This window comes from Mesocricetus auratus, unplaced genomic scaffold (genome assembly GCF_017639785.1).
Source record: "Mesocricetus auratus isolate SY011 unplaced genomic scaffold, BCM_Maur_2.0 Super-Scaffold_100011, whole genome shotgun sequence".
Classification (NCBI taxonomy): domain Eukaryota; kingdom Metazoa; phylum Chordata; class Mammalia; order Rodentia; family Cricetidae; genus Mesocricetus; species Mesocricetus auratus.
Window position 1 is genome coordinate 84,168,482 of NW_024429195.1, and position 143,800 is coordinate 84,312,281.

Consider the following 143,800-nt stretch of genomic DNA (forward strand, 5'->3'; position numbering starts at 1 on the left):
TGGAATAGTGTTCCTCCTTTGCGTTCAGTAAATTTAAATGACTAATGTCCCTGTGGGGTTGTGGGGAGCCTGACAGGAAATATGGAAGCAGTATGTGCTCACAACAGGCCAAACCAAGAAACCCGGATAGACATTTCTCCTCAGAGAAATGGCCACATCTGCAAGTAGCCAATAAGGTAGGACAACAAGCTAGACATAACCGATCATGTGCAAAATGAAAAGTAAAGCTACACGGACGTACCGTTCCAAACCCACTGGGATAGTTACCATTACAACAGCAATAACACAAATCAGAGAATGAAAGGTGTCAATGAACACAGAGAGGAATCAGACCCTCTGGGCACTGCTGGTGGGCTTGGAAAATAGTGTAGCCACTGTAGAAAATAGGATTGTGGGTCTCAGAAAACAAAACAAAACAAAACAAAAACAGAATTACCACATGATGCACAACTTTAACTTTTAGGTACAGATGTATCTCAGAAATGACAGCAGCATCCAGAAGAGATATTCACATGCATAGGCATAGCAGCACTGTTCATAGTAGTCAAAGCTTAGAAATAACCTAAATACTCACTGGTGGATGGAAGGATGGAAGGATGGAAGGATGGATGGATGGATGGATAAACAAGGCATGGTCTATACAAATGTCGTTGTTAAAAAGAAGGACATTCTGAAAAATGCTGTAATGTGGTGAAACTTGAAGTTGTTTGTTGAAGTTAACTGGTTACTTACCTCAGACATGTAGGACAGTCAGATCCACAGAGACAGGAGTAGGATGGCAGTTCCCAGGGACCAGGGAGAGAGCTGGAAGGTGATGATGGTCCAAAGATATAAATGAACACTGTCCCTGAACTGTGCACTTACAAAATGGCTAAAATGGCAAATTTTGCTACACAAATTATAACACCGAAAGGTGATAATAAATAAAAAGTATTTTGACGCTGTTATTAATGGCAGTTAATAGGTGTCATCTTTCTGCTATAGATCCTGTTTACCAACATTCCCAAGCTCAGCTTTGTGTCGGACTCTTAACTCATGAAAACTCAAAAACCAGCAGTCTAAGTCCCAAACCCAGGTCCCTTGGGGGTCTGTTCTTCTGGAAGTTACATCCTGTATCTCTCCATCATTTTATTTCTGATGTCTACCAGTAGGTCAGCTTGCTAGAAGCTTGTCAAAGAATGAATAAAAAAAAAGGGACCTAACTAAGACAAGGCTTGTCTCTGCCCTGCTGACTCCAGGACATGCACCTTGGGGGTACTGACATGGGGTGTGTGAACAACCAAGAGGCTAGTAGGATATAATCTTCCTCTTTCCTGACCATCCAAAGTTCTCTTGAGCTTGTTGGGATGGCTGGGCAGGGAAAGCAGGAGCTTTGCGAGAGGGGTTGGGCTTGGTTTGAGAGAGGATTGCGGCACATACAAAGTTCTAATCACTAAACAGAAAAGTAGAGCAGTGTCCTCAACCAAGGTCTAGTCACTCCGGACAGACAGGCTTCGTTCCTTCTGAATGACTCAAGAGCCTTCCTGCATGTTTTCCTCCCTGAACATTCTTTCGCCGTGTTCTCATTCTGGGCTCCGCAACAGTCACTTCCTGGTAAACCAGGCCGGTCTCAGGTTTGAGGTCGGTGTGTTAATACTTTTGGAGACTGGAATGAGAGTCTTTATCCCATGTCGGGGCCCAGGTTGGTCCTTTCCCATCGTGGTGATCAGCTGATTGACCTCTAGATTAAGGGCTGAGGGGAAGAGGCAAGATGAAGCTTCCTTGGTAAGCGCAGTAGGTGGGCTGTCTCACTTCTTCATCCCTTCGAGAGTTTGTCCCCTGCCACACCCCCTCTCCTCACTGTTCCCACCATCATGTACAAAGCAGGGCTGCCTGAGGTGTTAGTGAGCCCTGTAACAAAAGGGTTTTAAGACACGGTGGCTAAAATCCACAGCAATCCGTTTTGTGTACAAGACTGTTGCTTGTTTCTGCTATCTGGGTGAGCTGGAGCCTGTGGCCTCTGGCCTCATGTATCTGAGGTCAGCTACAAGCTGATCCAAACGATTGACTGCGATGCTGACTCATCTGCAGACTTGGCTGTCCACTCATGTGTCTGCCAGGTCAAGGTCACAGAGCATAAATTTAAATAGAGAAATCAGTATTTATGGGTGAAATAGGAAGTCGAAAGCTTTGGGTAGCTACTCCCAAGTTTACCTGAGGAATATTCTAGAATAAAGGTCCACAGGGTTGACCAGAACCACAGGTACAGTGGTTGAAATGAGCTTCTATTTTTTTTTTTACCTATGAGGGAGTGTCTACTCATTTATTATTTGTATAAGTGTGTTCTTGTTCATGCATGTGCTGGTATATTGCATTACATGCGTGTGGAGGCCAGAGGGCAGACTTGGCTGTCTTTTCTCAGGCACTCTGAGTGTTGGCTTTATGAGTCAGGGTCTCTCATTTGTCTGGGGCTTGTCTCATAAGGGTAGGCTGGCTGGTGAACAGCTCTAACTCCCCAGCTCAGATTATACATTTGTGCCACCACATCTGGCCTTTAAGCAGTCTGTTATGATGAGAAATAAAGACCATAAAGTTATAGCACCAGAACCCTGGTCTGGGTTGATGGCATGTTCTTGTCTCAAAGCCACAGCCCTGGGATTTTACCTGCCTCCCCAATTGTTTATCTAGTGACAGGGCTACTCAGCTTCCGGGAGGGCCTGGGAAGTAAGTCTTCACTCTGAGTGGGCATTCACACAGTTGAAAATCAAGACTTCCATTGGCATAGAGAAAAGACCCAGCCCGGTGTCACACACTTTAACCCCAGTGCTTTGGGAGGCAGAGGCAGGTGGGTCTCTCCCTGTGAGTCTATGTAGGGAGTTTCAGGCCAGCCAGGGTTACACAGCGGGGCCTGGCTTCTCATAAACAACAGCAACCCACAGAACAACACAAACAAAACAAGAAGAAAAGTGGTGTAGAGGAAAAAGTCCTGCATTTATTTTGTGAAGACCTTTTAGAACCTCAGAGTCCTCAAGGAGGCTTGGGACAAGGGGTTGGCAATAGTGGCCGCCTAGTAGTGTTCAAATGAACTGTGACAAGGAGGCCAACTAGTTACTATTGTATTTGTCCTCCCAGGAGCCAAGTTTATCTGAAGAGACACTTGTGCCCCCTCCCTTTTGCTGCAGGACAATTGAAGCAATGGGTCCCAAGGAGCTGGGAATTCCCCAGGAATTTCACACTGGGGAGAGGGGAAGCAGGTGTGGAAACCTAGTGCCAGCCCCAGGGGAGCTTATCTCTCAAGAAGGAATTTCACAGGGTTCTGACAGTTGTCACACATAGTGTGGAGCTAAGACAATGATGGTCAGTGATGGTAGGACCGTATGGTGAACAGGACTGCTCAGAGAAACATGCATCTTGTCCTCTACTTATACCTAAATCTCAGTGTCAGGGAGACAGACTTGGGTGGGTCCTTGAACCTCTTTCTTTGTTCTTCCTAATGTGGTTACACTGAATAAACCTCGTTTATTTTATTTTGGTTTTCTGAGAAAAACGTTTCTCTATGTAGCTTTGGAGCCTGTCCTGGCGCTTGCTTTGTAGACCAGGCTGCCCTAAAACTCACAGAGATCTCTTGCCTCTGTCTCCCAAGCATTGGGATTAAAGGCGTTCGATACCACTGCCCAGCTAAACCTTGTTTTTATGCTTTTACCAGTTCTAGTCTATTTCACTGGTGTGTTGAATACAGGAGGCCCAGCCTAGCTGCTACCGTTGTCAGAGTCCAGGCTCCCACTCTTAATAGCTCCAGCAACACTACAGCAGAGAAAAGGTGTGGGGTAGACAAAGTCCCCTGGGGGCATAGCATTTCTCTAATTGTGAAAATTATTGTATCTATTTGTGTGCATGTACTTGAGTGTCCCACTGCCTACATGTCCAGGTCAGAGAACTTGCTGGAATCAGTTCTCTCCTTATACAGTGAGGTCCTGGGGTTGAAACTCAGCTGACTTGGTAGCCTTTACCTGTGGCTAAGCCATCCTGAGCCATGGTGTGGGCCCTGGAGTGTAACAGCGGTTCCTACGAGCTGTTCTAACACTCCAGTGGCTTGGGGCATAGGAAACTGGAAAGCAGCTCACCTCTGCCTGGGATATGAGCCAGGACTGGGAGCCCTCCCTCAATTCTCCTTAGCCTCTGTCTGGGGTTAAGGAGCTTCCTTTAAACTCACAAAGGGCTTCATTTGGAGTGAGTAAAACTTAACATCTCTGGATCTCAGTTTCCTCAGAGCGGGGGAAAATGAGGCTCACCAGTGTGGCTGCCCAGTGCTGTCGGGATTAATGATAACAGTGCACATTGGAGATTTACTAGAAAGAAAGCTTGTAAATAGTTGGTACCCAGTATACTATCATTATTTATGGGGTTCACCATCTGATACCCTGCTCAGCCTCAAACTGAATTTTGATTTATAGAAAAAACAATAACTCTGAGAAACGTCGTTATTTCCTTAGCAGCCCTTTTCTCCTTTCCTGTCTTGTACAGTCAGAGTAAGCCAGATCCCCACTTTCTTAGCTGGGCAGCTGTGTGGCCAGACTCTGATCAGTCCCTGCTGGGAAGTGTTTGGTAACCTTGTTCCCCTGGCTTGTCTGGCTTCTTTCTAAACTGATAGTATGAGAGTGTGATATCTAGAATGTTGGCATCTGTCTGTGTCCATGAGGTAATAACCTAAATGATTTAAAAACAAAACAGAGCAAAACAAAAAACCAAAGCACTAAAAAAGCTAAGAAGAGGAAGACTCCTGCATCCCTGATGTAACTGCAAAACAATTTACCTCCAGGTGTCTTCTCCTTCGATGGTAACAGCCTCTGTTTACCGGCTTGTGCAGTTCCTTGAGGTTGAAAACATTCTTCTGTAATTCCTCCCCCTATTCCAGGAAAGTGCGACCCCTAGACTGTTCAAAGTCCTGAACATTGAAAAGACTTTCCCCCAAAGGTCCCCCCATGCACCCCTTTTCTGCTGACTAGTGAGAGCTGGCATGTTGATTTTGGATGCCTGCATTCTGGTGTATTTGCTTTAAAAAACAATCAGTCTTTAGCCCCGCCCTTGTGTATAATTACACTTCTGGCTGGCAACTTGGCTTAATTCATATTTACTCAGTACCATCCTGGTCAATGGCGGCCACAGTACCACAGGTGCAGAGAAAATGACCCAGACAGGATGGCTCAGTATTGAGGAGAAGGACGAGTGGATGGGCAGATAATCCCAACAAAATCGGGAAGGGACAGGGTATGGGGCTGTAGGGAGGTGGCGTGGAAGTGTAACACAATCACTCTGGGCTGTACAGGCTGTGTGGACACACTGTTGAAGTCCTGTTCATCCGCGTGAGAGGGTTCCCTGATGCCACACGAGAACCGCTGTATCTTCTCAGCCTGCACATTATGAAGTAGCAGGTTGGACTCTACAAGTATACTCTCTGAAGACAGCCCAGCTCTTAGAGGACAAGAGATAGCTTGGGTACTAGACAAGCTATCCAGGAACAACATAGTAGGCTTACTTATTTGCATATGGCCAATCAGAACAAGAGAGAGAACCACAGGGAAGTCAATCACAGAAAAGAAAGCAAGCAGCTGCTGGGCAGGAGCTGTGCATACCCCTCCCCCACTTTCCCTGGGAGATCAGAGGCTCGGCTTCTGCTCTGGGTTCTTTCTAGAGCCTTCCTAGTTATTAATTGGATGGATAGAACCTTTGATCCCAATGGAACATGGCCAACCCTCAGTCTGTGGATTGTGCATCTGCAGATTCAACTCACCTTAGACTGCAAATGCTTAGAAATGATCTGTCCCAACCAACTCTCTTGTTTCCAGTCTCTAAACACTGTAGTGTATTGACTATTTCCAGTTTGATTAAGCTTCAATAAGTAATCTATAGACAATGATTCAAGTATATGGAGGATGGACTAGGCCTTTTTCATAACTCACTGGAACATGGGTCAAGGGACTCTGTTCTCTGTAGGAGGCCCTGGGTTCCAGGAGAATACCAAGGGGGTATTTGAGTGTCTGTGCATGTTAATGAGAAGGCTTTATTTAGACAGCCTAGATAATTTTTATATTGGATGATTTTTTTCAAGGTTAGAAGGTGTGTGAGAGAGAGAGAGAGAGAGACAGACAGACAGATGGACGGACAGACAGACAGAGACAGAGAGAGAGAGGGAGGCTGGGGGGAGTAAGTCTGGAAAGATTCAACGGATAGTAGCCTCAGAGCCTACCTACTGGCGTGATTGTCACACACCTCAGATTCCTGTGGCTTTGACTCAGTGTTTTGTAAAGACACCCTGCCAGATGCTTCTAAATTAAAATGGCTTCTTGGGTGTTTATCAGGGTCTCTATAGCGCCATTGTCTATAGGTGTCACTCAGGAGACCAGAGCCACAGCCCAGATTGAACTTCAGTCTATCCTCTGGAGGCAGGCTGCCTTGCGCCTGTTCTATACGGCACCGACTTTCAAAAGGGTGGAGAGTCTCCTTCACCCACATCGACTTTCCAAGCTTGCCTGGCTATGTCCCAGTTTTCCATCTTTTTTGTTAAGGCAAACATGGAATCTATCTGAGTCATATTAAAATACAGGGCCCTTGAGATGGCTCAGCAGGTAGGGGAGGTTTCTGAGCAATGCTGGTGACATTAATTTGATCCTGAGAACCCACATGAAGGTGGATGGGAGACCTGACTCTAAAACGTTGTCCTCTGACTTGTGTGCCGTACGGAGCACATGTGCCGCAGTGAGCAGGTGTGCCGCAGTGAGCAGGTGTGCTATAACGAGCACATGTGCCATAACAAGCATGCTCCCACACATATATAATCATACACATGATATACAAACGATAACTAAGATCTTAAAATACTAAAATACCCTCCACCTTTGCATGTGCTTTCACACTGAACCAGGAAAGGGAGGTTCTCGCTCTCCCGTCCTGTCACTGATGCCGCGACAGTGGCGTATGACAAGTCTGGTGGTTACGCCTGATTATTGCTGGGAAAATAGAGGCCTTCAAAGAAACAAAAATGCCCAGTTCCAAATTTCTATGGACGATATAAGTTCTCTGGTCTCCACTTTGCTCATCTCCAAGTTGGACACAATAATGTGCAGTTCTCCTAACATTGATTTCTTCATGTTTTTGCTAGTTAAGCTACTCATCCATGCATCTGTGCATCCATGCATCTGCGCAACTGTGCATCTGTGCATCCGTGCACCCGTGCACCCATGCATCTGTGCATCCATGCATCTGCGCAACTGTGCATCTGTGCATCCATGCATCCATGCACCCATGCATCCAGCCATGAACACATTCCTTCATTCACATTTAGCAAGTGGTCCTTCGAAGCCTTGATTTGAAGTACAAGGATGCTGAAAGTGAAATCACAGTAACCAACCCATGGCAAACCCTTTCCCATTCTCAAAAAACACCGTATGTACGTAGGGGACACAGGCATGCCGCACTTCTTATGCGGTGGTCAGACGGCAACTCTGGAGTCAGTTCTCTCTCTTACGCGGGCTCTGGGAACTGAACTTAGGCCATCATGCTTGTTCAGCGAGCTCTTTATCCACGGAGCTGACTCACTAACCTGTCATTCCCATTTCTTGCTGCAGAGGCTGAAGCTCTAAGAAGCTGCGTGATCCGTCCAGGGTCATATGGGGCGTGGAGGGGTAGGAGCTGACTGTCCGCTTCCGTTCACAGCTCTCTGCAGTCTCCCCCACGGGTGCAGCACAGTGGCCAGGTGGCCTGAGAGGGCAGCTAGGCCAATAATCCCGGCATTCAAAGCGGTAAATAAAAAATTCTAAAAAAGTATTGTATATTCAACATATTCCGCCCTGGCTCCATTCCCCCAACACTTCCTTTTCTCTCCTCTTCCGCCTCGCATACAACCCTTTGTTCCTGCAGACAACTCTGTTTTTACTCTGAATATATATGCACATGGCTTTGTGACTATATAAAATCTAGGAACCACAAAGGACAGAAAAATGTGCTTATCTTTCTGAGAGTGGCTTATACCATTTTTTTTCAAAGAACATAATTTCATTTTTCTTTATGGCAGAAAAAACCCCACTGTGTACACACACCACATTTTCTTTGAACAGAATATAATTTTGTTTTTGTGTGTATGAGAGTCTACCTGAATGTATGTATGGGCACCCCATGCCTGCCTGGTGCCCACAGAGGTCAGAGGAGTTCATCAGACCCCCGGAACCGGAGCTATGGTTACACACCACACTTTCTTTATCCATTCCTCTGTTTCTGGACACTAGTTGGTTCCATAACTTGGCTGCTGTGAACAGAACAGCACTCACAAGGATGGATAGGTATTTGTGATACACTGACTAGGAGTCCTTTGGGTCAAAGGGCAGGGGCGGTATAGCTGTGACCCAGGCATTTGGGTGAGCCCTTCTGGGACACGAAGGTTACGGTAACGAGGGATCACTCGGGACCACTGCTGGACCTGTGCTATGGGTAGCATGGATGGCAGGACTGCTCATTTGCTTCAGCAGCAGCAGATCCTGGCCTCTTCTCCTGGACCACCTGGGGGTGTGCCCATGGCCCCTCTTGTTCAGGATGGAGACTTCATCCTTGGGGCCAGAGTCCATTCGTTACCTGCCATGTGTCTGATAGGTGTGGCTGGCACTGGATCTGAAGACTGAGCACAAGCTGACCTGAGGCCCGGGCTGAGAGCCGAGCAAGGAAGGAGGGGCTGGAAGATCCCCACAGAAGCTTCGATTTCCCATGGTGCCCTTGCAGGAAAGCCAAGGCTCCCCGAATCCCGAAGTCTGTTTGAAATCATCAAAAGTTGTTCTTACTTGATTTCTTTTCTCCTAGCCACCTAGCAAAGAGAACACTTTTTTTCAGTTGGGCAGTGAGCCTTCCTATCCAGTGTAAAGCATGGAAGTTAACCTTACCTGCCCCCATCTCAAGGACATCACACCTTTGGGTTTCCCCTGAATTTCCACCCATTTTTCTTCTGCCAACTGCTTTCTATTCTCAGTTTTGTGCCAGGGTTGGGAATCTGTGCTGTAAAAGGCTCAGCCACTGGGTGGCGCTGTGGGAAGACATTTGGCCCGGTAAAGGCCTGTGAATACTCAGCACTTTCGAGTTTGAAGAGGTGTGGATGGCAGAATTGGCACAGGCTGGATAGATTGTGTCGGCAGCGGCCACATAGGGGCATGTGTCACTCATCCTGCACTGTGTTTTCAGTTTTTTGTTCAACCTGCTAATTTGGGCCGTTTGCTCTGAGGTCAGATGTCCTATGACTCTTGAGGAGAGCACTTGGATTGAAGGAAACAGGGAAAGCCAGTTGGACGGGACAAGGGTTTCCATCCATCACGTTCTGCAAGCTCCTCAGTTGTCCCAGTCTGTCTGTCCTGGAGGGAACTTTTCTCCTCACCATATGTAACCTGCAGTTTCTTGCATGATCCCTATCTTTTGCGAGCTGAGTTTTGAACACTGTTCTATGACTGTGAGAGAGATGCTCTGTTTAAATGTCATGAAATAGAGTCCTGCCTCCTAAGCTGCAAAACCTCAGTGCGGGCTCTCAGTGTCTTTGCATATCTGTGAGTAGGGAAGAGAGGAAGATAAAGTTCCCTGTCAAGTGCCATTGCGGGTATTAAAATCTCTCTGGTAGTAAGGTGTCCTGTGAACTGTAAAATATAACTCCGGTGGCAGGCGGTGTCAGAGGAGGGCAGAGACCCATTCTTTGTCATTTTCTCCCAGGCCTGACACCGTGACTGTCACTATGGCAGATGAGTGAATGACAGGTGTGTGCATCGCCCCCAAGGGGGGGGGCAGGGGACACACTAGATGCGGGCCTGGTAAATGATGGCTTCCAAGGATGCGTCTGGGAGAGGTAGCTGCAGAAACAGGCCCTTAGGAAGAATCCAGGGCTTGTGCCGCATCTGCTCGGAAAGCATCTAGCACATCCCCAGGCAGCTGGCTCCTGGGGAGCCTGGCTGTGCTCTGCCCAGGCCATCTCAGGCTGGAGAGACTTCTCAGAGCAGGTGGACCGAGAGTTTCGTCATGCACCATGGACGCTCTGTTGACCCGTCTGGAATGTCCTCCTTCTCATGCCCACTTTGGAGGCCTTAGTCCCTGGTGATGGTAAACACACTGGAAGCAGGGCCTGACACTGAGATGCCCTGGATCTGAGGACTTGGGGCTGAGTGACCTGTCTCCCATGGTTAACAAATACAAACAGAAACAGCAAGGTAAATAAACACAGGCCAGTGTGGAGCAAAGCCACGTCTGAGCCTATTTTTTCCTGACCTAGTTTTTTGTTTGTTTGGAACATAATTACTTGGGAATTGTCACTGTTTCTCATGGTGCTTATAGGTCTGGTAGGAAAATCTAGTAATAAGTTTATTATGTAAATAGTAGTAATGGCAACTACTGTTTTGTCAATGCTTACCACACAGTTATTAAGCACTTCATAGGCATTATCTTAATTAATCTCACTAGGTGATTATGCCCCCTATAGGATTCTCTCAGGCCACCCCCGAGGGCATACTACTTCTATAGCTATTTTATGGATAGGAAATTTGAAGTTCAGTCATCTCCTGGGTCATAGAACCAGCGACTGGAACTCAAGTCATCATCCCTCTGTTCACTGTACAAATTATTACTGAGCTTGCACTATGAGCTAGATACCAGGGGTTCATGTAGAGTAATGCAAAATCTTGCTCTGCGCAGACAGGAGACCAAATAAGCAAAGGGAACAATGTAGTACAGGTAGGAAGCGTGACAGAGACGAAGGAAGGGAGCGAGGATGATGGTGGGAGGAGAAGTTGGGGTGTGACCTTGGACAGGAAGGAGCAAAAGGTGGTGTCTCGGGAGGCTGGGTTGCCGAGCAGAGTGGATCACAGGGCAGAACCTAGGTGCTGATAAACTGTCCAGTGGGCCAAAATGTTAGATCACAAGATCTCTCTCTGTCTGTGTTTGAAACAGGGTTTCTCCGTGTAGCCCTAACTGCCCTGGAACTCACTCTGTAGACCAGGCTGGCCTCAAATCCAGAAGTCAGCCTGCCTCTGCCTCCCGAGTGCTGGGACTAAAGGTGTGCGCCAACACTGTGGTCTCACAATGAAGACTGCTATGGAAATCTTTCATCTTTCCCAGGGTTCTTTTTCACTTCTTTTCTTGGGTTATGCGTTTCCAGGATAGGAAATAGAATAATAATTTAGGGAAGGTATAAAATAAATTCATCTACTCCTCTCCATTCATCAATTCTTTCATCTACCAATCCCAGCATTCCCATCCATCCATCCACCCACCCTCCCACTCATCCATCTATCCCATCTACCCATCCACCCTTCCTTCCACCCACCCACATATCCATCCATCCATCCATCCATCCATCCATCCATCCATCCATCCATCCATCCATCCATCCATGTAAGGTAACCAATGAGTGCTAGTCAGATCTAAACTGCTGGAGATAGGAATACGATGTAAGTCTGTACTTTGATGTCTAGTAACAATTAGCTACCTTTGGCTATTGAATCCTTGAATTGTGGCTACATGATACAATAACTTAACATTGTATACAATGTGCTAAAATTTTATATAATTTTATACAATGAGTTAAAATTTAAAGGAAACCAGCCAACCAATCAGAAGCAACCCTAATATTTTTTTTGTTAAATGAAATTTCATTGCTTTGATAGTGTCATATCCCAGCACAACCATTGAACATTAGCCCTGAAACGAGGTTGGTATACACAATCAACTTTAGAAGATACCATAAAAAAGAACGTAAAGTATTTCACCAGTGAGCCATTTTAATAAATTAAATATTCAAGCAAGGCTCTGATAATTTCAGACACATTATTAAAATGTGTTTCTTGTTTTTGATGAGATATCTGGGAAGGCTGAATTCCTGTATGTAGCTCACACTGAATTTCTATTGGGGAGGTCGTCAGTACACCTGCTCATTCCAAGGCAGGAGGCAGCTGGGGGCAGCCAGGCAGGCACACAATGGATCATTGGAATGCCATGAGCTAACGGCTATAATAGTCTCTGGAACTGAATGCTCTGGGGACAGCCTTAGTGCTGTCCCAGTGCAGGACCAGAGGGGTGACATCTGCCAGGTCTCTGAGACGAGCAGGGGCTTGCCGTCGAGAGGACAGGGCGGGCCAGGAGTCATTTCCCAGAATTGAGTGCAGCGTGTGCAAAGACCACAAAGCCTAAGTCATGGAGAAGAATGCGGGGTCCCTTGGTGGGAGGAGCAGGGGCGGCCGGAATCAGAATTGGCCGTGGCTATCAGCCTGAGAGAATAAACTCCAAAGTGCTGGCGTCATTCCGCAGAGCTCCAGGTTCAACTGCTATCATTTCCTCCATTGCATTCCATCCTAGATCATGCCTTAGGGCCTCCGCTGGTCCCATCCATCTGCCTTTAAGGCTCTTCCCCTAGAATCTTAGATTATCCACTTGCTGATGTCTTTGAAGCTTGTGCTCCAATGTCGCCTCAGTCAGGAAGCCCTCCCTGTTCCACATCATCCTTATCTGCTCCCTCTTCCCCACCTTCCCAGGGCCCTTCAGCCCCAGCAAACCCCAGGCTTCGTTCACTGCAGGTATCTGCCCCTCTCCTCCCACGCAGTCCCCCTCTTCCTTAATGCCTATTCACTCTCTAGGCTTTCTGGCTGCTACTCTTCTTGGTATGGCATGTGTCTTGTCTGCTCTGGTGTCCTCAGTGCCAGGGATCCAAACACATGTTCATTTCTCTTTTCTTGAGTAGAGTGCTCTTATTTTTCAGTATAAAGTTGAAGAAAGGGAAGGAGGGGGCATTCAATCCCTTGCACAAGGAACTGTGTAAGGAATGTCAACTCTGAAGGAATAGGACTGTTAGCACTGGAGGGCCATATGGGTCATCTCCTGTCCCACCGACTGTCCCCAAGCTCTTTGTGATGAACGTCTCTGCCTTTCAACTGCCAAGTATAGAAATGGGAAGGAAAATGCTAATTGGAATGATTTGTTAGAACCCTTGTATGGACCCCACTGTTTTGCAGACTTTGTATCTCTTGCTTAGGACCAGGAGTGAGTGTTGCAGATTTTTTGTTTTACTTTTGTAGATTGTGTAATATTTGCATATTCATGACAAGGTAACTTACAGCTGGGGCCCAAGTGAAGACATGACATGCATTTGTTTCATGTGTAAACGTTTGGCTGATGCTGCACATGGAACAGAACACTCTGCTGTGGGACTCCCTCCTTGTGCCGCTGTGATAGTGTAATTTATTCCGTGCTGCTGCCTGGGTCTCACTGTTTTCCGCATTAACTCTTAGCTCCTGTAGCCTGCTTTCTGTTATTGTAGCAAATCCATGAGGCCATTAACTTAAATTTATTTAGGCTCAGATTTTGGAGGTTTCATTCCCACGACAGGGACTCTCCTGTTTTGGCCTGGGTCAGGGTAACACATCCTCTGTGGATTGGGGTACTGCTCACTCCATGATGAATGGAGGCGGGGCAGAGAGAGAGAGGGGAGCCCACACCTCCCTTCCTGAGCACCCCCAGTGTGGGAAAACCTCCCACCAGGCCCCACATCTTAGTTGCACACCAGGGACTAAACTTTTCTACACAATCTTTCAGGGCCACTCGCCAAACTCCAAGAATCTTCAACCAAACCTTTAAAATGCCTCTACTTCAAAGATGAGGAAACAGATAAAAAGAGAAGACAGCCCAGGACCACACTGCTCAGAGGACTTGAAAATGGCTGCTTTTGATTCTGAAACCTGTGCCCCAGTTGCCATGGTTATGGGCCATTTAGCAGGTAGGAAGAAATTGGGCTTCTGGTATCAATACAATATTTTGCTTGTATCTATCCCATATCCAAATAGCATGAGCTCTCACACGCTGGCGGCTGGAGGTCAGCTGGGTGCTGTAACTGTGTTTACTGTTCTAGCCGGCTAGCTGGAGGAAGAGGGACCATGCGTGCGCTATTATACTCATTGTCAGCCCCAAAGCTGGGCACACAGTAGGAGGGCAGTTATTACTGAAACAATTTTTTTTGTGTATCATTTCAATAAAACCGTTGAATACTTCTCTAATTAGAACTCTCATACAAGTAATGCTAATTAAATCAAACCTCACCACCACCTCTAACAAAAAGCAACTTAGGGGATTTCTTCTGGCTCACAGTTTGAAAGGTTCCAGTCCATGGTGGTGGGGGACAGCATGGCAGAGTTCATGGCAGTGGGAGTGTGTGGCTGGGATTACTCACATCTCTGGGGAGCGGGAAGCAGAGATCACCTGGGACTGGACTATAAACCATCAGACCCTCCCTGCTTGCTGTGATCCACTTCCTCCAAGATTCCACAGCATCCCGAAACCTCACCAGCAGCTGGGAAACAAGTGTTCAAACATGGAGCCTGTAGGAGACAGTTCAGTTCATTCAAACCATATATACACAGACTTTACACACCACATGTATGTATATGTGCATATACACGGCTTGAATCTCACACACACACACACACACACACACACACACACACACCAGGCAGAAAGGGCTGGGAATGAGGAATATGAATTTCTGGTGGACAGTCAGCTCTTTTCTGCCACAGTGAAGAATAAGCATGTTCTCAAGTGGCTACTTCCAAGTCCATTGTCCATCAGCTCACAGATCCAAGTTACAAAAGCTATAATCTGAGTGGTTTCAAATCCCGATTTATACCAATACTGTTTGGTAACATGCAACATAGCCAACCTTCGTGGATATTCATTTTCTCAGCAGTGAAATGGGGATCCCAATATCCCACAGACATACACACAACAAATGATAGCTGGTATTATTATGTTTTGTGAACAAAGCTTTCCCAAGACAGCAAACACTTTAAGTTGCTTTAAAAACAGCAAATGTAATAAGGTCCCATGACGGACGTTATGCTACTCTAACCTGTGAGTACAGATGTCATGACATCTGTCTAGTGTCCAGCAGAGCACCAGAAGCTTCCCAGCAGTATGATCAAACTGCTGATAATTCCCCCGAACTCTGGCAGGGGCCTGGAAAGAGGCAACAGCAGGCCTGACAGTATTAGCTATCATTTACTGAGTGTGATTCCTATCCTTTGCCACCCATGCCAACCTGTGGGACGTACTGTCACCACTGGCAGTGACACAGCTGTCTCCATCACCACTGACAGATCAGAGAAGTGACACAAAGAGGAGAGGGAATGAAGGTTCAAGATCCTCACTGTGACTGTCAGGACAGGGTTCTAACCTTGTTACTTTGACTCTAGAACTCAAACTCCTTACCCAGGAGCCTCGGCTGGATAAGAGATGTCACGTGTTAAGAGCAGACCACACAGGGGCCGGCAACGGCTCAGCACATGAAGGCACTTGCCATCAAGTGTGATGACCAGAGTTTGGTCCCTAGAGGCCACACGGTGGAAGGGAAGAGCTGACATCTGAAGTTATCCTCTCCTGCCCACATATGTATACATATATGCATGCATGCATACATACACACACGAACACATGTACTTTAAAAACCCACAATTATCAATGCTCCAGGGATCCAGGCTTGGCAGGACATGACAAGGAGCTGGGTTTACCTCCTTCCTATCTAATGAGATGTAGCCTGGCGCCTGTAGAGCAGGGGCAGGGAAGGCTTAAGTCTTGGTGCTGTTGTTGCCAGGGCAAGCTCAGTCACATTAGGCAAAGTTTAAAACCTTTCTGATAGGATTGCCGAAAGTGAAAACATCATGGCGGCTACCCTCCACAGCAGTGGTAGATTAAGTTACCAGCATGTGGTAGGCTCTGCCCGCTGAGCGGATAGGATGAAGTCCTCGCCTTTAAAGCAGCTACAGCAGGCTAAGCCACCACAACAGACAGACACACCTCACCGGCTGAGGGTAGTCACTCCCATTACTTTTCCAGTTCAGCCTTCCTGGGGACCGCTTGGTGGCCCCTGCTCTGCTTGTGGAGGTGAGGAGGGGACATGGCAACTTCCTTCATAGCTGTTAATGCTTCCAGGCAGAAGAAATTGTGATCATTTTTGTGCTGATTCTATCAACCTATGCAAGTTATATGGCCACATGTGATTTTGAGGGAGTGGGTGAGTTTCCTAACTTGTCCTGGGGGACAGAAAGGACCAGGATACTTGCCATTTTAATTGCCAACACAGGCACAATCTGTTTACCTGAAAACCAAACCAAACCCAAACGAAAATCAAGCAGACTTGAAGAAACTTCAAGAGGTTAAGTCATTTGACCCAAGTCACCCAGCCAGTGCAGGGGGACCTGGGACTCTGCGTGTGAGCAATCTACATGCATGTCTACAGACTGTTTCAGCGTGGGGGCAGGGAGTCGCCGACAGGGCCTGTGTGCCTGTCTCATGTGAGTGCTCTTACGGAAGGTAGTGGCTGGCAGAGGGGTTTCGGTCATCGTAAAGTAAGTAAAGTTTGGAGATAAGACGACCAAGTGCAGAACTGAGGAGAGGGGCGATATGAGCGGTGTTTCAGGCATGACTCCGGCAGCAGGGAGGGGGTCTCCGCAGGCAGGCTGTAGCCTGAGTTCGGTGTAAGGTGATAAGCGGACAGGAGGAATGCCAAGGGCGGGAGGAAGCCGAGGGAGGGCCAGGCACCGCCAGTCGCCCTTCCTGCCCTAGTCGGGAACACTGTAATTTACACGAAATTCCTTTAAAAGTTTCCCAAGGCCTCTAAATGTTTCTTCTCGAGTCTAATTTTTCCTCCCTTCATCTTAGGAGAACCAGGACAGCCTGGATGCAGCTGCGAGGCGTTCCTGCCTGACCTTCACCTGGTGGGGCGAGTCAAAGGAAAATTCCCATCGCCTGAGGGGGTTAAGAGGCTCCAAGTGGCCTCGGGCTTGGGCAATGAATTGCTCTGCAGGCCCAGGTCCTGGCCCATCCCAGAGCCACGGTTTGTCCAACACGGGAAGGGGCCTTCTCACTGGTGCTGGGCACCTCAGGGACCCAGCTCCATCCAGGCCCCCACCCCTCCTCCCCGGCTCCGCGGATGTCCCTGCCGGGGAGACCGGCGACCTGGCCGAGGGCCGGGTTCCTCCTTGAACCTTCCTTCGATCCTGACTCCGCCTTTCCCCCTGAGAGCCCGGCGCGGTCCCGCAGCATCCCTCCGGGGGCTTCCCAGGTTCCGCGGTGGCCCTAGGAGGGCGCTGCCCGGGCCGGGCCGGAGTTGGGCGCCTGCAGGGCCTCGGCGGCGGCGGGAGGAGGCCGTGACTCACCGCCGGTAACCCAACACCGCTGGGCCTCCTTCCCCGGCCTCCCCCAGCTCTCGCGGGCCTGGCGGCCGCCACGACACCATAACGGACACGAAGCACGAAGGGTGGCCCGGGAGGGTGCAGCCCCGGGTCACAACGCGCACGCCTGGGCCGCCCGGACTCGGCGCGTAGTCGCCACTGCCGCCCCGGAGCCCCGCGAGCTTTATCCGGGGCCGACCGGCCCAAGCCGGAGGCTGACCGCTCGCGGCGGCTGCGGAGGGTGAGCGCGGGACGCCTGGGGGGGGGACGAGCGCGCCGAGGAGCCCCCCGCCCCACCCCGGGTCCGTCCGTCCCCGCCCGGCGAGGACAAAGCATCCCGGCCTCCTCCCGGGCCTGCGCCGCACAAAGGGTGAACGCCGCCGCGCGCCCCGCCCTCTCCCGGCGCGGTGGCCCGACGCGGAGGTGGGGACGCCCGGGCGCCCGCCCCGCGCTCCCCTCCGCCCCGCCCCGTCTGCGCGTCCTCCCGGCGCGGGGGCGGGGGGCGCGGCGCCCCACATAACACTGCCCTCCCCGTGCGCGGAGCCGCCCTCTCCCCTCCTTCCCGCGAGCACCGCCGCCTCCCCTGACACCGCCGCCGCCTCGCCCGACGCTCCGCACACTGCCGCGGCGGCCCGGGGGGGAGGGGGCGGTGCGCCGAGCGTGCGCGCCCGGGGCGCCAGATGTGCGGTCGCCGCCGCTAGCGACCCAGCGGCAGCCGGAGCCAGGTCGGGCTGTCTCGGCAATGCTGCGGGGGCGACCTTGAACGCACCCTGGTTTCCCTCAGCGCAGCGGGGACCGCGCCGAGCCCCTGTGCCGGGTCCTGCCCTCTCCAGCCCGGCTCGCCCCGCGCTCGGACATGGAAGGGGCGGCGGTGCCCGAGGCAGGGGATGGCCCTGGTGTGGAGCCGGGGCCGCCGGGCTCTCTTCGGGAGGCGGTGGCCGGGGCGACTGCAGCCCCAGCGGAGCCCAGGAAGCCTCACGGGGTGAAACGACATCACCACAAGCACAACTTGAAGCATCGCTATGAGCTGCAGGAGACCCTGGGCAAAGGCACCTACGGCAAAGTCAAGAGAGCCACCGAGAGGTTTTCAGGCCGAGTGGTGAGTCGGGGAAATCCCTGGGTGGTACCCGCTAGTTCTGGCGGACCAAGTGGGGTCGGGGCACAGCACAGCACAGCACGGGGCTCCCTCCACCAAGAGGGGTCTCGGCGGAAGCCCCGGCAGCCTCCTCACTTTCCTTCCAGCACCCATGACTCAGGTGTACATCTCCGGAAACACTTGTTACATCCCGTCTGCACATATTTTGGGGCTCCCCCCCTTTTTTTTTATCCCAGCTAGAAAAGTAGTGTTCAGGATTGGCAAACATTTTGCAGCGTTGAGGACATGGGGTCTCCCCCGCAGACACACCTTCAGACCTTGCTGAGGGCTCCGTATTTGTACAACTCCGAAAAGACCCGCATCCTTAGTCATGAAGCTGGACTCTCAAGGCTTGTGTCCTGTGGTTGCCCGTGACCCTCTCCTTTTTCCTGTCTACCCACAATCCCACTTCTCTTTTACTGAGCTTGACCACCCTGATGCTGCCGTTGCTGCAAAAGAGCACAGACTGCTCCTGTCAGAACCAAAAGCCATTACTGGATGTCTGAGGTTTTTGACAGTTTGCATTCCGGCCTCTGGCAAGACTGACATGGTCAGGGCATGGGTGGCCATTCAGACACAGGCCCGGCTTGCTTCCCTTCCAGGTCCTGGCTGTAGGGCTGCTAGACTGTTCAAGGGGTCTGGCTAGCTGCCCCCCAACCCGTGGCAATGGGAGCGCTCGCCGGGGTGCAGAGGGGTGCTTTAAGGGGCTCAGTATTGTTCCAGCTTTGGTTTGCTGTCATTTTCCCCTTTGCAGAACAGGCCCTTGGAATCCACGCTGCTTGTAGCCAGAGTTGGGTTCAAAGCGACTGACTGTTGCAGAAAGGGCTTGTGTGTTGTATGGCAGATATGACATGGTTCTTTGGTTTAAAGCATATCAGATGTATTTTAATTGATTTAGGGCCAACGTCAGAAAGTGTAAGACACTTCGTGTGCACTTTTGGGGGTATTTGGGTCCCACTGTTGTTTGTAAACTTAACCAGTGGCTTCAGAGAAAGGCAAGAGAACTGTCATAGTATTTTGGTGTTATTTTGTATTTGCATAGAGACAGTTCTGTGGAAAATGATCACGGCCAGCAAGGTTTACCCCTGTAATTCTTAAGTATGTGGCCAGCCGATTACTCCCCCCACTATACTGCCCAGGTTGACACAACATTATCACTTAAAAAGTCTGTTATTAATGACTTGGGAATTGGGAATTGTGTCCTTAAAATAAACAGCTCTGTCATACATGAATTCTATGGCAAGTTGCAAAGCAATTGCGCAGGTGCCCTTTGCTTTCCAGACTGAGAATTCTGAAGAGGAGAGGGTTGCAGAGGTGTTCTCTGATGGTAGAAGAGACTGCATTGATGCATTTCTCCTGAGTTGATATCCCCAGGCTGGGCGTTGAATAAGAAACAAAACAAAACAAAACAAAAAAACCCCAAAAACAAAAAAACTAAGTGTAGCTCCTTGCTCTTGTTGTCTTAAAAGCTGCTGAAGAATTGCGCCGGGGAGTTGGAGAGCAGGATAATGAGGAGCAGACACGGTTTGAGGTGCAGGTTAAAGATGTGAGAACCTGAGTGGCCAGGGTGCTTGTGGCAGGGTGTGTGTGGGATCTGCAGCACCCAGGTGCTTGGGAGGCAGCACAGCTGTACTGAGTGTGTGGCATGTGCTTGCCTGCTGAGCTCCCCAGTCAGGCGTTCCTCTAGCTGTCCAAGCCCCAGGCTGGGTTAGACTCGCCTTGGTAGGCAGGCGCCTGCCTTCCTCTTTCGGTGGGTGTCTGGCTCTTTCTTTGCACAAAACTGAACATTTTGCCAGGATTTATCATCATGGCCACTAGGGGGCGCCCAGAGAACGATAGAGCCTCATTTCTCCTCCATGAGACCAGTCTGCTGTTATTGTCTAGTTCACCCTCCCATTGTGCTATTAATTTCAGCAAAATCTCTTGTTTTATTCAAAGATTATGGAAAGATTTTAAAGCTGGCAGTAGATACAGGCCCAGGAACTGACAGTTCCCAAACGACTTCACTTCTGCTTTGCACTGTTTTCTGCCTGACTGCTAAGCTAGTGCTAGCAAGCCCCTCTGGTGAACAGAGCAGCTTGCTTTTAACAGATAGGAGGAGAGCAGTCCTCCTGGGTCCTGCGTCCTCCCCTGCTGAGTGCGCTGTTCACAGATGGCAGAAGAGCTCAAGTGAGAAACTGGAATTGTCAGGTGGAAAATTCCCCATGTCTGGCTGCATAGAAAATAATGCAGGCAACAACAAAAATATCGGTCAGCATAGTGCTTGCCCTTCAGTGCCTGGTGAGTCAGTGCCAAGAGCAGCAAAACATTTTATGAGATTAGTGTGACATCCGCAGCTTGCCTTGGATTCTGACTGCTCCGTCTTTGGGTAGAATTACAGTTGGCGCTTTTGATCCAGTCCCTTTGAGAGCATCTCCCCGGAGGGGCAGTGATGCTCGTCTGTCCTGTTAATATGAATCAGGCACTGGCTGTTATTGTGAATCAACCAGTCAGAGATGCTGGGGAAATCGGCATTCCTCCTGCAGCAGGGACCCTGCTCACAGAGGAGAGTCATTTCTTGTCACGAAGAACTTCCTACCTGGAAGGGGCTCCTGGCTGAGAACCAGCGTGCACAGCATTCCCTTCAGCTCAGGAAGTTGCAGGCAGCTGGTTCACCCCCCTGCATGGTCCAGACCTTTCCTTTTCTCATCCCCGGATGTGGTCGGTATCACAGCGTTAGTTTAAGCAGGCCTATATGGCAGGAGCTCACGTGACCCCAGATGATGAGCCTAACACTGGATCAGCCTCACAGAAAGGCTCTGGCCTCCATTCAGACCCTTGACCCATCCCTTATGGCACTGGGGATTTTGGGATACTATTTAACTGTGACGTGCCCCTTTCCTCAGCCGGGAAGCCGGATGCTGATAGCACCAATTTCTTGGACTTTTGAGAGTGAATGTAAAGTCTCAAAGGGGAAAAATGAAACATCCTGGTGTTCCTTCCTAGTGGATTTTCCTTCATTTTCTCATATGATTGCATCTATATTTTAAGGCCATCAGAGAGACAGTTTGCACCAGCCAATTAGCCTTGCATCTTGCAGAGAGTGGGGGAGAAGTGAGGGAACTGCTCTCTTTGCCAGGGTAATTAGATTAATTAGGGAGGCACAGACATAGGAAGGCAAAGACTGTCGACCAGGTTCAGATAGGATCTGAATGTGTTTCTGCACTGTTGAGTTTGGGCCCCATTTATTACACAACCTTTGTTTGGATGAAGTTTTTGGCTAGCTGTTTGATAAACTTATGGGTCATCCTACAGCATGAAGTTTTGGGGAGCCAATCCCTTAGACCTTTAGGGCACACAAATCATTGCTAAAACAAACACTATTCAACACAACAAAACAAAAAATCGAACCCAAACACACAATTTTTCGGGGAGAATTTGTCCAAAATGAATCTTACAAGCATAAGCTGTTGCCTAAAGCGATTTCCTCAGCCCAGTGATGGCAGACGGTAGATCCGAGAGCTAAATGAACAAGCCGGCTGCCAGACTAGGTTACGCATGAGCGTCACGTGCACAGTGCTGAGGTGCCGTGGTAGAGTCCAGGCTCAAGTCCAGTTTCCAGAGAATCAGAGATCTTGGCCAATGTGTCGGCCCAGCCTCTCCCAGAAATGTTAGGTGACTGAGCTCAGGTGAAGAAGCCTGATTCTTGGTCAGGGATGTCTGTCCAGTGTTTAACAGTGTGGTCCTCATTCTTTAAGGACTTACAGTCTAGCAGCAGATGTGAAACACATCTGCAGATATTGAATGAATTCTGTCAGGTGGTGACTGAGATATCTTGCTGTCTGCCATGCACACTCACCGTGTTGAATATGGAGCTGGGTGTGAATAAGCCCAAGGAGCTCGCAGTAGGCTAGGAGCAGGGTGGGGGGGTAGGGGGTTGGGGGGTGGGGGGTTGGGGAGGTGGGACGGGACAGACGGACACGACAGTTCCCAGCCCTGCTGTCATTGCTTTAGAGACTGATCAGCACTAGCTCAGTGGAACTTAGTTCATTAGAATGAGTTTGATCCTGGGCAGAAACCTGGTGTGTGTGTGTGTGTGTGTGTGTGTGTGTGTGTGTGTGTGTGTGTGTGTGTGCGCGTGTGTGTGTGAGTGAGTGAGAGAGAATATGTAAGAGTTGTGTATGTGAGGGGGAGATGAAAAGAGACAGACGGGTATGGGGGAGATAATATGTAAGAATGTGTGTGTGTGTTCATGTGTGTGTGTGTATGCCTGTGTGTGCATATGTAGATAATATGTAAGAATGTGTGTGTGTGTTCATGTGTGTGTGTCTGTGCGTGCATGTGTGTATGCCTGTGTGTGCATATGTGTGTATAGGTATGTGTGTGCGTGTGTCCATCATTGTGCATATGTGGGTCTATATGTTTATGTGTCTCATTAGCATGGTAGTGGACTAGCTGTCTAGCGAGTCCTGGGTATTTATTTACCTGTCTCTACCTCCCCAGGGCTGGGATCACAAGAGCATGCCACCACATCCAGCATTTTTATGTGTGTTCTGGAGTCAAACTCAAGTCCTCTTGCTTGTACAAGTAATGTATCAACTGAGTTACCTCCCAGCTACCACCGGCTGCTGTTTTGGAAATCACAAGTTGTGTCATGCTGAGCCTAGAACTTTACAGACATGTTCTCTCATTTAAGGTTTCAACCCTAGTTGGACCCATTTTGCAGATGGAGAAAGTAACATCTGTGGGCGATGAGTCGAGGTCACGACTGGACAGTGCCTCATAGGTCTGTCTGTTGGAAGTCCGTTGCTGCTAGAGGGGCTAAGAGTCTTGCCTACGTCACACAGCAGTGGCTCTGGAAATTCCACTTTGCCAGTGGCGTCAGCTGTGGCCCGATTCCTTCTTGAAGTGACACTTGCTGTAGTTTAGGAAGTGTGTATAGAGGCAGGGCCATGGCAACCAAGACTTCTAGGGTGGCCCAGAGGCACAGTCACAGAGCAGAGGACTATCGTGAGGGGTAGAGATCATGTCTGTGTCCATGACCTCAGAAAGCACTGGAATTTGTTGGCAATGCAAGGCATGGCTAATGAGTGAACGGAAGCAGAGAGTCTGCAGACATGCAGACCTGCTCTGCACACATTCTTTGCTGTTCTAGTCTCTACCAGCCAAGGGGAGAGGAGGCCAAGCATTGCTGAAGCTGCCCCTGTGTCTGGGCTTCAGAAGCCTGGGACCTGGTGACATCACAGGGCCAGTGATAGCAGATTTATGCTGGGGTGGAGTGGCCTACAAGATTGGCCAGGTAGACCAGGGGCTATGGCAGTTGCTAGGAGTAGCAGTTAGTACTTCCATAGTGTCAGAGGGTGTGCCAGGTGCGTACTAACGGATTGGACTTCCCTGAACATCTGTCTTATCACCCCATTTTCCAGCAGAAGGAACTGAGGCCTCGTGTGGTTATCCACCCTGTACAGGACGTATCAGCAGCAAGGCCAGTGTCTGTACCCAGACACCTTGACCATAGCTCTTAGAGGTCAGTGGGGCTGGATGCGGGCCACAGAGGGGCTCTGCACTTGGGGACTTGGGGTGCTGGCCTGGAGCAGGGAAGGTTTCCCGAGAGTCGAGGTGTGAAAAGATGAGGAGCTGGAAACAACTTGGGAAAGAGACGGCAGAGGATGGCAAGGTGTTGCTTCTGGGACCCAGAGCACATGCTAACGACTCCGGGACACAAACTGCATTCCTTGTGCCCCAGAGAGCCTGTTCCTGAATGCCTGGGGGTGGGGGTGGGTGCGCTTCCGGGGTTGAACAAGTTCACCTTCTTAGTCTGTAGTGAATAAAGCACCTACAGTGCGCCAGGATTTCTTGATCTCCTCCTGCTTAGGTTGTGGCAAGCCATAAGCAGCTCAGCCCAGGTTCCTTGTTTGTGTCGCGCCATATCTAACCGCCGCGAACCCGTCTCGCTCGCGCTGCCACCCACCAGAGATGCCTCGCTGAGGGCCACGCATGACATAGGCCCCCAACTGAGCCGTGCAGGTTGGAACTGAGATGAATAGGTCTAGCTAGGGAATATCGGGCGGGAGATGTAGCGACTGAAACTTATCTGTCCTCCCCGACCCGAGGACCATTTGCATTAGTTGGCAGGGAAACACGAGACTAGAGATGAATGGGTGAGCACAGCAATGTCTGCAAAGACGCGCAGACTTCCCGCACAGATTCCTTTGCTGTTACATTTGCTCCTGCGCCCGTCAGGGAGAGACATCTATCCAGGGCTTGTCGGGTTCCTGGCTGTGGCTTCCCGTCCTTCGTGGCTCCACAGTCAGACAGTAGAGCTCTCATTCATCTTTCCCACATGAAAGTCTTGGAGCGTCTGTAAGTTATGATTTGTGAAGTATCTGCTTTAGGGCAGGGTGCATTCATCATTGCGCGGATCCAGACGACACTGGCAAGTGCAACAGTAAGAAGATCCCAGGCCCCGGGAGAGGAGGGGCTGGGCCAGATCTCCCACCCGTGAGCGGAGTCTGGCTGAATTGATAAAATTCCCTGGAAACAGCCCAGGAGCAGCCAGATGTTGGCTGCATGGTGAGATTCTTCAGTAAGCTTTTAACTGTATGTTCAAAACTAGGGCTGGGCAGCTGCACTCCTAGGTCTACCCAGGAGAAATATAAACACATGTCTGCATAGAAATGTGTTCCCAAAGGAACAGCTAAGTGGAAGGCTCACAAATGTTCACCTCCCTGTGATTGGATACATGAAGCATGGCGTGTTCTCTTAGAATATTCTTATGATCTCTTGCATAATTTTATTTATGGAGTATTTGTGGAATGTTATTCAGCAATGAAGAGAAACAAAGGGCTTCATACATGCTGCAGCATGGAGCAACCTTGAAGACATTATGCTAAGTGAAAGAAGCTAGTCATGGAAGACCACCACACAGCATGATTCCGCATCTGTGAAATGTCCCAAGCCAGTCAGTCCATAGAGACAGGAAGGCGGCGGCTGTCCGTGCTGATGGTAGAGCTTGTTGTGAACGGGGAGTGGTTGCTAACCGGTGTGCTTATTTGGGGGGTCAGGAAAGTAGTTTACATTGTGATGATTGCACAACTTTGAGAATAGACTAAAACCCCCTGAATTGTGTACTTTAGAATGAGTTAACTGAAAGACATGTGGATCATATTTCAAGAAAGCTGTTATTTGAAGAATGTGGAACTTTGGGGCAGGGAGTGGTGATGACTGGGGAAGGCCATGTCTGTCAGCCCTCCAAGATGCGAAACCTGCATTCTCAGGAGACCCCCATTTTGTGTAAGAAGCGGACAGGGGCATCCCACTTGCGTTGGGATACACACACACACACACACACACACACACACACACACACACAGACACACACACCTTGGAGAAAGACTTTGTATCTACCTCTCATCTCAAGCCTTGACAGCAAGATGACCTTGGATAGTCAGTATATTTTAGCTCCTGCTTCCTTCCCTCTTTCTCATCAGGGGCTCATGATGCCTCTCATCTGGGGCCCGTTGAGAGGATTCAATGAGCTGATGTAGCTAAGTCTACTGCCTGCTCTGGTGACTGGCTTGCATGCCCCCAGGGTCATTGCTAGTGTAAATTCTGTTCACTTGTCTGCCCTGTACCTGCAGGGCGCGCACACCCAGCTTGGTGAAAGCCGCGGTAGTGGTAGCTGTCCTCCACACTGCCCAGATGGCTTCCCTGCTCTGTCGGACACAGAACTCACGAACCTTTCTTCCTTCCCTCTTAGCAGTCGCCTGCAGTGGTTCATGCATGTGTGCTCAAAATGGGCCCAACACTGTGGGGACATTTCAGAGGAGACTGTGGTATCCCATGCCATCGAGATACCTAGAATTTAGAGTATAGCAAGTAATTCAGCTGTGATAACCATAGTACAAAATCAAGGGGTTGTGTAAGACATCCAGTCCGGCCCAGGCCGACATCCCACTTACTTCTCAGTACCTGCAGGCTCCTGGGAGAGCTGCATGTTTTTGTGGTTAACAAAAACCGCCTCCCAGTACCTCATTATTTAGAGTCCACAACAGAAGGATTTGGAAGCTTCTGCTGCAGAACCTGCTGCATGGCAGGACCTTAGACACATTAGCTATAGTTTTATTACTGATAAGGTTAGCTGAAACTTTGTGTCAAAAGTGGGCTGAGCTGGTATAGTGGCTTCTGTCAGTAGTTTCTTGAAAGTGCTACTACTTGGGAGAGACCGCTGTGGGGATCTGAGAGCCTTGACTTGGCCCTCTCTGTTAAAACCCTTCCTTGTGGTCACGGGGACTCGGTTCAGCATTTGTATTTGCCGTGGCCGGCAAGATTCCTTCCTTGTTCCTCTGTCCCAGCTCAGCCTTGCTTCCTCTGAGCTTGTAGGCTGGATTTTTGTGTGTGCAGCCCCTCCTGTGCATCAGCCACTAGGGAAGAAACGGGCTGATCAGCCACTAGGGAAAAAACGGGCTGCTGTCTCACTGGTGTTGTGAGCGTGGTGGGTGCTCAGTGAATGAACCAGCCGACAGCTGCTGCAGGAAGAGTGTATCAACAGTCCCGACATGGTGAGTCCGAGAAGGCCAGGGGTGGCAGGAGGTTCCCCGGGGGATGCTGACCTCTCCACCATGCACAGCGTGGACCAGCGTGGCTCTCCGTTATGCCCCTCTGTGGCTGGGACGAGGCGGAGGAGGCTGAGCTGTCCGCAGCCTGCCTCCTTGCCTGGGCTGCTCCCTCTGCATCCCATCTGAGCGGCCCTGCAGACTGAGCAGGCTCTACATGCAGGAGTCATCTCCTAGGTTTCCAAACACTCTCCTCAGCTTGTAAATTAAACACTTTAGGAACTGTAAACCAGCTGGACGGTGGAGTTAGTGTGTGTCTGGAAAAACTACCATCATGCTCTGCCTCTTCAGCTCGAGAAAAGAATTCCGCTACTTTCATTAGTGACTCTGAGACTTCTGTCAGGAAGGCACTGAGAGGAGACTGTGGTAGATTTTCTTAGCTCCTTTCCTGAACTCAGTGGCTCAACTTCTATCCCTCTGGATGACAGTTTAGTAAGGAACTCAGTACCTTCAATGGTCCTCTCTCCCAACCTGCCTGTGCAAGATGTGACCGGCAGTGTCACTCAAGGACCACAGGGGCATTTATAAGCTGTTTTTAAAACATGTTAAAATTTTATGTGTGTGGGTGTTTACATGCATGTGTGTCTGATGCCATGTGTTTGCAGTACCAGAAGATGCCAGAAGAGGGCGTTGAGTCCCCCTGGAACTAGAGTTACGGACAACTGTGAGCCTCCCTGTGGGTGACGGGAACTAAACCATATCTTTTGGAAGAGTAGCCAGTGCTCTTACTGCTGAAATGCTGCCTCCCACAGAGACCTTGTACTGCAGCAAGCTAGAATGTATCCTTGCTGGTTGTCATTGTGCTATACCAGGATGGTAACAGGGAGGCAGATGATCTCATTTGTGAATAAGAAATGCTCTTTGTGGCCTGGAGAGTTAGATGCACTTTCTTCACCTGTGAGGTGGGCATAGCCATGGCCGTCAAGGAGATGACTGTGGAGCTCTGAGAGACATCTGTGGTCCTGTTCAGCGACTGGTGTCACTCTTGGGTGGAGTGCTCTCAGGGAATGAAAAATAAGGTCCCAGTGGCCTCCACACCTTTGGCAGCCAGCACACAATTTTTCGCACATAGTAGGTGTTCAGAGCCTTTGCTTTACCTGTAAACTGAAGGGTGGAGACAGAATGACCTCAGGGTACCTCCTGCTCTTGGGAGGAGAAACAGCTCTGGGATATCATGAATGTGATTGGTGAATGTCGACCATGGCTGGGATTTCATGAATGTGATTGGTGAATGTCGACCATGGCTGGGATTTCATGAATGTGATTGGTGAATGTCGACCATGGCTGGGATTTCATGAATGTGATTGGTGAATGTCGACTGTGGCTAGGATTTCATGAATGTGATTGGGGAATGTGGCTGGGATTTCATGAATGTGATTGGTGAATGTCGACCATGGCTGGGATTTCATGAATGTGATTGGGGAATGTGGCTGGGATTTCATGAATGTGATTGGTGAATGTCGACCATGGCTGGGATTTCATGAATGTGATTGGGGAATGTGGCTGGGATATCATGAATGTGATTGGTGAATGTCGACCATGGCTGGGATTTCATGAATGTGATTGGTGAATGTCGACCATGGCTGGGATTTCATGAATGTGATTGGGGAATGTGGCTGGGATTTCATGAATGTGATTGGGGAATGTCGACCATGGCTGGGATATCATGAATGTGATTGGTGAATGTCGACCATGGCTGGGATTTCATGAATGTGATTGAGGAATGTGCCTGGGATTTCATGAATGTGATTGGGGAATGTGGCTGGGATTTCATGAATGTGATTGGTGAATGTCGACCATGGCTGGGATTTCATGAATGTGATTGGTGAATGTGGCTGGGATTTCATGAATGTGATTGGGGAATGTCGACCATGGCTGGGATTTCATGAATGTGATTGGGGAATGTGCCTGATATTTCATGAATGTGATTGGGGAATGTCGACCGTGGCTGGAGGAAGGGAACTCACTTCAGTTCTCAGGGCTTCCTCAGAGCCTCCAGCTGTTTCTCACCGCCTGGCCTCTGGTTCTGCCTCACAGTGGTCCCTGTTCTCAGTAGGTCTGGAGTGACATCTGCGGGATGTGTCTCCTTCACTCCCTCAGTGTGAGGAGATGGCCGCGGTGGGGCTCACTCCTCTGTTAATGGAAGAAGTCACAGCATAACATTTGCTGAGGATGGTGCCCGACTGGTGAGCATGAACTGTGGGTGTGGGAGAAGAGGCTATCAGCAGCTGCTTTGTGTGGGGAGCTCTGAGCCCAGGCATAAATGCACTCGCCCTAAGGGAAGCACTCACTCTGGTGGGCACAGCCCCCCCTTGCGGCTTAGTAACAGAGACCACTTCCTGGGAGGATCCAGTGGAGCACTCAGGCCTGGCAGGCAGGCTGGTGGAAGGTGTTCCGGAGAGGAATTAGGTGGACGTCTCGCTGAGTGACAGCCATGCTTTTGGATGTGTAGGCAGGTCCAGGGCAGAGGGAAGAACCTGGGGGCAGGAAACCTTACTGAGTGACAAGCCTGTGCCAGGTACACAGACTGCCTTACCCCCAGTCCCTCCCCCATCCTCCCCTCCCTGGCTCCCCTCTTCTTTCTTCCTTTTCTTTTTCCCTTTGGGTGTGTGTAGGGGGTTGCTGGGGGTGGGCCCAGGCCTGTGCAGGCTAGGCTTGTTGCCCACCACTGAGCGACGTCCCCGCCCTTGACTTACCTGGCCTTGCTCTCTGGCCTTTAGACCTGCGTGATTACCACAGCCATCTTGCCGACAAAAATGTGGAGCTTAGAGGGAGTGACCGATGACTTTCTGAAAGTCAGATCTGGGACTCTAAGTTGAAGCCATCATGAGCTAAGGGGGAAACTGGCTGGTTTGTAAAGGACCTGCAGTGGCTGCACTGTCCCCAGCTGCAGTGAGTGACACAGAGATGATTAAATGGACGGGTGGGTTTCTGCTTCCATGGGGCTCACGGTCTCACCCTTTTCACGGGCTGCGTGGTGCAGGTCTTGTATCCCGTTCACATAGTACATCAGAGCAGCAGGAGCCTGTGCTCACCCTCCCCGGTAAGACACACGGGGCCTCTCGCCAACCTCATCGTCTGAGCGCATGACTGATTGCAATACCTATTTGGCTAATGAAATCTCAAAGCCAGGCTTGGTGGAGCTGGCCTATAACCCCAGTCACTTGAGAGACGGAGAGGCAGGGTGATGGTAAATTCAAGGCCTCCCTAGGCAATTCAGCGAGACCTTGTCTCAGAAAGTACAGGAAAAGGCTAGTGTGGCCCAGTGGTAGATCCCTTGCCTAGCATGTGCAAAGCCCAGCCTTCAATCCCCAGCACTGGGGGAGAATTCCAGGGTGTAAATGCTCTGGAGTTCTGAAATCTAAGAATAAAAGAGTTAGGCTTTGTAAGCCCCATTTTCCAGAAAAATACTATTTTTGAAAGTTTTAAAAAATTACCTTTATTTGCTTTGAAAACTGATGTTTTTTTTCTTTTAGGGCTGTCTTCTTTTAATTAATTAAGTTATTTTTACATCCTGTAAGATTATAGGTCAAAGGCTATGCGGATGGGCTGGTATCCCAATATCTCTCCTGGAAAACTTGCCTCTCAAGGGACAAGGTATCCCTTATTGCTAGGGGTCTTAGCTGGGATCGTCCTTACAGATTGCTGGCATTTTCTTTTACAGTGGATTTCTGCCTCACCCTGAAGTGCCTCCTCCTGTATATCTCTCAGTACTTTTCCCTTCCATCATCTGCTACCTACCTGATCAGTCCTGTTCCCATCACCACCTGGCCCCCACCCCACCTAAGAAATAAATATGCCCCATCTCCCCTTCTCAGGGAGCCCCAAGCACCCCTGAGCCCTCCTTGTTACTAGCCTCTCTGGGTTTGTCGACTGCAGCATGGTTCTTCACTTTACCTCTAATATCTGCCTAAGAAAGCCGCTGTCTTTACAAATCCGGACACGGGTTTCTTGCCGGGTTTGTTGCCGCTGCCAGCTGAAGGAGGAGGGGCTGGCTTTTCACTGCCTCATCTGGTGATGCCACTTGCAGACCACAAACAAAACAAAACAAAAGCACAATTAAAAACAAAAACCCGAAAAACCCTCCCCCCTCGCTTCAAGTAGGAAAAATAATTGTTTCTTAAAACGGCTCATGAAGGAAAAAAAATAACAAATATTTAGCATTTCTCTGGGTGCAGTGCTGTCTGACATTCCTTTTAGCCCCTGATGAGCTCTAAGTTTATGAAATGTTTGGATCGGCCACCAGTTTTCTGGAGGAATTTAAGAGGTTGCATTTGTGCTTAAGTGTAACATGAAGAAATCTCATAAACGCTGCCAGGCGTCCTAGACGCAGAGGGATGTGCTTGCCAGGGACACAGTGACCACCAGTCCAGTGACGGAGAAAGAGCTCTGTCAGCTCTGGCTGACACTGGCATGTTCTCAGCTTCGGTCCCTGGGGCTCGGCTCCTCTGCCTGCCACTTCCCACTGGTCGTGGGGTGTAAAAACTCACGCTGAGCACCAGCCCTGCACTCTGCTCTGCTGCTTCAGGGTTCCCTGAGCCCGGAACATCCGGGCATCTGTAGCTGGGTGAGAGGCTCTGGATGCCGCTTGCTCCCCGTGCATGCTGCTTTTCTTTTCCCCGGTTTTAATCTCTCGTCCGCCCCCGGATCCGCGCTGTCAGATAGGGACACCTGTGGTTATTAACATTAACTGCCATGAAATGAAGCGACAGATTCAGTTCTTGATTGACCAAGCCACATTTTAAGTGGCTAGTAGCCCTGTGTGCCTGGAGTCTACCATTAGATAGAGCACGGCAGATCAATCCCACTGACCCAGGAAGTTCTGTTTGGCAGAGTGTAATGCTCTGTATAGGCCGAGTTTAATGAGGTAGGGACAGGCTGCACCTCCTCCCCACAGCTCCTGGTACTGCCTCCCAAGCACCTCCCACTGTTTTGACACCCCCCCCCCCATGTCTAGATGGGAGCCAGGGAAATAGCATAGACTTAATGAGCTTTACTTAATGAGAAAGTGTATCACCACTGTTTGGTGCAGGCATGAAACCTTCCAAAAAATGAAATACTTATAGGGTTGCCACTAACTGGCATTATCTGGTATTTTTAACTGTCATGTGTGTCAGGCACCATGCAAGCCTCTAGAGGTACAGGGATGAGCTTCTTATGTTAGGGTGCTTATGTAATCCAATGACTTTAAAGTTTGAGGGGCAAGTCAGTCTGCAGGATGTGAATGGTTACAGACTGTCTTTGACACCCCCAGCCCCCACCCCTGCTGCCAAGAGTCTGATTAGTAGGATTGGGGTAGCCTCTGGGACTTTGAGCATTTGCAGTTAACCAGGAAACTCAGGCGAATGAAGGGAAGGGAGCCCACTGCAGTCAGCTCTTCAAGAACCAGCTCTTGACAGTGCAGTGTTGTCTGGAGACACACCACACTGGTTTCTTTCTGCTGTCGGTGTCTTATAACAAGCAGAGTAGGTAGAGACCCTTGGTTCCTGTCCTGGGATAGAAGCCTGTGATCTCTGGTTATCCTACCACGATGTGATAACAGCGACAACCACATAAGAGCAATTGCATGTCGGTGGCATTCCAGACATGCTACATGGCTGGGCTGCGCCCATCCTCATGGGCACCCTAAGAGACATACCCCATTGTCTCTCCTGTTTGACAAATGGACAAGCTGGGGTAGAGGAAAGTGATGCCTTTGTTCACCCTTATGTGGCTTGTAAGTGGATCTGAATCCTGACCAGCTGTGAAAGTGCCACTCACGGCCTCTGGACTTACACAAACTCTGGGGATGCCAAGTGTACACTCTCTTCCGGTTGCTTAGAGACAAGTTCAGGTGTATTTAGGAAGTTTGTTTAGAGAAATAACTCATGTGAATGTTATAATCTACAGCATCCACCTCTGGATCACTGTCAGAGATATTCCTGTAGGCCTACTGTGTGCCAGCCCTGTCTAGTGCACAGTGCATATAACTTATACATAGCTTGATAAAGACTGCCTGAACAAATGTGACCCCAGGTCATTGTGCCCGCTGGAGTGGAGAGCACCAGTTGTATGTAGCATGGGATTGCAGAACCCTGGGGTCTGCGCTCCTGAAGATGTCCCCATCTAGGCCTGGTCACACTGAGGTCTTGCTCCCAGCAGGATGAGCCTCCTATATGGTTGCCCCTGGTATGTTTTCTCCATAGGGCCCTGGTTGTCCACAGGGCCTGGGCTGGGACCCTTTGCCCTGTTGCATCATAGACTGCCCGTAACTCGGCAGCTGGGTTGTTTTCTTTCTAGGCCCAGTTGTAGTGACCTTTGCCTGTCTGTTTATTTCAGGGAAATAATTCCATCCAGCAAATATCGGTTCCCTGGGGGCTGCAGAGGCGTGTCTGGAGGGACTTCTTTTAGTGGGGTGGCCTGAGATGGTCTCTCAGAAGAGGCGACAGCTGCTTCCTTTCACCCAGCTCCGTCTCACGCTGCCCTCTGACATGTCCCTGTGAGGCTTAGAGTTTGAAGCTCATCTCCGTCTCACGCTGCCCCCTGACATGTCCCTGTAAGGCTTAGAGCTTGAAGCCTGATGGTGAAGTTCTTAGACATATGTCTGAATAGCTCTGTTAGCAACATTGATAAGAATACCCTTGTGCATGTTTGGAGCGTGTACAGTGCTGTATGTATGTGGGCCTGGGCATTTTCCGTAGCTTAGTTCATGGCACATTACTTGTTCTTAGCAGTGACGGTTGTAAGCGTAAGTCTAACATCAGCTTCTTCGCCTTGCAAGGGGGAAGTTATGCTTGCCCAACAATTCCCTGGCCTGAGGATGCTGCATTTCATGATGTAGAGACTGCAGGGTTGAGGCTGTTGACCAGGCTGGGTGGCAACCAAGCAGAAATGAACGTGGAAAGCTACAGCCCCTGAGCATTCAGCCTGGCCTGAGCTGCAGGCCAGGGAATGCAGGACCTGGCGCGTCGGATGTTTAATGCAGAAAGAGGAATGAGCTATAATAGAGAGTTCTGATTGCATGTGTGTTTTTCCAAGCGAACAAAGCCCACTTGTAGATGAACCAGTTCTCTTAAAAACTGTAGGCATCTGTTGAGGAAATCTTTGTCAGAGCCTGCTCATCTCCTGAGTGTTCTTGAGACAGAGGAGTTAAAAGTAAAGTTAGTTGACCTGGGTGTAAAAGCTTTGTGTCTATCTTTTTCTGAGTATATGTGCACATATGCAGTTGTGTGTGTGAGTGTGTATGAGTGTGCGTGCATGTGTGTGTGTGTGCGCGCGCGCGCGCGCGTGTGTGTGTGTGTGTGTACACGTGAGTGTTGATGTTGGGTGCCTTCTTGTGTGTACATGAGTCTGTGCATGTGAGTGCAGGAACCCAAAGAGGCTGAGGCATCCAGTTCCCTGTTGCCGGAGGTGCAGGTGGTTGTGAGCTGCCTGACACAGGTGCTGGGATCAAAGTTCGGGTCTCCTGCAAAAGCAGTGTGTGCTCTTAACTGCTTGAACTGCCTGGTCGTCTCTTCAGCCCCCTTATCTTTTGAGACAGTGTCTCTTGTTGAACCCAGAACTCTCGGACTAGGGGACTAGGCAGCCCCGGACCTTCCTGTCTCCACTTGCACAGTCCTTGGACTTTAGGCCCAAGCTACTGTACCCGGCTTTTTATGTGGGTGCTGGGCATCTGAACCCATGTCTTCGTGCTTGTGTGGCAAGTACTTCATGTCCCCATCCCTGTAGTTGTGACATTTTGATTCTGTCAGAGAGGCTGTTTCTGATTGCCAGCTTCGATACATGCTTACTGTGACTAAACTGTTTGGAATTACATCAACATGAAATCTCTGCATGGATGTTCATGGGCCCAGTGCATGCATCCTGGGGCATTTGTTTAGGTGTCTGCAGGGCCCAGTGCATGCATCCTGGGGCATTTCTTTGAGTGGCTTTTCTGGGAGTAATGGTCCATTCTTGCGTTGGTTCTGAGAGTGAATCTAGTGAAGTTTGTTTTTGAATCACTGGATGAGCCAATGTGTGGGGAACACAGCATTCCTGGGGTCATCACCTGGTTAGCATTGCCTGACTGGGTCTCATGACTCAAATCACATGCATTTTCTATTTCCTACCTGTGTTTTAGATTGTGGGTTATGGGGTAAGTGGTTTGGGAATAAAGGAGTCATGACTGTTTGGAAAATTGAAACCAGAAAAAAAATCGTCTTTCCCTATTTCAATCATCAAGGTTGCTCAAGTGACAGAATTTTGAACAGCTGTTGTTTTGAGGGGGTAAGAAGCAGCATTTGGTCTCTTTAGCAGGCCAGACCAGGCCCTGTTGGAACATCAGTCTTAGGTTAACTGTGAGACAGACTCAGAAACACACTTGAAAGCAATTCGCATTGTTATCTGTACATAGCTTACGTTTTATGACCTGCTTAGAGCCTAGCTCTTGGGAAGGGTTGTATTATTTACTTCTTTGTCTTGTTTGCAGATGACAGGCTGGCTTCAGATGTCTGCTCCAGGATGTTTTAGCTGAACTGTGTAGGAGTCTATTAAACAAATGTACGAGTTTGAGGGAAGAGAAAGCCGTGTCTCAAACCAAATGTTTGACATGGAGAACATCTGGGGAACATTGGTATTTGTGTGTATGGTACATCAGAAAGCAGCTTGGTGGGGCTCCCCTGGGATGTCTCTGGCCCCTGGTGGCTGGGTTTGACAGTTCTGCTGGGAGGGCCTGGTTCTTATGAAGTGATGCCAGCATGGCATCCTCCGGGAGGAGTGTCTCTGAGCCCCACACTCTGAAGTGTGCTGGCTAGCTCAGCTCCCCACCAGATCGCCACCACTCACGAACAGTTGGGTAGCTAGGCTGTCCCCTGAGCCCTGGTCTCCAGAGAAGACAAGAGTAGTAATGCCCGCCTTCGTTAGACTGGTTGCTGACTCCTGCAGAATGGCCTGTCTCGCGAAGGGGGCTGGAACACACCGGGATGGTGTGCACTTGGAGGCCAGTGTGTACAACGTGGCCCTGCATTGCTATATGGCTGTAACCACGAGTACTAAAGCAACCGATGCAGGCCGCAGCGGGGTCTGGGGAGGCCGACTCCAGCAGCTTGTAGTTAGTTAACCAGTAGGCAAGGATTAATTCTTATGAAGATGAAGGCTTAAGATATTCATCCTGTCTGACTCATCCCAACTAATTCATTGATAAAGTCCCAGCCTCTCTCATAGCTTCGGGGACACAGGAGTCAAGTCAATGGTGGGTGATTCCTGTCTTGTAGTTTGCTTGCTATGCCTGAGGTATTGACCATGAACCTCCTTTGTTAAGATTGTATTTTAACTGTGGTAAATATTTGGAGGTGTGAACAAGATTTGGCAGGAAAAGTGGAATCTTCAACCTTTGCGCCACACATGTCAAAATGGACCTTTCTGATCTTCTGTCCCCAAGGAAAATAGTAGTTTGCCATGGAATTATTGTGTTCCTAAGAGGTATAGAGATTTGAAGACTCCAGATGGGTTCCAGACGTGGCATTTTGACAGGTGCTGAGCAAGTGATACTGCCAGGGCCCATTCCAACAGAGGCTGATCCGGAGCCCATCTCCATAGAGACCGATCCGGAGCCCGTCTCCATAGAGGCCGATCCGGGCGCTAAAGATTGAGTAGAGGCCACTGGAAGAGAAGGTCTAGGCCCTGTGCTGCAGAAGTGGATTGTCCAGAGCAGATTCCCCACAGTTGCTTCCTGGGGAATGGGCTCACTGCCATAGTACTGTAGAGGGGCATCTCCCAGGCCTCCCTTTCTTCTAACTGTGCCTGTACCCCCCCACCCCCGCCTGTACCGGGCCGATGGATGCTGGAAAGGGCTGCCCATGGATGTCAATGTCAAGATGGAAGCAGCTTAAATATGTGTGGGGAAGGGCTTCAGGGGGTCTGTCCTGTGCGGAGATTCTGACCAAGCTCACTTCTGTACCAACCACTCACTCCTTGGCAGGGACTGTGCCAGTCACAGGGTCACTGTGATCGGGGTTTGAGACTGTGGCCTCTGGGCTTAGTCTCATTACTGCTTGTTACCAGTTGTTCCCAACTGCACCAGCAGCTCCCCACCCTCCTTCAGGCCTCATTTACATTCTCTGAGAAAGCATAATGATGTTGCTGCAAGATGTTAATGAGCAAGAGGCTGGCCGTTTAACAGAGTGGTACCCAGGGCCAGGCGTCTTCTAAGGGCATGATAACTGGTAATTACCGTGATCACTGTTAGCAGGTACTGTGAGTCACCCGAACCTTCCCCGAGTGTGCTGTCCTCTCATCTCCCGTGGAAAGGTGTGAAGTTCACAGACAGGTGATCTGGGAGCAACTGGGGGTTCAGCACCTCAGAGCCCTGTGATAGAAGACTCAGTGGCAGGTGGCTGTGGTTTGGCTTGGTGGAATGAGGGGACCTATTGTAGCTTTATACGTTTTAACCCGTCTTTTATCTGAATGGTCAGTCTTTGTATGGACCGTGCATTGGTTACTTGCTCCATCCGGGATATGCTGTGGTTTAGTTTGGATATGCTTTGATGTGAGTAGAGTTTATGAATATTGGTGAGGGAGGCGAAGGGAGGGGACCGAGGTGTCCAACATAGGACCATATCTCAAGATTGGCGCACTTGGCAAGATGGAAAAGTTATCAGATGATGGGCTGTGGAAGGGTCCCGGCCGAGAAAATGACAGGCCCAAAGCTCCAGAGAGACATGATCACCCCCCACCCCCTCCAGGCCATTCCTGGAGTCCCTAGGATGATCACAGATCCCTTCCTCAGTTTTCTCAGGGATGGGTCAGCAAGCATGCAGTACTGACCAAGTCTCCGCTGAGTGCTCATTAGGGAGTCTGAGGACCCTGAAGACTTGTGTAAGGGTGTGAGCTGGGATCAACCTGTTCAGTCCTGACAGTGAGCAGCAAGGGCTTCCCTTTGCAAGGAACACAGGTGCTGATGCTGGCAGGGTGAGGCCAGAGGGTGAGGCCGTGAGGCCGAGGTGACGACCAAAGCCTGTGATAGCTTCACTCCCGCTGCGTTGCGGCCTTGCACACCATAACTATTATTCATGACTTTTCCTACTATTCCTTAGGGATAAAAATAGCTTCTGATGAGTTCCCCTTGCTTATCGTTATCAGTACGATCACCATGACAAATACAGAAAGTAAAGCTCTACTGGAGGGCGCGGCTTCCTGTCCCTGGAAGCCTGTACCTGCCCTGTCCCCCACCCGTGTCCCCACACTGCAGCGGCTGTACTGCCGTGTCCCCCACCCGTGTCCCCCACCCGTGTCCTCACACTGCGGCGTCTGTACTGCCATGTCCCCACACTGCGGCGTCCCACACTGCGGCGTCTGTACTGCCGTGTCCCCCGCCCGTGTCCCCACACTGCGGCGTCTGTACTGCCGTGTCCCCACACTGCGGCGTCTGTACTGCCGTGTCCCCACACTGCGGCGCCTGTACTGCCGTGTCCCCACACTGCGGCGTCTGTACTGCCGTGTCCCCACACTGCGGCGTCTGTACTGCCATGTCCCCACACTGCGGTCTCTGTACTGCCGTGTCCCCACACTGTGGTGCCTGTACTGCCGTGTCCCCCGCCCGTGTCCCCACACTGCGGTGTCTGTACTGCCGTGTCCCCACACTGCGGCGCCTGTACTGCCGTGTCCCCACACTGCGGTGTCTGTACTGCCGTGTCCCCCGCCCGTGTCCCCACACTGCGGCGTCTGTACTGCCGTGTCCCCCGCCCGTGTCCCCACACTGCGGCGTCTGTACTGCTGTGTCCCCACACTGCGGCGTCTGTACTGCCGTGTCCCCACACTGTGGTGCCTGTACTGCCGTGTCCCCCGCCCGTGTCCCCACACTGCGGCGTCTGTACTGCCGTGTCCCCACACTGCGGCGTCTGTACTGCCGTGTCCCCACACTGCGGCGTCTGTACTGCCGTGTCCCCCGCCCGTGTCCCCACACTGCGGCGTCTGTACTGCCGTGTCCCCACACTGCGGCGTCTGTACTGCCGTGTCCCCACACTGCGGCGCCTGTACTGCCGTGTCCCCACACTGCGGCGTCTGTACTGCCGTGTCCCCACACTACGGCGCCTGTACTGCCGTGTCCCCACACTGCGGCGTCTGTACTGCCGTGTCCCCACACTGCGGCGCCTGTACTGCCGTGTCCCCACACTGCGGCGTCTGTAACTAACTTGCTCAGCTGGCTAACTCTTCTGCATCCACACCAAGACATGGCGCATGCTCTGCTGTAACTCTGTGGCACACACGTTCCCTTTTAGCAGCCCCCCCCCCCCGTGTGTTTGTTTATGTATTCTGTAATTTTATCAGCCCCTATTGTATGTCACTGTCTTAAGGATCTAGGAGCTCAATGGACTGATGAATTTCTTTTTCTTTGGAAAGTGAGCTTGGCCTCCGAGGTCTCTGTGTCCTTTGCTCATTGTTCCCGAAGTCAGCGATTCACTGCAATCTGAAGTTAACATTGAAAAGTAGCGCTTGCAGCGAATTAAGCAGACGGGACCCCCACCCCAGTGTGCTTCATGTCTGACACCAAATCAGGCCTCAGAAATCGGAGCAAGGTTTGCACACAACTAAAGTAAAGGCAGCATTGCTTCCACAGCTCTGGCAGTAGAGGGAGGTTAAAATCTGCACCAGGCTGTGGAGCGACTCAGTGCTTAGGCAGAGCTGCCATTTTCTTTCTCGATGTATTAGTAATGCAGGAGTTCGGCCATGGGAGCCGCCTTACATGTAAATATTGATAACCCTTTGCGTGTCAGCTTCTATGCCAGGACTCCCTGCTCGGGCTGTTAGTCCCTGTCTTGTGTGTTATTAGTAAGTTCAGGAGCCTGAGCTTAGGCTTTAGCTGCTTTGGGGCTCAGTTTCCTCGCCTGCCAAGGGAGGCAGACGTGGACCCTCCTCCGTCCTTACGACTCTCATGTCTACTTGTGATGTCGTGGTTACTCTACTCTTTCCTGCCCCATCCTGTACACAGCCTGGTATGATCCATCCTGGTCTCCCGAGGTTAGACCCAAGGTCAGCCTCATTTTCAGGGGACACAGAGCATGTGACTTGATTGCCCTGGGACCTCCCCAGCAAGTTCCTGGAAGTACGGACCGGCCTGAGTACTGATTCTGGCATCTCGGGTTATTGGGTTCAGAAGTCCATAAATATAAGTTGTTCAGCCTTACTGAAGGCCTGCTATAAACAAACTGAGTTTGGACCCCCAGCACCCCTATAAAAGGCTGGGTGGGTGCTGCAATCCCAATACACAGCAGGTAGAGACCAGATCTTCGGAATCAGCAAACTAGACTAGCCAGTGCCATCATGGACTCTGGGTTCAAGGGAGAGACCCTGCCTCAGTACATGTGACGGAGAGTGACCGAGAAAGACAGGGACAACCTCTGGCCTCCACATGCCTGTGAGTACATGTATCCAGGTACACACTCCATGTGCCCCGCCCCACATAAGCATGTGTCCACACCGCACACACTCACTAAAAGTAAATCGGCTGCACTGCGGCAGTGTGCTCTGGTGTATTTGGCTTTCAGAAATGTGCACAGCTAAAAATAAACAGCAGTTTGGTGATTCTAGGCGCAGCTCCCAGCTTGCATTTGGAGTGCTTTTGTGTATCTGACAATGTCTGTGTTAGCGTCTCTGAGGTTACCAGCAGGGATTTAAGGCCTCAGGCCATGTGCAGACCATGAAGACACCCGTCCGCCTTGGCTTCTGTGGCCTTGCGTCATCCGCTGGCTCACTTTGGGCCAGGACAAGTGAGATGTTTCTTGGCAGCAAAGTTTCCTTAAGCTGGGGGTAAATTATTCTGGGCTGCTGGCTTCCTGCAGGAAGCAGCTCACTTTTAACTGCCCTCTGTACATATGGGCCACTGATTGCCCCTGTCAGTCATTTAGTGTGGAATATGACGTGTCATGTATAAGCTACAGAATAGTAAGAGGCAGCAGGGTCAGCGGGTCTGGTTTCAGATGAGAATTCTCAAACCTCAGGCTGTAGTAAATCACCTGAGATCTACTTTGGTGGAGTGGATTCCAGGTTAGCCGTGGCAACAGGTAGACCTTGTTTCAACACAAACAAGAGCCTCTTCCCTCACCTGCTCCCACAAACCCTCCCAAAAAGCCAAAGCGAAACCCCGTGACACAGGCCTCCCCGCCTTCCCTGGCCACATTCTTCCTCTCCACCATTGGGATATCCGCTGCCAATCCCTTGACAGCCGCTGTTGACAGCCACCGTTGATCGCCCACCTTTCCACGTCTCTCTTTCCACCCCTCTTGGTTCTTGCCTGGTCGCCATGGTCGCTAGCTTGCCTTTATAAGCCTCGATGCAGTATAAGGAGTGTAAATCTGCCCTGAGATTTCCCTGTGATGTTGATACTGCACTGTGGGTATTCTCGGCACAGCCCTTGAAGGGGGATTGTGGACGGGGTGGGCGCAGGAGACTGAGGAATGACTGAGCAGGGAAAGACGCTCCCAATAATTCCGTTGAGCTGGCCCAGGCCAGAGAGACCAAACCTTTGCTTTTCATAGTAGAAAAAAGTTGAAATCATCTGAGGAGACAGGCTGTTGAGGGCTGAAGTTCAGGACCTCCTGCAGTGGTGGGCTGCCTTAGGGCGCACACGTATGATTCTTGGCTTTCCCACCCCTTGTCTGAAAAACACCCATGTAGGAACGTGAATAAACAGGCCGGGGAGGGAGGCTGAGGAGCCACCTGTCCTGAGGCAGAGTTGGCACAGACCCCGTGCATGCGGCCTGCTGAATCCTGGCAGCTTGCTGTTCCACACAGAGTGGAGGGTCACTGAATTGATTAGGGTTTGGGTTGCAACATAGGCTTCTGGGTGGCATTATCGTGATCCAGGCAAACACTTTCTGAACAAAGGCTCTCTGGTGATCTGCGGAATCTTGGGTGTGTGGGGCCCATAGGGAACACGGCTTTGCCCTGAAGTCTGTATGAGAGTCACAGACACTGGCCATGCTGCAGGGCTGCTGCTCCCCTGCTGTGGGCCCACCTCAAGAGGAGGAGGTTGCCTCTGCTTTAGTGTCCTGCAGCTCCTTTGGTGGCACTGGCATGTGTCAAGTGTGAGTCACACCTTGTAAATGGCAGAGGGGTTGCCTGCTAGCTTGCTGGGGTTACATGCACTCTTGCCCTAAGTTATGTTTATGGCCGACCTCCTCCTGTGAGCCTCACTCCCCCAGACCTCACTCCAAAGCACATCACCATCCTTTCCAAGGAGACCCATCTTTCTGGCCTTGGAGGCCTAGGGATTCTTCAACACTCGTTTGCCATGTCAGTTGAAGATGGGGTTTCTGTCCCATCTGGTCCTGCAACCCTTTTAGTTCCAAGTAAACACATAGAGACTTATAAGCCAATAGCTCAGGCTTCTTATTGGCTAACTTTCTCTTAATTATGAACCCATTTCTGTTAATATGTTTATCTCCATATAGTCTTGACTTCCTGGAGAATGCCTCTGTGTCCTACCTTCCTGGAAGCTGCATGGCTGTCCCTCTGCATGGCTGTCCCTGCCTTTCCTCTCCCATTTTCTCCTCGTCTGGTAGCTCTCTCTGCCTATGCTTCTTGCCTGGCTACTGGCCAGTTAGCATTTATTCATCAACACATAAGAGAAACATATATTCCCAGCATACAGAAGGACATCCCTCATCAGTCAGTGGGTCTTTTCTCTTTTTCTTTCTATGTTTTGAGAAAGGGTCTCACTGTATAACCCTGGCTGTCTGGAGTTCACTAACTCACTATGTACATCAGGCTGGCCCTGCACTCACAGAGATGCCTCTGCCTCTGCCTCTCTGCCTCTCTGCCTCTGCCTCTGCCTCTGCCTCTCTCTGCCTCTCTGCCTCTCTCTGCCTCTCAGCCTCTCTGCCTCTCTGCCTCTCTCAGCCTCTCAGCCTCTGCCTCTGCCTCTTCTGCCTCGCTGAGATTAGAGGTGTGCTCCACCACACCTGGGCCTTACCAGTGTTCATCCTACCTGTATCTACAGCCTCAGGAGCCAGCAGTCTCCAGGCTCAGTGTCTGGCTATAAAGTGATGATGTAGTTAGGACCAAATGAAATAAGGTCTGTGGATGTCAGTTATTGCTCTCACTAGGAACACCATCAGAAGTTTGGCCTGGTGGCAGAGGCCTGTATCCTAGCCATGCAGGAGGCTGAGGTAGGCAGATCACAAATTTAAGGCCTTCGTGAGCTACAGACCTTTTTCCAGGTCATTCTGGGCAACTCAGGGAGACCCTATCTCTAAATGGATGAATAAATAAGATAGGGCGGGATGCAGCTTAACTACAGTGCTTACCTAGTATGCACAAGGCCTGGGGTTCGACCTGCAGTACTGCGAGAAAAAAAGAAAAAAGAAAGAAAGGCTGTCAGGACCAATGACAAGCAGTCATTGCTGGCTCCTGAAACATGTGGTCCCTCGAATAACATGGTTGTGTCACTGAGCATTGTGCTACAAATCCAGAATCCCAGGCCCTACCCCATACATCTAGATTTAGAAAGTATGTTTTGACAAGATGCCCAGGCATGTCTTGTTGGAGACGTGCTGTTTTAGGATATTCTCTCCAGGCCAATATTGGGCAGTGCATCTGTAACCATTCCTACGAGGCGACTGGGGACCAAAGACAACTGTCACTGTCTTGGTTAGAGCAATGTCCCTCATGTCCCAGAGCAGTGTCTACTGTACATGAGCATCCTTTCCATTCCTCTCTGGAAATGTATTTAAGTTTCAGCCTGTGTAAGGATGGAGGAGGAGGCAGGGCAGGGCGTGTGGAGAGCCGCCTACGGTGTGGCTTGCTGTGGCTAATGGCTCCTTGAGCGGGACTCAGGACTTGCATCACCGCGTCTTTCCGCCAGGCCTGGTCTATTAACACTACCATTCAGGGAACAGATGCTCAGGGTCCTTCACCCATGGACAGGTGAGCCGTGAGGTCTGGGATTCCCCAAAGCCACCCGCCAGGAGAAAGCCTGTGCAATGTGGTCCCTGCCTTTCTTTCCTCTGCCCTCACCTTCCTTGTCACCAGACTCTCCGCACAGAGCAGCCACCTTGGAAAGGGGCCCCGCAGGCTGCGGAGCAGGTGGTTTGTGGCGATTAGTCATTGAAAGAAACTGCCAGCCCCAAGAGAAGACCGAGTCTGTTCTATTTAATGAGAGATGGGACTTGGCTGGGCTGAGTGTGCCTCTGACAGTGAGCAGTCAGTACAGGGCAGAATTCGCAGCTCCATGGCCAAACCCGCTGCTACTGCGTAAGGTTTCTACATTAAACTATAGGTGGCCTTTTTTAAAAGCAGACTGTTTTATAAGTCACATGGTGCTGTCTAGACTGCGGAGCATTTATGAGCGTGGCTGCTGTGTGCCAGACACACACACCTGAGCCTCTTGCCTGAAGCCCGCCCTAAGCATGGGGCCTGGGGTGTGGTGAGACATGTGATTTAAGGAGCCTGGTCATGCACCCTAAGCCTCTGCTTCTCTGCTCGATCCTTTGTAGACGTGCGAGTTGGAAAACGGGGGAGGTGGCATTACTGTGCAATGTCACACATGTCTGCATAGAAAGAGGAGTGACATCCTTTTTGTTGTAATTTTTTTTCTCATTGCCCGTGCATCTCCATCACTCCTTGCCTTGACAACATGATGGACATGTCCTCCTGCATGTGTAGCCTGGTCAGGGGCAGGTGCCCAAAAAGAATGAACAGTCACAAATCCCGAAGGCTGAGGTCATGAGCCCTGACACTGCATTTCCTTGTTTAGCTGGTAGACATTTACAAGAAGGACATTGGGGTGACCCCTGGGTTGCTTTATGGGTTCAGGTTCCTGTCTGGTGTGAATCCGAGGATGCAGGAACCAACTGAACTAACAATGGCTTCGGCTATCCTGAGCTTCCCATTTTAGGTGACATGCTATCCCAAGACCAGGACGGTGCTGTCCAGTCTTGTCTTCCCTTGGGGAAAACAAGCGCAGTCTCCACGTGTGAGACCTCCACTTGCTGTGTCTCGAGGAGCCAGGAGGAATTCAAGGATCCACTTACAGGACACTGAGTAAAAGTGACTGGCATTTGCTGAGCAGCTTACCTGGTCCAGGCGTGTCTGAGGCATCTCACATGCAGGGTTTGCAGGGCCTGTGAAACAGACTCTGTTACTTCCTCACAAGTGGATGAGGAAACTGGAGCATGGGGAAGCTATGCAACCCACTCACGGCTACACAGCTAAGAATGGTTTTAGCCAGGTCACCAAGCCATGGCTCTAACCTTTACCCCATAATATCTGTGCATTGGCTTAGTTTATCCTTCATCTTCTTGAGGCCGAGACCCATTTAGGGGCTGTGGTCCTGGGTCTCCGTCCTCTACACTTTAAAAAATGTCCTTTTTGGCTGTCTGGGTCCTAAACAAACAGACCTAGTGTGCAGCAAAGAAGAAAGGAAAGAGAACTCGGTTGTTAGCTAACATCTTGAAGACTGGAGTGGGACGGGTACAGACCGGGGCGGGTGACGTGGCTGAACCAGCTGGAGGGAGGCATGACGCAGAAGCGCACATGGTAAGGCTGCCAAGATCCACGCACACTGAGCTCTTCACAGTGTCTTTAGATGCTCAGTGAGTGCTGACTCTTAGGATTGCTGGGACTGTCTTCCTGGTCTGCTGCCTGGGGAAGGGCAGTCTCTGCAGTGGAGCCCAGCCTGGGGAAGGGCAGTCTCTGTAGTGGAGCCCAGCCTGGGGAAGGGCCATCTGCAGTGGAGCCCAGCCTGGGGAAGGGCGGTCTCTGCAGTGGGGAAGGGCAGTCTCTGCAGTGGAGCCCAGCCTGGGGAAGGGCCATCTGCAGTGGAACCCAGCCTGGGGAAGGGCCATCTGCAGTGGAGCCCAGTGTCTGCCCTGGCAGCTGCACTTCATCAGTGGTTTCTAGCTTTTGTTACCCCCTGACTTCCCACCACCCCGTTTGAATTGGGAGCAGAAATGGGCCTCTGGCATGTAGCTTTTGTAGGAGGGACAGTCATCCTGGTTATTAACAGTTGTGAAGCCTGGTTGTTAACAGTCTGCGGCACCGAGTGGGGCTTGATTAGGATGTGGACACTTTCCTGTATACCCGGCTGGAAGTATTGCCTTGGCAGTGGCACCATGACCCTTGGCCTGCCTGTCGCTGTGCTCTTGCAGGGAATGAACAGAGAGCTCATGTTCTAATGTATTAGAATGCCCCACCTCTCTGACCCGGGAAGATGAAGGAATGTATTGCTGTTGTGATTTGACAATGGGGCTTCCTTGAGGCTATGTTCAGCTTCAAGCACAACCAGAGGGGTGCTTTCTGTCCTTGGACGTCTTTAGTGTTTGAAGGAATGTAGAAGTTGGTCCAGCAGCCTCCCACATCCTCCAGGGCCTGTGTGCTCACTGTCTGCTTCATCTAGGAATCAGCTCCCAGGATACAGGCCTCACGCGGCCAAAAGAGAGCTTCCCAGTCATGGTTTTCCATCTGATGCAAGCGGAGGAGGCTTTTCTTGCTGCGTAGTGAACGGGGCTGTCATGAGGGCCTGAGCAGCTGAGCCTGGCACTATGGTTACAGGGGGCCTTGAAGTCGGAATGTGCATTCATCTGTGCAGGGCCCACTCAGGATGGGGGTGCTCCATGGGTTCCCCAGCTGGGCACCCCTATGTGTTACACCTGTGCCACTCGTGATTACTTGTGGATAGGATGCCAGAGACCAGAGGTCAGCTTCTTCATGTGCGTGTGTGGGCAGCAGCATCTAGTGCGTGTGCCCATTTATTAAATAAAGAGTATTGTGAACGTGTGCAAGTGTGAGTATTGCTCAAGTGATCATGTGTGAGAACATGCATGTATACATGTGTATGCTTGCGTGCATGTGAGTGTGTGCTTGTGCATGTGTGTGTGCATGTCTTTGTAATGGTACTTGCCTGGGAAGGTAGGAGGTAGGAGGATGCAGGAAGGATTTAAAGTCTAGGAAGATGTGAACGAAGCCTAGGTTGCAATCTTCAGAATCAGGGAACTCATTTTGGGATGGGCCACACAGTGATTTTTGTTTGTTTTAAAGTCATCACTACAGCTTCACAGTGAACTACATGCTTAGAGTTTCACCTCCCATGACCATAATTGGCCCTTTGTCCCCCCTCTTACTCCCAAAGAATCAAGACTCATAGAATAAATGAATTGCGCCTGGTCAAACAGCCACTGCTTAAAGAAGAAGACCCAAACACCACGCTGTTTATAAATGAAGGGTATGGCGGGGGTCGCCGTGGAGCGCTCTTGTGATGGCTGTCAACTTGGCCAACAAGCAACATCTGCATTTATTCTCCACCCCACCCCCAACAATGGCTGATTTGCGACTGTTTAGTTCTCTGAGTAACATTTCATTTCCTGACTTTGTAGGTCGCTATAAAATCCATCCGTAAGGACAAAATTAAGGATGAACTAGACATGGTTCACATCAGACGAGAAATTGAGATCATGTCATCTCTCAGCCATCCTCATATCGTCACTATTTATGAAGGTCAGTAATCCTCTCCCTACTTCTGTTCTAGTTACCATTCACATACCACTAGTTACCATTCGCACAGCACAGGGCTGGCCACTCCTGTACTGGTTACCATTCACACACCACTAGTTACCATTCACACAGCACAGCGCTGGCCACTCCTGTACTAGTTATCAATCACATAGCACAGCGGCCTGGCCAAGACTGAGGTAATTGCCCTTCTGGGCAGGAGCCAAATGTTTTACTTCATGATACAAAAATAGCCAAGCATTATCTCTTACTCGGTTACCGTGAATGCAGCCGGGTTCATGTGGGGCAGCACGTGGAAGGAAGCATCTCAGGCTGCTGCCTTCTTCCCTCTTCCAAGTTCCTTCGCTTTGGCTGTTGCTAAGTAACCTGTCTTGATGAAAGTGAGTATGTCAATGCCATTGTCATTCCTTAAACTCATGGCCACTTTCCGATGCAGAGATCCCCGGGTCACCTTCTGAGTTGGCCACAGAGGCACCAGGAAGAGGGCCTCGGAGGCTTCCCAAATGTAGTCCAGCTGTAGCTGGTGTTTATAAACTACAGGGCATGGAAAAGCCTGTAAAACACCGAGCTTCAGTTTAGCTTTGGTCCTTCACAGGAAGAAATAGAATGTCTGAGCCTCCTTTTCATACTCTGTAAAGACATTATACACACTGACTGTTTATTACTGCAGAGACTGAAATACAAACGTCAGAGTCAACAATTTCTCTCCTCACTGACGGTTTGACAAATAATTATTACCTTATTTCTCTCTGTGTGTGAGGTTTTATTCAGGGTTAGATCACACTGCTCAGGTTACTGTTTTTGCTGGCTTTTATTGTTTTATATCACATATCTCTGTGTCAAATCAAGATTTCCCATAAAGACATTTTACAAGGCTTTATAATATTTCATTTAGGAACATACCATGATTTATTGAATCTAATTTCTTTTGCCAATCATTACTGTTACTCCATATTTCTGGTTGTTATAAACAGGACTTTATTGACCTCCATTTATATATTCATATCTGATTATTATCTTATGAAAAATTTTACTGCTTTTAAACCTATTGAGTCCAATGTTTCCCCAATACACATAAATATATGTAAATAAATGTATTTTAAGATCAATTTTAAATATATTTAGTGTATTTGTATACATATAAATATATATTAAAGTATAAAATATGTATTTATGTATATTGATTCTTTTGAGATAGGGTCTTACTATGTAGCTTTAGCTTGTCTGTAGCTCATAGAAATCCTCCTGCCTCTGCCTCCTGAGGGATGGTATTAAAGGTGTGCACCGTCACCCTGGCCTCCCCAAAATATTTTTAAATGTTAAGTCAGAAAAAACTAATTTCTTTAAAAACTAACTTCCTTTTCATTTCGGGTCTATAAAGATGTACCAGGTAAAGGAAGCAAGATGGCGGCCCTAGATTTTTAGTTTTCCCTCATCTGTCTCCTTCATCTTTTCTCCCTGTTACTTCTCATCGAGAAGTCAACACTGGAAATTCCTCTTCTGCTTTTTTCAATCTCAGGATTTTTTTTTTTGTTTGTTTGATTTCCTCCAGACTTGGGTTTAAAATACTTTCATTTTATTACGTGACTATCATTGTGTGGGTAGATGTGTGTGAAGACAAGGAGACTAGAGGAAGTGTCAGATCCCCTGGAGCTGGGATCGCAAGTGATTGTGAGCCACCTGCCATGGGTGCTTGGGATCAGCCCTGGGTCCTCTGCAAGAACAGACTGCTTTCCTGCCCTCTGAGCCATCTATTGCCCGAGGATGGGATATTTTAACCTGAAATCACATAGTAATTTTACAAACACCCCTTCAGTGACTTTTGAGGTCAGCAGCCTCCGAATCATTTAGAGATGAGAAGAAATGAGGCATAGGCCCTTGTCTGGCACCACAGGATGGGAAACTCTTGGTGCAGGCAGCCAGGCCAGGCCAGGCCAGGTGAGGCAGCCTGCAGTTCAGCAAGCTTGAATACTGTTGGCTCTGGTTAAGAGGGCCGCATATGTAGCAATGGATCAGACTTGCATCATAACAAGGAACTACAAGACCACATAGATGAAGCGTTAAACATGGAGGCTGGGGCCAGCTCGGTGGTGGGACACTTACCTGATGTGTGGTTTTTGTTTTTAAAGTATTGTGTAGTCGGGTAAGCAGCATATAGTTAGGACCACAGAGACTTTACTGATAGAAACTTCCGTGCAAATGTGGTTTTTCGAGGGAAAAATTAGATAAATAGAAATCCACCTTTAAAAACAAATCTAAACTTACCTGATGAAGGAGGGGCTTCTGGATATTAGAAGTGAGTAGATATACAAATGTGGGTGAGAGTGAATTTATTAACTTTTTGAGGGGTTTACTCTGTGTGGGCCTGTTGCCATGGGAACCCAGAAACCAAAGGGAAGGATGCCCTGTGTAGTATGGACTAGGCTGAGCATGGCTGTTTCTGGGTTGTGTGGCCTCACAGAGTGAGTGATCAGAGTTGGCACCCAGCATGGGGTTCTCAGGTTTCTTATTTAGGAGGCCACAGGCAGTAACTGACATCATGCATGGAGAACCTGATTTCAGATCAGCATCAGGGATGCTGGGAACTAGACTGGACCAGTGGGGAACAGGAAACCATTGGCCTCCCAAAGGGAAAGTCCGAGACAAACCCTTCCTTACTGGAGTTGTGTTGGTCATGGTCTGTCCCCTTTTGCAGGGTCCTAGAAGAAGAGAAACTCTTGCATTAAAACCTTGAGAGCCGGTTTTAGACAGTCAGAGGAGAGCTTGAGTTTCAGGCCACACATACCTACCAGATGGGCATGGCAGGGTGGGGATGCAGCTCGGCGGTAGAGCACTTGCCAAGGATGCTTGAGGCCCTGCAGTGCCCTAAAAAGCATGGTGACCACTGTATCTCTCTCATAGGGCTCTTAGGATTAGATGGTGCAGCATACACAGGAACTCAAAAAAGGTAATTAAGATGGGGAAATGCAGTCACCTCATTCCATTACTGACTACATGCGGCTAGTGGCTTCCATACTGGGTAGTGTAGATCTAGAACATTCTCATCACCCCAGAAAGTTCTTTTGAACAGTGCTGATATATGTTGTTTATGTATCACAGACATGGGTTACTTTTTATTTTATTTCTGAAGATAAGTCACATTCCTTTCATTGACTTTCTAGGAATTCTTGCCTGTCAATAAGTTAAATGTGTTAAAGACATCCCATTGGCTTGGAGTATTTTGGCTTGGCAAATAAAATTTGTTTTTGTTTGCTTATTTATTTGTTCCTTAGAATTTTCACCTTTCAGGTCTGCTCCTGAGGGGAAGGAACGCCATGTTTGGCACAAATGGTTGGATTAGAACCTTATGGTTCCAGAGGAAAATAGCATGGTTAAGTACCCACTGTGCCTGAGGCCCCAGCAGACCCTTCAAACACAAGAGTGAAGGAGGCGAGCTCCCGTCTTCCTCAGAGCTGGCGTGCAAGTAGGGTGATGGGAAACAGGCCGACTTGTCTGGCTGACTTTTGAGCTGAGTGAAGTTTGGCCATCCAGCTTTTGAGGCGAGTCCTGCATGGATGATGGGCTAAGCCCTCGGGAGAGCTGGGCTCTCCAGGCTAATGGAACAGCACACGCAGATGCCCAGCGGAGGGAAGCATTTATGTTGGTAGTGAGGCTCCCACACCAGGGACAGGCACAGTCCTCATGCTTGTGAGTCAGGCCCTTCACAACCAAGTCATCTCCCCAACCATATCAAAAATGTGCATGACCTTGTTATTATATAAATATATATACTGTATATGCACATTAATGTAGTGTATAAAATATAGTGATAGAGTGCAGAGGGTGTGTGCCCTGTGCTGCCTCACTTAGCCCTTGTATCTGAGAAATAAAAATCATAAACACACCACTTGCATGGCAAATTTGGCTTAGAGACAAAATTCATTTCCTGAAGCCGTGCCTCTTAATGAGTAGAGGGTTGAACTTTTGAACTCAGACAGTGACACTGACCTCGTATGGGGCCTGTGGTGGCCTGTGGGGACCCTCGTTGAGAGATAACATTGTCCGTGTGAGACACAGAGAATTCTGACTTCACAGGGGCTGTCTTCTGCATCCTATAGTACAGATTCCAGTTATATGTGTGTGTTAGACACTGCTTCTGCCCATGTCTTGAGAAGACGCCTGTAGCCCACACCTGTCGCCTCTCAGGGTGGTGTTTTCTAACTGTGAACTCTCAGGCCTGTGAATGGTGACTTTGCTGAATGGCCTCTGCTAGTCTACCAGATCTCCAGCTTAATTCCTCCCAATCATGTCTGTCCGGAAGCAGACTCTGGGGTGAATGTTCCTGTTGACCCTGTGGTGAGGATGATTTGCCCTCAAATTTGTCAAATCTGTGTAGATGACAGACAAACACCATCACTGACTTCTGCTAAGTCAGTAAGAGAGGAAGTCTGCCCTGTCTAGTGTGTGTGTATGTGTGTGTGTGTGTGTGTGTGTGTGCTGCCGGAGTGTGTGCTGCTAGTGTGTGTGTGCGCGCGTGCGAGCGTCGCCGGTATGTGTGATGCTGGTGTGTGTGTGGGGGCGGGGGGGCGGACGGGACAGGACAGGACAGGACGGGACAGGACTGGATGGGGTGGCATGGGTAACCTGACCTGGATTAAAGACAGAAATCTCAGGCAGCATCTCAGGGTGGACCCCTGCTTCCCACTCACAGGGATTCCATTCTCTCAGCAGGGAGGCAATTGACAATATGCAAAAAAGGCAGCGAAAGGAAGTGTAGGAGCTCTCAACTGGGTCTCCTAGAGTGGGAGAGATAAAAACAGATTTTTGTCTGTGGTTCTGATTTCAGGACTGAGTTCAGACTTCAAAGGCAGGCTGTCTCTCCCCACTTCCCCTTGGAAAGCCCAGGAAACCCTCGCTGGGGTTCCTGCGTCCCATCTGGCAGTAGTACTGCATTTGAAAGCAAAAGGGGGCCCAGAGAAGATGCAGCCTGGGCCTTCACTTGTGTTTGGGGATCTGGGAATCTCTCTTGCTGCCCAGATCTGACTGCATCCCTTTATTGCCTCTTTGTGTTGTGATGGGTAACCCTTTCACTCCTTTTATCTTAGGTAAGGGGGATCCTGACTTCCTGCAACACACAGAAAGACTTACTTTGGTATTCATTACTTATGATTGCTCTCCAGAGCAGGAATGTTTAAAACATTATCTGTAAACTTCAGAGAAGAAGGAGCGACACAGACAGACATGCTCCTCTTTGATGAGCATGTCTGTCTCCTGCACTGCCTTGCGAGCGAGCCTATGCCTTGAGAAGATGTAGGAGCTCCTGTTCTCAAACACCTTGGGATGAAGTTACTGCCCATGAAAAGTCCTTCCCATCTTTCTAGAAAGCACATTTTTTTTTTTTGTTTTTTGTTTTGATATTTCGAGACAGGGTTTCTCTGTATTGTTTTGGAGGCTGTCTTGATACTCCCTCTGTAGACCAGGCTGGCCTTGAACTCACAGAGATCCGCCTGCCTCTGCCTCCCGAGTGCTAGGATTAAAGGTGTGCACTACCAACGCCCAGCCTGGAAAGCAAATTAACATAGGCTTTTATATTACTTATTACCCGCCCCCCCTCCATTGTTGCCAGGAAATTAAGGTAGAAACTCAGAGCAGCTGGTGACATGCGTAGTCAGGAGAGGAGAGACAATGGAAGCGTGAACACTCGCGTGTGCTCAGCACTCTCACTTCCCTCACAGTCACGAGGAACGGTGCTGTCCAAGGTGGGCAACTCTGCCCGCCCATTAAGGCAATGGAGACAAGGTCCCACAGACAAACCTGCATTCCAGCCTGATCTCGAAAATTCTTGTTGAGGTTCTTCCAGGTGATTCTGCCAAGTAGAAGGCAAAACCGTTTCTCCACCCCCCACCCCCATGTGTGTGCATGCTGTGTGCATGAGTGTGTGTGTCCATGGGGATGTGCAGGTGGATGATTGGATGATGACGCACGTGCGTGCGCTCACACACACACACACACACACACACACACACACACACACTCGTTTCTTCCTCAGTCATTTGGTTTGAGTCCTGAGGAGCAGAGTGCAGCATGACTCTGTCAAGTGGGCTATATCCCAGCCCCAAATATCCTTCTTAAAAGCTGTCCATCACATGAGATCCGGGTAGATCCTTCCAGAATGGGATATCTCTTTTGCTCCCTGTTGAAAAAAAATCTGTTCCAGAAATCCTAATTAACAGAGGATAAATGAAGAGACGTGTCTGTGGAGAAGGCCATAGCCCACATTGGGCACCATAGACACCCCCCCCCACCTGTGGCCAGGGCCAGGGGGATTATGTAAAATGTTCCCACAGAATCCAGCAGGTCCAGGGGTCAGAGAGCACTGCTGCCCATCCCCCGAGACATGAAGGTAGTTTCCCAGAGTGTGACAAGACCCTGAGTGGGGGGTCTTAACGGGTCATCCAGAGTCAGTGAAATTAGCATCAGCTGGGTCCCCCTGGTTCCCCAGTCAGAACCTCTGGCCTGCTCTGCTGTCTGTTCAAACGCAGGCTTCCAGGAGTCTGTGTGTCTTCAAGTGTGAGAACCATTGTTGAGAGTGGGGCTGAGTTTCTTCGGTTGGTTACTTGGTTATACTAATGGTGGAAGTACCTCATGCTTTGCAGGGTTTCCTGTTCCTGTCCACGATCTTGAGAGGCAAGACATGCAAGCAGGCCCTGATTTAGGATGGTCCTGATTTGGGCTCTCACAAAGACAGAGCAATGCTGAGCTGACCCTGTGCCATTTGCTTATTTGCATATTCTTTGCTCATCAAAAATGGGTTGAGCTCTTATGTTCCAAGTACTGTCCGGGTAGGACAAGTGTGTAAGTGGCCAGTGTGAGTGTGAGTAAGCCCTAGGAAGCGGAGGCTCCTTATCTGTACAGTGGGACGCTGTCTTGATTCTCTGCGCCCTGTAGGGCTACATGTGCAAAGGAGCTGGACTGCTAGGCATGTGCTGGTGTCTGCCTAATAAATGCTAGAGTGTTACTTTTATTTTATTGTATGTGTAGCATGTATGCATCTGTGTGTTTCTCTGAAATGGCTAGTCTCTTTAGTCATCTTTCTCGGGGAGATCTTATTCCTAGGTTTTTTATTCTGGGATTCCAGGCGGAACTCATGCCCATTTGGCTTTTATATGGTTCTGGGGATTCAAACTCTAGTCGTCCTGCTTATGTGGCAGACACTTTACCCACGAAGCTGTCTCTTCATCCTGCTTATTATGGATATGATATCTGATTTGATAAGGAGCTGTTTCTTAGTCCTGATTATTAGGGAATGATATCTGAAGATAAGTGAGATGTCCTTTCTGACTGAAGTACACACTTATTGGGGTGGTGTTGGGTACTAACACAGTAGTACCTAAGACCATATTTCCCAGGTCCCTGATTGCCAGATTAGGTGCACATGGACACTCCTGTGGCATTTGTGACACCAATGTGTGCACCTCAGCCCCAAGGCTTCTGATTGAATTAGTCAGGCATGGAAACGTGGTGTGATTCATGCCACCAAGAGAACAATAAGCATTGCTCTCGAAACCTGTGTTGGTCTAATATTGTCATCAATGAGTCTGAACATACCCTGGCCACCGTCACTAAAGAGCAGTGGGAGATTCTTTAGTTTTTGATTCAATTTATAACCCATTTGGATGCTGTCCTCCTCAGGGACCGCAGAGCCCCAGGAGAACATTCGTTGAACTTGGCAAAGCGGTGTGTAGGCTTTTCTTTTACTCTTGTGAAGCCATGGGTATTATTTAACACACCTCTCCACTGCCAGCCTCACAAGTTCCGTGAAATGCGTGCAGCCTGGACCCTGTGCAGGGCCCTCCTCTGTTCCTAAGTCCCCAAGGGCTCTCCTCACCTTTAACTGTGGCATGGGCACCTCAGCTGTGTGTCAGCACAGCCAGGTTTTCAACGAGTTCCCCGTTAAGTTAGCTCTCTGACCTTCAAGTGTATCATTTTCATTTGATCACACCCAAGTCATTTTTCTAGACACTGGAGATTAGAAATAAAACAAACAAAAAAACTAATGTTGCTCCCTGCTTGTCTTGCCTCACCCTCCTGAGTTTCCTGGAATTCAATATTTTCTAGTGCTTTAAATAATGCCACTTGTACTTGAAGCTAATTTTTTAAAGAATAAATAAAACTATATTGTGTTTAATATAGGGTCTTTTGAGTTGAGCTGGGGTCACTTAATCATTTGCTTAGACAATCAAAATCATGCATTTAGGAAGAAAGGCTCATAGAACCCCGAAGAATAGCCTTTTATATGGCTACTGAAGGAAGATTGGGTGACCATGACTTCTGTCCAGGCGTTTTTGAGGGGATACATGCTTCTCTCCACCACTCCATCCATTCTGACACACCCATGCAGTAACTTGTTGTTTGTGCTATCTATCAACCTCACTGGACTCTGACATTGGGTAGCACTAGGGACTGAAACAGATACCCTGGTTAAGAGAGCTGGGCTTGGGAATAGAGAGATGGTTCAGTGGCTAAGAGCATTTCCCACTCTTGCCAAGGACCCGAGTTGGTTCCCAGCATCTACATCCAGTAGCTCATAAACCTTCCATCATCCCAACTCCAGGAGATGTGATACCCTCTTCTCATGCCAGCAAGTACCCACACTCACAAGTGCATGTCCACACATAGACAAACACTCATACAAATATTTTGTAATATATCTCTTTAAGAAAGAAAGAAAACTGGACTTAATTTTGTATGGGACCAAAGGAGTCTGATGTCTGTACGAGTGAATTCACTGTCTTTGTCATTGTCTTCTCACCCCCCTCTCTCTCTCTCTCACACACACACACACACACACACACACACACACACACACACACACCACCCCCACTACCTCTGCCACCACTGCAGAAATGTGCTCTTCTGGGTGGGTTCTTCCTGTGCAGATCTGTGAGCCTGGCTCTCATTCAGGTTCATCTTCATCTCTTCTTACGCCGTGAGACTTGCTGCCCATTGTAGCGGCTGGTACTTCTCCATGTCCTGACAGTTGTGCTGTTGTAGTCTTCACAAGGAGGCCCCAAGGGAGAGTGTGACAGGGTGCCCTGCAGGATGGCTCAGGCATACACAGTGGAGGGTAGGTGATAAGCACTGTCTTGGCTTCTCTTCCTTGGCCAGGTGGTTGGGGGTGAGCCAAGCCCCCACAGCAAAGCCTCCTGCTGCCGTTTGTGGGAGAGGAACCAAGGCTGTCACTGCTGGAACCAGGGTAGCATGCTTGTTTAAAGAAAGTGACTGTGTCAGTCTAGATCCTTCACTTCTATCTGGGGTGGTTGTGAGAGTTCAGATCCGTTATCAGGGATATGCTGACCGACACTCATCTTCTCATAGAGACTGGTGCTGTCTCTGTCTCGTGTGTGTGTGTGTGTGTGTGTGTGTGTGTGTGTGTGTGTGTGTGTGTGTGTGTGTGTGAAAGGCTGTGACACGGCAGTAGAAGTGATCACCAGTATGACTAGTCTGTAGTGGTACCATTCTACCTTAGACCCCCTTGAGTTGTCATGGAGATATAATCCATCACCATCACCAGGAGACTGGAGTCCCATGACCAGTCCAGGCTACTTCCCTTGAGAGTCATCTTCTTTATCCTAGCCTTGTGCTTTGATCCCACAGAATTTGGTATTGGGTCGCCACAGCGCAAGGGCAGCCTCCCTCAGCGTCGCCTCTTCTTCAGATAGTGCCTTGCTTTTCTCTAGTTGTTTGACTTTTTGAGACTAGGTCTCTGTTGTCTGGCTAACCTCTCTCCCCAGTGTCCTGAGAGTCAGGATTGTAGGCATCCACGACCACACCAGTTACACATTCATCCATTTCCTTCCGAGTTCTCGAAGTCTACCTCTGGCAGTGGGTGGCCAACCTGGGTAGGGTCTCCTCGAGCATTTCAGTCAACAGCCAGTGTTGGAGTATTTGAGAAGTGTGTGAACCAGAAAGCCTTCCATTGTCCAAACTGGGAAGTGCCAGCCTGTGACTCACTCAGCTCTGACCACCCCGTTGACAATGGGAGCTAGTAGTCCAGCTGAATTTTCTCACCCTCACTGCAGGGGGCTTGCAGACATCACAGGACTGTTTTGAGAAGCCACAAGGCCCCTGAGGTATTTACAGTTTAGTTCTTGGGAATATACTTTTGAAGAATTAATCCTATAATGACTCGGTGACTAATTAGGTGGCAGCCTACTCTTTCAAGAAAAGATTCTTGTTTTTGAAATAAAAAGCAGACTCGGGCTTTCTGTGAGAATCTTCCTTGTTTTTAATAAAAATGAGTCCCCTGGGAGTGGAAAGGTCCTTCTGTCAGCTTGAGGACATCCATAAAAACACGGTTGCTGTCTGCTTGGAGTGGAGGTACTGTGGAAAGAAAGAATTCACACCATGGAGAGAACTCCAGCCAGTCCTCTCCCAAGGCCTGATCCTTTTCATTAAAACCAACAACCTAACTTTCTTCCCTTAGAGTCCACATAAGTCAGAAAGCTCTCCTCCATCTCCACAGAAAGAAATTTTTCATTTTCCAGAAAAATCAGCCTCCACCTACAGCATCCTGTAAATTGGTCCCCACTTCACTCTCCTGCTAAAAGGCCTAGTGTATTTGCCTCAGACATGGCCAGTGGATGGTTAAAAATCCCACATCACCTGAGTCCTCAGTATTTCTTCTGGGCCAGAATGTTGTTTTTATGTTATATACTTTCTCAGCTATACACGTTGTGTTATTAACCTTGGGGTCAGCAGAAGGGAGTCTTTAAGAACCTTGGAATTAATTAGTGCAGTTGTGAAAGCCAAGCAATCCAAAGCCAGACTTGAACGTCAGAGTACACGTCTGATAAAATTCAGGGTTAATGTGGAGAAGCAGTTGTTACTATAGCAACCACCCCCACTCCCCACTCTCTCTCTTGAAATAGAAATAAACAGAAAACAAGAAAACTAATCCTGGTTGGTTTCTTGGAAGCAGCGAGACACTGACAGAAAAGAGAAAAAGTGCCTGGGTTTCCTTTGGTATGCCAAAACAATAGCAATAGTATTTAATTAAAGCAAACCCCTAGTCGTTTGGCCTGTTGAGTTCCATGCCCATTTTCTCTGGGAATCTTTTCAGAGTCATTTGGATTTACATCATTGATCCTTCTCTCTGGTCCTCTACATACTAAAAGTCTGAGCCATTCACAGTTTGGCTCAGGGATTATTTGGTAGGCTCTGTTTATTTCCAAATAGGACACAACTCCTCAAAGGCAAAGACTGTGCCTTGTATTGTTTTGTCGACTTTAACACATAGCAGAATGCCCAGTCAGCGACTTCATAGCTGGTAAAGGGTGTTCAGAAAAAGCTGTGAGTTGAACTCCATCACAGAGAAACTTGGCTGTGCACAGTGCTGGAAGAGAGAATGAATGGAGGGAGAGTCATAGTAAAACCTTGAGTTTGTTTTCAGCCACGCGTTTGGACTCAAAGTCTTCTTGGGGTATAGACATGGTGTGCAAACATGTTCCCAGCTGTGCTGGAGAGACAGACATTGAATAGTTAAATGTATTTGTTCTTGTAGGGTACCTAGGTTCAGTCCCAGCACAGACATGGTGGCTCATAACCATCCATAACTCCAGTTTCAGGGGGCACTGATGCCCTCTTCTCTTCTCACCTCTGAGGGCACCAGGCACAAACCTGGTGAACATACATGCAAAATACTCACACAATACAAAATAAAACCAATGAATACAACAACAAAATAATAAATGATCCAGCATCTCTGCTTATGAGGATTGGCAAGTGGAATTAGTTGAATGTTTATCTGAAGTAGAAGGGATAAACAGCACGGTACCCCGCATGGTAGAGAATTCACAGCAGCAAGGATAAAGATTCTGCAACGACGCAGAATAATGTGGAACATCCTCACATATAGTATTTGGGGTTGTTGAAGTCACACAAGAATATGCCCTGCATGACCCATTGTTTAAGAACTTCAAAGAAGCAAAACTCACCTGTCTGATTGGCTTATAGGCAACATATTGTGATATTGGCTTATTTATTTATTTATATTATGTATGAGTATTGTGTCTGCATGTATACCTGCACTCCAGAAGAGGGCATCAGATCCTATTGTAGACGGTTGTGAGCCACCATGTGGTTTCTGGGATTTGAACTCAGAATCTCTGGAAGAGCAGTCAGTGCTCTTGACTGCTGAGCCATCTCTCCAGCCACCATGATATTGTCTTACTTAATCCCAGGGAGATGGTTAGTGGCAGAGGGGACAGAGTGCGGTGACTGAAGGATGCTGTCAGTGTTGTTCCTTGGTGGGAGTAATGGTTCTCCAATTATGAAATGGGGTTGTCGACACAGGTTGAGCATCCCTGATTCAAAAATCTGAAGTCTGACATGCTTGAAGCACCAAGGTGATAGACCACACATGGAAAATCCCATACCATGAAACTGCTGGGCAGTTTCTAAACCCACAGTTACAAAGTTATTGGGCAGGGTTATTGTTTTAACTTGGGGTGATAGACACCATAACAAAAACACAAAACCTGGGAGGAAAGGGTTGATCTCAGCTTACCTGGTACAGTCTATCACGGAGCGAAGGCGGGACAGGAACTGGAGGCGGACCTGAAGCGGAAGCGTGGAGGAGTGCTGCTCCCTGGCTTCTTTCAGACTGTCATCAGCTGCTTTCCTTGTCCATCCCAGGGCTACCTTCCCAGGCCGCCCCGCCCACAGTGGGCTTGCCTTCTCCATCAACTAACAAGAAAATGCCCCCCAGACTGGTCGCAGACCAGTCTGATGAAGGCAATTGCTCAGCCGAGGCTCCCTCTCGGGTGGCCTTTGAGTTGTGGCAATTAACCAGCACAATTGCCTTCAGCCTATCTGTATGAGGCGTACATGAAATAAAGTAGATTTTGTGTTTAGACTGGAGTCCCTCAAGGTATGTCATTTTGTATATGCAGATACTCTGAAGTCCAAGGAAGCTACCCCGTTGGTCCCAAGCTGCTGGTCCCTGTGCGAGTTTCACAGGATCATTGTGGTCAGCCAGTGCTGAGTGTGTGGCGTGCAGTCACGGGTAGAGAGGTGCTGACACGTTGTGGAGGGAGGACAGGACAGGCGCTTTGAACGACCTCAGAGGTTCGGGACTCCTGAAGCTACTCTGGCCTTCGTTTCACTCTCTTCTGTCGTCTTGGCAGCGTTTTCTCACCTGCTCGGCTGCCCGGAGCCTCTCGTGGGTATTCGCTGCCTCAGCGTTTCATTCATAGCCCCCTTCTGACTTCTTGCTCCCTGGGACTCGCCAGAGGCTGGTAGCAGTAACAGTCGGCTGCTCTCCCGTGCTGTTCCTTCCAGCAAGCCTGTCCTCTCCCTCTCTCGACTTGGTAGCATCTTCTTTAATTATCTCCAGTGCCATCTACATAGTAGGTGCTCTACACTGCTTTGCCGCTTTACTGAAACGCAGGTTGGACCCCTCAGGGTCCTGGCCCAGTGCTGTGGGCTGATTCAGGCTGAGCTAAGTTTCTGTTCAGGGCCTGCAGTTTCCTGGTAGACCTGGCATGTCCAGGCCACAGCAGTTTTCCTTACCATCATGGGGCCAACACGCTTCTGGGTAAAATCGTCTGGCCAAGAGGCACAGGCTTTCATTTTTGAGAAAGGAAACCCTTCCCAAGTGATGGAAAAATAAGCTTTTGCTTAGTGACTAATAACATAAACACAGACAAGACTTCTGGGCTTATAAATAACCAGCTGTAAGAGTGCCCGAGAGGAACAGCCCATTTTGTGAGAAGAATGGTCCTGAGTATTCCTTCCACTTCTGTGGTAGTGACCTTAATCATGGGTAGGGAGCCTCACGTGTAGGTGTAGAAACTTGTCATTCCTCAGTGTCTGCCATTCCCAAGACCTTACCCTTAGCCATTGTGAGGACTGGGCTATTCTGGAAAAGGAGTAGCTGTTTCAGAAGCGCTGCCCAAGACACGGGCGACGAAGTTCTTCAAGTGAGACCCGACACAGTGCTGAGTCAGCTCAGATCCTGTCCCCCACATTCTCTCGGCCATCGCTCGATGAGAGCCAGGCGTGTCTGGATGGTGAGAGGCTCATCAGGCAGTCCTGTCCTGGTGCTGGTGTGCTCTCTACATCATAGGAGGGTTAAAGGCTCACACCCACATGACATCATTCACACACAGTGCCTCTTAGCAGAGGGCTGGCACATAGTAGGCCTACACTTCATGGTGCTGTTGTTAAGAAAGAACTCAAGAGGCTTCAGGAGCCTCCTTGACCAGCCACTGTGCTCTCCGATGCAGAATTCTCTTTGGTATTTAACTCCTCTTAATGTGAGATTGAGCCTTGGCTGTGAACTTGGCCTGCCTCCTACAGACGGTGCAGATGGTGTCCCAGAGCCAGGCCTAGCCACATGGGGACTTCGATGGCCTTGCCGACTGCACATAACCAGGGGGTGGGGGGGGTCTTACTGAGACACCATCATATATGTCCAGTGTTTCCTATACTGTGTCCCGAACCCTTCCCCTGGATGTCAGTGAGAACATGGAGGTGTCTTGGTGCACCTGCAGAACCTAAGAAAAGCCTGATGTCCAGCAGCAGCAGAGCCCAGGCTCTGTTTAGTCACCAAGTCTTTTTCCCAGAACACCTTGCAGGATCTGTGCTCCAGGAAGAGACCGCACTGGTCTTCTGCTTCGAGGTCATTTGGCATTGGGGTGTCAGAGAAGGGTTAGAAGCCAGTGACGACGGAGCTGTGGTGGGGTGACAATTGTAGGGAGACCCAGAGTGTGTATTTTGGAAGTCACACCATCAGGCTATGCCAACAGAAGTTCCTTAGTGAAAAATCTGTCACGCTGAGCGATGTTGACAGCAGTTGAGAAGCCAGCCTCTGGGATAGTCCTGTCTGCGGGAGGCATGCAACCTGTACTTCAGGTGACAGTCCCAATCTCCTTAAGGGGTGCTCCGGAGTCTGTGAGGTGAGGTTCTTATTTATTTTAGGTGTCAAAGCTCTTAACTCTTTTCTTCCTTCTCCTTGCCTTAAAAAAGGTTAGGAAGCTGCTGCCTCTGCTGTGCATGTCACTCCTTCATTTTTGCAGCTCAAGCAATGCACCCTGAGGTCCCCTCCCCCTTCCCAGAACTTACAGTTAATGAAAAGTGCACCCCAGGCTGAAATCCTGAAATCCTGGTAGGAGCCAAAGTGGCTGGGTACAGAGGCCAGCAGACGCCCAGGCAGCCAGTGTTATCTGGCTGTACCCTTTCCTCTCCTGCTTCCTACCTCCTTCCCATTCGTTTTATCAGAAAGGGTTGGCTGGACTGGAAGGAGCCAGAAAGGAACTGGCGGGGAGGGTGACCTTCTAACAGCTAGTGACAAGGTTTGGGAGGACAGGGGACCAAGGCCTTAGGCAGGGTCCAATTCAACTCGGTTGCTCATTGTATGTGTGTATGTTGATGCCAGGTGCCGGGGTCCAATAATATTAAAATAAAACAGTAGCAGCCAACGTTACTGAGTGATAAGCATCTACCATCCTCTCCTCAGTACATTTCCCCAACAGTTCTAAGAAATGCTTTCTGATTTCACTCACATTTTACATTTGGTGTAAGGAAAGCACAGACAAGGTAAGCAATTTCCTAGAGTTCCACAGCCAGCAAGGACAAAATCCTTGGTTTTAGCTCTCTCAGCCCAAGCTCAGAGTCCAGGCAGAGAAAAATGGATATATAACCAGGAAGTAAGCTGCCACGGGCAAGCGTGGGCCAGGGTGTAGGAGGCAGAAGCATGTGATATGCAGATAAATATGAGCAAAGGCTGGATTGATGTGTCCCTGGCCAGGACAGGGAGGGCTGAGGGAGGGGGGAGCAGCAGAAATATAAGGGGCAGTTCTGGGTTGTTGGACATAGAGGTGGGCTGGGAACGGCTGAAGCTGACAAGGTGGAGGTGGGCGGAGGGAGGGTCTGGACTCTGCGTCTTCTCGGAAGGATGCACTCAAGATGCTTGTGCTTAGTCATGTCTTCACTGTAAAGACTTCTCAGGCTCCTGTGGCAGTGGGGTGACTCTCCTCCCTGGCTTTCTCTCTCTGCCCCGTGTTGTCTTTTGGTGTCCGTCTGGGACCCTGAGTTAGGCTATAACAGCGGGACTATGTGGTTGGGGAGAGAGCCTGGACGAAGAGCGTGGAAAAAGATGCCCGTGTCGGGAGGAGTAGGGTGAGACGGGGCTGGGACTGGAGGCAGGGGCACCCGGATCCAGAGGACTGCAGGGGTCCTGACTCCATCCCAGGGCTGGCTCTGTGACTCCTTAGTCATGCCAGGGCCACTGCTACGTGGTTCTCCTCGGCTCCTCTCCTCCTCTGGTGGATCTACAGCTTCTGCAAAGCTCACAGCGTCCCCAGGCCCCATCAGCTTCTTCCTTGACTTTCAAATGGTAAAATTTTAAATACTCCCCGGTGGTGTGTTGTGAGGTTTAAATGAATGAAACAGGTCCACGCAGGGCCCATAGGACTGTGGTGTGGTGAAATGCATACAACCATTTGTATGAAAAATGGTTTTGAGCAAAGGGGTAACGGACGGGGGCCAGAGAGACTGCTGGAGCTGTGGTGCCCGGTCTGCATCAGATGGCTGGTGGTGTGTGTGTGTGTGTGTGAGGTGTGCGTGGGTGCATACGAGCTGTGGTGGATGTGGGGGCCAGTGGACAGCCTCACTAGGAGCCGGCACTCACGCTCCACCTTGTGTCCACCAGTCTCTGGTCTGGTGCTGTGTAAACCAGCCTGGCTCATGTAGCTTCCACCTCCCGTCCCCTGGGTAGAGCTATTGTATTTGACTTTTACCTGGTTTCTAGGGTTCTGAGCTCAGGTCCTCACATCCAGGCAGCAACCCCTTTACCTGAACCGCCTCCACAGTCCTGTACTTGGGTTGTTAACTCTCCTCTATCCTCTCCTCGAGAACTAAGCAGGGGTAGGTGAGTTAACGGGAGTGGGGTCTGCAAATGCGACCCGGGTATGTTTCTGTCAACTATGCAACACAGGGACAGAGCGAAGCTGCCATTGTCCCAAGTCCTGCTGATGCTGGGAGCAGATTTGTGACCCCACCTGCATCTGGCTCAGCGACATCTCCGTGGTCACAATTAGTTCTGCTGACTAACAGTGTTTATTCCCCTCGCCTCCCCCACAGTGTTTGAGAACAAAGATAAGATTGTGATCATCATGGAATATGCCAGCAAAGGAGAACTGTATGACTACATCAGCGAGCGGAGACGCCTCAGCGAGAGGGAGACCAGACACTTCTTCAGGCAGATCGTGTCTGCTGTGCACTATTGTCACAAGGTACGGTGGGGCCTTCCACTTTGGCTGTAGATGGTCGTCTGACACCTCATGACACATTTAGTATCATAAAAGTCTTGTTAGTTCATTGTGACACATGCGGAGGATTTGCCGAGTAGAGAGAAAAGTCCCATGTGTGTATGTACATAGAGGCAGAGGTCACCGCCGAGTGTCCCCCTCAGTTACTTCCCACCTTAATTTAGAGACAGGCTCTCTCACTGAACCTGGAGCTTGCCAGCTCTCCTAGACTGGCTTGCTAGTGAGCCCTCAGGATCTGCCTGTCTCTGTAGACGTGTACCCCACACCTTTGATTGACCTCTGTGGACACTGGAAAGCACCGCAGACGGCACTTCCGCTCTCTGAAGTGTGTGAGCGTGTGGCTCCTGTATGAATGGGACTTTCTTAGACTCGTTCCATCTTCTGTCAGCCAGGAATGTGACTGTGAACCAAGCTTCCCTCGGTATTTAATTAAACAGAACCAGCTTGCCTGTTCTCATGTCTCTTCTCCAGGAGACCTGGTTTTTCAGTCACCCTCCAGTCTGGAATTATGGAGATGTTAGAAACTGTCACACAGAAAGAAAAACAAATTACAAAGAGCCAACTATTGTCATGCCCGTCAGTTTGCCCAACACAGCAGCTTCCTCTGAGGAAGCCATTCCCACAGTGATGTTGGGAACCCAGTCCCCATCACATCCACACAGCCCCCAAGCATTTTTTTCTTCAGTCTTCTGCTTCCCGCCCACCTGCCCTGGGAGACTTGCACAGGCCAGGCATTTCTGCTGGGCGGAGCCACACCCCCGACCCTTTGGTCCTCTTCCCCTTAAGCTGCTTGGAGTTCAGCTTCCAGCATGGTCAGAGCCTGCCTGAATGTGTGACAGTCCCCAGGCTCTGGTCGTATTGGCCTGCAACCACACCCCCCTTTTCATCAGCTCTGACTCCTGCAGAGTGGAGAGAGGGACTTTGAAGTCTTTGCAGCTGACTGCTTAGGAAGTATCCCAGACAAAGTTTAGGAGACTGGGTCAGGCCCCTTTCCAGCATGAGGGATGCAGGCAGGCAGGCAGGCAGGCAGGCAGACAGACAGACATGCAGGCAGGCTGTCCCTGGAGTCCTATGCTCCAAGTCCCCAGCTGAGATGTCTGCTGCTTCCCAGGAACCCCACCTCAGACAGGGTCTGCATCGCCTGGGATTATATTGCTCTCCCACGGCGGAATTACATTCCCACAAAGAATCCCCCTGCCGGTTTACAGGCTCTGGGGGAGAATGGATTCCAGTCATTTTTCCTTTAACCACACAGCAAGTGACTAATGCTCTCCTGTCGCTGGACACTGTCTGGGGAGAGTTCTGACAGGGCAGCAGGCCTGAAGGATGGAGGTGAAGACCACCCGGGCCAGTGCATTTCTTTCCTCTGTCAGCCTGCCCCCCCCCGTGCCCCCCGCACCCCACAGCCCCCAGCTCTCTTGCTGTCTGTCTTTCCACCCGCTCCTGTTCAGTTCTTCTGCTTTCTCATCGCAGAACGGCGTGGTCCACCGGGACTTGAAGCTGGAGAATATACTGCTTGATGACAACTGCAACATTAAGGTAAAGCTCAGACAGGGCCTGGGTAGTGCGGGTGGGTGTGGCAGGTGGGTGTGGCTTCCCACAGGGTTGGATCTGAGGCAGCCACTCCCTCTGCTGGCAGGCTGGCTCTGGGAAAAACTCATGGCAGTCAGCTCATTCAAACAGTTTAATTCAGCCAGCAGGCATTAAGGAATCTCCTATAGCCTACCTGACTCTCCTCTTTCAGCTAGGACAGCAGCTGACACATGGTCCCTGCCTGCAGAAAGCCCACAATCTGGAATTCTCGAAACAAAAGCAGCAAATGTATTTCTTATGTATTCCAGTTCCTATTTGCCTAGTATTCTCATAAATCCCTCTTTCAGACAGAGATGGGCAGTACTTATTTTATAACTCACATAAACATAGGGAAACTGAGGCACAGGTAAGTTGGATAACACGTCCAGGTTGTAGTCTGATCCCTGACAGTCTAAGTTCTTGTCACTATGCAGAAATGATAAAAGGGCCCCACATTATTTTAAACCTAGACGTCTCCCCCAGCCTACCCCTTTTCTTTGGCTTTTGAGGTAGGGTCTCATGTAGCCCAGGCCGGTCTCAAACTTGCTATGTAGTTATGGATAGTCTTGAACTGACTCTTCCTCCCTCTCCTCCCCAAGTGCTGAGTGTTGGGGCTAGGGATGGTTAGGGCACAGGCAAACAGCTTACGCCCAGCTTAGAAGCCTTCCCTTGGCCACCTCTCTGTGACTTCCCACCCCACATCTCTGTTCCTTCCTCCTCATTCTCTCTCAGTAGGACCAGCTCTGGGATTGAGAGCTGGGTAAAATGATGGCAGCATTTATTCAGAAAGATTGGCTGGGGCTGGAGAGATGGCCCAGCAGCTCTAAAGTTTAGTTCCTTGGGCTGCTCCCAAACACCAGCCTCAGGGCACACAGGCCCCCCTTCTGGCTTCTATGGACACCCGCACTCACGTGTGCATAGGTCTGCATGCCAGACACACGTACATACACACAATTAGACATAAAAATCATTGTTTAAAAAAGAAAGGGCGGGTGATGGAGTTCACTTTTTCCCCCTGATTGCTGCTGGAGCTGGTAAGCACTGTGGGGTTCAAGGGCCTCCTGGGGAGTACTCTGGATGTCCTTTAGACCACGACTGCAAAATAAGCAAACACCATTTCAAAATAAACGGAGCTCGCTGTATGGGTTTCATTGTGAAATGGCCTCAGCACTCCCAGCCCTGCGGGGCCCTCCCGTGGACACCGGTGACACAAGTGGCTCGTCCCTGGTCTCCAGACACGGCATAGGAACCGTTTCACGCCTTTGTCTTTTGTTGCTGCTGCTGCTGTCTGCCTGTGGCTGTGTGGTGGAACCACATCCTTGCTTAGAAGGCTGGAGCTGTTTTAGGGTTTGGACTCTGTTTGTAGAACATGGCAGTCAACCATTGGTTGTCCTTTGACAGTCCTTAAAAGACACAACACCATGACCAGCAGAGCAGTTGGCCTCCTTCACAGATTGGTGTTCAGTCCATGGAGTCTGGTGAAGCCGTTCTCCCTAGGAACAGGAAGTGAGATCTCAAGGGCTCTCTCATCCTTTCTGGCAAGTGTTGGATTATTCTAGAAGGAACCCTGACTGTCAGGTTAACAATTATGGATTGGGGATTTATTTGGATTTATTTGGTGGTGGAGTACTTGCTGATCACATATGAAGTCCTGGGTTCAGCCCCCAGTATTGAAAGGGGGGAGAAACAACTTATGGGCTGTGGTGTTTCCTAGCTCCATGACACTGGAAAACCCCGGAACCCAGTTTCTTCAGTTACAAAATAGGGAATAGTAACAGCTGCAGACTTCCCAAGACTTTCTCTATGTTCAGATTTAAGCTGTTGACATCACTATGTCCGGGCTGGGGGTAGTCGCTCTGGAGTTGGGAAGCCTAGGTTTGTGCTACAGCTTCTCTTGATGGCAGGATTTTGGATACATCTCTCACCCATTGAACTTAGTTTCCCCTGTGAAGGGGGGAGGCTAGCTCCATGTCTAGGGTTTATTTGTTCATTATCTCCGTGAATTTTTCTGTGAGTTTCTGTGGGCCGGTTGTGGGCATCACTAACAAATGTGAAAATTGTAGCTAAAAATATAGTCGAAGGAGACAACACTTAACTGTGTCCATCCTGAGATGACCCCTGGAGGAGGAATTACATGGGAAGCCAGCTTCTAGGAAAGCGGTTTCTGGGGAGTTGTGGCCGGGCCCTGCTAAGATGGGAGCCTTGCCTTCTGAGGGGTTTGTCCCATCTATTGGTCTCAGATTCTGTCCAGATTCTTCCTGCCACCTGTGGCCGGAGCCCTCAGAACTACATGTAGTCTTTCCAAGGTCTGGAGTGTGAGCCTCCCGCCTGGGTGCTGGGCTCTGTGGTACAGGGTGACCTCCTGTCCCGTGATGTAGTCCCAGAAGTGATAAAGTGCATAGCTTCCTGTGGAGTCACATAATTCCACAATAGAGGCGAAGAATGGCTAAAATTCAGAAAGTGGTTGCAGAGAGGACGGCGGGGCAGGGGCCTGGAAGGCCATTGGTGAATGCAGGGGCAGTCACTTCAGGGTGAATGCAGGGGCAGTCACTTCAGGGTGAATGCAGGGGCAGTCACTTCAGGGTGAATGCAGGAGCAGTCACTTCAGGGTGAATGCAGGGGCAGTCACTTCAGGGTGAATGCAGGGGCAGTCACTTCAGGGTGAATGCAGGGGCAGTCGTCACTTCAGGGTGAATGCAGGGGCAGTCACTTCAGGGTGAATGCAGGGGCAGTCACTTCAGGGTGAATGCAGGGGCAGTCACTTCAGGGTGAATGCAGGGGCAGTCACTTCAGGGTGAATGCAGGGGCAGTCACTTCAGGGTGAATGCAGGGGCAGTCACTTCAGGGTGAATGCAGGGGCAGTCACTTCAGGGTGAATGCAGGGGCAGTCACTTCAGGGTGAATGCAGGGGCAGTCACTTCAGGGTGAATGCAGGGGCAGTCACTTCAGGGTGAATGCAGGGGCAGTCACTTCAGGGTGAATGCAGGGGCAGTCACTTCAGGGTGAATGCAGTCACTTCAGGGTGAATGCAGTCACTTCAGGGTGAATGCAGTCACTTCAGGGTGAATGCAGGGGCAGTCGTCACTTCAGGGTGAATGCAGGGGCAGTCACTTCAGGGTGAATGCAGTCACTTCAGGGTGAATGCAGTCACTTCAGGGTGAATGCAGGGGCAGTCACTTCAGGGTGAATGCAGTCACTTCAGGGTGAATGCAGTCACTTCAGGGTGAATGCAGGGGCAGTCACTTCAGGGTGAATGCAGTCACTTCAGGGTGAATGCAGTCACTTCAGGGTGAATGCAGTCACTTCAGGGTGAATGCAGTCACTTCAGGGTGAATGCAGTCACTTCAGGGTGAATGCAGTCACTTCAGGGTGAATGCAGGGGCAGTCACTTCAGGGTGAATGCAGTCACTTCAGGGTGAATGCAGGGGCAGTCACTTCAGGGTGAATGCAGGGGCAGTCACTTCAGGGTGAATGCAGGGGCAGTCACTTCAGGGTGAATGCAGGGGCAGTCACTTCAGGGTGAATGCAGGGGCAGTCACTTCAGGGTGAATGCAGGGGCAGTCACTTCAGGGTGAATGCAGGGGCAGTCACTTCAGGGTGAATGCAGGGGCAGTCACTTCAGGGTGAATGCAGGGGCAGTCACTTCAGGGTGAATGCAGGGGCAGTCACTTCAGGGTGAATGCAGTCACTTCAGGGTGAATGCAGTCACTTCAGGGTGAATGCAGTCACTTCAGGGTGAATGCAGGGGCAGTCGTCACTTCAGGGTGAATGCAGGGGCAGTCACTTCAGGGTGAATGCAGTCACTTCAGGGTGAATGCAGTCACTTCAGGGTGAATGCAGTCACTTCAGGGTGAATGCAGGGGCAGTCACTTCAGGGTGAATGCAGTCACTTCAGGGTGAATGCAGTCACTTCAGGGTGAATGCAGGGGCAGTCACTTCAGGGTGAATGCAGTCACTTCAGGGTGAATGCAGTCACTTCAGGGTGAATGCAGTCACTTCAGGGTGAATGCAGTCACTTCAGGGTGAATGCAGTCACTTCAGGGTGAATGCAGTCACTTCAGGGTGAATGCAGTCACTTCAGGGTGAATGCAGGGGCAGTCACTTCAGGGTGAATGCAGTCACTTCAGGGTGAATGCAGGGGCAGTCACTTCAGGGTGAATGCAGTCACTTCAGGGTGAATGCAGGGGCAGTCACTTCAGGGTGAATGCAGTCACTTCAGGGTGAATGCAGTCACTTCAGGGTGAATGCAGGGGCAGTCACTTCAGGGTGAATGCAGTCACTTCAGGGTGAATGCAGTCACTTCAGGGTGAATGCAGTCACTTCAGGGTGAATGCAGTCACTTCAGGGTGAATGCAGTCACTTCAGGGTGAATGCAGTCACTTCAGGGTGAATGCAGTCACTTCAGGGTGAATGCAGTCACTTCAGGGTGAATGCAGTCACTTCAGGGTGAATGCAGTCACTTCAGGGTGAATGCAGTCACTTCAGGGTGAATGCAGTCACTTCAGGGTGAATGCAGTCACTTCAGGGTGAATGCAGGGGCAGTCACTTCAGGGTGAATGCAGTCACTTCAGGGTGAATGCAGTCACTTCAGGGTGAATGCAGTCACTTCAGGGTGAATGCAGTCACTTCAGGGTGAATGCAGTCACTTCAGGGTGAATGCAGTCACTTCAGGGTGAATGCAGTCACTTCAGGGTGAATGCAGTCACTTCAGGGTGAATGCAGTCACTTCAGGGTGAATGCAGTCACTTCAGGGTGAATGCAGTCACTTCAGGGTGAATGCAGTCACTTCAGGGTGAATGCAGTCACTTCAGGGTGAATGCAGTCACTTCAGGGTGAATGCAGTCACTTCAGGGTGAATGCAGTCACTTCAGGGTGAATGCAGTCACTTCAGGGTGAATGCAGTCACTTCAGGGTGAATGCAGTCACTTCAGGGTGAATGCAGTCACTTCAGGGTGAATGCAGTCACTTCAGGGTGAATGCAGGGGCAGTCACTTCAGGGTGAATGCAGTCACTTCAGGGTGAATGCAGTCACTTCAGGGTGAATGCAGTCACTTCAGGGTGAATGCAGTCACTTCAGGGTGAATGCAGTCACTTCAGGGTGAATGCAGTCACTTCAGGGTGAATGCAGTCACTTCAGGGTGAATGCAGTCACTTCAGGGTGAATGCAGTCACTTCAGGGTGAATGCCCCGGGGACCAGGTTCAACCTCGGATCCTATGTTTTGTAGCCAAGGGGCACACGTAGTACTTGACAAAATTCAGGTTTGGTCTTGTCTTAGGAATATCTGCTTCTGGCACTTCCCAGGGTGGGAACACACACACACACACACACACACACACACACACACACACACACACACACCAAACAAAATCTTTTAAAAAGCCATCATTTACTGTTTTCTCCATTGTTCAAAGAATTCAGCAAAGACCCATTATTGTACTTGACAAAAAACTTGTTGAGGGTCGTTTACCAACCCAGAATGTCTAAGGGATGGGCCTGAGATGGTGCCATGATCAGTTATTTGTTGTGTCTTTGATTTCCTGGAGCATCCAATGATGCCTGGCATCTGTAGGCATTTAGAGCTGTTTGATATGGGGGCAAAGGAGTTAGGGTTAGAACTCACATACGTGACTGCTAGGCAAGCCCTTTTCATCTCACACCCACTTCCAAGGTTTTATAAGAATGTGTTTCTGCTGGTGTTGATCTGCCTTCTGGCCCTACAGCCCTACTCTTCCTGATTCAGCGTTTTGGTGTTGATCTGTCTTCTGGCTGTATGGCCCACTCCTCCTGACTCAGCAGTTTGCAGAAGTGTATTTAGAAAGGACACTTGCTGACAAAAGCAGGCAGACACATGGCCACAAGCTGGCCTCTGTGTGAATGAGAGGCCATCGCTGCCTGGGCCTAGGGGGACCATGGTACAAATGTGTTAGCAACTGACCAGATGTGAATGGCAAGGTCTTCGTGTGTGTGTGGGGGGGGGGGGTCCATATCTCCTGTGTTAAGGAAGCCGGATGGATGTGCAGGAAACCCTGAAGATGCTTCTGGTTTAAACTTGTTAGATATTGCTGCAATTTTGGTGTGAGCTGTGTGGCCCATTCTTCATCCCTTCTGTGCCTGACAACAATTTGCAAAGATCACATCTGGTTTTGGAAATTATTTATCTGGCCACGGCATGAGGGTGCGGTTTCTAAAAATATTCGTGCAGTCCAACGCAGAAGGAATGAGTGCGATGCAGTGCCTCGGATTGCATTCCGTCCCCTGTGGAAGCATGGACTGAAATAGCACCCAGCCTAGCATTAATGTGCAATTAATAAAAACAGGCCAGATTCACATCCCACTCTCTGGGAGAATGGAATGCTGACAATTCCCATAGAAGGCTCCTGTAAAAGTGCCTCCCCGGAAGAGAGCCCGGCACCAGGGTCGGCTGACCTCCTCCACGAGGGCTGGGAATCTGCTGAGCTCTTAGAGCTCAGGGCAGAGGAGCAGAGGGGAGATGGTCCCCTGCCCCTGTGACAATGGCTGCCATGGATCAGAAAAGAAGCTTTGAATGGCAAGGGGCAAGATGAGACAGAAATCTTAGTAAGATGAGGCTGGGGATCAGAGACCTCTTGGCTTTGCTTCCACAAGTGGGAGAACTGTGCTCTTCCTCTGACTGGTTCACTTACTCACGGTGTGTGCACGTGTGTATATGTGTGGCATGTTTATAACACAGTAGTCTGCTGCCTGCAGTTGTTTATGTTCCTTCAGGAGCTGAGTCTCTGCTATAGGCAGTATTTCTTTGATCATAAAACACTTGCCAAGTGTTAAATACAGTATCTTTAGTCTTGTGATGGGTCAGATAGCCAGGACCCTCTTGTGTCGCAGCTAAGAGTGTGGCGATCTGAACTAGTGGTGGCAATCAGCCACCAGACATTAAGAAGACAAAGAAGATAAGCTCTTCCCGAGTGGACTTGGGGTCTCAGCTGGAGCTGAGAGCAAGAAACAAAGGAATGCACGATGCATTGTACAGAGAAGGAAATCGGGCCAGGTGGGGCTGGAACCAGGTGGTGCTGTCCAAAGAGCTTGGTCCAGGAAGGTGTCTCTGCGTTGCACTCGGACTCCTCAAATCCATGGAACTTTCTCTGGCTTCCTGACCATGGAAGACAGTGTTCCCTCTGTCTGGAATGCCCTCTCCACTCCACGCTGTGTGTCTGTCCTTTAGGGGTCTTCCTCCAGAAAGTTCTTCTTAGCCCCTGGCAGGCCAGATGCTCCCATGCCTTCTGGACATGCTGGACAGGAAGAGGTGAGCCTGTCTAGCCCAGTGGAGCAGCGAGCCTCTGTGGAGGAAGTGGTGACAGATCTGAGTTCTGAGGGCTGGGGAAGGGTCCAATGCAAAGGAACACAGTGCTGAGAAATTGCACTTCTTTAGAATGTGCTCACTGGGGTGGGACTGCCTGGCAGGAAGGGAGATTCCTATAGTTAATCAGGACTGAGACTGACTACAAACTTCTACCCTCTCCACCAGATTCTACTCTTTATTGCCAACCCCAAGATTTGCCCTCTGTCTGAGGGAAGGTCACCCGAGGGTTCTTTCACTTCCGTTACTAGAGTGCTGTTGTGTAGCAGACAGCTGTCCCTGAGAGAGAATCTCCAAATGCTGGTAGTGGCCAGCGACCAGGCCGACGGAGCCTCTATGCGCAGAGCAGCCATCCAGAGTACTAGAAGTGTGTACAGCTAAATGGCATTGGCACCCTGTGCAAGGCAGCCCTTGCCACACCCTCTATTAAGCATTTCCCAGATTGTCCCTGGTCTCAAGACCACGTGAGCTTGAATCTTTCAAAGATGAGAGCTTGTCACTCCCCCTGCTCTTTGTTCCACTCACTGCCTTCCTTGCAACCGCACAGGACAGTGGCCGTCCTGGGCAAAGCCAGTAATTAACTCTAAGGCCGGAAAAGAGCGATGGACTGTGTCTTCCTGCAAGGGATTACTAGTCTCCTGGAGTCATGGAAAGTCCATTTCCTGTGAACAATAACTCCCCTTGACACGGAGTTTAATAGCCAGGATGGCTCTGTGCAGACTCCCCAGGCAAGCCGCTTGCCTCAGTTTCTTCATCTGCCAACAGGAAATAAAAGTGAGAACTTTCTCCGAGGCCTGTTGTGAGAGCTGTTTACGGGGTTTATATAGGGCTCCTGCACAGTGCCTGGCTCATGCTGCTGGTGTGATCATTTCAGTTCTTACCCACTGAGTGTAATTTTCTCAGCCCTGGTTATTGCTATTGCAGATCCGTTTCCTAGCAGAGACAGCCGAGACCGGGAGATACAGAAGTGTTGCAACTGTTACTGAAAGCCTGCTGTATGGTGGACGTGCAGTTTGCACTTGCCACGTGTCTGTTAATTTCTTTGCTCGACAGCCCTTGCTGGGAGATCATGGGGTCAGCATCAGTCACATTTTACAGATAGAGTCTCAGGCTCAGGAGGGCTGGAAGTACAAGTGAAACTCCTGTGGCTCTTATTACAATGCAGCTGTCCATTCTGCGGGGCCTAGGGCGGGGCCTAGGGCGGGGCCTGGGGCGGGGCCTAGGGCGGGGCCTAGGGCGGGGCCTGGCGGTCTGCTTTCTAAGGTGGTGCTGATGTTGCTGGGTCTGGGACCGTGTAGGAGTAGTGCTAGACAGACTGGCATGCCTCACATCTGGGAAGGAATGGAGCTGGGGCTGGAACTAGAGTCCTTGGGCTTTCCCCGTCCTGGCCTGCAGCCCCCCCACGCTGGACCTGCCTCTCTCATACACGGGTGAAGATCACTGTTGGTTACTGGCTCCTTGGGCTTTTCGTTCTGAGCTGGCCTCTGGCCATTAATGGCTGTGACTTACAGTCTCCTGTCCTTTTAACAACCCTGTAGGCAAGCATTCGGAGACCGTTTTGTAGACAGACAAATGGAGCGGTGTGGTGGTACCTACTGATTATTGTCTGGTAATGACAAGGTCAAAGTTCAAACCCAGTTATTGTGACTCAAACCTCTGATCTTTGAGTGTAGGGCCCTTCATCTAAGATACTGCAAGGAACTGTCCTACATTCCTGAGAAGTCTCGTCACAAGCTTCCTTTGTTAGCAGTTTGAGTCAACCAGCTGGTATCTCCTTTTCCATCAAGTGAGCTTGTCATTCATAGTGACCTTGGGGTTAATTCTTTTTTTGATGGTGGCAAAATATGGAGAATGTAACTTAAAACCTACTGTACTTGGGTGTAGCACAGAGGCAGGAAGCGCCCAGCTGTAGACCACAGCCTCCTCTACACCTGGACCTCCATGCCCCTTCAGTCCTGGCTCCTGGCGTCTCTTTCCCTCGGTGACCACTGCTGTTCTACTTTCTGTTTCTATGAATTTGTGTACTCTAGGGACTGTGTGTAAACAGAATCAGACAATGAGTGTCTTTCTGTGCCTGGATTATTTCAGACTGCACTTGTCTTCAGGGTTCACCTGCACGGAAGTGGGGTTAAGTCTGCTGACATGTGAGTGACCCCGTAATTTATCTCTTTCAGATTGATTTTCACTTAGCAGGGCACACCTCTAGAGAGGATGGACAGTCACGATGACAGTCACAAAGGAAACTCATGAGCTTTACCTCCTCTGATGCCCTTCAGGATGGAAGCTGGGCTGCAGGAGGCAGTGCGACACCAGAGGGTGGCTCTGATCCCCTGTGGGACAGGGCAACAGTTGAGTGCCAGCACCACCAACAAAAACAGACAAATAAGCAAGCCCCCCTAAACAGAGAGGCCTCTTTCTCCAGAGCGGAGCAGTGTATCAGCAAAGAACGCCGGGGTGGGCATGCCGAGTCCAAGATACAGTGCAGCGATGCTGCTGATGCTGGCTCAGGGACCAGACTGGAGAAGGGCCGCCCTGACCGGCATGCCTCTGTTAGAGATGGAAAGAGGTGGAGCTGATGGCTGGAAGCACCCTTTTACAGAGTTGGGCAGCTGGAGACACCCTGGGTATCTTGTTGCTTTTCTTTGATCATCAGCAAATCTCCTTAGGATCCCAAACCTCTGGCCACTTCATTTCCTGCCATTCAGGCCTCTTCTACATGGCGATCAGTTCTAAAACATGATGGCTTTTGCTTATGTTTACACTTAACCCTCAATTATTCCAGGTTTTCCTGCATTTTTGTACGTTTTGCCTTTTCTTGGGTTGCTGGTGTTTGTATTTAGTTTGAGTCTCTTGGTAGAGTAGTGTTTATTTACAAGGAGGCCTTAAATAATGGCATTTGGTGGAGACTAGTACCATGACCCAAAGAAAAACTTGGGTGAAAATGATAGAAACAGCAGCAGCTTTCTACTGTTGTTTGATGTTGGTCACTGCCCCTGGCTTTGAGCCTAAGCCCGGTGGTTGTCTCTGGTAGACATGGAGATGCTTTAATTAGACCCATGTGACTTACCACCTCCTGACTCATGTCAAAGGAGAGAATGACTTCTTGATTTTCTGATTCAAGTAATTTACTTGTGTGACTGCTCGACTCCATGAACTTTTTCTGTTCCTTCCTTGTTGGCAGTTCCTAGTGGTACAATAAATGCTTTCTCATATATCCTGAAATCAACTATGAAATCAACTACCTATGGGGACTTAAAGACAAATGTGCCATTGCTGTTGTACACACTTATGCTTTATGCCTTTTAATTGTCATGACACCACAGGGGCATGGAATATTCTTGCTTCCATTTTACAGAAGGGAGAACTGAGGCTTCTGAGGGGATTCCCACCCAGTGATGTCGCCTCATTTAGCAATAGTTGACATAAGCTCCATGTGGCTTTATAAATCCTAGGACTGAGTGGCTCAGGGTCTGAGAATGCTGTGTGCGTGTTGATTAATATTACTTTTCCGTCCAAGGGCCAAGAACACAGGCTAATCTAGATTTCTATTAATCTTGCGTCCGCAGCAATGACAGTTTTACAGGGAGGCTGATAAGCACCAGTCTGTGAGGATGGGAATGGGCTGAAATGTAAACATACTTCCCCCAGAGTGCCTGCCTGGCAAGCAGAGACACCCAGCCGGTGTGAAAGCTCCTGGGGCGGGCGATTGTGTGTGTGCAGTGGATATGCTCACACTTGTGTTGGAAAGCTCCAGTGTGCCCCAGACAGTGTTGGCACTGCTGAGTGCATTGGCCTGCGCTGTGCTGGCAGAGCTACAGCTGAAGCCTCCGGGCTCCTTGGAATCTCCAGAACTGAAGCTGGCCTGTCCTTCTGATTGACAGGGCACACTTTGTAAAGCTTCCTGCTGACTTCCCACAAGCCAGTCGGGGGCCTTGATAGGCAAGTGGAATTCGGAGCAGTTAAGTGCAACCTGAGCCCCAAGGATGCCTCTTGTTAGGGTGGTTATGCACAGCACAGCTGCTTTGAATGCCATTCCATTCATCCAAGGATGACTTTTTTTAAAAACAAAAAAAAGGCTGCTTATTCAAGGGGCTTCATTCAAAAAAGCAGCTGTGGCATTCAGCCCCAGAGGCTCCCTGGGCATTGCTATCGCTCAAGTGGAAATCAGGCTGGGAATAGTGGAACACACAAGGGCTTCAGCTCGCAAGGCTGGCTGAGAGTTGAAGAATCCACGGCTTCCCCGGGGTGGTGTGGTTCTTGGGTCTCGGGCCTGAAGTGTGAGAGACGCACATGCACACAGCTGCCCAGTGCCCGCAGATCTTCAGATGAGTAACTCCAACCCCTAAACCAGTTTCCTTCTTCAAGAAGAGTTCGTAAAATGTTGTGTAAAATTTCCATGACATAAAATTGACCACTTTTGAGCATTTAAAAAATTTAAGTCTATTTTTAAGTAGAATACAAGTATTAGGTATTCTTATGCCATTTGGTATAAAATATGTTCATATTTTTATAAATACAGTTTTTGATAGAATTGGATAAGAGAATTCAACTATGATAGATGATTGGGAGTTTTTAGTAAATGGTCATTGGGATTATTGTTATTTTATACAACTATTATTTTCATATGCTTTTCAAAATATAGTGCCTGTTCCAGTGATGAGTATTTCTTGGCCAGGTGCAGCTGCTAGGAGGGTGCTACAAAGATGTGGAACCTGCCATAGGGACGCAGGTCTGGTAGGGAAGGCAGACATGTACATATGTGTAGTAGTACAGATATGTATGTGTAATACACTATTTGTACGCAAATGTAACAGCATTACTCTAAAGGGCATTACAGAAACCCTTTACAAAAGTAGAGACAGTGAGTGCAACACCACGGGAGTAAGGCTGGAACAAACATTTACACTGAGCCTGCTTGCTGGGGAGGGCTTGTGTGCTCCGTCACATCTCACTGATGGTGTCTCTCATTCTCACAGTAAGCCTGTGAGACGGGAAGGTGGAACCCACTTCTGTTAGGACTGGGGAGACAGTGGTGGCTCAGGGGTCCTCATCTGCCCTGGGTGGCTCTGGTTGGCTTGCAGACACTGGCGACTTCACTCTAACACGTATCTGTGGGTCATGCTTCTCTTTGCAGATCGCTGACTTTGGGCTTTCGAACCTGTACCAGAAGGACAAGTTCCTGCAGACATTTTGTGGGAGCCCACTCTATGCATCTCCTGAGATTGTCAATGGGAGGCCTTACCGAGGGCCAGAGGTGAGCAGACTCATGGGAGAGCTGGAGGGAGAGGGAGAGAAGGGGGAGACGAGGGGCAAGAACTAGATCTTGGAGAGTTCTTAGAACCCCAAAGACTAAACAGAGAAGATTGCTGTCATGTGATTTATAGGAGAAGATGTGGGGAAGCTTACAGAAACCTCAAAGACAGGTAGCCACTTAGGATCTCTTTGATTTTTAGACTTTTTTCAAAGTAATATTTTTAGAAGTAATTGAGATCAAATTAGTAAAGGGCAAATTATGCATACTATGGCACATACATACACACATATACACACACAAAACACATACACACACATATGTGAACACACTTGCTTTTTGTCATTTTATAATTATTTTGTGACACCTCCAATGTTATTATTAACATATAATTTGTAATAGCCACATAATATCTTGCTTTATGCACCTATTATTATGTGTTTAATAATTTTCCTTACTCTAGACTCTTAATTTTTCCCTATTGTATAAAAATAAACAGAACAAAGAAAACTCCTATCAGTGTATATCTCTTTTGCTCATATTTAGTAGTATGTATATTTAGGGAAATAAATTTTAATGGCATCTTCTCTTTCATGAGAAATGTATTTTGTAACATGCCTTGGAAAGACTTTTGTGGTCACTGTAAGTTACACTAGTTTGTTTTCTATTGCTGTAATAAACACCACAATCAAAGCTGCTTTGGGGAGGAAAGGGTTTATTTCATCTTACAGCCTATCCTGAAGGGAAGTCAGGCAGGAGCTCAAGGCGGAACTGTACCGAGACCATGGAGAACACTTTACTGGACTGCTCCTCATGGCTCACTCAGCCCTGGTCCTTGTGTAACTCAGGACTGCCCTCCCAGGGTTGTCCCTAGTGGACGTGGACGGGCCTTTCCACGTCTACGATTAACAGGAAAACAGCACAGACTGGTCTACCGGCCAGTCTGATGGAGGCCTTTTTCTCAGTTAAGGCCGCCTCTTCCCAGGTGACCTGAGCTTGTGTCAAACTGACAAAAGCCAGCCAGCACAGCAGCATCTGTGGAACTCTGAGTCAGTGACTGTCATCTTGTAAGACGTGCGCCTCCTTTGCGAATGTGCACCACCCCTCCTCTTTAAATAGCAGCCGCTCAGTGCATAGGATGTTATCCATCTGAGAGGAGTTTGGTGGCAGGGCTAGGGTAAAGGGAAGAATGCCAAGAATCACTAACAGTTAATGTAAAGAGGTCTTCGGAAAATAAAATGTGAGGGACAGTGTTAAAACTGGCCTGTAGATTTATCGTTGGATGTGTTTTTGTCCCTTGGCGGTTGGTGTCTGAGGTTGTAGTCTGGCACCCAGGTCTGGTCAGCAAACAGGCTTCATTTGGCCACCTTCGGTCATCTCCCTTTAAAAAAACTGAACAAATATTTAATAGCTGAAAGACTGCACAGAAAAGCCATATTTCTGACTTCTCTGTAAAAAGCGAACGCTCTGGCAGTACTGGGCCTTCATTTGCACATCGAAGTACGAGTCAGGGAGAACCTGCCTGCCTGAGGTGGGTGAGCGCATACCACAGTTTGTCTCAGTCCCCAGATTCCACACTCACACCCCAGGTTCTTCTGTTTCGTTTCTGTGTTTATCATCTGCCTGGCTCTGGTAGGGTTTGACTTTGGAACCCTTGAGCCCTCCGGGGAGGTGAAGGGAGGGACTGCTTACTGTCAGACACCTCCATTGCCTGGGAGGGAGGGGCTTTACTGGGAAGCCTTTAGTCAGTCTTCTTGTGCCTCTATTTTTGTTTCTTTACTATTTTCGTTTTTCAAATTGAGCTGGAAGCAATTGAGACTCTGCCTGCCTCACGGAATCACTGTGAGAGCCAGTGATCCTTCCCTACTTCAGGGTGCTCCTAAACAGGGGGGCCTGGCTGTCCTTTGCCAGGCTGTGGGAACCGGTCCTTGGGGTGGTGGTTCACACACAGCAATGCCCACGCTTTGGAAGGCATCTGGGGTCTGCATCCTAGCTCCTATGTGTCCTGTCTCTGTGTTCCAGGTGGACAGCTGGGCCTTGGGTGTCCTGCTTTACACTCTCATTTATGGAACGATGCCCTTCGATGGCTTTGATCACAAAAACCTCATTCGACAGATCAGCAGTGGAGAATACCGGGAGCCTACACAGCCCTCAGGTGTGTGTCCCATGGAGGTCGGGGTCGAGGGGAGAGTGCTTGGTTCATCTGGCCCAGGCCACACACGCTTTCTTGATTTACAGGGCACCTCCTGCTGTTCCCCACTCTTCTTTCCTAACAGCTCCTGGAAAAGCTGGCTTTTTGGGTTGCCAGGCTGCCCCAGTGAGGTGTTCAGAGAATCCCAGGATCCTTTCTTGCTTCTACACTCTGTAAAAACGTGGCAAGCCAGTTCGCCGCCATAAATTAAAGCTTGGAGAGGCTTTGTATTCCCTGAGGTCCCTCACAGGCCATGTAGACATAAGTTCCCTCCCATAATGGTGAGGGCCACAAGGGTGGCTGTAGTCTGTGTTCTGTCCCGCCAGGTTCCGCCACCCTTCAGCCCCAAACAGCACACAGAGACATATTAATTATCAAACTGTTGGCCAGTGGCTTAGGCTTCTTACTGGCTAGCTCTGTCTTAATTATTAACCCATTTCTATTAATCTGTATTGCCAGGAGGCCGAGGCTCACCCATAATCCGGTTGGTGGCCACTACTCTGATATTTTCACCACTGTGTCCGCTGCCTGAGCTCATGGACATGGTTACATAATTTCTTCTTGCGTAGCAGCCATGCTTTGCCCTGAAACAAGCCTGTCTGCTTAAGCAACCACCATGTGATGGGGAGTCCTGTGTATGTGTCAGTAAAGCACTGTTGGCCAATAGGGAAGCAAGATAGGTGGGCTCTTATCTGTCCTTTGTGTGGGGTGGCTTGCTTCTGGCCTCACTTGGGGTCTCTGTACCTTTTAGTCTTCTGGGGGTTGGGGTTGATGCTGGGGCTGTGTGTCTGTCCTAGTTAGGGTTTTTATTGCTGTGAAGAGACACCAAGACCAGGGCAACTCTTATAAAGAAAATATTCAATGAGGGCGGCTCGCTTATAGTTTCAGAGGTTCAGTCCTTCATGATCATGAAGGGAGAATGGCCGCGTGCAGGCAGACTTGGTGCTGGAGCTCAGAATACGACGTCTTGCAAGCAACAGGAAGTGGACTAACTGTCACACTGAGTGAAGCTTGAGAAAAGGGACCTCAAAGCCCGCCCCCTCTGTGGCATACTTCCTCCAACAAGGCCACACCTCCTCCAACAAGCCCACACCTAATCGTGCCACTCTCCCTTTGGGAGCCATTTTCTTTGTAACCTCCACAGAGTCCCTAACTTCTGTGCCTGTCTGTGTGGGTTCTGTCTCTGAAGTGCCTCCTGATGGCTGGTCATTCCAGAACAGAGCCTGGATATCTGACTTGGCTGCTAGGGGCTCAAAGAGGGACAGGATATCAGGAATTCCTGTTAATTGTACTTAGCAACTAGGCTCTGTTGCCGTTGGGATTTTTTTCCTTGGTCAGAGCGACCAAGGTCGAAAGTTCTACCTCTCCGTAGGAGAGCACCAGGTGTATACAAGAGTGTGGACCAGTGGCCAGCATAGAATGTGGTTAATATTTGTGTACATTCCATTTAATGTACACACCGTTGTTTTCTTTTAAATTATTCATAGTTGTTTTATAAAACGGTTACAAACCAAGTATTTTTTTTTGTTTTGTTTTGGTTTTTTTGTTTTTGTTTTTACGAGACAGGGTTTCTCTGTATTGTTTTGGAGGCTATCGGTCCAGCCTGGCCTTGAACTCACAGAGATCCACCTGCCTCTGCCTCCCGAGTGCTAGGATTAAAGGCGTGCGCCACCACTGCCCTGCCAAACCAAGTATTTTTGTCTTTATTGGTATGTAACATTTTTGGTGTATTTATGTTTAAGGTCACCTTATTTGGTATGTATTTTCGATCTGTTAAATTCAGGGGCCAGTGGCACTTTTACTCATGGCTGAATGAGGCGTATCTACCACACATGATTTCTCCTGAAGGTCCATCATGTTTTTTCACTTGAGGACAGTAGACAGAATTTCTGCCGTGTGTGTGTGTGTGTGTGTGTGTGTGTGTGTGTGTGTGTGTGTGTGTGTGTGTGTGTGTGTTGGGGGGTGAGTTTTAAATGGCAGACTTCTGGCGGGAGGAACAAAAATGTGACAAACCCAGCACTTAGCACACAAAGAAAGGGCTGCTTATTTACAGTCTGAGAGCAGAAGCCAGAGTGTCAAACATACCTGCCCAGAGTCCTGGGACCTCACTGCTCTGCGTATACAGGATGCCTGAAAAAAAGCTGTGGGCATTGACTTGCAAACAAATTTATGTCAATTTGTCAATGTAGAAAGATGACAATTAACATGGAGTAACATGGGTGGATAGACAGGTAAGTGGTAGATAGATGAGGAGGAGGAGGAGAGAGAGAGAGAGAGAGAGAGAGAGAGAGACAGAGAGAGGGAGACAGAGAGAGAGACAGAGAGAGAGAGAGACAGACAGACAGACAGACAGAGAGACAGAGAGAGACCGAGAGAGACAGAGAGAGACACGTGACTCCTGTGGTGCTGGTCTTTAATCACTAATTGGTGCCAGCAAACTTCCCTGCACCTTGGTAAACTTCAAGCACCTCGTAAGAGTTCAGGAAACCCTTGCCTAGTGATTGGTCATCCTGTCCCTTCTCAGGAGTGTCCATCAGATCGCCCTGTCCATATTGCTGGGCTGTGCCAGCCTCTTGTCCGCCTTCATACATGGCTGGGCTGAGGCAGCCTCCCAGGGTGTAAGTGCCAGGTGAGGCACAGGCCCAGCATGACCCTGAAAGTTGGTTCATCAACTCTGATTGGCTCGCCCAGCATGACCCTGAAAGTTGGTTCATCAACTCTGATTGGCTCGCCCAGCATGACCCTGAAAGTTGGTTCATCAACTCTGATTGGCTCCCGTGTCTTCCTCAGCACCCTGGGGGCCTTGCCCCTGTATCGCTGGCTGCAGGATCTACAAAGGGACTTTGTTTTTCCTTTTAAGAAAGGCTGTGGCCACCTGGGTAGCAGATAAAGATCAGCTCTCAATGGTGGGTACCAATAGGGCTTACCGCAGACACAGGAGGTGAGCTCACTGGGTGTGGCCCTTAGGTCCTGGTTAAGACCTTGGGAGTGGGACCAGTCATGCAGACAGCCGTTCTACCTGCCCAGGTGTGTCAGGTAAGAGCCACGCCTGGAGCAGGTGAGCTCCTCTCTGTCCTCAGCCCCCAGAGCCTTTTCCGGGTGTTTGCATGCACCTACCTTTGGGAGGCTTCTGGTGAGACTGCTATCTGTTTTGGTAAGAGTGACACAGACCACAGCGGCAGTGAGACTGAGTCTGCATTCCTTCCCAGTCACCCGGCCTTTCGTACCTGATGCAGACATGGGGTGACAGCGGTGTCAGGGGTTCCAGGACATTCCTTTGCATGTGGAAAAGGAGATCATAGGTGGTGGGTGTGGGTAGCACAGGTGATGGCAGCATGCCTTGTAGGCGTGAAGACATGAGTTTGATCATAAGAACTCACCCCAAAACACCTGGCACGGCGCAGTTATGACCCCGCTGGGGGTTGGTTGTACTGGATGGGCCCCTGGGGTTGGCTGGCAGCCAGCCAGGCCTACTCAGCAGGGCCCAGGCCGGTGGGAGACTCTGAATGAAAGAAAACGGGTGATGTGCTTGAAGACGGGTCCAGAAGTTGTCTCACGGCCTCCACATACACACAGATGTACATGCCAGCACACACACATGCACTTGTACACATTTGAAGTTGCACCACAGAAAGACAAGGAAAGTCAGGAGGGGGCTGCTGTGTGGCGTGTGGTCCTGAGCCTTGGGTAGGCTTTGGCTTCCTGCTTCAGCGTGGGACCGGAACACTCCAAATGAATTCTTTTTTTTTGTTTTTGCCTGCCTGTGCATGTCTTTGTAACCGTTCACGGAAAGTCGTCCTGCCCAATGCTCCCATGGTAGCCTGATTGTTTTTGTCTTTCGCCCCTTAGATGCGCGAGGACTCATCCGGTGGATGCTGATGGTAAACCCTGAGCGCAGGGCCACCATCGAGGACATCGCCAACCACTGGTGGGTGAACTGGGGTTACAAGAGCAGCGTCTGTGACTGTGATGCCCTTCCTGACTCCGAGTCTCCACTCTTGGCGCGGATCATTGATTGGCACCATCGTTCCACTGGGCTGCAGGCTGAGGCTGAAGCCAAGATGAAGGGTCTGGCCAAACCCGGAGCCTCTGACGTTGTGCTGGAGCGGCAGCGGTCACTGAAGAAGTCCAAGAAAGAGAATGACTTACCCCCGTCTGCCCAGGACTCCGTACCTGAAAGCCCATCCAAGCTGAGTTCCAAGAGACCCAAGGGCATCTTGAAGAAGCGAAGCAACAGTGAGCATCGCTCTCACAGCACTGGCTTCATAGAAGGCATCGTGGGCCCTGCCTTACCCTCTCCTTTCAAAATGGAGCAAGATTTGTGCCGGACTGGCATTGCCCTCCCCAGTTCCCCTGAGGCAGATTTGTCAGGGAAGCTCAGCCTCAAACAGTCAGCCACGATGCCCAAGAAAGGCATCTTGAAAAAGACCCAGCAGAGAGAATCTGGGTACTACTCATCCCCTGAGCGCAGCGAGTCTTCAGAGCTGCTGGACAGTAATGACGTCATCGTCGGCAGTGGCCTCTCTCCCCCTCCCCCAGACGAAGCCAGGGGAACTTCCCACAGCCTGTCCTGCCGCAGGAAGGGCATCTTGAAACACAGCAGCAGGTACTCGGATGGTGCCACAGACCCTGCCATTGCTGGCTCCGAAATGCCCACACTGGAATCCTTGTCAGCTCCTGGTGTCCCCTCTGAGGGCGTCTCTCGGAGCTACAGCCGCCCGTCCAGCGTCATCAGCGATGACAGTGTCCTGTCCAGCGACTCCTTTGACTTGTTAGATCTACAGGAGAATCGTCCGGCCCGCCAGCGCATCCGCAGCTGTGTCTCTGCTGAGAACTTTCTCCAGCTTCAGGACTTTGAGACACCACACAGCCGGCCCCGGCCCCAGTACCTGAAGCGGTACCGGAACCGGCTGGCAGACAGCAGCTTCTCCCTCCTCACAGATATGGATGACGTGACTCAGGTGTATAAGAAAGCGCTGGAGATCTGCAGCAAGCTCAACTAGCCCCTCAGGGCGCAGAGGGCGGGGCAGGCGGGGCGGGGGCGGGGGTCCAAGGGAGGAGGGAAACAGCAGCTTCAGGCTGGTTACCTCTTGGCTAGCCGATACCCGGTCAGGTCTGGCCCAGCCAGTGTTTGGAGCCTTGACTCGGAAATGGTTCTTTACCAGTTCTGCCAGCTGTCAGTCAGAATGTGGGTCCTAACTGGCATTCCCATGTGGCATCTCACATAGGATTGGCTCTCCAGGGAAGATGATGTCAGCCACCGTGAAGTGGGAGAGGGCACTGTGGGGGAGAGGGTGTGTCCCTAGAGGTCATCTAGGCATTTCTGGAGGAGGGGCAGGAATACTGAGGACATCTGCTTTGGAAGAATACCTTAGCAAGCCTAGTCTGCCTGCAGATGCCAGCAAGATCGCAGCACCCTGAGCTTGACTTGGTGATCAGTTAGCATCTGCACTGTATGCTGATTGAGTGGCCTAGGCACAACACCCGCTGCTGTGATGTGTACCAGTAACTGCTCGTGGCGTCAGGACTGTTGGGAACAGCATGGCTGCCAGGACCAAGTCCTGGGAGTGGGTCACAGCACCGTGGTGCCTGCTGACTCCTTCATGGCCCGGCATGGCATTTGTTCATTTGCTCCTGAACCTTGAGTAGAAGACAGAGGGACTTGCTTAGGCAGCAGTTGCTTTCAGCTCTGCTAAGGACGCAGTCAGGCGCTGCTAAGTTTGGCTTCCCAGGGTCTGCCCCCGCTTCCCTGTTTTGGCCTCACCTGAAGGTGGGCAAGGAGAAAGGGAAATTGAGAGGCCAGGGTGTTGTGAATGGCAGGGCAAAGAGCCTCTGCAGTCTTTGCACAGTTCGATGGAAGGTGAGACACGCCCGCGGCAAGACGTTTCACCTTCTTTCATGTCTCAGTGTTAACTGGAACGCTGCTGCCCCTTGGCTTCTCACCTGCAGGAACGCTTTCATTGGATGTGATGCTCTGGGGGAGCCACTGGCCAATCCATCCACAAGTATGGAACCTTAACAGTAGATGGGTTGCTTCTAGGGAGCTAGCGTGTGTGTAGGTGGGTGTGTGGATGGGGAAAGTGTGGTTTGATAGAAGCTGCTTGGCTTCTCCTAACCTAAATGTTCTGTCTCATGGTTTTGATCTCCTGCACTTTGGGGAGAAACAAATTCCATCCATCCATGGCACAAGATGTTGACAGAGAAGAGTGTTGGGGAGAAGCTTAGGGACATTGCTTTAGGAGTCATCCAGATGGCGTTGGAGGAGGCAAAAAGGGGTGTGCCGGGATGCTTAAAAATGGTCAAGCTAGTTATCTAATCTCCCAACACTAAAATTACGATGACGTCATCCCACGGTGGACATCCTGGGGCTGAAGTGGTCTTTTGGGGCTGACCTGGGAACCCACTGGGTTGGGCAAATGAGAAGCCTAATTCTAAGGTGGCTGCCTCCTGATAGCCTCCCAGAGAGAGGGTGGGGGAGGACGCATCTTGGGAAGTTTTAGGAACAGCACACCACTGAGAAAAGTTGTCAGGAAGATGCCGCCCTATGTTTCTGGGGTTTTCGTCTCTGTGTGCCCCCACCCCCATGGAAGGCCTGTGCTTCCTTTGGGTTGAGCTGGGCAGAGTACTGGGGGAGCCGCTTGGGTTCCTTCCGTTCAGTTTCACCTCCTTCCTGAATTCTGGTGGGGGCTGAAAGGGAGAAGAATCTGTAGGTAGAGAAGTGGGTTTGAGGGTTTGGGGTGCAGAGAGGGCAGCATGCAGCATCCAATCCCCCATCTCCTTCCCTCCCACTCTGCACAGCTGGCTGCTGAGTGTGGGACTGGTCTAAGGTACATCAGCCATTACTGCTTGGTGGGATGTGTCTGTTTAGGATTTCCCATCGTTCTAATGTCTCCATTAGGAAAACCATTCTCTGCCTTCTCTTCTCTCTTTTGTCAGCACTCTATGGAAAAGCCGATGCTTCCCACCCATTCCAGGGCAGCAGTCCAGGACTGCCGTTAGCTCTGGTAGTGTCAGGCCCCTGCCGTGGTGTGAGATAGAGCTGCTTCCTGCCTTTGGAAGCTGGAAAAGTGGGTGGCTGGTTTCCCAAGGCCAGACTCGATTCTGACACCTGCTTCTCAGTGAGATGCTGACTGTCCCTGCGAGGAAAAGTTAGAATAGAGGAGAGCCCTAAAAAGCAGCATCCCGATTAAGTGCTGTTACCTACAAGCCAATCCCCAGCCAAAGAAGGAGTGCCTGATTCATTTCCATGGAGTCACCGGTGAGAGACACTCTGATGACCCGGTGGTCAGAACGGGGAGACTGCTGCCAGCTCTCCTGGTCCTTTCTTTGCCCTGGGGCCCTCCCATTGTCCTCGTTTACACATCCGCCAAGGGGTGGAGCTGTACTTCGTTTTACAGGTAAATTTCAAGGCACAATCAGTTTTTAGGAAAGTGCTTCAAGACCTTGGTGACATGACCGTACTAAATTCCCTCTGGATTTGGTCTCTGCTGCCAGGGGTTCTTTACCAAATGAGCTGAGCGCTCTGCAGGGTGAAATTCAGGCATGATTTGCCCAGGCCTGCTGTCTTGAGTACAAATGTGAATGACGGGACTCACTGCTTGCTGCCAAACTGGAACTGTTCTGTGGGGATTTACTGGCATGGTATCATTCCTAGGAGGAAGAAGAAAAAAAGAAAAAGGAAAAAAAGGAAGGGAAAGGAAAGTGAGAAAACTTGACTGCACATTTTTTAAATCCATGTTGTGACTTTTATTTAATTTCTATATTTTTGGTAATAAAAGGTTGATTTTAATTTGAATTTGTCGTTTTTTATTTATTGGTCTAAAAGGCATTTCAAAGGTATTATAATAATATATTGGTGTAATTTAATTGGTGCAGCGTGGCTTTAAGGCTCCAGTCAAAGCTGGTTTTCTCTTTTGACTGGTTTGAGAACAGCCTACAGGGAGAGGGAAAGAAAAGCTGGCTAATTACCCAAAGTGTTCATTTCTCATTGGAATCGATTTCTGTCATTTTCGTTTCTGTTTTTATTTTTAAATTAAATAAATTGCAATGAACTGAACCGGGGCCTTGCTTTGCTGGTTGTTTTTCTTTACTCAAGTAAGATGCCAGAAGTCTAAGGCCCCAGGGGGCGTGGCTTGCATTGCCTTGGAACTAAGGTCTGCAGTGGGACCTGAGGTAACTGTGCTTGCTTTTCTGTGTCTCTTAGCATGTGTGTGTGTGTGTGTGTGTGTGTGTGTGCATGCATGCCCTCGGGAGAGTGAGAGTGTGTGTGTGTGTGTGTGTGTGTGTGTGTGTGTGCGCGCGTGTGTGTGCATGCATGCCCTCGGGAGAGTGAGAGTGTGTGTGTGTGCGCGCGCGCGTGCGTGCGTGTGCTCTTGAGAGAGCGAGTGTGTGCGTGTGCCTGTGCCTGTGTAGGCCAGAGGACAACCTCGGCTACTGTTCTCAAGCACTGTCTGCCTTACTCTGTTGAAGCAGGCGCTCTCACTGGCCTGGGGATTGTCAGGTAGCTAAAACTGACTGGCCAGTGAGTCTCAGAACTCTGCCTGTCACAGCTGTGTTTATCTGTGTTCATCACCAGGTAAGTGACTTTGCACTCTTCTCCGATGGCACTGGAGGAATTCAGGCTCGGCTGTCACCTTTATAGTTCTCCCCGATTGCCCAGTCCTCCTTGCCAGGGTCCATAGCCTCCAAATTCACATTGTAGCATTAGTTTGTGAGAGACTGGTAACAGTTTCTTCTATCTTCTGCAGCTTCCTAAAGGTGCCCCTCCCCATCCCAATTCCACACAAAGTGCTCACTGGGGCCAAGGTCAGAAGATAGGCCACTGCCCTGCCTACGGCATCTGTTTTGTCATGATGTCTTCCATGAACAAACACTACCCCTGACCCCTACCTTACAGGAGTTTGGCTAACAATTACCAAGTCCAGCCCGGAACTGGAATTCTTTCCACTGCAGCCAGACTCATGAGGTGTGGTGGTTTGGATGGTTCTAATAGGCTCATAATGTTTAAATGTTTGGTACCCAGTTTGTGGAACTGTTTGGGAAGTATTAGGAGGTGTGCCTTGTTGGAGGAGGCGTGTCTCCAGGGTTGGGCTCTTAAGATTTCACAAGCCCATACCTGGGCCAGTTGTGCTCTCTGTGACAGCATTTGGGTCAGACATACGCACTCAGCTGTGCTCCACCATCATGCCTGCCTCCTGCCACCATGCTCCACGCCGTGGTGATCATGGACTGACCCTCTGAAACTGCATGAAGCCCTCAATTAAATGCTTCCTCCTATAAGCTAAGTTGGCTGTGGTGTTGCATCACAGTAACAGAAGAGTAAGGAAGATGAGAGGCAACGGTACATTCTACATCTGACCCACAATACCCAGCACCCATTCAGTTCAGTCAGGGAAGTCCCATTCAGTAAGACACGGGATGCTCAGATACACTTGAATACCAGGTTGTGTGTTTTTAAAAACATAAGCATGGCCCAAATGTGGGACAGGCACTTAAAATTATCCCGGTGTTTATTTGGAGTTCAAATTTCACTCTGCATCCTGTACTATTGGTCAGAGCTGAAGCTCTCCCTGGTCAGGAATGAGTATATGTTCTCATTTCTCTGTAAAGCCAAACTCTCTTGTATGGAATGACATTCTATACTGAACTTAACATCATTTGATATGGCCAGGATCCAGTAACTCCTCAACTGTCTAATGGCCTGCTTTCTTTATTTTCATTTGTGGTGTACTTGTATATGTTATGCACATGTTTGTGTGTATGTGTGAAAGCCAGGGGATAATCTAGGTGTCTCAAGCACCACCCTCCTTAGCTTTTGAGGCAAAGGCCTGTTGCTGACCTGAGGCTCTCTAGTTAGACTAAGCTGCTGGCCAGTGAGCCCCAGGGTTCCTCCTGTGTCCACCTCCTCAAGGCTGGGATTGCAAACACGGTCGTCAACACCTGGCTTTATTTCTATGTGGATTCTGTGGTTTGAATTTAGGTCCCTCTATTTACAAGATAAGCATCATGGCACCAGAGCAATCTCTGCAGTCTCTAATGGCTTTATTGAGAGCATTCTTGCCTATCTCTGACAACTGTAAGGAGAAGTGAGAGAATTCTTGGGAAGTTATATTGAATATGTAACTCCATGGGAAGCAATAGACACTTCTTTGGGGAGCAGCAGTCATTGGCTTTTATTCGTCTCGTCTTCATTTGAGACATTTTTTTTAGTAATACTGTGGTTATTTTAGCAATACCTAGGGCATGATGAGTATGAAGGATAGGAATGAAAACTACTGCTTCACAAGCTCTTGGTTAATATTAGCTGATTACACCCCAGCCCTTCAGTGAGTTTTAAAATAGGGCATTTTAATGCACTGTATTTGCACTACTGAGACTTGATTCTTGCTGCAATCGTTGCCTCCGTTAGCAAATGGCAGACATTGCAGAGGAAGGGACTAAGTTGAAATTTACTTAGGGTAGAACCTTTTGGAAACACGTAAATCTGTGCTTTCATGAAGGGACAGCATGCCCATGGCTTAGAGACTGGAGCAAATGTGACATAAACAGATTAGTGAGGAAATGCAGGGTCACCACAGTGAAACGCCAGCTGTCCTGGGTTACATAAAACTCCGCAGAAGAAATAAAGAGCTAGCCAGTCTAGGTGTGAACATTTATATTTGTTCTAGGACAGAGGACAGTAGGTGACACAAAGGCCCTGAGGTCTTCGAAAACATAAAGGGTTGATTTCTGGCCCGATTGGCATAGGACAACCATGGGCTAGGGGGTGTAGTGTTTGTTTAAACATGTGTGTCCACATTCTAACAAGGATTGGCTATGATCACTTATGACTCTGTCTTTCCTTAATTACAAACGCCTGCACCCTTCGACAGGTGGTCCCCAGACACGACACATGGTGTGATGTGCAATTTTAAACCAGAATGTGTTTCTGCTGCAGAAACTGACAGCCACGGACTGAAATTTATGGAAGAGCTGTTGTTAAGCATAGGATCGTGCATCGCTCTGGGCGTGGAAATGGAGCAGCTGTGATGCTGCATGTAAGGCAGGGTCTACACAGCCAGGTTTTCCCGTTACAAGACCCGCCCTTTGCCAGCACAGCTGTCTGGTTCCAACAGAAAACGATGCAAGAAGTGAACGGCTACTTTTGTTTTCAGATTCCAGCAGTTACTTCCCTCTTGATGAAAAAGTACACTGCCTGTGTGTATTAACCTTCCACGGTGGTGACCCAATCCCCGGCACAACAATTTAAGAGGGGAATTGTGTATTTTAGCTCAGAGTCGCCATCAATCATCAGCTGTAGTGAAGAGGGTCTTGACCCCTGGTTGACAGGAAGCAGAGAGGAGAGAAAGGGACCAGGGACTGGGCTAACCGTCAAAGGCATGGGGGGCAGGGGCGAGCATTTTATATTCAAACTAGTAATATTCATTGTATCTTGACTGGCTAGTTCCTTGGTCCATTCTCTTCTAGTTTTGGCCTCTGAATTAAGTCTGGATAAGCTGTGTTCTGCTTAAGTAGCAGGCAGCCCCTGGCAGGTCAGTGGCTCAGTGTGATAAGAAGATCCCTTCTCTGGCCAGCACGGGTTGGGCACTTGTCCTTTTACGCCATCTCCATGCTAAGATTCTTGCATCCTCTGCCTTCCACATCCCGGGCTTCTTCATTCCTGACTATACGAATGAGAGAGACCAGGGGTGAGAGCCTGTAAATATCAGACCTGGATACAGTGTCAAGCTTTGGGCCCACATCCCATTGGTTAGGTTTCAGTCACCTGACCCCAGTGTGCCATCAGGTGGGGTCAGTATCTAGTAGTTTAAAAGCAGAAAGTAAAATGGGATCAGATGAACTCTTGGCAACATTTCCACCACATCCTCCTTCTTCCTATGAGGAGCCCCCAGCAAGCAGGAAAAGCATGATAACTAAAATTAACCAAGAAACTATGGAGTAATCTGTGTTCTCATCGTTCATGTCTGTCATCTTTTAATGCATCTCATGCTCCCTTATCTCCATTATCACAGATGAGGAAACTGTTTTGGAAGAAATGCAGTGACTTGCCTAAGTCACCCAACTGTGAAATGTGTAGCCGGATTCAAACGTGGGCCTGGCTACCTAGCTTCTGAGCTGGCTCCATTTGCTCTGTGGCTCACAACGATCCTTCTGAAACTCAGACTCCTCGCTGTCTTATTCATGTACACGGTATTTGCAGGAGCCCAGTAGACATCATCAGGAAGGCATAGTCAGTGTATTGGTCAAACAAATATGAAGAAGAAGGCAACACTGTCCAGTTCTCCATTGATGGCAAGTTCTAGAATATCCAGTCTCAACAGATGGGAAACAGGATGATTCATGTGCCCTGACTCTTCTAGTGTGGAATGGGATAGAGGGATTCACCTTTCTCTTTGCTGAGATGCTCCAAAGAGAGTGGCGGCTGGAGGCCTTCAGTGGCCAGGTGCAACTCACCCCTGCCGGCACACACATGAAAACAGGGTTCCACATGCTGTTTCCTGTGTTGCTGGGATGCAGGAAGTCCCTGGAGCCTTCTAGAGGTCTCAGAGCTCACAGCAAGATGCCTGGGGTCATGTAGAAATCCAGGATGCTGGGCCATGTGCTTCACAGACCTGCCTGGGGTCGAGCACTACAAAAGGAATGTCTGTCATACAAACATCAGGGCAGAGTAACGCCTTCAAAGCCATGGGGTGGAGTGGGAGGAAGCACAGGCAATCCCTCAGGTCATATCTCACTTGAAATGGGCCTGAAGGACACTGCATTTTAGAGGCAGCTAAAGAAAAGGGGGGCTTCAAGCTACCCCAAGAATGGTCTGCACATTGGAATCTGTGGATCACTGAAACTGAAAACCATCTGATTCAGCAATGCCTAGGGCATTCCAGAAGCTTCAGCCATGAGACTTTGGAGCCCAGACAGAGCATGTGTGCAAAGCTGGAAGCCAGATGCCGACTTCAGAGCAAGCCAGCTGGTTTGCTCCAAAGAGGTCCTGGTTGTGGGTTCAATCCCTGTGAAGTACAGACGGCCTCTGGAAATGGGCCCAGGCTGAACTGGTAAAGAGATAGGGAATGAACTCCTTTTCTAGAGAAACAACCAATAAGCACACACCCAGGTCATTTGGGGTGAAATTCAGACAGGTGGATCATGTCACCCATGAGGGTAAGTTCTCCCCTTACAGAAAAGAGTAGCCCAGAGTGAACAGACCACAGAGCCAAGCTACCTCTGAGGGTCCAGTGCAATCACACTGAGGTCTTCCTGGTCTTGCTTCATGCCTGTCCGCCAGCCACAGTGCTCACCGCCAATCTCTGGAGCCTCAGTGCTCTGTTCTTCCCACTCCCCCTGCCAAACGTTTCTGGTTTTTCTCGTCCCTGAGCTTTTGCCTTTGTTTTCAGCTTCATGTCCTTTCCCTGAACGTCATCACGATGCGACTTCCTTAGCGTGAACCTGGAAACGATTGGCATCCTCTGTTGACACTGGACCACATTGTTTGACCCAACACCTCATTTGAGAATTACCTTTTTATACTCGTCACAGCATGTGATCCACATAGATGCCAGTGCTGAAGCAAGGGCTCTCAAGTCTACTGTGTGTGACCTTAATCTTTCCCTTCCGTGCAGAGAGAGGGGCTCCACCGTAACAGTGATGTTCAAATTATACCCTTGACATGAATGAAGAAAACTGTGCATTTCACCTATCTCTGTGGTGTAAATATTCCCATCACAGCCAATTTCACCAAATAGATGTAAAAGGCCCTGGAAATCTGAAAATGGGCTCCCCTACCACTGTGCTGGTCCCCACAGTTTAACTCCTAGCACTCTCAAATATAATTTTCCATGTGATGCAAATGCACACAGAGAAATAGCTACACCGGGCTGTTTGGGTTTTTACTGCTTGGATGTATTGAATATGCTTCACAGCACAGTTCACTCTTGTTCCCAGCATCATTAGGCTCTCTTGGTGGGAAACACATCTTGCTCTGCTTTGATAATTGACTCATTTGTTGAACACTCGTTGCATTCACTGTTATGTATGCAGGAGATGTGGCAGCAGATCTAGAATGGTCAAGCCAGTTCTAGAACCTTCGCTATGGTGCTGAGACGTAGCCAAAGGTCTTTGGATTGTTTTGAACTAAAGGGAGAGCATCTAGACTTTTGCTTTTAAGTCTGTTAGGTCTGTATGCCCTCTCTTAGACTGAGCCTACTCTCTTATCTCCCTAAACTGCTGAGCAGTGTTTTGCTTTTGTTGTTGTAATTGGTTTACAAATTTGTCAAGTAGTTTTCTTGAATTTACTAAGCTAATTATGATCTTTCTCCTTGGTTGACTTTTAAATATTAAACCAACCTTGCATTCCTGGCATAATTTGCACCTTATCCATGTTACATTGTTCTTCTCTGTGTATATGAATTTTAAATTGCTGAAAATTTCAAAATAAAATTTCCTTCTGGTTCTCTTCTCCCTCGTCCTTTCCTACTTCCCTGTCTTGCTTCTCTTCTCTGTCTTTTCATCTTTCTCTCTCATTCTTTCTTTGTATAGCTTCGTCTGTTTTTCTTATTCAAGTAACATTGACCATAACCTATGCTGGGACATAGCCTCCTGCTTTCTGTTATCTGAAAGTTTCATGTAGGGCACTATAATTTCTTCATTAAATACTTAGTTCATCGGTCTTGATAGCTAGTATTGATTGGTCAGAGACCCACAAAGGAGGCAAGCCTCCAGGCTTTTCTGTAAGGATTCCATACATTAGGCTAGTCTCTGAGAATGACTACAAGAGGGTTTATTTTCTAGCTTAGGCTTAATAAGGTGTGAACACCCACATGTAACTGGACTGAGTAATGAGAATGGCTTCAATGTGAATGGCCACTTCCTACACCTGCCACCACGGTCCTTTCCAGGACCGACGACATCCCTCAACTGTGAATCAGAATACACCCTTCCTTCCAGGACCGACGACATCCCTCAACTGTGAGTCAGAATATGCCCTTCCTTCCTTCAGTTGCTTCTGCCAGGCCTTTTGTTTTTGTTTTCTTACACAATGAGATAAATAACACTCCAGTGAAGCCTCTTGAACTTGGAACTTCCTTCATACAGAAGAGTTTCAAATTTGAATTTGAATTTCCTCACCCAAAACAGGGTTATTTAGATTCTGGCTTCTTGGGTTACTTTGGGGGAAGTTATTTGTTTCAAAGGATTAGTCAGCAGCATCTAGTGTAGCATCTTTTGGTGGGCTATTTGTTCCTAAGAGCTCTCAGTATCCTTCTATAAGTCTTATTTGTGTGTCTTCTCATTTTCCCAACCTGTCTGTTTTACCAACACTTCATCAACTTTATTTACTTTTTTCTCAAGGAATAAAGTTTTGGATATATCTGTTTTTAAATTCTGTTTTGTGATTTTTTTGGGGGGATGATTTCTCATTTTTGTCATTTCCCCCACTTGTTTTAGGTTTAATTTGCCCTTTTTTGCCTCAGATTTTAGAAGCTTAAATCATGGCTTTAGATTATTCTTTTCACGTATTAACAACGAAAGCTGTGAGTTGGTGAATCACTGCTGATGTCACACACATCTCACAAATTTTGATGTGCTATTTTTTATTTTTAATTGACTAAACTTGTTAATACTCTCCCTGATTGGGTTATTTATACTTATATAGCGTAATTTAGAACATTTAGTGTATGTTTTTCCCCAGATAATTTTTGTTTCTAATTTTAAACTCAGTTTGACTATAGTCAGAGAACACACTGATAGGGGATGTCCTTCTGTATGCCGTGAATAAGTGTTTTTCTTATTGGTTGATGAATAAAACTGTTTTGGCCAATGGACAGGCAGGATGTATCCAGGGAAGAAATACAGACTAGAAGAAAGCTGGGAAGAGAAAGACAGAAAATGAGTCTCAAGAAAGACACCACATAGCTGCCAAGCAAGCAAGAGACCCGGGCATCACCAGCAAGCCAAGACCACATGGAAATACACAGATGAATAGAAATGGGTTAATAATTAAGAGAGAGTTAGCCAATAAGAAGCCTGAGCCATTTGCCAAACAGTTTATGATTAATATAAACCTTTGTGTATGTATTTGGGACTGAAGGTCTGCAGGACCAGGCAAGACAGAAACATTTTATTTTCAGTCTTTCTAGCTTAATGAAAACTAGTTTAATGATTACTATCTGAGCTAGCTTGGAGCCTTGTCATGTACAGTAGATTCATGTAACTTTGTATTGATTTTTCTACTTAATGTTGATGAAGTCAAGATGGCTAATAGCACTGTTTAGGACTCCTATCACTTTACAAGTTTTTGCCTAGTCGCTCAACACACACACAAAAACTTCTTGAAGCCTCTATTTCTGTGGACTTGTCCATTTCTATTTTTTTAGTCATAATTTTCTGTATGTATTCTGAAGCTCACTTGGTATGTGCATAATTTATCATGTTCATGTTGTCTTGTTGACATAAGAACTTCAACATTATAAAGTATCCTTCTTTCCCTAATAATACTAGAATAAAATTAAATAGTAACACAACCACTCTAGTACTTATTGTTAGTGTTACACTAACTTTTTTATCCTTTTATTTATATTTTAACTGAGTCTTTATATTTTGAACAGGATTCTATAGACGGTACCTACTTGGGCATTGGCATTGCTTTTAATCCATGTGAAAATTTAGTTATGAGATTTAAAAATGGAGGGGATGATACTGGAGATGAAAGTTTAAAGCATGAATAAGGGTAGGAGGAAAACAAGGAAAAGGGGGTAGGTGTAGGCTAACCCAAACTAAGAATGTATGAAAACCCTATTGAAGCCCTCCACTTTGTAAATGAGTTAAAATATATAATAAAAAAGGAACACAGGTACCCTGCATGGGCAGGCAATGCTTCCTCCAGAAGAAATGGATTATTAAATTCTAGATCTTACCAAGTTGAAAATTGAGATTAACGCGATGGCTGTAGGCAGGGCCACCTGTGTCCCTGCAAATGTCATCAAGGAGTAAGAATGGAGAACAATGTAGGCTTCTCAGGAAATGGATGAAAGGGATGCTGGGAATAGGAAAGTCTTGAATTCAAGTCACATAGATGGTGAGTATACAGTCTGAATTTGAACTTGGGCCTCCCAACTTCAGAGTTTCTGTTCCCAATTCTATCCTGTCATCTAAGCATGCAGAGTTGTTTTCTATGACCAAATGGCTTTTGTCTTCGTTACTGCTGCCATCAATTAAGCATTCTGCATGTGCAACCCCTCCACAGAGCATTAGGGTTTGTGTCCAAGGCCATTTGAATTCTTTGTGTGTCATCCAGATGTTTACTGCCAACTTTGGGAATGATTTCTTCCCATTGTGGTCGGCTGATTGGAATGGAAGTCAACAAAGAAATCAGGCCAGCTACTGCCTGGAAGACCAAGACATGACTAATAAAGGGGATGTTCTCTTAAAGCTCTGTGCAACATCTGGGCAACCGAGCTGCAAAAAAATGAAGGTCTTTTAAGGAGGAGCGAGAATCAGATGATGGTCTGTTGTGAGGTGCATTGCTCTTGGAATGAGCAAGCCTGGAATTAGTTCTAGATGGGTTAATGAAGTCACTGCATTTCCTGCCTTTCCATTATTTTATTTCTAAGGATGCAGCTAGATAATAATTGGATAAAGCTGAAATGGCAGAAATGCCTCACAGATGTTTTTGATGTTTAGAATAGTATTCTTGGCTCATTAGGATTATTTAGTTTCAGGGTGGAGTCAGGGTGAAAGGTCAACAGCCTCTAACCCTGAACACAGCCTGCTCCTTTAGTCTTTATCCATGCCACTGCAAGAGAACTTAATAGCAGCTTCAGAAGTAAGTCCTGCGAGATTTATGCTTATCATTGTCCCATTTGAGCGTGATAAGGTTTCGCTGTCTGCCCACTGAGGTCTGCATGACATAGTGAGGAAGTTGATGCCTCAGTTAATAGTGTCTCTTTTCCTCTGGTTGTAATAAGAAACTTAGCACTTTCCTTTGGTATTGCTGGAATTGATGCTGATGGCCATTTCCTTACTGGTTATATATTATGTCCCCATTTAGCTCTGTGGTGGTGAAAATTGGCTGTTATATTTTTTAATCATTTTTTGCAGTTACGTATCATATCCATAGCTGTGTTGTTCTTCCCGTGCAGCGTCACGCTTGGGGTGGGAGGGACATCACCTGGCCACGTGGCCTTCTATACCACAGCAGAGCAGCGGTCTTCACCATCTTAAGGCTTGAGTTTCTCTGTCTCCTGGATTCACATTTGGCCTAAGGGTTCATTAACGCCAAGACCCAAACAGGGCCGATCAGTGATATTTGACTGAAGCAGGGGTGCCAGGGGAGAGATTTGACTGAAGCAGGGGTGCCAGGGGAGAGGAGATGAACGCCACCCTTTCCTTTCTCTCCCTGCTTTGCCCCCTCCTTTCTTCCCTTTTTCCTTACCCCTTCCCTCTTTCCCCTTTCATTTTAATTTCCATGAGGATGAGGTCAGCCTCCAGATGCTTCTGGTGGCAGATTTTATCTCCAGGTGCCAAACAAAAGCGATGAGAAGACTGTGAAGTCCAAGGGACAGTGAGCTGAGAGAAGGCCAGAGGTCAGCGTGTGGTGCAGTATCGTTGTCTCTCTGAGGCCTCCTCCCTCAAGCAAGCACTGAGGCTTCCTGGAACAGAGGGAGATCTCCTTATTTTGCTTCAGTTTGTTGGATTTGGTTGTCTGTCACCTTGCAATGGATGGATTCTTAACGGATATCATTTCTAAACACAACATGAGATTAAGACAAATTCAGTGGTGATCAAGGCAAACCTGGCTTCTGATCACATCCTGTTCATGGTCCAAGAAGGACATCACTGGCTGTACCAGTCAAAGATCTTAGCATCAAGTATTGGGAGAAAATTATGGGTCCTTCCCACAGAGACAGGAATGAGTAAAGCTCATGACAAGCACAGAGCCTTGCATCAGGACAAGCCATTGAGACGACATGCATAGAACCAACACAGAACTAAGTAGGTGGAGACCTCAGGGCCAGCGACAGGGGTCACAGACCTTGCTCCAGCAACTGCCAACATGTGCTGAGGATGGGGCAGCAATGACGTGCATTAATCAGGGCTGACTGAAAACTGGCCTCCCTAGAATGGACTTTACGTAGGATCTGAACTCCTGTCAGGGTTGGGCAAGGGTTAGTCTGACTGGAGTAGATTTGGGGTTGTGTCTGCACTCCTGTGACAAAGTTTCCATGGTAGCCTCTACCTACTGCTGTAGATGTGGGAAAGGATTCACAGGACCCACATAGGATGAAAGCCACAAGGCTGAGTATATAGTGGAAGGCTAAATAAAAGCCCGGAACATCACAAACAGGGACATGACACATGCAGACACAACTTGGCAAGGTTTATCAAGAAGCCTGTGTGTCATGTTTCCCAGGAGACCAGGCAACGAAGTGGAGGCTTATTTTCAGGCTAGGTGTAATTAACCCGTGTTCAGACTTGGGTCTCCCCAAAGATGCTCACGATGTTTGTAAAAGTACTACAAAATCTGTAAAAGTCTACAATCTAAAATGCTTCTGGTCTCCAGCATTTTGAATAGGGGATATTGAAGTTGTAGCCTTGGTATTATAGACGAGGGAACCAGGGCTCAAAGAAGTTACATGCATGACTAGCCTAAAATCACATAATTAAGCCGCAAACCAGGCGGCCGCTCTCTCCTCTTGACTGACACTGTACCCCTCTCTCCCAGCTTTGGCCAGGTTCTGAAGAGATGTCTCAGGACTGTGTGCTCAGACGAATGTCAATGTGGCCTTCACTTCATGCCAAGCACAGCACGGAGTTAGATGTTTTACTCGGGACAGGGCTGCTGGTACACGGCTACATATTGCATTCTGCATGTATTCAGAACCTCGGAGGAGCCCAATAACTGGACTAGGTCTATGGCATTCCACAGGCCACCATCTTTCCAAGACCGTCTGAGGCAGAGAGGCCTGAGGAGGGGTGGAAGTGTGTGCAGGTGAGGAGGAAGAGAGAGGCTGAGGTGGAGAGTTTGCAAGAAGCAGCAGAGGCTGCAGGTGGTGGTGCCCTTCTTGGGCTGGGAAGCAGAAGGCATGTGGGCAGGAAGCCCAGAGTGCCATCTGGTGTCTCATGATGTCACCAAGATGCTTTATCGCTGCAAACGAGGACAGCAGGCCCGTGCAGGGCTGCAGACTCACACGGATGCATCCAGCCTGTGCCGGGGCGGATGACAGCACAGCAGATGGAGACTTGGGGTCACGTGCTTGGTGCGGAGGCAGCCAGACTCTAACTCCCATAGCAGGCTGTCAGCAGGGATGTCCCCTCGGGTACTTTCGACTCTCTGGCTTCCTCCTCCTCTCTCCTTTATTTTCCCTTTTAACTGACACTTTCATTTTCTCAAATTTCCCCTTTGCTGGGCATGGGGATGACGCTATTCTGAGGATCTTCAGGTGTCCCAATTTCAATGTATTGAAATCAACATCCCTCCCTTCCCACCCAACAAGTCTTTTTCTCCTTGGTTTCTCATTATGTTCACTTATAGCAGATGCTCGGAAGGGACGACTAGGAGGAACCGGTCTTGCTTCTGGTCTCACTTCCTCTGACTCCCTCCATCTCCAGCCATCCTTCCCCACAGCTCTCAGCACCTCATTTCCTTCCCATAGCTCCTGTCGCTTGAGACAAAAGACTTTCCGAGTTCAGTTCCCTCTGGGTCATGTCTCTCCTTGCCTCCCTCTGGCACTTTCTGGGAGATTGGCCAATGCCATTAGACTAAGCAACAGGAGAAAAACCAAATCATTTTGGAGTGTCTCTGAGAGGGAAAGTGGTGGCCCCTAGAAGTTACCAGCCTGCTCAGCCTATCATGGTACATTGTCAACCTGACTCCATTAGGAGTCACCTAGGAGACATCACATTGTCAACCTGACTCCATTAGGAGTCACCTAGGAGACATCACATTGTCAACCTGACTCCATTAGGAATCACCTAGGCGACATACCTTGAGTATGTGAGTGAGGATGTTCCAGAGAGGTTCAACTGAATGTGGCTGGCTCCATTCCATAGGTGGGAACTTCTGGGCTGAATAAAAGGGAAAAGAGGAAGGGTGCTGGGCACCAGCCTTCATCTCCTTCTGCTCTGTGACCGTGATTGTGATGTGACCAGCCCTTGTGTTAATTACCACCATGGCTTTCTCGTTACGATGGACTGTACCCTCAAACATGACTCAGGATAAGCTTTTCCTTCCTTAAGTTGCTTTTTGTGCCTGTTCAGGCTGGCCTTGTCTACTCCCAGACATGGGCACACATCGGCCTCTTCTGGAACGCTGCCGTAATCGCAGGCATGTGAGGTTCACCAGTCCTAGGCAGTCAAGTTGACAGCTCACACCAACCATCACAGAGGTCAATGGTCAGGGAAAGGGGGGCCTCAAGTCCTACAGTCTCAAGGAGAATGAATTTTGTCAATAATTCAATGAGCTTAGGAGTGAGTTCTACCCCCAGAGCCTCCAGAAACGAATGTAGCTGTGTGCTGGCTAGTTTTTGTTGTTGTTGTTTATTTTGCTTTGCTTTTTTTTCAACTTGACATGCTAGAGTCATCTGGGAAGAGGGAATGCCAGTTGAGGAATGAAATGCTTCCATCAAATTGACCTGTGGGCATTTTCTTGCTTGAGATGAGCATGAGAATGTCTAGTTCATTGGAGTATGTAATAACGGTAGCCGAGCAAGCTGTGAGGAGCAAGCCAGTGAGCAGCGCTCTCCCATGGCCTCTGCGTCTGTTCCTGCCTCCAGGTTCTCAGCCTGAGTTCCTTCCCTCCATGGTCCCCCACGATGGACAGCATGCTGTGAGACTAGATAAACCCTCTCCTTCCCACGCTGCTGTTGGTCATGGTGTGTAGCACAACCATAGAAAGCAAATTCGAATGTGCTGTCACCACAGCTTGCTTTGGCCTTTAGAGACACTGAGCATTTAGCCATGTGGGGTTAGATTTTTGAACTATAGAACTGTGAGGTGTGTCTGTGTGTGTGAGTGTGTGGTGTGTGTGTGAGTGTGTGGTGTGTGTCTGTGTGTGTGTGCTGTGTGTGGAATGTGGTATGTACGGTGTGTGTGTGTGTGTGTGTGTGTGTGCATGCCATGGCACACGTGCCAGCTTTTGAGAGTTAATTATCTTCTTCCACTGTAGACTCTGGGGATCGAATTTAGTCATCAGGCCCACGTAGCAAGCATGCTTGCTGAGCCATTTCATTGGTTCCAATGAGTGGTATTTAAAGTGGCCTTCAAGTGCAAGCACTGTGACAGCTCTTGATTATGTAAGCAGAAGAGAATGCAAAGGAAATGAGATGTGCTCTCACCTATCCGGATTTTATTTAGATACACAGAAGATACACCACAGCTGTGGGTGAGTCAGGGAGCCTACCTGGTACACTTGGTTTTTGCCTTGTTTGGCATCCTTGACCACCCCCCTGCTCACGCAGTGTCTCTTCTCAGCTTCGAGCCAGGCAAGAAAGAAAGAGCAAATGATGCCCCAGTTTGGAACTTATTCCTGAATCAGACTTCCAGAGACAACGGATGCAGACCAGTAGGGAAGAGGGAAGGGAGTCTCCAGACTAGAGCGAGGGTTAAGCTTCATTAAGGAAACCCCAATTATAAATTCCTGGGGGACGAGCCTCAGTAGAAGCCATCTGTGAGTGTGAGCTGGAAGCATACATTATGTGTGATGATTTGAAGAACACAGGAAATGTTCAGTGTGTAAATATTCAGCATATGCTGCACATACAGGACTATGCAGTAGAGTATAGGATTAAACACATAGATTGTTGCATACCTACTACCTGGGCACCTTACACACATGATGTATGCTTGTGTGAGCTCATGCCATGGCATGTGTATGGATGTGTCAGAGAGCAACCTTAGATTTTAGTTCTCGCCTTCTATGTCCTCTGAGACAGGGCCTCTTCTTGTTCTCTGCTTTCACCCCAGGCTGCTTGGCTCCCAAAATCTTGGACATTCTCCTAACTTGGAGACATTCCCCTCCCATCTCACCTTAAGGGTGACAGGATTACAGATGCATGCTACTACACCAGCGTTGTGTGAGCTTTGTGGGTCCAAAGGTAAGCAAGCCCTCATGCTCGCGTTGCAAGTACTTTACCCACTGAGCCATCTACCTGGCCTTCTCTAATCTCTGAGGTGGGTATCACTGTGGGTACCCCGGACATTCCCGAGCTGATAAATGGGGACTGGAAGCAGAGAGTGTGGGGGAGATTATTTTCATACACTGTGAAGTGTGGATGATCCCAATCTCTGCCAGTATGAGTTGTAGTTGTAACTAGTATTAGTAATGACTGAAGTAGAATGGGTGAATGGTAGCATGTAACATATGGACCTCACCTTTATCCAGATCAATTCCTATATGTCAGGATTTGAATGTGACATCTATACAGGCTCAGGTTAGGGTTTGGTTGTAAGCCGATAGGTTTCTGGGAAGTAGTTATACCCTAAGGACTCTGACGTAGTCCACAGATTAATACCCCTTTATGAATCCATGATTATTGCAAGGTGATGGAAAGCAGGGGATGAGGGCTAGCTAAACAGATGTTATTGAGGGTATGTATCTTTGGTGGATATATCCCCCATCTGACTTTGCCTTTCTGTCTCCCCCTCCCTCTCTCCTCCTCACTCTTTCTCATTCCGCCATGAGGTGAACACCCTCTGCCATGTGCTTTTTACCGTCATGGGCCTAGAAGCATGGAGCCAGGTGGCCACATACGGAATGAGCCAAATAAATGACACCCCTCCTTTAAGTTGCCTTTCTCAGGATCCTCATTTGCAAGGACGATAAAGCTGATGAGCCCATTGCATCTTTAAGATGTATTCAGTCCTAGACAAGAATTTTGTTTACACAATCATCTGCTCCTAAGGACTCTAGGAAGTGGGGCTGTTGTTGTCCTCCTGTTACCATGGGAGAGACAGATACATAGCCAGAGATCGAGCAAGTTCAAGGTCATATGGCTGGGAATTTGCGTGCATGCTGGCAGTTAGACTCCAGATTTGGCTCTACTTGCTGTATCTTAAAGCTTGTGGAAAGTGCTGTAAAGGGAGAGGGTCAAACTCTTCTTTCTTCATTTTGGGTTTTCACATTTCACTCTGTATGTAGCTTAGGCTAGACTACAACTCAGACTCTTCCTGCCCCAGCCTCCCACATGCTGGGATCGCGGCCATGCATCACCATGCCCACCACTGAACTTCTTTGTCTGTTGTTTTATTTATTTTTTTCTCGTTGAGAACAGTCAGTTTAGTCTTAGAGAAGGGAGGATTTGCTTTGTCTCCCAGTTTGAAAAAGAAATCAGATGGGTATTAAATAAATTAAATAGATTTGAATAATTTCTAAGGTCTCACCTAGTTCTTGACATTTAAATGAAGTTTGGGAAGACCATAGGCTAGGCTTCTTTTATTTCCATAACACAGTACAATCTTGTTCCTATAATTGGTGCTCATTGAATATTTGCTAAATAATCAAATGCAATTTATAGTGGCTACACATCTCCCTCCTCTAAGTTGTTACCGTCAGACCAGAAGAGAAGAGAACACCCTCCCAGGGCTTGTGCCATTTGCACGCTCAGTGTGGATGAGACATGTGTTTATCTATGTCTGCCAACCAAGGGAAGTATAACTGTCAGGTTAGCAATCTAGCAGGAAACAATAGCTGTCTTGGCGTAGGCTTAACTGGTGGTCCTACTAGGAATGCTTCTTTGTTTTGTATATGGATGCTGTGTCTTTAGATTCTACTCTCAGGGCTCTGAGCATGTCTACTTTGCCCCTTTCTTACGCTGTGACGCATTCCATAGACCGTGTCTGTTAGGTTTAACTTTGTCACTTCTCTGGCATTTCCCACCACCGTAAGTCATTACCACGGGCCACGGGGAGAGAGAATTTCTCCGGCATGCACGTCCAGGAGGAAATGTGCATATTTGATTCAATGACAGGTTGCTTGAAATGTTTGCAATTGTCTTCCCACTAACACAGCATAAGATTTCTGGCCTTGTCTTCCAGCAGCATCAGGTAAACAGGCCGGCTTCCCGGCCTGTGCTCCAGTGCCTGCAGATTGCCTGGGACCTGCACAGAGCTCCCAATCCCGGCGGGAGCCAAGCACCCCAGACTCCGGATCTTCGCTCACACCAACGAGACCAGGAAAGGAGAGGAGGCTGGGAGTCCAGGGAAGTGGCGGTTCTTCCAGCAGCATCAGGTAAACAGGCAGGCTTCCCGGCCTGTGCTCCAGTGCCTGCAGATCCCCTGGGAACTGCACAGAGCTCCCAATCCCGGCGGGAGCCAAGCACCCAGACCCCAGGTCTTCTCTCCCACCAACGAGACCAGGAAACCAGAGGACCCAGGGAGACCAGGGGAGTAGCTGTTCTGGATCAAGTACAACAGGACCCAGCATAGGGTCCAGGGGACCAGGTAAGAGGATAAGCGCCCCAGATTCCTGTTCTTCTTCTCCACCCACGGGACCAGCATTCGGACAAGGAATAGAAGAACCACCAGATTATTGGACTTGCTAGCACCCACCAAAAGGGAACTCTGGTCCCCAGACCAGTAAGGAGCTCTTTCTGCACCCACTAGAAGAAGAGATGGGAAAGAGACAATACAAAAACACAGTCAGCAACAGAAAAACAAATATGACACCGCCAGATTCTAGAGACTCCACACCAGCAAGACCCCAACATTCCAATGCGGATGAAGCAGAAGAGAACGACCTTAAAAGCACTTTCATGAAAATGATAGAGGCCCTAAAAGAGGATATTGGAAAATCCCTCAAAGAAATGGAAGAAAAAACAAACCAAAAAATGCAAGAATTGGAAGAAAAAACAAACCAAAAAAGGCAGAAAATGGAAGAAGAGATGAAGCAAAAAATGCAAGAAATTGAAGAAAAAACAAAGCAAAAAATGCAAGAATTGGAAGAAGAATCATACCAAAAAAGGCAGGAAATGGAAGAAGAAACAAAGCAAAAAATGCAAGAAATGGTAGAAAAAACAAAGCAAAAAATGAAAAAAATGGAAGAAGAAACAAACCAAAAGAGGCAGGAAATGGAAGAAGAAACAAAGCACAAAATGCGAGAAATGGAACAAAAAACAAACCAAAAAATGCAAGAAATGGAAGAAAGAACAAACCAAAAAATTCATAAAAGGCAACAAACGGACGAACAGATAAACAGAAAATTGCAAGAAGCAATGCAAACACTGCAAGGGTTGAAAACTGAAATAGAGTCATTAAAAAAAACACAATCTGAAGAAAGGCAGAAAATAGAAAAGCTGGACAAACAGACAGGCACTACCAATACAAGCATTACCAACAGAATAGAAGAGATGGAAGAGAGAATCTCAAGTGTTGAAGATACGCTAGGAGAAATGGATTTATCAACCAAAGAAAACCTTAAATCCAACAAATCCTTAACACAAAACATCCAGGAAATATGGGACACCATGAAAAGACCAAACCTAAGAATAATAGGTATAGAAGAAGGAGAAGAAATCCAGCTCAAAGGGGCAGAAGGCATATTCAACAAAATCATAGAAGAAAACTTTCCCAACCTTAAGAAAGACATGCCAATGAAGGTACAAGAAGCCTACAGAACACCAAATAGAGTGGACCACAAAAAAATCCCTCGCCACATAATAATCAAGACCCCAAACATACAGAATAAAGAAAGAATATTAAGAGCAGCTAAGGAAAAAGGTCAAGTAACATATAAAGGCAGACCTGTCAGAATTACACCTGATTTCTCCATGGAAACGCTGAAAGCCAGAAGGTCCTGGATAGATATTCTACCTACACTAAGAGACTACGGATGCCAGCCCAGACTACTATACCCGGCAAAGCTCTCAATCACTATAGACGGAGAAAACAAGATATTCCATGACAAAACTAGATTCAAGCAATATGTGTCCACTAACCCAGCCCTACAGAAAATTTTGGAAGGAAAACTCCAACCCAAGGAAGCTAACTACAACCAGAAAAACATAAGCATTAGAGAATCTCTCTATACCAACAGCCAAAAGAACAAAGGGGTGAAACTCCACACATAATTCTACCAACAACAACCATCGCAAATCGAAGAAGGATGAGCAATCATTGGTCATTAATATCCCTCAATATTAATGGCCTTAACTCACCCATAAAAAGACACAGACTAGCAGATTGGATTCGAAGACAGAACCCTTCCTTCTGCTGCATACAGGAAACACACCTCACCCTTAAAGACAGACATTACCTGAGAATTAAAGGTTGGGAAAATTTTTTTCAATCGAATGGACCCAAGAAACAAGCCAGGGTAGCAATCCTAATATCTAACAAACTAGACTTTAAAATAAAATCAATCAAAAGAGATGAAGGAGGTCATTACATACTCATCACAGGTGAAGCCCACCAAGATGAAGTGTCTATCCTGAACATCTATGCCCCAAATACAAAGGCATCCACATTCGTTAAAGAAACATTATTAGAACTTAAATCTCATCTAAAGCCCCACACAGTTATAGTGGGAGATTTCAACACACCACTCTCACCACTAGACAGGAATACCAAACAGAAACTCAACAAAGAAGCAAAAGGGCTAATAGAAGTAATGACCCAACTGGGATTAACAGATATCTATAGAACATTTCATCCACATAAAAAAGAATATACCTTCTTCTCTCCACCACATGGAACCTTCTCAAAAATCGACCACATACTTGGCAACATATCAAACCTCAGCAGCTACAAAAAATTGGAATAACTCCATGCATCTTATCAGACCACCATGCTTTAAAATTAGAATTCAACAACAACACAAATTGCAGAAAACCTACAAACTCATGGAAATTGAATAATGCTCAACTGCACCATCCCTGGGTCAAAGAGGAAATAAAAAAGAAATTAAAGACTTCCTCGAATTCAATGAGAATGAAGACACAACATACCCAAACCTATGGGACACTTTGAAAGCAGTGCTACGGGGAAGTTCATAGCGCTAAATGCTCACATGAAGAAACAGGAGAACAGTTATACCAGAGAATTAACATCACAGCTGAAAGCTCTAGAACACAAAGAAGCACACTCCCCCAGGAGGAGTAGACGCCAGGAAATAATCAAATTGAGGGCTGAAATCAATAAAGTAGAAACCAGGAAAACAATACAAAGAATCAATGCAACGAAGAGTTGGTTCTTTGAGAAAATCAACAAGATAGACAAACCTTTGTCCAAACTTACCAAACAGCAGAGAGTGAACATGCAAATTAACAAAATTAGAAATGAAAAGGGGGACATAACAACAGACTCTGAGGAAATCCAGAGAATCATTAGGTCATACTTTGAAAACCTGTACTCCACAAAATTCGAAAATTTAAAGGAAATGGATGACTTCCTGGACAGCTATCAATTGCCAAAACTAAATCAAGAACAGATAAGCAATTTAAATAGACCTATAACCCCTATGGAAATAGAAGCTGTCATCAAAAGTCTCCCAACCAAAAAAAGCCCAGGTCCAGATGGCCTCAGTGCAGAATTCTACCAGAAATTCAAAGAACAGCTTATACCAATTCTTCTCAAAGTGTTCCACACAATAGAAGCAGAAGGGTCTTTGCCAAACTCTTTCTATGAGGCTTCAATAACCTTGATCCCCAAGCCACACAAAGATACAACTAAGAAAGAGAACTTCAGACCAATATCCATCATGAACATTGATGCAAAAATACTCAATAAAATACTGGCAAATCGGATCCAAGAACACATCAAAACAATCATTCACCACGATCAAGTAGGTTTCATCCCAGGAATGCAGGGATGGTTCAACATACGAAAATCCATCAACGTAATCCACCATATAAACAAGCTGAAAAACAAAAATCACATGATCATCTCACTAGATGCTGAAAAAGCCTTTGACAAAATCCAACACCCCTTCATGATAAAGGTCTTGGAGAGATCTGGGATAATAGGGACATACTTAAACATAATAAAAGCTATATACAGTAAACCAACAGCCAACATCAAACTAAATGGACAGAAACTCAACGCAATTCCTCTAAAATCAGGAACAAAACAAGGCTGTCCACTCTCTCCATACCTTTTCAACATGGTACTTGAAGTTCTAGCTATTGCCATACGACAACAAAGGGGGATCAAGGGGATACAAATTGGGAAGGAAGAGGTCAAACTTTCACTGTTTGCAGACGATATGATAGTTTACATCAATGACCCAAAGAACTCTACCAGGGAACTCTTACAGCTGATTAACACCTTCTGCAAAGTGGCAGGCTACAAGATCAACTCAAGAAAATCAGTAGCCCTACTATATACAGATGATAAAAGGGCTGAAAGAGAAATCAGAGAAACATCACCCTTTACAATTGCCACAAACAACATAAAATACCTTGGGGTAACGCTAACCAAACAAGTGAAAGACCTGTATTGTAAGAACTTTGATTCTTTAAAGAAAGAAATTAAAGAAGCCCTCAGAAAATGGAAAGACCTCCCATGCTCTTGGATAGGTAGGATCAATGTAGTAAAAATGGCAATCCTGCCAAAAGCAATCTACAGATTCAATGCAATCCCCATTAAAATCCCAGCACAGTTCTTCACAGACCTTGAAAGAACAATAATCAATTTTGTATGGAAAAACAAAAGACCCAGGGTAGCCAAAACAACCCTGTTCAACAAGGCAACGTCCGGAGGCATCACCATCCCTGACCTCAAGCTCTATTATAGAGCTATAGTCCTGAAAACAGCTTGGTACTGGCACAAAAATAGACAGGTAGACCAATGGAATCGAATTGAAAATCCGGGTATTAACCCACACACGTACGAACATCTGATCTTTGACAAAGAAGCTAAAAATATACAATGGAATAAAGAAAGCATCTTCAACAAATGGTGCTGGCATAATTGGAGACTGGCATGTAGAAGAATGCAGATCGACCCATGTCTATCGCCATGCACAAAACTTAAGTCCAAATGGATCAAAGACCTCAACATAAATCCAGCCACACTGAACCTCTTAGAAGAGAAAGTGGGTGGTACCCTTGAACGAATTGGTACAGGAGACAGCTTCCTGAACATAACACCAGTAGCACAGGCAGTAAGATCAACAATTAATAAATGGGACCTACTGAAACTGAGAAGCGTCTGTAAGGCAAAGGACACAGTCAGCAAGACAAAAAGGCAGCCCACAGAATGGGAAAAAATATTCACTAATTCCACATCTGACAGAGGGTTGATCTCCAAAATTTACAAAGAACTCAAGAAGCAAGTCTCCAAAACACCAAAGGACCCTATTAAAAAGTGGGCTGCAGAACTAAATAGAGAGTTTTCAATAGAGGAGTCTAAAATGGCTGAGAGGCACTTGAGAAAGTGCTCAACATCCTTAGCCATCCGGGAAATGCAAATCAAAACAACTCTCAGATACCATCTCACCCCTGTCAGAATGGCTAAAATCAAAAACACCAATGACAATTTATGCTGGAGAGGATGTGGTGAAAGGGGGACACTCCTCCATTGCTGGTGGGAGTGCCAACTGGTTCAGCCACTTTGGAAATCAGTGTGGAGATTCCTCAGAAAAATGGGAATAAACCTACCACAAGACCCAGCAACTCCACTCTTAGGCATATATCCAAAAGATGCCCATTCATACAACAAAGATGTCTGTTCCACTATGTTCATAGCAGCTTTATTTGTAATTGCCAGAACGTGGAAGCAACCTAGATGTCCCTCACCTGAAGAGTGGATAGAGAAAATGTGGTACATCTACACAATGGAGTACTATTCAGCAGAAAAAAATAATGGAATCATGAGATTCGCAGGCAAATGGATGACACTAGAAGAAACCATCCTGAGTGAGGTAACCCAGTCACAAAAAGAGAAACATGGCATGTACTCTCTCATATATGGATTTTAGACATAGATCTGGGGAGTGCCAGCCTACAATCCTATGGCCAGAGAGTCTGGGAAACAGAAACTTTATTTAGTGGCTGATCGAAGAAGAGGCAGACTCCCTTGGTTAAGTACTGAGCTGAACTCAAGAAAGCCAGTAACAGAGAGGGAGGACTGATGATCAAAGGGATTAAGACTGGGCTGGTCTAACCCCCAGAAACAGCTGACCAGACAAAGGTTAACTCTTGAATCCCAGGCATTAGCCTGGGAATCCAGCATGGGACTGATCAAGACTCCCTGAATCTGGGTGTCAGTGAGGAGGCCTAGGGAATCTATTGAGCCTTGGGCAGCAGATCAGTACCCATCCCAAGTATACACACGGACTTTGGACTCCCATCCAACAATGTGAGGTGCACTCTCACCCTGAACTCTTGGGGAAGGGTCTAGGCCCTGCCCTATTTGAAATGACACACTATGCACACCCCCATGGAGGGCCTCACCCTCCCTGGAGAAATGAGGGGATAACGGGGGGGGAGGGCACGGGAGGAAGGGAGGGAATGGGAGAGGGACCTGGAACTGACTTGTGAAGCAACCTTGTTTCTTATCTAAATTTAAACTGGAAAATAAAATAAAAAAAAGATTTCTGGCCTTAAATTTACTTATTTTACAAATAAGGGAATGAGAAATTGATGGGGTCACACAGTGAGGCAGTGAGATCTGGGATTCAAAACTGGTCACTCAAGTCCATCTTAACTGCTCTACTATTAATCACTGCTGATTAATGTTTGATTGTATAAAATGTACCAATTGTGTGCTCACTGCATGGCAAAACGGGTGCTGGGCCCTGAAGAGGCAACAGCGAGGTCAGGGCGTGGAGTGTGAAGCCGAGGCCATCGTTGCCTACAGAACGGCCAAGTCTTCCTCTTACTTCTGTTTGCACATGCCACGGAGGCTGCCTGCGCTGGCCACATCTGCCTTCCCTCTATGCCCAACTCTGGTTTGCTCCTCAGCTATCTCCAGATCCCCGCCTGGTCACAGGCACACTTTTATGATTCTTGGTGGGAGTGTTTCTAAATCTGAAAATGGTAGGCAGCCATCTGCTCTGCTAAGTTGGGCTCTGCAAAGCTCCGTCTGAATAGTCAGTGAAAAGCAACACATCTTCCTGAGAAGCTGTCCTCAGGCTGGTTCTGATGAGCACTGAGGGCTTGAAGCGGAGTTCTTCTTTTTGTGGTTTTGTCCAACTTGTCTCCCACACTTGTGTGCCTTTGGTGAAAGCAACTAGGTTGGTGGGAGAGCAAGGCCACACACTTCTCCATCTGTTTACTTATTCTCTATCCGCGATTTCAGACTTCGTCTCCAGAACAAAGCATTTGTTAAGCAATAATTTTCTTTTCATGCTGAGTATGATTCAGATACCTAAATATTTTATTACATAACAAAGTCATATTTTAGGGATTTTTATGATGGCTCTGGTAGCCAGTGGAGATTCTAGTCAGCAAATGGTGTGAATAGGGTGGAATAGTTGGTGTTAGGATCAAAGCCATAGACTTCACTAACACTGGAAACCTTCTCAGAATCCAATATTTATGGTTCTCTATATAAACCCCTTTTGGGACCAGTACCCTCTGGAGATACCCGAATCTGTGGATGCTCAGGTCTCACACATAGAAAGTGGCTTGGTATGGCCTTTACAACTGATGCTACCTCTTCCCCAAAACCTTCTTCCTCAGCAGTTGGCCTAGGGTTCCTCTTCTTACCTGTGGAGGTGTTTCTCTTCGTTTCTCATTTGTTGAGTTCACCCAAAGTCCTACCACATTTTATCTCTTTTGTATCAGACACAATTATCTAATTTAAAAAAGAGATACAAGATTGGACTATGTAGCCTAGGCCATAAACTCACAGTCTTCCTACCTCCCCATCCCGAATGCTGGGATCAATGTCATTGTCTAGTAGTCTTCTCCTGGGATGGAGGTTCCAAATGGGCAGAAACCTCTTCTGTGTAGCTCGTGCTGTGTTCTCAGTGCCTGGTACCTTGCAGACACTTGACGTTTCCCAAAGGAGAGTGATGATGGAACCAGTCACCTTCTCAGGCTTCAGAATTATTTTCTTTCCTAGTTTACCTCACCTCCAGAGTTCTCCCTTCCCCAGGTCATTCAGGAGTTTGAAAAATAACATGCTGGTCAGATTACAAAGGACCCGGCTGTCGGTCAAGCTTGTAGAGAGCCTGCTCAGTCTCCTGGAAGACAGGGCCTGTGGTAGATGATGACATGCAGCCGTGGAGTTACTTTGGCTCAAGGCCCAAGACTCTGGGCAAGGTTAAGGAATGCTGTGCACCCAGGACCTTTTATGATCTCTTTTAATCAAGTTTGCCAAGAGCTGCACAAATCCTTGTTCATTAGCCATCCATCAGTAGCCGGGCAGGACTACACCTGTGTCAGAGAAGGAGAACGCTTTCCAGTCTTGCACATCCGGCTCCATCTGCTTTGCTGGGTGTGTAAACACGAAAGAGCAAAATGTCAGTGTGACCTTGGGAGAGGACAGGGTTAGGTGAGGGGCATGTGTTCTCCAGATCAACCCAGCAAGCTTGGAGGCCGGATGGCAGCTATAGCTCCCCTGAGAGTGTTCTTGCTTAAACAGCTGGCATTAACACTGGACATGGCACAGATGTGGCAAGTAATTTAGCATTATGCTAGAAGCTTCTTGACAAGACTTGTGCAGCATTGATGCTGCTACAAGTCATCTAGAGGTGACTGGAAGTGTTGCAAGTTATTAGAAAACATGAGGGGCGTGACACCTTCAGGTGTCAAGGATGAGCTGAAATTTTGTTTTCTAATATTTGTAACACCCCGCAAAGAAGATGAAGCAACACATCCAAGAATACATAGTATTCAGTCACACAAAATGAAGGCATTTTCTGTTTTTTCTTTCTTTTCTTTTTATTTATTCTTTGAAAAATCATATACATGCATATAATTCATCTTTTTAAATTTTTATTTATGTTTATGTATGTGTCTGTGTGAGTGAATGCTACATGTGTATGGATGTTCACAGAGGCAAGAAGAGGACTTCTAATACCTTGTAGCTGGAATTGCAGGCAGCTGTGAGCTGCCCATTGTGGGTTCTGGGAACTGAATTTGGGTCCTCCAGAATGTTCTCAACTGTTGAGTTGTTCTCCAGTTCTTAAATGTATCTTGAGCATAACCGCCCCTTCATTCTTTGATCGAATTATATCCCTGTAAGGTTACTAGCATAACTAACCCATCTCTTCACACATAATGATGCAGAACTCTAGTAGACACATTTTTAATGAACACATAAGTGTAAAGGTTCTAAACAAATGAATCACTGAGCCCTTGGTTGGACACAGATTACACAAGCAGTGATAACTGCCGTTCAGACCCACCACTAGCAGGGGCCTAGCTCCTTCTCTGCCTAAACCCTGGAAATGCAATCTTGCAGGTGTTATCAGCCTGCAAATCTGGACCAAAGTCCTGGGATGACAATGTTCTTTTGTTAGCTAGCTGCCAATCAATTCCTTGTAGACCACTGTGACATAAGACAGTTGTAAGGATGTCAAAAGATGCAATATTTCTAACATAACAACAGTATTTTAAAACTTAGTAAGCAGGTGACAAAGGGGCCTCATGTTGTAGCTCATAAATACAAGCAAAGGAAAAAGATAGAAAACCATTTGTGATCTTACTACCCAGAATGATTTAGGGCTGGTTTTCTAGGATTTTGAATTCACACACACACACACACACACACACACACACACACACACACACACACACACCACATTGATATATGTAGACAACCATGGTATCATGCTAATACTTATAACTGCAGTATTTACAGGGCCTTCCCCATATGTGCATTACTCTAGTGCTTTTATACGCTGTCACTCACTTAAGTTTCATCATAACCCCAGGAGGCTTAGGAATGAGGGTTAGTTATGAGGTAGGAATTAGTGTCATTATCCCCCAATTTAAAGATGAAGACACTGAGTCTTAGAGACCCTAAATTAGGTGACATAGCAGTAGCAGAATGAATACTTGAACCTAGACAACTTGACTCCAAACTTTTTTTTAAACAGCAGACAAGAAAATCTTTTTATTTTTCTATAGTGATAGGGGCCAGGTTTCCAGCGCACCATAGTGCATTTAAACCAAGGCAGTTTTCAGAGTTCAAGTCAAATATAGTTAATCATAAACAAATTAAATGGCCACACCAGATTAGTGCCTACCATAGCCGTCACACTTAAACTTGATTGTCTTTGTGACAGCTGCCTCCAAACAGTTCTTCGCTCTAAGGTGTGATGCTTTCAGGAGAAATGACACAATTCAGTTCACAACCACTCACAATCAACATTGCTTTCCTTCTCCGTCTTTCCCCCAACTTGACCTTCCTGATCCCTCAGAAGGAGAGCAGGGAAAGAGATACCTTGACAGAGAGAGCCACTACGGGCTTCACAAGAAACTCGGCACTAAGGAAATTCCTAGGAATCCACAGGATGACCCCAACTAAGAAACTAAGCAACAGTGGAGAGGCTACCTAAAATGCCTTTCCCCTATAATGAGATTGATGACTACATTAAATGCCATCATAGAGCCTTCACCGAGTAGCTGATGGAAGCAGAAGCAGAGATTCACAGCTAAGCACTGAGCTGAACTCCTGGAATCCAGTTCTAGAGAGGGAGGAGTGATGAGCAAAGGGGTCAAGACCATGCTGGGGAAACCCACAGAAACAGCTGACCTGAGCAAATGGGAGCTCACGGACCCCAGCCTGACAGCTGGGGAACCAGCATTAAGACCGAAGCAGGCCCACAATCAACATTGTGAAGACATCTGCTCATATGATTTATTTTTTATGTATCTTGGTGGAGATACTGGAATTTTCGTTTTTGTGATTGTAGCCTATTGTTCAAAATAAAACAAATGATACCGTGTGGCAACCAAGATTCACTAGATTCAGTACATGTTAAGTGAACGTTACTTGGGGAGACGGCCATTACACAAGAAGCAGATGATTGCTGCTAGGTCCCGCTCCAGGGTCCACCCAGGCTGCTCTCTGTGAACCAGCCGGAGGCAAGAGAGAGCCAGCCACCTGTCACCGGACACCAGACCTAAAACCATTGGTCACATTCACACCTGTGACCATACCCAAAAAGCCGTGGTCAGCACTACAGGTGCGGGCAGGGTGGATATCTCACTACAATTCCCCTTTTAGTCTAAGGAAAAAGATTTAGGCTTGATACAAAACTACACACAAAGATCAAGTGTGTTCTAGGAGAAGGAAAATTAAGAATACACACCCTTAAGTGATGCCACTAGAGCAAATGACAAGAACTACATGTCCAGTCCTAGGGTGAAGACATGACAGAGATTACTATAGAGCTGTCCTGAGCCGGATAGTTTAAGTCTTGTACCTAATATTTCTATCTAGGAAGAGAGAGCAATAATTGTGACATTCTAACCTTTAACCTCATCAAAGACCTGAGAAGAAGATAACAATGCTAGGGTAGGCAGGAAGTTCAGGTGAGCAGCTTCCAAAAGGTGTAGCAAAGACAGAAACAGCAGGCTACCTGGACAGTCACCCGGAGTCTCACACCAGCATAGGGGCAACCAGCTTTGGCTAAGGCCTAGACTATCTGACTGACCAACACAGGAGCAGGTAGTCTGAAAGACTGTCTTACCCTGACTCGGCAAGGTTCAGCAGTCTTCTAAGTTTATCTCCCGCAAGCACAGTAGGACAGCATATCCAGAGTCAGTGGTTGAGGTGGGGCAGTTCTTTGCCCAAGAGGCCATTAGCAGAGGAAAGAATGGATTCCAGAAGGAGTGGCATTGGTGCCCAACATTTTCTCAGGAAGCTCGGTGTTGTCAGAAACAATTGTGTCTTGTGTCAAGAGAGTACTAATGTTAAAACATTTAAATGCCAAATTCTGCAAGTCTATGAAGCATTTGAAGATCAAATATCTATGTCTGACTAATCTCATAGTTATAAGAAACATGGGTGATAATAATTTGTGATTATCAGAAACATAGTTGTACAATGGCTGAAGCTTTCCAAAATAAACAATCATAAAACCTATAAGTAGCAAGGACAATGACCTCAAATTTGTAACTATATACATATATATATATATATATAATTTTCAATAGCAGAGATAGACCTGAAGTATCTTAGCTAGAGATAGAACTAGTACAAAATTATAAGATATCCTAAGTCATATCAATATACAAAACACAAAATGTATATACATCAAGATAGTTTTACATTTGTGTGCAAAACATTGTAAACAGAAAGAAGACCTTAAACAGTCAACATACAAATCAAGAAACTAACAATTTAAGTTATCTAACAGTTGCTAAAGTTAGTTCACTACTATAGGTAGTTGATCTACCTATATCCCATTATCCCATCCTAACCATACCTTTTCCATTCATACCCTTAGACTTATCTAAAAGAGATGCCTGAATCTGAGCATTACCTTCCATACCCAACCCTAATCAACTAAAACCAACCCTATGCAGGTGAATACCATCCCTTAAAAAAAAAGTAGGGAGAGGGGGCATTGTTTTCTTAGGATTACTTCCTGCTGAAATAGGATGACAATGTCTCCATGGGATCCTTTGGAAAAAATTAGAACAACAAAAAAGTCTTGAGAGGACTAACTGTAACATTTGTAGCTAGTCTCTGCGTGATGGCAGGAGATGCTTGACTGAAATTCTTATCTGAAGCTCTGGCCAGGTTGTAATAAGAAGGAGTACTGTTTCCACTAGGTATCTGGAGTTGTCTCAAACCTGTTTTAGGGTGGTGTTTGCTAGTTCAGAGGCATCAAGATGAATCAAGTGGAGTTTTTCTTACAGTGAGTGGAAGGATCCACATTGTTTTCTTTATGCATTTGATTCTCTCACTTTTGGAATAATTGTTTCTAATTGTTCCAGAAAGTTAATGCAAATCCTTTGCCAACATTCTTTATCTTTCCATAAGGAGGAAATTTCCTCGTTAGTTAAAGGTACTACAATTTCTTCTGGGTCCCTTCCTGTCAGTTGATGAAGTCTTAATTCACCTTTTAAAATCAAATCAGAAATCTTTTCTATGTACTATTTTAGTTTTTTATTCTGTTTATGTGGTAGAAATATCCATTCCAATATGGTATCTTCCCTCTGCATCACAATCCCTGAAGGGTATTCCCTAGATGATAATATAACCAGGATATGATTCAGCTTTAGATCACATGGTTCACATATGCCTCTAATATTCTTTTTTTCTACCCATTGTAATTCCTTTTTGGCTTTAGTTGATAATATCTGTGGACTATTTAAGTCCTTGTTGCCTTTTAGGGTCATTTTCAAGTTTTCCAAATCATGCCTTTCTACTCCAATAATAGTCTGTAGTTGAGAAATCTCTCCTAATAATTTTTGCAGATCATTGAGAGTCTGGTGTTGATCTCTCCTGATCTTTACTTTTTGTGGTGTGCTTTTTGCGGACCTATTTTATATCATAAATAATTGATAGAATCTCCTCTTTGTATTTTTTGGGGGCAATTTGTAATCCCCAGGAGGTAAAACTTCCTTTACTTCCTCAAACATTTTTCTAACGTTTCTGCCTTACAATCAGCCAACAATATAACATCCATATCATGTTAAATTATGGATTGTGGAAACTGTTTACAAATTCTTTCTAGTGGTTTTTGCACAAAATATTGGCACAGTGTGAGACTATTTAACATTACCTGTGACAAAACCTTCCACTGATATCTTTTGACTGGCTGAGAATTGTTGTAAGCAAGCACTGTGAAGGCAAATTTTTCCCTTTTTTTTTGTAGAGGTATAGTCAAGAAGCAATCTTTTACATCAATAACTATAATAGATCATTCTTTAGGTATCAGAAAAGGCAAGAGCATTCCAGATTGTAGAGAGTCCATTGACTGAATCACTTTATTGATGGCTTTCGGGTCTGTAAGCGTTCTCCATTTTCCAGATTTCTTTTTGATAACAATTAAAGAATTCTAAGGTCTTGTAGATTCTTTGTTATGTCCAGCATTTAGCTGTTCCTGAACCAGCTTTTCTAGAGTCTCTAGCGTTTCAGAGATCATAGGCCATTTCCCCACCCAGACAAGCTCATCAGTTAGCCACTTTAAGGGTAGGACTTTTGGTTCTTCTGTTAGTTTGGCACTAGTATTCTGTTTTTGTACAACCTGGATATTTGGTGTGTGTCTTATATAGTGCTTTATAATGTTTTTCTACTACCGTGAACTTGTTTATGGTTCATATCTAATACTGGAGGAATGTTAATCTACATATTCCATTGCTACAATAGATCACGACCCCATTAATTTATTGCTATATCAAACACATATGGTCTCAGCGTTCCTCTTTCTCCTTCTGGCCCTATACACTCAACCCATCTTTGCTTTACTTGAGATAGGGTTCCCTAAGAATTGAACATTTGCCTCCTGCAGGGGCCATCTTGGAAGCCAAGATTTTTGAGTTACAATAGTAATGTCCTTTCCTGTGTCCACCAAACCTATTAGTATAATGTTATTTATTTGTACTCTTAATTTAGGTCTTTGATCATTTGTAGAATTTTGCCAAAATATACGTTTTTTTGTTTGTTTCATCCATGTATGTTTGATTCATCCTCAATAGCTAATCCAGAGCAGTATGATTTTTTACAATAGGCACTGGATTTCTAATCTTTCTGGGGAAGATTGTCTTCCACAATGACTGGGAATCACACACACACACACACACACACACACACACACACACACACACACACAAGACGGGTTGAGTCTGATCAGTGCTCCTTGCATGCCCATGATATCAGGGCTGCCTACTTGGTATTGGACAACCAAATAAGAGAATCCTTCCTGGGAAAAGATTGCTTCTCCTGCTCTCAGAATCAATTAGTTGTCTATAGTTTCCCGATTGTAAAGGGGGAAGTATTCTGTACATATGTTTATCTTATTGGTTGATAAATAAAACACTGTTGGCCAACAGGGAAGCAAGATAGGCATGACTAGGAGACAAGGAAGATTCTGGGAAGTATAGTAAGAGAGGAGTAGCTATGTGATTCCTGGAGAAGGAGATTCATGAGTCTAGTGTTCTTGGTAAGATAAGATCATATAGAAATACATATATTAGTAGTTATGGGTTAATACTTAACAGAGCTAGCCAGTAGCCAGTTATAATTAATAAGGTGTCTCATGTGTTATTTGGGGCCTGAATCAGTGAAGGGACCCAGGAGGTTGACCAGAAAGAGTACATGTAACAAAATGATATTCATTAAGTGCTTTTAAAATTGGTTAATATACGAGAAAGGTACATATAGTGAAATAAAGGTATTTTTCTGTTTTGTTTTGAGACAGTGTTTCTCTGTATAATCCTGGCCAAACTAGAATTTAGCACTGTTGTAGACCAGGCTGGCCTTCAACTCAGATATCTGCCTACCTCTGCTTCCAAATTCTGGGATTAAAGGTAACCACCACCACTGCCCGGCTAAGTGTTTTTTAACTAAAATATACTTTTACCATTTCTCTTCATTCTCTTTTCTTCTTTCAACCCCTCCCATATTCCCCATTTAAATTTCTGGCATCCTCTGCTTTGTTATTGTTACACACACACACACACACACACACACACACACACACACACACACAAGACCTGTTGAGTTTGATCAGTGCTGCTTGCATGCCCATGATATCAGGGCTGCCTACTTGGTATTGGACAACCAAATAAGAGAATCCTTCCTGGGAAAAGATTGCTTCTCCTCCTCTCAGAATCAGTTGGTTGTCTATAGTTCTTTTCTTGGGGCGGAGACCCAGCAGATTTCCTCCTTCCATGGTAACATGTCTGTTGGTGTTGCTCTTGTTCAGGTATTGTTTAGGCAGTCATATTGTTGTGTCATGGGGGAAACATCCTTGTCATTTCTAGAAGACACCCTTATAGCAGGCTTACTGGTGCTCTAGGTTTTATAAACGTTTTGTCCCATCTTTTGAGTACTCTGTGGGCCTTAGGCATAGGAGTTTTATTACAGATCTATCAGTTGGTTTTAACCAGTTGTGGTTTTCTGTAATTACCTCCGTCTGTTGCAAAGAGAGGTTTTTTGATGAAGGTGAGAGCTACACTTGGTGTGTAAGGATAAGTCTTTAGAATATAAGTCGAAATTATGCTGGTTTAGTAAAGTGCCTCCTCTAAGATTCATGACCTCCCTAGCCTCAGGTAGTTGGCTAGCATTCCAGTCAAGGCAAGGCATGTTTTCCCTCCTGCTGAGTAGGCGGTGAGTCCAACAGGAGAGCTGTTGGCTACTCCCGGGATGCCACCATTGCGCCTCAGGGACACACTGCCACGCTGGTTGCTGTGACTCATAGCTGGGTAAGACTGCTGGCTAATTCCCTCCCTCAGCAGCTTACATAGCACCTCCCAAGACAGTGAGAGCCAGTCTTCAGGGAAGAGGCTTCCAAGTCAGATTCAGCTTAGATCCTCTGAGTTCTGTGTCCAAAACATTGTGGTCTTCACCATAGAACCTAGCTTTAACCTTTGGGAAGCAACCAGGGGCAACAGTGGTAGCCTATGTTGTTTCAGAGTCTTTTGGACTTGCCTGGCCAACAACTCAAAGGGGCATTTCTCACACCTGGCATTGAATTTTTTTGTTAGTTGATCTATGGCTCTTGGGGGCTGCACTGTCAGGCCAAGTGACTTAACTTCATTCAAATTTTATATGTATATTTACATATATATAGATACATGTAATTTGGAGTAAACAAAAAAACCAATATTCCCTATTTTCAAGGAATATTGAAAATAAGGCTTTTTAAAACATCCTAGTGTTCCTTTACCTCTCTCCCACCCTCTCCTTCTGCACTAACTCCCTTATCTGTCCTCATTTGAAGTCCCCCTTGCTTTTCCCATTTTCCTTTTTTTATCACTTTTATCCTGCTATTCCTTTCTCTAGTAGCTGGCTCCCACAGTTCCATGCCCCCCCCCCAGTTCCTTTTTATTTTCTTTGTTCCTATGGTTACTCCAGGTTATATATTCACATTTGAAGATTTTGTGCTAGGAACCATAGATGAGTGAGAACAGTAGTATTTGTCCTTCTGGGTCTGGTTATCTCACTCCATACATTATTTCCCAGCTCCATCTACTTACCTGCAAATTTCATTTCATTAGAGCTAAATGATATCCATAGTGGATACACACCGCATTGTAAACACCTTGGTAGAAGGACATCTAGGCTGTTTCCATTTCCTAGTCATGTGAACAGAGGAGCAGTGCCCATGACTGAGCAAGTGTCTGTGGAGCAGAGTGTTAAGTCAGTCTCTAATATTTGTCACCAAATTTCTCCAGGAAGTCTGGGCTGAGCTCTCCGTCAGGAAGACAGTGTTTGTCAAAGCTGGGATTATGCTTTATCATTTTTGCTTATTATGATGTGATATAACTCCTATGGGGGGGGTGTAATACACACCAGTGTAAAACACATTTTCTCATTGTACTACAGTATTTTAAAAGCAAATTATGTGTAAAATATTGCAAGGGATATACTTAAATTGAAAAAAACTTTTTTGTTTGTTTGAAATTCAAATTTAGGTAGGCATCCCGTATTGCATTTTCATTTCCATGGCAGGACAACTTTCATGTATTTGCACCACAGGAATGAACGTGATCCCTCTCGGGACAGTCCCTAGCTGGAGACTTGGTACGGAGCAATTCTTTTTCCCCAGGAAACCTAAACAGTCTTTTAATTCTGTCCACATCTGCGGTTTCAGGCAGCCATTTGTTTGTCTGGGCACTTACAAAGGAAGATTACCAACATGAGCCCTGATCTCCACAACCAAGGAGGCTCTCAAGTTAAAGCTAAGGTTACTGAGATCTGACAGGTGACTCACCCTCCTAGGTCATGCGGATTGGACTCAGGATGGGTTGGTTGCTCCTGACTCCTGTTCTAGCTGCCCTGGAAGCCTGGGGAACTCTGAAATGGGTGCAACGCCAGGGTTGTTTTCTTTTGTTGTTGTTGTTTGTTTTGTCTATCCCTTCTTTCTGGAATTCTGGAATTCCTACTTGTTGGGGACCAGGTCACAGCCCCCTGCCTCACTTCCCAGCATCTCCCGTCTAACAACCTCAGCCCCATGGCCAATGCCACATTCCCCTATTTAAGCCTGTACAGAACTTGCATTAAATACAGCTTAATCGGAAGGTCTGTCTTGCTGTCCATCTCTCTCTTGTCTCTTGTTTCATTCATTCCAGGTGCTGGTCAGGGTACCTACTTTCTATGCTCTTGATGTTTGCATTTAACAGGCAGGACCAACAATAAATAAACAAATAATTGTGTATAGAAGAAGCTATTTTAAAGGAGAACAAAGTCAGATAAGAGAACAGGATAGAAAGTTGACATCTGGGTGAGCCATGCTTAGGAGAAGAATTCAGTCCTGGCTAGGTTTGGGGAAGATCCTCTTCTGCTAAAATTCTTTCCCAGGGGAGACATGAACATCTTTTACCCCTTCTCCTAAGGTCCCAAAGACAAACAGAGGCATGATAACACCAAAGCTCACTTTAGTTTATTGGGCTTCCCCACAGAGCATAGATGAGGGGTCACTTCCAGGGGTGTGGATTTATCCAGACATATAGCTGGAGCTCCCATCCCCATGTTGTGGTCCCTCCCCTAGCTATATATTGTAGCTCCACCCCAAGGCCACATGCAGTGAAGACAGGGTTGTACACAGAAGGTGGTAGGAGCAGTTGGATACTCAGATGAGACCCTCCCCACCCCTCCATGAGGGAATACAAAGAACCAACAAGCCCAGCTGTAACAATCCTTGTAAAAGGGGCTCAGCTGAACTCCCCAATGGTTGTTGCTTGGCTCAGGGGACAGTCACTCCTAACAGCCTCCTAGGACAGGGAACAGCAGACACAGTTCCTAAGGCAGGCAAGAGTGCAGAGAGCCAAGTCTGGGTTTTCAAGAATCAGAAACAAGCTTGAGGATGAGTGAAGCTGGGGTGGGTGAGGTTGGAGATGTAAACAACCACATTGTGGGGGATACCATGGCCATAGATCCTGTTACCTGTTGTCCTCATCATCCTGGGTCAAAGCTGTATTTCCCATCATTCCTTGCATCCACATATGGCTATGTGATTGACTTGTAGCCAATGGTAACCCCACCTCTGGACTCCATGTTCTTACTTGGAGGTGAGCTACCCTTTGACCAGAGAAACCTGTTTGAACCTCAGCTATGCAAGAAGAAGACTTCAGAATTGCAGACATGCTTGGTATGGCTGCAGGTGTCCCCTCACCAAGAAAAGGGAATTTCTAAAGTCTAATGGGAAGCCATTAATATATTTTTCAGCAGAAACACACAGCTATCTGATTGAAGTTGTGGCTAATTTAATACTTCTAATGTAGTTTGTTTGTTGACTTGGAGAGAGGATAAGATTAATGAAGTCAATGAGAATTCCCTTCATGAACACCTCTGACAGATTCAATTTCTACTGTTTGGTCCAGAGTGCAGACCTGAAGCCAGGCTCCACCGTCTCCTTGGGTAAACTTTTGACTTCATCTCATGACCTTTCTCCACATGGACATCCATCTTTCTCTGCTTCCTGAATGTGCTGTCCTAGGCTACCACTGCCATGACACATCTTCTCCTTCATGATAAACTGTACTCAAATTGTGAGCCGACATAAGCACACCTTACGTTGTGTTTTGAGATTATTTTGCCACATCAATAAGAACCGTAACTTGCATATCTTCCTTGGAACAGGTGAGGAAAAGAAGATGAGGAAGAGAGGAAAGAGGAGGGAGAAAAGGAGGGAAAGGAGGGGGGAAGAGGAGAAGAAGAGGGAGAAGGAGGGGAAGAAGGGGGAGGAGGAAGGGGAGGATAGGGAGAAGGAGGGGAAGATAGGGAGAAGGAGGGGAGTATAGGGAGAAGGAGGGGAGGATAGGGAGAAGGAGGGGAGGAGAGGGAGAAGGAGGGGGAGGAGGAGGAAGAGGAGTGGGAGGAGGAGGAAGAAGAGGGGGAGAAGGAGGGGGAGGATAGGGAGAAGGAGGGGAAGATAGGGAGAAGGAGGGGAGGAGAGGGAGAAGGAGGGGAGGAGAGGGAGAAGGAGGGGAGGAGAGGGAGAAGGAGGGGGAGGAGGAGGAAGAGAAGTGGGAGGAGGAGGAAGAGGAGTGGGAGGAGGAAGAGGAGTGGGAGGAGGAGGAAGAAGAGGGGGAGAAGGAGGGGGAGGATAGGGAGAAGGAGGGGAAGATAGGGAGAAGGAGGGGAGGAGAGGGAGAAGGAGGGGGAGGAGGAGGAAGAGAAGTGGGAGGAGGAGGAAGAGGAGGGGGAGGAGGAGGAAGAGGAGGGGGAGGAGGAGGAAGAGGAGGGGGAGAAGGAGGGGGAGGAGAGGGAGAAGGAATGGGAGAAGGAGGGGGAGGAGGAGGAAGAGGAGGGGGAGGAGAGGGAGAAGGAATGGGAGAAGGAGGGGGAGAAGGAGGGGGAGAAGGAGGGGGAGGAGAGGGAGAAGGAGGGGAGGAGGAAGAGGATGGGGAGAAGGAGGGAGAGGAGAGGGAGAAGGAGGGGAGGAGGAAGAGGATGGGGAGAAGGAGGGGGAGGAGAGGGAGAAGGAGGGGAAGGAGGGGAATGGGAGTATAGAGGGGAGTCTGACCACTGGCAGGGCACTGTTCAGGGTACCCCAGTTCTCCAGGGCTCCTAGATCTCATTGAGGGGTTTTTGTCCCCAGCTGGGCTGATGATGCCATAGGCCTTGTGGTGTGGAGTACCCGGAGAGATTCTTCTTGTTACTGGCACTAGGTACTGGGAAAATTGCAACTGAAATTACAAACCTTCAAAGGAGGTGGGAATGGTTAACTGGACTAAGACAGAAAGATATGTGAAGAATGTTGACTCTACTTTGTGCCTGCCCCACAGGACATTTTTGTGGGCCAGTTCTGAGAGGAAATCTCAGCCAGCAAGGGACATTTGTTCTCATCAGTGTGTAGCCGTGTAGTAGGAATCTCTACAGCCTGAGGAGTTGGGAGCTCTGGCCCGACAGGACTTTAGAGGTTTTTCTGTTTCCAGGAAGCAAATGGGAGAAGTTCGGCCCACTTTCTAGGAGGCAGAAGTATTTGAGAGAAATATACTTCATGTATTTTGGCCATTTAGTTATCCCCCAAGAAATGAGGAAGGCTTGATTTGATTGACTAAATTAGGAGAAGGACTTGAATATGTGTGTTCATCATTTCTTCTCTCCCCATAACAGACTTGCAAATGTGTATTTTCTCTCTTTCATGATGGGCTGTCTGCAGGATGCAGACACTCCAGGGACCCCTTAACAGAGTTTCTCATGTGTATGGCTGCACCCTAGAGCTCAGTAGGGCTCCGGTGCCCAACAATTCTCCACACCATGACCTGAAGCTTCCAAAGCCACCAGCCCACATATATCTTGCTTCTCTTAAGTTGTTATGTTACTTATTTTGCCACATCAAAAACAAAAACTAACAACTTTCATAACACATCCTAGACATCTCTGGGGTGAAGTCTGAGGAATCCACCTTGCCAGGTCTGCCCTTTTCTCCGGTTAGGCAACACCAGCATCACTGCTGACAGCCCACTGAGGCATTTTTCATTGTCCTCTGCTTGTCCCTGGCGTGAGTGAAGCAGAGGTGAAGTCAGTCTCTTAAGTCCCTAAGCTGAGAAAGGACCAGAGCATAGCAGAATGTGACCCTAAAAACGCAGCACATGTTAGGACTGAGCCTTCTAATTCCATGGTTCTCAGCCTTCCTAATACTGTGATCCTTTAACACAGTTCCTCATGTTGTGCTGACATAAAACTGTTTTCATGTCAACCATAAAACTATTTTCATTGCAGAATCTTGAAATTTGCAGGCAAATGGATGGCACCAGAAGAAACCATCCTGAGTGAGGTAACCCAGTCACAAAAAAAGAGAAACATGGTATGTACTCACTCATATATGGATTTTAGACATGAAGCAGGGGATTGCCAGCCTACAATCCCACTTCCAGAGAGTGGGGGAAACAGGGAGGACCCTAAGAGAAATATGTATGGTACCCCAGAGAAGGGAAATGGGACAGGATTTCCTGAGTAGACTGGGATCATGGGAGAAGGGGACAGGGACCTGGGGAAAAGTGAGGGGGAGAATAGAAGGGGAGAGGAGGACATGGGGGAGCAGGAAGGTTGAGTCGGGAAGAACAGAGGAGAGCAGGATGAGAGATACCATAATAGATGGAGTCATTATAGGTTTCAGGAGAGATCTGGCACTAGTGAGATTTCCAGAGTTCTACAAGGATGACACCAACTGATAATCTAAGCAATCGTGGAGAGGCTACCTTAAATGCCCTTCCCCAATAATGAGATTGACCACTACCTTGTATACCATCCTAGAGCTTTCATCCAGTGACTGATGGAAGCAAAGGCAGACACCCACAGCTAAACACTGAACTGAACTCCTGGAATCCAGTGACAGAGATGGAGGAGTGATGAGCAAAGGAGTCATGACCCGGTGAGTGAAGCCCACAGAAGCAGCTGACCTGAACAAGAGGGAGCTCATGGACCCCAGACTGATGTCTGAGAGGCCAGAATGAGACTGATTCAGACCCCCTGAATGTGGGTGTCAGTGAGGAAGCCTTGGCAATCTTTGGGGCCTCAGGAACTAGATCAGCATTTATCCCTGTCATCTGAGTGGACTTTGGGAACCCATTCCACATGGAGGGATGCTCTCTCAGCCTGGACACATGGGAGAGGCCTAGGTCCTGCCCAGATAAAAGGACAGACTCTGGAGATGCCCCATGAAGGGCCTCACCCTCCCTGGAGAGTGGAGTGGGGATTGGGGGAGCTGGTCGGGGTGGGGGAAGAGGGGAGGGAGAGGGAGCTGGGATTGACATGTGAAGCAAGCTTGTTTCTAATTTAAATAATAAATATTAGGCTTTTCAAAAATTATTTTCATCACTGCTTCACAACTGTAATTTTTCTATTGTAAATATTTTTGGAAATAGAGTTTGCCAAGGGTTCACGACCCACACATTGAGAACCAAGAGCTGTGAGGAGGGAGCTGTGGAACCCCTCAGAGTCACAGCCTGAACAGCAGCTCCCAAACACTGAGGTCCAGGGAGACTGGCTGAGACTCATTCCACGTCTTAGGCAGCTCGCCTGCTAGATTGGGGTGTCCTTTGGAAATGTTCTTTATTGTTATGATTTCATGGCTCTGGGTGGGCAAACACTGCTGCTGAACTGCACCATCACAGAGTCAGGTTTCTCCGAGAGTTCTTGATATTTCCAACATCATTTATAACAGCCACTTAGAGATTGCTTTTGTTGGAAAAACAAGCAAACCCCCCAAACCATTGTTGACTTCTCACTTGTTGGGCCCATATGGTAGCTGCTTTCTTTCCTGTCTGTCTTCTTCATTTGGATCAGGCTCCTCCTTACCTCTCGTGGGTACGTTAACCACCCAAGGAGGGTCCAAAGACCTAGCCCACCTCTGTCCCTACAAGGCTAAAAGTACAAAGATAAGTCATTGGAGTAAACTTGTAGTCTTCTTGGGTTCAAGGAAAAGCAAAGCCTCACACGACAGAACCCATGCCCCCATTCCTACTCCACCCCATCATTCTGACCCCATCCCCCCACTCCTACCCCACCCCATCATTCTGACCCCATCCCCCCACTCCTACCCCACCCCATCATTCTGACCCCATCCCCCCACTCCTACCCCCACCCCATCATTCTGACCCCATCCCCCCACTCCTACCCCCACCCCATCATTCTGACCCCATCCCCCACTCCTACCCCCACCCCATCATTCTGACCCCATCCCCCCACTCCTACCCCATCCCATCATTCTGACCCCATCCCCCCACTCCGCCCCCCCACCTCTCTCCCACCCCTGCCCTTGTAATACTGCCATTATCCGTGATGCATGAGGATGCACCCTGAAACAGAGAGACTTTTTTTAAGGAACCGGTGCGGTGGCTTCCAGCCACCACAGGATTAGTGACTTCTTCCTCAGGCCACCTCAGAACCAGAGCAGAGGCGACCAGCTGGACCGTTGCTTGGCCTGGACTGCGTAGCAGATTCTTTGGCTTCTTGTCCCATTCTTTCTCAGCCCAGACTGGAAGCTCCTGTCAGCACCTCAAAGATGAGCTGGGCCCTTTGGTTCTCTTCACCGTTGTCTCTTTAATTGGCCTACTAGGATGGGTGCTTGAGCCTTGTTGTGGAGGCTGCTGGAGCTGGGGGTTTGACCCTGAAGCTCTAGTTAGAATTGTTGCCTTGAGGTTGGCCTCTAGACCCAGCTTCCTGTCACTTCCTTCTCCCACCTAAGTGTGCGTCCCTTGCCTTGGCCATGTCTGGGAGGCAGTACAGAGCAGGGAGCCTGAGCAGGACCTCCAGGTTTGCCCAAGTCTGCCATCTGTAAGTGTTGAGACCAGGCCACTTAGAAACCCCTCGGTGCCTCAGTTCCCTCGGCTGGAAAATTGACACCATTATCAATTTTTTGCGAGTACCTAATTTGGACTCATTTGTGGAAATTCCTAGAACATCCCCTAGCACATGGTAACTCTGGGTTAACCAACGTTTGTGTGTGCTTGAGATTTTACTGAAAATTGCAGTTCTCAGAGAGAAATCAGGCTGCCCACACTGCTGCAAACAAGTCAAAACACCCAGGTTGTCACTCCTGACATGTCTGCTCAGCTTCTGTTTCGGCGAGCCCTGCTGTGTATGGTACTCTCCTCTTCCCCTGTTTCTTGGCTAGAGTCTCCAGAAAGGGAGCCCCAGCTGGATGGAGTGGGCTTTACAGAACAAGTTCCTCACTGGTATCTCACAGGTTTGTCATTCTTATGAAAATAGCCGCTGCTGTCTACTTCATAGGCAGTGGTGGATGGAAGCTTCTAGGCATTGCATGTGAGCAATAGGCTGAGGCCGGGATTCAGTAAGTCCTGGCCCCCATTCTGCAAGGTCAAGGTTGGGACTGTGTTGGAGACTGGATCAGGTTTATTCTGGGGGTGATGTAGACCTGGAGGAAGCATCGTTGCTCTTACAAAACAGAGGTGCTCATGGCGAGTGGCACTCCTATGAGGGTAGAGGAGATCCAGGATTCACACCATCTCTGTTTGCAACAGCTCTGTGACCTTGTGTTAGCTGCTTCATCTCTCTGGGTCCCAGTTTCTTTATTCACAAAACACGACTTTATGCAAGATAGTCACCTTCATTAGGCTGTTACTAATGTCAGTGTGGGGATGTGTTTAAAGGTAAGCATGTATTTTCAATGCCTGTTATACTGTGGGTGCTTGTCAGTAATCACAATCTACATGACTTGTTATTATGATCAAGGCAGGTGATACTGTCCTGTGTGTGTGTGCACATACATGTGTGTGCATGTTCATCTGTGAGGGTGCCTGTATACCATAGAGCATTTGGAGGTCAGAGGGTAAGCTCACGGGTCTGTCTTCACTTCCCACTCTGTTTAAGGCAGGGATTTTCTTGTTTGTCACTGTGCCATGTGCTCCAGACTAGTTAAACCACAAGCGTCCAGCAGGTTCTCCCATCTCTACCTTTCATCTCACTGTAAAAGTGTGGGCTTGTAGACATGTGTCACCATACCTGAGCCTTTTATGTAGGCTTTGGGATCCAAGCTCAGGTCGTGAGTCTTGTGCAGCAAGTACCTTTGCCCACTGAGCCATCTTCCCAGTCCCCATCTTGTGTTTTGAGACATGTTCTCTCATTGCCTTGGTACTCACCAATAGGCTAGGTTGACTGGCCAGCAAGCCCTGGAGATGCTACATACCTCCATCCCCATGCTGGTATACAGGACCACATCATCATGCATAGCTTTTTAAAATGTGCGTTCTGGGGCTCCAACTCAAGTCCTTATGGCTGCAAAGCCAGCACTTTGCCAATTAAGTCATGTCCCCATCCCTAGTGCCCTATTTAGGACATCATAGCCCAACTGTCTGATCATGATAAATTATGCAGTCAAGATAATTAATGATGTCCCTCCTGGAATATATTTGGGATATATCAATGCTTCACCATTTCACTCCTTGAGTTAGTTTTAGATTGATAGGACTTTAAGTGGTGATGCATTTGTTTGTCAATCTTCCCTCTTTGACTCGTGGGTTTTGTGGCTTGCTGTGGAAAACCTTCTTTCTCAAGGCATTTTTACCTAGCCCCATAAAATCCCACATACTTCTAGTGGTGAAGCCCAGAACAGGCATTGTGAGTTCCTGTGGGGCTGTTACCACTGCTAAGGGACAAAGCCACCATCCCCCACTGGTCATACTGCTGCTGAATGTAACTGTGTGGAGTGTGAAGTTTTGTTTTTTATATGGAACTTTAATTCATCTGGCTTAGCATTTCAAAAGGCAGGAAGCAGCAGTTAATTAATTTTGCCATTACAAATAAGCAGTTTAATCAATATCATGTATTTGTGGGTCTTTCCTCCCTCCCCTCTTCTCGTCTTGCGAGCCTTAGCTTTTAATGACTGAGCCACCTCTCCAGCCCTTTCCTTCTCTCTTGTAATGGGACTTGGCACCTTTATAATGACTGTTTACGAGCCTGTTTCTGAACTTCCCTTCCATGCAGGCTTTTGCAGGCTTTCCTGAATCATACACCTCTCTGTCCTACTGCTCTCTCCTTGAGCTATCTCTAAAATGGCAAAGAGAGACTGCTCAAACAACACAATAAGTATCTGAATAAAGCAAATTATAGCAATGCAAGTCTTACTTCACAATTCTGGTAATTTTTAAATACATTGCGGAATCTGGTCTATTCCTATTTTCTTGGGGTTTTGAATTAAGTGTAGTGAAGGTGGAGGAGGGACTTTTATGTGTGTGTTTTATGGTGTGTTCACATGTCGGAACACTGAGCAAGTTCCAGGGTCTTTCCATTGGATCATGAGTCCTTTCTGTGGAATTTATATAGATGTTAGTGACAGATTTTATTCCAGCTGTTAACTGCAGAACACCAACAAGAGAGTATAAACTGAAAAGAAACAAAACTTTAGGTCTGGATCATGGAAGACATTTCTGGAATCTGAGGGTTATATCAATCAGGAGTTAGCATTTGGACGGCACAGGTCAGTGGAGGCATACAGGTGTTTATTCTAGAGTCAGTGTGCAGGAGTTGTGAGTGTCTTGCCAACCTAAAGTCCACAGTACATGAATGTAGGTATGTGTCTTTATACAGTTCAGCTGCATGCACATGCCTGAGAGTGTAGTTTGTATGAACATGCATATAACATGAGAGTTTATGTACATGTGTATGAAACTGTGTGTGTTGGGTGAGGAATGTTGCATGTATACTAAAGACATTTATGCCTCATTACGGAGCTGCCCAGGACACTGTAGGGACCTCTTCAGCTTTCCTGAGTGTGGTGGTTTGAATGAGAATGGTCCCCATAGGTTCGTACACTTGAATATATGCTCTCCAGCTGGTGGAACTGTTTGGGAAGGATTAGGAGGTGTGGCCTTATTGGAGGAGATGTGTCACTGGGGGTGGGCTTTGTGGTTTCCAAATGACTCAAGAGATTCCCAGTGCTTTCTTTCTGCCTTGAGGTTGAAGATCAAGATGCGCTCTCAGCTGTTCCTTCATACTGCCACTGTAGATTCAACCCCCTGAAACTGCAAGCCAAATTAAACACTTTCTTCTGCAAGTTGTCTTGGTGCTGGTGTTTTACCACAGCAAGAGAAAGTAGCTAAGACAATGGGTTTGGGGTGTGTGGACAGAAGCCAAGATGAGATACAGCTGGGGAAGACGGACGTAGATAGGCCAGGGCCCAGGTCTGACAGCACGGTTTTGAGAGAAAGCAACTCTTGTAAAAATCTCTGACTCACTCCCTCCAGATAAAACAACGTGGAGAAGTGAGGCCTACCTTGGTCCTCCTCTCTTGCTCTCAGGCTACATTCATGTCTGTGAAAGCCACAGACGAAAACTGAAGGGAACTCAGTCCAGCTCCGGCTTCATGCTTCTGAACTGGGCAGGTGACAAAGCCAATGTTGTAATAGTTCTGTTTCATTTGCTCTGGGATTTCAAGCAATACGTGGGAACGCACTTTTCCCTAGGAGCTGTGGCTGTTGCTCATAAGTCACTGGACTTAGACACTCTTCAGATCCAGGCAGACATCATTCCACTGATCCTGTGCATACAGGTGCTGGCTCCTCCACCTCAGTCTTCCCTTGACAGGAGCCAAGGCAGGCGAAGTGCATCTCTCTCTGGAGCAAGGCCCGGATAGGTGGCACTAGCTAAGGAGTTGCCCATCAGATGCCAGGAGGGCCTCAGTTATTGCCTCTAACTGGAGCCATTCTTCAGAGTTTGCCACGTCCCCTCTGATAATTATTTTCAATTTGCAAAGGGTCTTAACCATGCACACAGCAAAGCTGCCTCAACTGTCTTCTACAGTAAGTACGTGGGTGTGTGTAGTATGCTGTGTGGGTCTGCTCTGCAATAAGAACATGGGTATGCGTAACATGCTATGAGGGTCTGCAGAAGAGATCCACACGTGCTGTGAGCAGCTGAGCCTTGGAGAGCCAGGAGGCCAGGGCAGCAAAGAAGGCTTTCTGGGCATGTTGTCCTCTTTCGACAGAGATCAAGTGAACATCGGTGTCTCTTCCAAGGTCACTTATTTCATTGGAGCAGTCTCCCTATCTTATTTTTTTAAGTTTGTTTATTTTTGTGTGAATTGTCATTTAGCCTGCATGTATGTCTGTGTGAGAGTACAGCTTCCACCACCCAGACACCTCCCACTGAGCTCCACTGCCTGACACTGCAGTATTCAGACTACATACGGAGTGTGGGAGTCTGGGACATACTCAAACCTCAGCGGTGACAGCAGTGGTTATTATAGCGACAATGTTTTTCTTTTCATCAGAGAGGGAGCCCCAGACTGTGTGAGCTTCAGACCTCCCGTTTTACTGATTCAGTGACATATAAGACCATTTTTCTATGCAGCTAAGTGTCTGCGAGCAATCAGGAAGGCAAAGGTCACAATGACTCTACCTTCATGTCACCCTGGGGATCCTTCTTGGCTCTAAACTCTGGCAGCCCAGAGTGACATCCTGACCTGGGTGCCTCTCAGGAATGAGTCTAGTATCCATTAACAAGCCTGGTTATTTTATGGACCAATTAACCAGGGAAGCCATGGAGGGGAAATTCTGACATTGTGAAAGTCTGCCTCTCTCTGTCTACATCTCTGTTCTCCCCACTCTACCCTGGGAGCATGCCACTGTTTAACACATAAGCCAATTAGCATTAGCAGTTTGATTGTTTGACTATTGCCTGGCTCCTGGTCAAACTACAGGGGAGCCCACTAGCCAGTGATTAAATCTGGGCAGTGATTATAATGGTTTTATGTGAGTTGGGCCTCTGTTTATGGCCTCACTGGTATTAGAGCGCAGTGTGGTTGTAATGGGTATAAGCTTCATAGACATAATCACGAGAAACAAGAGAAACGTTGGACCAATGGGGTTGGCTATTCAGCTGGTGCCTCTTTCCTTGATCATTCGTAGTGTTGTGAAAGTTGGGAAGAGAGGCGAGGGGATGGGCCATTGCTGGGCAGGCCGAGGTGCATCTTTCTGTTAGCCACTGTATTTTGAAGCGACCTGAAAGCCAGTGTTGTTAGAACACCAATGTGTCCAGAAGAGTCACAGAGAATGAAGGAAACGGCCCTTGCTCACGAAGGACACATGAACGTGGTGTCTGCTGGAGAAGCACGTGGTGGTGGCGGTGGTGTTTGGCCAAACACTTCTAGATCCCATGGGGCTTTCTGTTCTGTGTCTGCTCCCCAGACAGTTCCCAGGTGGCTCTCCTTGACAGGAGGAAGCTCTAGCAGACAGGCATCAGAAAACTCCTTCCTTTAATAAAACAATCACTAAGATTGTACTTAGGGAGAGAAAGGTAATGATTCAGTAAAGTGTTTGCTACAGTAGCATAAGCACCTGAGTTTGAACCCCCAGGGCCCACATCAAAACTGGGTGCAGTGGTGTGTGTCCATAACCACAGCATTGGAGGGAGCACACAGGGGGACTCCCAGGAACTCATTGGTCAGCCAGCATTGTGTGAAATGTTTTTGCACTTCTAGCTTTTTGGGGAGCACCACCCAGCTCCCAGATAATTCGCACACGGAGGCTTATTCTTTGTCATGAAAGTCTGGCCTTAGCTTGGCTCATTTCTTGCCAGCTTTTCTTAACTTAAATTATCCCGTCTACCTTTTGCCTCTGGGTTTTTCCTGCTGTCTTACTTCTGTAAATCTTACTCTTACTCCTCGCATTGCTGTGTGGCTGAGTGTCTGGGTGGGTGGTCCTGATGTCCTCCTCTCCTTGCTTTCTTCTTCTTCTTCTTCTTCTTCTTCTTCTTCTTCTTCTTCTTCTTCTTCTTCTTCTTCTTCTTCTTCTTCTTCTTCTTCTTCTTCTCCTTCTCCTTCTCCTTCTCCTCCTCCTCCTCCTCCTCCTCCTCCTCCTCCTCCTCCTCCTCCTCCTCCATTTCTCCTTCTATTTATCCTATCTGCCTGCAAGCCCGCCTATCCTTGCTCCTGCCTTGCTATTGGCCGTTCAGCTCTTTATTAGGGCCACAACGCATTTTAGACAGACACAGCAACACAGCTTCACAGAGTTAAACAAATACATCATAAACAAAAGTCACACACCTTAAAATCGTATTTCCCAACAAGCCAGCCTGGTCAATTGATGAGCTTTGGGTTTAGTGAGAAATCCTGTCTCAAAAAGTAAAGTAGATGGTAATAGAGGAAGAGACTCAATATCAGCTGCTGGGGAGTGCACACACACACACACACACACACTCACGCACACTCACGCACGCTCATATATGTGTATATACCACATGCACACATGTACGTGTCTACACATACAAAGACTGTTGTCTGGGGGAGAAGTAAATACACTCATAACTCCCTGAATCCACTTTCCGTTGCTGTCACAAAGTACTGGGACCTAGGCACCTGCCTCTGGAGGCTGGCAAGCCCAAGAGTACAGCGTGAGCATCTGTTGCATTCTGATGAGGTTCTCAAGTCAGTTCCACTCACGGCAGCGAGGGGAAGTCAATGAGTGTGAAAGAGGCCAAACGCTAGGGGTGGGCTGGCTGTGTCGGGTTCACACAGACCGAGAGCTCACTGTGAAGAGATGATGTTGGCCCCTTCTTGAGGGTGGAGCACTCCCAACCCAGATGCCTCCCACGGAACCCCATCTCCTGCCACTAGGGTTATACACCGATGGTGGGGACGTCCTCAGACCACAGAGTGACGGCAGTGATTTTGCTCCTTTGCAACTTCATGGGCACAGTGCAGCTCCCTGGGACAGCTGAGTCTGCTCCGGAGGGCGGGACATACTTCTGGCTGCGCACTCTCTTCTCCACCCTTGTCCCTCCGCGACGGCCTTGCCTCTGTCTGCTCAACTTCCCACTAGTCTGTGGCACTTGGTGCTTTCTGTCTTTCCTATCCTGAGCCTTACAAATGCAAGTTGCTTATTTGGGAACCGAAATGTATGAGAAAGCATGAGACAAGGGGGAAGAAGCCAGTAAAGCGTGGGTTAGTATGATGGTCCGCCGACAACTAGAGTTGAATGCTATTCTGGGCTCTGGGCTCCAGTACAGCACACCCCAGGGTTATACTGCCCTAGGGCAGAGTAGCCTTCTTCCTGTCTTTGGTGAAAACATTCAAAAGGTTCTAAGTATGGAAGTTGGACGTCCGGTGGCCAAGATGCCGTGAGACTGTCCCTGTGAGAATGCAGTGTTAATCCAATCTCTGCTCATGTTTCCTCTCACACAGACCAACAGGCCCCTGCTGAAACACTGTCTGCAAGTTCCCAACCAACAGACACCTTTGTGCCAGGATTTCTGACCTGGGAAGTGGGTGTGGGCTTAGCACTTGCTCCCTTCCCTGACTCCCTGAACCTGGCCGCTGCTCTTACTGTGAAATGGTCCCAAGCCCAGGCCAGACTCCTGCTTCTGCTGCCTAGGTCCTGCATTCTTCCTTCAGATATCAGGCCACACTGCCCTTCTCACTGGGGTCAGAGCTCTCCTCAGAGCCCCCAACATCCTGTTGTTTCTCTGTGTCTCTCTTCAGGGCATTAATAGCTGCCCTAATAACCACCTTACTTCACACCACACCCCACAATCCATTTCAGTGTCCTCTCGATCACCGCCTACTATGCAAACATCACCCGATGATACTTTAATACAATGAGAAAATAAGTCAGGTTGTGTAAATCCCACTTTGCAAGCCATGGGCTCCATGTGGTGCTGTGGGGTCACAGAAAAATGGGAACTGTAGAGGTTTCTGAACCTACTATGATCACAGGTTGATTCAAAAGTGGAGCATGCAGTGAATCTCAGGTGCCCAGGGCTTGCTTGCCCGGGCTGCAGTTTGAGGCTTCACCGCAGCTTTGGGTTGCACTTCTGTTTCTGTCAGCTGGCAGCCTCTGCTTGGAAGCGGAGCTCTTTTATTTTCTGGTTCTGAGTGCTGCCCCCTTCATGGGTCCGTCTTGGCTCCAATAAAGCCTGTAAAATGTATCCAACCCAGCAGGGCATATTACTGCATTAAATAGCACACCATGATTTACTGGTTTAAAACAATGGTTTCATTATCTCTTCTCATGTCTTTGGATGGAGAATTTGGGAAGGGCTATGCTGGTGAACTCTGGTTTGGTACCTTTTTATGTAGCTGTAGCCTGAACATTGAAAGGCTGGAGTTGGTGAAGGTTGTTTGGTCATCTCTCTTTGAATTCCTGCAGTCATAGGATCATTCAAGTTGGTCTCTGGGTAGCAACTAGCTTCAGATTTCTTCCAGCAAGATGGTCTTTCAGAAGTTGCCTGCTTCCATGGCGCTTGGAGATGCAGAGTGGTGGGCAGGGTGTTTTTGAGCCGCCTTTTAGGAACCACTCTCAGAAACCATGTGGTTTTACTTCTGCAAGCCCCACTAGTTGAACCAGTCAGGACTGTGAACTCGTATTTAGGAAGGGGGAATGAATTCCCATGGCTTGGAGTTGTGGCGTCATTCCTGAAAAGCACTTGAGATGGGACATAATTGTAGCTGTTATATTTATTGTTGTTGAGTGTTGAATCTTCCTCCTATCACTGGGGAGCTTACATAGGTCAAGAGGATAGAGAATGAATGCAGAAAGTGTTGATGCTAAGTGGAGTGGGTTATACTTTAACAGTGGAAAGATGAGAGTCTGGTGTAGGTCAAAGTCCAAGTAGAAAGATCAAGAGTTTAAGGACAGCCTGGGCTATACATAGTGATTTCCAGACTAGCCTCAGCTCTAGACTCCATATCAAAAATAAAACAAAACACAAACAAACAAGAACTCATTAGTGAATGTTTGTGAGTAAATAAGGAGCCAAGAAGAAAGTGGAGTGCTATGTTTCTAAGATTCCTGTCTGGGCGTTTGATGGATGGCGGGATAGAGAATGTAGGAAGGGGCAAGGGGCAAGGAGGACTCCAACCATGGATGTGCTCAAGGGGCAAGGAGGACTCCAACCGTGGATGTGGAGTTGGATTCGCATGGCTAAGCTCATCTCCAAGAGGATGCTGGGAGCACGGCGTATTGACTGGAAAGCAGGTCCGTGCAGCTGTGCAGACCCTCTGTATGGGGACCTTCCATATAAGATGCCAGGACAGCCTCAGAAGGGCGGGGTTACAGGGCAGAGTGGCAATAATCCAAGTAAGGAGACTGGCACAGCGCAGTCTGCCAAGATCGCCTCAGTCTCCTAACTGCCTGGAATACTCGTTAGGTACACAGCCCCCAGGATGCACCCCCAAGTCGTCTACATTAGGCTTTTCAAGGGAGAGGCCTGGGAAACCTTCGTTTAAATACATGTCGCAGGTGTATGCTGAGCAAGTGAGCCTGGAAACACTGGGGAGTGATGGCAGAACTGTGCCTTGCCCAGCACAGGGGGAGGAACCCTGGCGCTATGGACAAAACTGGGGCTGTCACCCTGGATTAAGAGCTTGGACTCTAGTTAAGCTATCTCCACGTGGATTCGGGCTCTACTACTATCTGCTATGTGACCTGGGGAATGGGCAACTTCTCTCCATTTAGCTTCTCATGTGTAAAACGGGATTGTCCTACAAGGACACCAGCTTCCATGTATGAACACATCTTAAAGCCTGTTTCCCCACAATTGACATCGAATTTGACACCATGATGGTTAGATCTAATCTCTTCCCAGGGGTTCATGTCTTTCGGGGGCCATGGAGATGGAGCCTGGCTGGCAGAGGGAGGTCACTAGGGGTGGTTTGAGGGTTACTGCCCACCCCTAGTTCTAGTGCCCTCTCTGCTTTCTGGTCTGCCACCATTCCACAATTGCTACTCACACCGCTGCCACCGTGGACTGGGTCTCTTTGCTGTGCCCTTTCTTAACAGTGACAGATTGCAAACTTCTTAAGCTGTGAATCTTTCCTCCCTTACGTTGCCTCTGTCAGTCACGGTGACACAAACGCAGCTAACACAGACCGTAGGTAGCAGAGAGATCAAACCTGACTGTGTGGTTCGTAGGCCTTTAGAACTGGTTGGTAGAAGGAATGAGAAAGGTCTTGGAGATATGGGTTGGAGAACCGGAGTGTTGTAATTTTTGTTTAACAGTGAGTGAGTCTGGTGGGCATGGAAGACCAGAATGCTGAAAGATATGTGGGCAGTGAATGTGTGGTTCATGGGGTTTCAGAAGGGAATAAGGACTCCTGGGAACTGCACATGCTACAGTCCATCACAGAACTCACTGCGCTTCTTTACGTCTGAACACCCGAGTGAAGCTGGATTAAAAAGAAGTAGGGTAATTTATATAAGCAGGAGACATTTCACAACAGCACAGTGCCCAGCCTGTAGCATGGTTATTTCTGGCTCTTTCTTTCTGGAATCCAGAGCTAAAAGCAGAAAGATCTAAGAAATATACAATCTGAGGGCATGAGTGGATTTAAACCTGTGCACCGAGCTGAGTGCAGACACCATAGCCTCAGCTGTTCAACAGATGAGTGATGTTAACAGGAATCAACCCATTTTACACTGGGACAGTAGGGAAGGTATCAGGAGAGAGAGCAGGACTCCAGGGAGTGAAAATGCAATCCCTGGAAAGACGTTCATTTCAAAAGAATTGCTAGGATGCTTTGCATGAATAGGGATGCTTTGGGAGCTGCTTTCCAGGTTGGCCACACAGGCATTCAGAGACCGCCACGGTCCAAGGAGGCCTGGCTTCTTTCCAAACTGGCAGTAAAACGTGATGTCATCCATGTGGTGCTGGTTTTTCAGGCCACCTCAGGTCATGGAAGTTACCGTCTGGAGTTTGAAAAAAGCAGGGTGCATGATCAGGCAGTGTGTAGCAGGATTGGATTGCTGGGACAGAGTCCCTGTGTGAAACCGGGTGTGTAACCTGCATTGCCTTAGAAACACCATGATGTTGGAGCTATCAGGCATGAGGGATGTCTGCAGGGGAACGCTTAAGACCCCTAGTAGAGTCAGTCTCCAAGAAAGGTCATGTGTGCTGCAGGCGGCCGGGCTGTAGGGTTGGGCTGCCCAAGCTTACATCATGACACAGTGTGCCCCAGATGCTGGGCAGGGAGCTGTGGGATTTGATGGTTCCCTTCAGTTGGATCTTTCCCTGTGATTCTTCTTTTTGGAATACACCATTGCATATTGGACTTACATTCCAACTGTATATTGGATGTTGACTGGGGCTCGCAGATCAGAGTTTGCCTTGAGTCTCAAGAGATACTTTGAACTTTGGCTTCTTGAGATGATGAGAGCTCTTGAGGTTTTGACTGAACGCATCTTGCATTATGAAACACTGATGAGCCTGTAGAGAACGGAATGTTTTGGTCTTAATAAAAATATTCCCCAAAGGCTCAAGTTCTGAATGCTCATCTCTCAACTGGTAGTGTTGTCTGGGTGTGCTCTAGAACCTTCTGAAGATCGGGCCTGGTTTCAAAACAGGGATCCTAGAGGCAGATCTTGAAGGTTTTAGCCAAGTGCCACATTCTGGTGTTTGGTCTGCTTCCTGGGCTACACCCATGTGAGCCGTGGCCACCGTCACGTCTTCCCCTCTGTGTTGAATTAAAATCCTTTCATACCGTGAGCCAAAGCAAACCTCTCCTCACTTTCATTTTCACTCAGGAATTTTGGTTACAGACAAGTGCACGAGACTGACAGAGGCAGCATGTATAAATGCTCAGAGTCAGGTAACAACCACGTTGAAGCAGCCTCAGACTCCACAGGGAAAGGACAATGTCCTCAACAGGGCTGTGCTTAGTAGCTGAGTGAGAGGCACCAGAGCACCTGTACTTTTGGTCAACCTTGGTGCAACTGCGTAGGCTCCACCACAGCCACTGCACCGGGCTGGCTAACTAGCCACAGTGGTTCACAGCACTCAGAAAACTGCACTTCCAGTGACCATTTTATTATTATGATTATGATGATGATGTATTTATAATATGATATGATATAATATGATATGATATGATATGATATGATATAGTGCACAGTCTGGAGGGCTCCTAAGCACAGAAGCTTCTGCCTATGGAGTCAGCGCATCTGTTCACCAACCAGGAAACCCACCAGCTACACTGTGGAAAGTTTTTGCTGAGGTATCATAGCAGGCATGACTGGTTCTGACATGGATTACTTACTTAGCTTTAGGTAAGAACTCATTGTTCAGTAGGGGAAAAACACCTACTATAAAAACAAAACAAAATCACACACACACACACACACACACACACACACACACCAAACTCCCCAATCACTTTTTAAAAATTGTGTGTGTGGGGGGGGTGCCATGTACGTGTGGGCACCTGAGGAGCCAGAAGAGGGCATTTGATCTTCTGCAGCTGGAGTTGCAGGCTGTTGTGAGCCACCCAACACGGGAGATCCAAACCTGGGTCCTCTGGAAGAGCAGCCCGTGGCATGTCTCCCGCTCCTTCCTGGTCTGTTTGGAAATGGCGGGATTAGTGATGTTATAGCTGCCAAGCAGAGTCGCCACCTCTCAACACTGCTGTGTCGGCGTTGAGTTCCAGCATGTGGACTTGGGGACAGTCTCAGCCTAGCAGCTGGGATGCTGAGTGTCACCTCAACCTCCTAGGTCTCCAGATCGTTTCCATCCTGTGGGACAGGGTCTGCATCTGCTAGTCACAACAATCCCTCCCTTTCTCCAGCCCCAGCAGCCACGGCTGCACCTCATTTCCGGCGAATTTGCCTCTTCTAGACCCCTCATGGAAGCAGATTATACAATGCTAGTCCTTTTATGACCCATGGCTGACAGAACGGCATCGCATGCATGGCTCACTGTTTGTCCATTCGGTCATCTGCCACTGAGACCTGGGCAGCTCCTGCTTTTCACTACTGGGAGTCTCGTTGCTATGGACAAGGGCACAGAAATCTCTCCAGGAGCCTGGTAGCAGTTCTTTCATTGCTATCCAGGAGTGGATCTGCTGGATCCTGCGACAGCTCTATTTTTCAGTTTTCTGAGGAACATCCACATTGTTTCCATAGCTGCTGAACTGTTTCTCAATCCCACCAACAGTGCTGTTTTGCTGTTTTTCAAAAGAAAATAAGGGTGTTTATTTTAATAAATGAAGAGAATTCTTTCTTCTCCCTCTCGGACTTCCTTTGACCTAAACAACAATGAGGATGTCCTCTAGGTTAAGGTTTTCCTTGACTCACTACAGAGTAAACGAGCTTCCCATGAAGTGTCCCCCACCACCCCAGTCACAATTCCCAGGCCTTCTGGCACCTCCTGCCTATCTTCCCCAGTGTTCACTGCAGAAAAGAGCTGACCTGCTTCTTTCTGGTCCCGCTGGCTGGTGCATAGTAGGTGCTAACTAAGTTCTTGCTGATGAGAGAGGCTGCAGAGCCCCATCCCCAGCCCTTACCATCCTTTC

The 143,800-nt window shown here is 48.1% G+C and overlaps 1 protein-coding gene and 1 long non-coding RNA gene across 3 annotated transcripts in view; both read left to right on the forward strand.

Moving 5' to 3' along the window:
* Positions 1 to 1,211, forward strand: part of LOC121143338 — a 1,423-nt gene extending 212 nt beyond the window's left edge. Inside the window, exons 1-2 of the long non-coding RNA XR_005880556.1 lie at positions 1 to 176; positions 985 to 1,211. The exon at positions 1 to 176 is cut by the window's left edge and continues 212 nt beyond it. This is a non-coding gene — a long non-coding RNA (uncharacterized LOC121143338). The remainder of the gene's footprint in view (positions 177 to 984) is intronic.
* A 16,514-nt stretch (positions 1,212 to 17,725) lies between these two features.
* Positions 17,726 to 89,116, forward strand: Nuak1 (NUAK family kinase 1). 2 transcript variants are annotated; one of them, XM_005083786.4, is made up of 7 exons: positions 17,726 to 18,306; positions 47,264 to 47,384; positions 64,524 to 64,675; positions 66,185 to 66,250; positions 78,753 to 78,872; positions 80,892 to 81,024; positions 84,910 to 89,116. In XM_005083786.4, the coding sequence occupies exons 1-7, from the start codon at positions 18,064 to 18,066 to the stop codon at positions 86,061 to 86,063; spliced, it is 1,989 nt and encodes a 662-aa protein (XP_005083843.1). In that variant the 5' UTR covers positions 17,726 to 18,063; the 3' UTR covers positions 86,064 to 89,116. The 2 variants fall into 2 exon arrangements, with proteins under 2 accessions (XP_005083843.1, XP_040611132.1); XM_040755198.1 differs by lacking the exon at positions 47,264 to 47,384 and having other exon boundaries at positions 18,178 to 18,306.
* Positions 89,117 to 143,800: the final 54,684 nt, after the last annotated feature.

Excerpts from the sequence above, each read along its gene's own strand:
- Nuak1 (XM_005083786.4), top strand. The coding sequence starts at position 18,064 with ATGGAAGGGGCGGCGGTGCCCGAGGCAGGGGATGGCCCTGGTGTGGAG. Across the intron at positions 18,307-47,263 it reads AGAGGTTTTCAGGCCGAGTG|GTCGCTATAAAATCCATCCG; the intron begins GTGAGTCGGGGA and ends CTGACTTTGTAG. Across the intron at positions 47,385-64,523 it reads TATCGTCACTATTTATGAAG|TGTTTGAGAACAAAGATAAG; the intron begins GTCAGTAATCCT and ends CCTCCCCCACAG.